Source organism: Battus philenor, unplaced genomic scaffold (assembly GCF_028537555.1).
Source record: "Battus philenor isolate CCGP_79_NKW_IND1 unplaced genomic scaffold, ilBatPhil1.0.hap1 SCAF_17, whole genome shotgun sequence".
In the NCBI taxonomy this organism is placed as follows: Eukaryota; Metazoa; Arthropoda; class Insecta; order Lepidoptera; family Papilionidae; genus Battus; species Battus philenor.
This window is the reverse complement of record NW_027181679.1, coordinates 7,570,625-7,714,803: the sequence shown is the minus strand read 5'-3', so window position 1 is coordinate 7,714,803 and position 144,179 is coordinate 7,570,625. Positions and strand designations below refer to the sequence as shown.

Below are 144,179 nucleotides of genomic sequence, written 5' to 3'. Positions count from 1 at the left end.
ATCTGCTAAAAGATATTAGCCTGTGGAATTCCAGTAAAAAATATATTCACATCTCAGAGTGATCACTTTATACAGAGTGATTAAAAATAGATGCAAAAGCATTAAAGATTTTTGCTGGCAAATAAGGTAAACATTTATCCATTTAAAACTTTTACACATATAACACTGTATATATGTCGAATTGAATAAAGCTTGTAACAGATAATTAATGGTGCAACCAACGTAAATAACACGTTGGTTAATTCTGAAAACCTGAAACGATTATGTTAGTACAAACAGTAACTTTACTGTCTGTGGTATGCAAGGTTTGCTATAAGGCTGAAAACGATTTCCTCTACCGAAATACTCTATGTAATAACTTTTATAGCATTTCATAAAAAATGAACATTTTAAACGCCGGGATCTACGAGCATATGTACGAGCGCCTCTTTGATTTGTTATTTCTCGCTTATTTTGTTTTACAAACGATGGTAAACGGTTGCGACATAAAACATACTTTCTTCGCGACATAAAACGCCACCCGTATTTTTCTGAACGATCACAAAGGGTGTAAAAGTTGCTAAATTAGGCGCTCCAAAGTTACAGCCACTTTTATCTCTGTGTTTATAAAACACTGACATATTTGACGCAAAAGTTAAAATTGTGTTTTAAATGTTCTAGGGATGTACCGTGTTTTAAAATTGGAACATTTCGAAATTGCTGTTTTAATCATATGTTAATTTTTGGGTACATTTGTATAACTTCATAGAATTTTAATTAGCTACTAAGTTACAATTGTAACAAAACTCTGTTTAATTTTTTTGCTTTAAAATTACGTCGACATTTTAAAAAGAAAAAAGAACAGTTTTACTGTTGGCTTGGCTTTTAATTAATATAGGCAAAATGTCATAAGAATACCAACAATGGAAATCCTCACTAGACTTCGTACTACAGTACAGCTTAAATAGTACTACAACGCTGACTTTTAGTAAGGGACTCAGTGATTTGTATTTTTGTATTTTTATGTAGCGCGTAGCTGTAATGAATGTAGCATTTGGAAATAAAGCACATAAACCTAATACAAATAAGTAAATAAAAATGTAATATATAGATAACAAGATGCATAAATATCGACACCAATTTATGAAGCTTGAACAAATAACAACATTGAAGTATACTATTATAGTAGTTAGGTTAAGAGTTTCGAAAGCTAAAACAAATACAGTTTATAAATATATTTAAAGGTCAGTTCATTTTTACTTTGATATGGCGACTTCTGTTTCAGCAAAAAGTGAAAGCTGTGGTCCTGTATTTTGAAATCATCAACGGATTCTTCGCGAATTATATACTATTTTTGAAAAGATACTTACTCCATGCAAATTTATAATAAAAGTAGCTAGTTAAATTAACAGTTTATTTAATGATTATAACATTATTAATTAAAAATTTAACAAAGATATCTTTTGCTATAGGTCGTCAAGTTAGGTTTAGTAAACTCTGACTTTATCTACAACCAAATATTGTTCCGGTTTGAGAGCGTCGTAACTATTAATATAATTTGGCTAATGAGATGTATCTTGACGCAGCACGTTGATAAACATGGACGTGGAGCTATCTTGATTATTGCCTTACTAAAATAATAATAGCAATACTCTACACGTTTACAAATTTTAAAATAACTTTATGTATTAAGGAAGAAAAATATTATGATAACTTACAGAAATTAGATGTCCACAATAGGTTTTTATTCCTTGTAGTTGGTTATAGATGTAAAAACTTTAAAGAGGTAAAAGTACAGCTCATTTGTCAGAAAAAAACCTAAAAGCTTTTACAGCTTATTCTAATTACTGTATACATGTTATCTATTATATTTCAAAGTGAAACTAACACAATTTTCGTAAGCAAATCTTAAATAATTTGGTATGTACTAAGATGAAGACTAACTTTGATATTTACTAAGAACTAAATAAGTGAAAATGCAGTGTTTGTTTCTTTGATACTGTTCAAAATTAAAAACTAAGTGTTAAATACAAAAAAAAAGATTTAACTAGAAAAACATCAACATTACAGACGACATAATCAAGTTATAGTATTTGTTCGTTACTACTGAGTATGTTTATTGCTACCTAATTAATAAACTAACATATTTTTAAACCGATGCTGTTTTTACTATTCGATTTAAAAAAAGCTGTTCTCCGCCCTTTTCGCGAACTTAAAGAACTTTCGTAAAATCCTTCTTTAGCTGAACCATTACATATACGGCAAAAGGAATGCATCTACTTAATTTCAAGTTACTCAGCCTTATGGTTCGCGCGGTATCTTGATTAATACACAGGTGGAAACGTCTTAAATCAATATGTAGTTTTTTTGTAATATATAGAAATTTTTGTATTATAATTTGTCCATAACATCACACCTGCCTACTTATTATCTATATACAACTCTAATAAGGCATTAAGTCCGTCATTGTATTAAGTGTAAAAAGGGTAAAATGAATATATAAATAAATACTAACTTATGTGCATTAATTTATACAATCAGTATATTTATTTTTAAATAAATAACTAAAGGTCTAATAATTTTGCTAAAAACATATAATGTAAGTGTAGTCCCAATAAGTAGAAGAATTTTATGCTCTGAATTTTTATTGTAAGTGATATTGTTTGTCCACGGTTTTGGGTCGTACGCATCAAGATAACAGTGACACAATTGTTAGTACCGCTATTGTGTTCCTTTTACATAACCAACTTGATTTGACCGATGCAATCATTACATAATTGTAAACTACGTACTACTTCGTTTCAAATAATGTATTGTTACATTCGCTAAACTAAATACTCTGGCATGGCATTAAGACATTTCCAAAATATTACTACCTAAAACTGCTCGTATTGCTTATATGTAGTAAGATTCTGCAAATAAATAAAATTTATTTAAAAAAATGAAATATCTTCTTTTGTTCTTGTTTAAATCTTTTACTATGTTTTTTTTACAGGCTGATTAGTTATAAATGTAAAAGATATGAATGGGTGAATGTACAGATAGCCGTTTCAACCTATAGATGATTACTGTATGGCATAGGCCTTCCCCAAAGATATTTTTGCGGGATATATCATAACTGCCAAGCTTGGCAATTATAGTATATGATACGCAGACGACGCTACTACCCATGCTCTAGAAACTTGTTTGTGGGCAGTGGAAATCCTATTTATTAATACACAAAGTGTAATTTAAATACGATTGTATCCCGGGAATTGAACCCGCGACCTGCGATCGCAAGTCTCAGTCCTCTACTGCTGGACTAGTTCTTCTAGTGTGTAACTCATTTGTTGTTAATAAATACTATTATGATACACCCTTTAAAAAAATCAAGGGTTTTAAAAATACTAAGTAACGTAAAACACAAAAAGCTCCAGCGTTATTAAAAATTCAGATTACTACATAGTAAAATTAATTATTGTTTTAAATTTATGTTACATAAATTTATATACATATATATGTATACATATATACTGAATTATCATGCCATTTTGGAACCATAAGGCAAAGAAACTTGAAATTTTGTTAGAATATTCCGTTTTTTAAATAGAGGTAAAAAAGAACGGTTTTATGTAATTCCACCCGTAAGATTGGACAGCGTTTATCAAATAAAAATTATAGTTATTAAACTAAAGCTCATATAGGTATAAAACTTTGCCGGAAAAGATTCGAAATAAATATAAAATATCTAATATTTTTTTTTATTTCAAGGGGACAACTATCAAATATTGATGTAGATATCTATTAATAAAGTCAATTATTTATAATCGTCATTTAAATTAAGTTTACGTTATTTCGTAACGCGACACTCATTTATATAAAGTAACAAGAAAATCAGTGCGTTTGTAATTTTTTTAATTCTTGATTTTCACATTTTTTTAGTTTGTAATTTTTCTAATGGTAGATTATCATATTTTTAAAATAAGAACGATTTATTTGAAAACATCTTCATCAATATACTACTAAATTAAAGGCACCCTTGTATTTTTTGTAAACACAAAGGTACGAATTTTTTAGGGTCGTAACATGACATACATATTGCTTTGTTATAGGTGATTGTGTGGTATTGCAATGAAGGTGATAATAACGTTTTCGCTTTGTTATTTCTGAATAAATGCAGTTATAGGCAAAACAGATTTATTATTTCTTAATAATACAAATAGTTTTAGGCATTTTTTTTAGAATTAAAAATTGTCAAATATATTACATCTGCCGCCGTTAACGAGATTTAAGGAGCTTACGAATTATCTTCGAAGCTTTGCAAAGGGTTATGCATAAGACAATGGATATGACGTGATTTATTATATATTCTGTTAAATATTTGACTCTTCGTCAATGAAGTTTAATAACTTATTTTACAGGTGGTTAAATTTAATATTCTTTATTATACATGTTAGAGAATATACATAGTTTCATAGTAGGAAAGAAAAAAAATACAATGGGCGGTTTTATCACACGAGACAATATTTTCTAGACAATCATAGTAGTGTGGAAACAGGAGAGGTACAAATATGATATATATTTAGATTTCCAACAATGAAAGTTTAAGCATTATATTGTTTTAAAGATAAATAGCCTGAGCAGTGAACAGTGGTAGCCTGGAAGATTCGATTCCTGGGGTACAATCTTACTTATATAACACTGTGCACATGAGATTGCCACTGTGCACAAACAAGTTTCCAGAGGAAGGGCCGCTGCATCTTCTGCCTACCATAATACCTTATTGCGATCGCCAACCAACCTGCCAAGCATGGCGATTATGGTATATCCGCCCAAAGATAACTTTGGGGCAGGCCCATGCTCTACAATTGGCATCTGTGCGTTGAAACGACGATACGTACTTATCACGAAACTGAATACTTAAAAATTTTACACGACTTAACACTAAGTTTAGTTTTTTTTTTTGTATTTAGCGTGAAATAACAAAATTTTCATCACAAAACATACCAGGTTTTTATTCCACTATTTCAGAATACATTTACGGAAATCACTTAAATGAAATTGTAAACTGACTAGATTTTGTCAGAATTACAATATTTTAATTTTTTTTTAAAGTTATAAATAAAAAAAAACATTTTGTTTTCAAAATAAAAACGGGTAATTAAAGTGACTAGTTCGTTTATGAAAAGAAAAGCTATTTTAAAACTATTTTTAATTTAAACCTATATGTAGATTGGAACCACTCATGTATTTTACGATTTATTGAATGTCGTATTTAATAAGAGGAAAGCACACCTTGTAACCATCCCTAACAACCCTCTGTCTTAATGTCGACTCGTATGACACTCACACTAGACGAGTAATGAATTTTATCACGCCAAGACCACATGACGCCACTATAGATATCTCTACGTATATTCTCTGAGAATATGCGAAATTATAAGAATATTTAAGTTAAGAATATTTGTTGCAGCAATTTTCAGAATTTTTAGTTCTCTGAAAATATTCTGAGAACTGAGTGCTTAGAAATTTATGTGGTTGGTGGTTAGATCTTTACTTAATATGCATTTTAAAAGAGCGGCACTTGACACTGTTTCAGTGAAATTTTACATATTAATAATTATCATAACTGCAACAAAATTTGAACTCTTTAACGAAGATTTCAGTTTCTTTATAAGCAAAACAATGAAATATAATCTTCGTCACATTAATTTCACTTACTTGGGTAATATGATCACATTTACGATCTAATCAAATAATATAACATAACTCGGTTAATAATGATATTTAAAAAAAAAAACTAAAACTGTTTATTTTTACTGGGAAAACAGCAATTATTACTTATTATTATTCGTAAATTTCGTTACACGTTATAGTTATAAATAAATTTAAAACGCGATTTGAAATAATATTTTAACATCGGATACCATTCGTAGTGAAGTAATACGTGACTTTATTATTTTATATCGACACAAACCAATTGTTGAAATTTAAATGTCATCTTTTTTTCACACTTATCACTGTAACTTTATTTAGGGTTAATTTATTTAATCGTTTATTTTACGCGTGCGGCACGTGAAAAGGCTTCAATACATAACAACGTCTACGCGCCGTAGACGGCGGCGGAACACTGATTCGGCATTGGACGTTGTTTTGCAAAGGTGAGGATTTCGGCAGTCCCCGGCCAGCTTCGGCTATGCTCGGAAAATTCATCTTAATTTTTCACTAATTTGTTTAATATTTATTTATTATTTCTGGCTTTTGTACAATTATATTTTAAATACACGTGTAAAAAATGGAAAAGGTTATAATAGACTGCGATATATATATAACCATAATAATAAGACGCATATGAGTATACATATGTATGTTGTGAGGATGGCCTCGTTAATAGTCTACAACATACTTTTTTTAGATAATATCCTTCTGTGCAATCCGAATGATTGCTTCTAATTTGATATTTCTGTATTTGTACAGATTTTTTTAAACTGTAACTGAACTGGATGATGTAATTACTTACGGCACTGTAACGCGATCCCTCACTTCGGATTTTGGTGCCATGGAAAGGGCAGTCTTCCGGGTTTCTTCCCATGATCGAATCAAAAATGGGAAACTCCGTAGATGGACGAAAGTAATTGACATAGCTCAGCTTAATCCCAAGTTGAGGTGGTAGTTGGCTGATCATATACTACGCAGAACAGATGGCCGCTATTGTCTTAGGGTTCTTACTGTAGACTATATCCAGCATTGGACCTCTTTTGTCTGAAATGTAGATGATGCTGAAGCTCGAGGACTCCCTAGGTAGTTTCGGCTCGAGCAGTCACATATTTTTTTTTAAGGATTTCCAGGGGTTGCCGACTTTATAAGTCTTTGGGGGATATACCATGGCACCATGCACAAGGGCCCCTGAGAAGTGATAGAACTTGAAAGGGAAGTTGCGGCAGAAACTCCAGCAACTCCTTTATCTATGGTCGAAGAAAACTTAAGGGTATTTCGTGTGAGTTTACAACGTTCCTTACTTTGGGACAGCGCGGTCTTGTCTAATTACTATGTATTTTATTTCAGATAATTGTCGTTCCATTTCCCGAAAGGCTTAGAACGTGTCTTAGGACTGAGCGCTGCTTGAATGTCCCCGCCGTGGTTTGCTTTGTAGATGGTGGTAATTATTACATAATTAACGAATTTAGGCATTTACGCAGGATTCTAGTGGAAAGTTGAAACAGTCAACAGTCGTCGCAGCAAAACGCTTTTTGTAGTAGTAAAATCCTTGTCAATCAATAATATTAAGATCTAAATCTAATGACGTCAAATTAAAATTTGGATAGCTACCAGAGCTGGTAGACGTAGCGCGGGTAGGAACCCTACTAGGTGGATCGAAGACATGGGTCACGGAAAGTAAGATCTGAAAGAGAAGTCTATGCTTTTTAGAGCGCGTCCATTGACTGACATAATGATTATAAAAATTTAACTAGTAGGCACTTGAAAATTTTGTTATAAATTCGTTTTTTAAATTTTAATGGAAACCATATAATTTAAAACAGTAATTTTCTTTATAAGTAGTAATTGACGTGAATAAATTAAAAGATAGATATGGTAAAACACAGCATTTTACTATAGACAGACATTTATTATATATATATATATATATACATATATTCTGTGGAAGAGCAAACAGACTACAACACAGTTCGTTTAACACGTTCTAGTTGTCGAGACTCATTCCATATTCCTTAAGTAGAGCTTGTTGAGAAAACAATGATATCTTTACTTTAACTTTGCTCCTACGAAACAAATTGGATTATTTCTCTTATAGTGCTTAAGTGCAAGGTTTGTTCGCACCTTACGAAAGTGTACTAAAATAGTACACTTGTATTAAAAAAGTATCGTACTGTAGGAATACATTAAACTAAAAACACTGTCTAAGTATATAATACATTTTCAGCATTTTATGTGTTTATAAAATATTAATTAATACAAATCTATCGAGCGAAAATAGCCTACATGATTAAGCGAATTAATATGTTGAAGTGGTAATAGATAGGCAGGCTAAATATCGGTCAGAATAGATTGCCATTGGAGCTTTAAGATTCTGGAGACCACGGATCAGAAAGCCCATACTTAAAGTCATCGGTAGACGTTGGATACAGGCCGCTTTCAACCGCTCCTATTGAAAATTTACAGATGAGGCCGACAACTCAAATGATGATGAATAAATGTATTGATAATGATTGAGAAACTGACTCATACATACATGTCTTGTACGATACGATCGGTGGAATTTTTTTTTAATCTTCCATGTTCTTTATTCGTTCAGCGAGAACGATCTCGAAACAACTTCAGCCAGTGCCAGATGGCCACGTGATACAGCACGCAACACTTCTAATGCAGTCTTTCATGAACTTTTAATAAAGATATTTCTGGAGTTCTTTATAGTATAGCACGAATTTCGAATAGCTTATTACAATTTACCTTGCTCAATAAGTAATCAAAATATACTTTAAAAATTATTAGTTATCTCCTGCAGAGTACTAAAAAAAATGCTTTTTCACCGGTATTAAAAATTTTAAAATATTTTTAAAGACATCTGGTTAAGAGACATTATCCATGAAATTAAAATTTTTTTAAACGTTAATGTGTTATTTTCCTATTAGATAATTCACGGGTGATAAATATAAGCATGTTTTATTAATCTATTTTTTATTCATATTTCAAAAAATATGAAAAAATAATTAATAAATAAGAACAAATAGTTAAATAAACGTTGCGAATACAGATATTTTAATGAATTTTTATATTGTTTTAGCTACTCGTGGATAGCAAAAATTTGCTGATTTATTACAATATGATTAGGATTAAGCTTAGAAAGTTTCTTTTAGTTTACTTGTACAATGTGACTTGTAATTTTTATTGGTAATGAGTGATTGTAGTCTTTAATTTTTGTTACAGTTTGGTTTATCATGGTTAAGCCGTAGCGCGTTCACTACTGGACATGGGTCTTCCTCATAGACTTTCTTGTCGGAATATTTCGTCGTGGTTTCAGCCTATAGACGTCTGCATGGTGTAGGCTTCCCCCAAAGATATCAATGGTGGGATATACCATAATCACCACGTTTGGTAGATGGATTGGCGATTTCAGTATGGTATTGAGGTACGCTGAGGACGCTGCTACCCATTCTATGGAAACTTCTTCGTGAGTAGTGACAGTCCATAAAGCCATTAATCAAGACGTGAATTATATAAGATTGTATTCAGGTAATCGACATCCCGTCCTACGATCATAAGTCTCAGTCCTTTACCGCAGGGCTCCACTGCTCGGAATATTAATCTTTTTTGCTCAAGTTTTGTTCTTCAATCTAAGGATTTAGTTCTGAAGTTATTTTAGTTCTAAAACAATTTATCTCGGAACATATTCCACATTTTTATCTTTTATAAATAATTTTTGTAAGTAAAATCAATACATTTTAGAATTTATATTTATTCAAATAAATGGGCGTTTGCTTGAAAAGTACTCTGGTTTACGTTTCCGTGATATATTCCATCATTACTCGTCGCCTGTCACTATCATAATTTCCTTCGGGTCGTATTGTCCCGGCGTATATGGGTAAAACGAGATCGCAATAACCTCTGAGTGCGTACTCACTTGAGCCGTGTTGCATCTGTATCAGTGGATAACGGACACTGTTTGTAAAGTAACAAGATATTTTATTAATTCGAATGAAAAAGGATATCATATGCAGAAATTTGTTTTTTAGGAACTCGTAAAAAGTTCTTAAGATTGTTAAACACGTGAGATCATGGGTAAAAACAAGAATTATAAAAATTATTAGAATAATTTTTATTTGAAACCCTGAGTCTATAAGATATTTATGTAACATTTTCCACTTAATTCAATTTAAAATACTTTTATTCAAGTAGGCATGTATGTGCACTTTGGAAATGAAATTTAACAACTTTTTTGTTTTTATTATTATATGAACCATGTGAATGAGTCAACAAACCAAAATCCAAACATGCTTAATCGTATATAATAAGAGCTTAACCTAAGAAAAGCATGGTTTAAGATACGTTGTGGAACTTTATTAAATATGCGTACACTAGACCCATGACGGTTTTATTAACTTTTTCAAGAAAAAATTTAAGCATTATGAGTTTATTTTTATTTTTTGTATTTAAAATGTGTATCACCATTTTTTATATAAGCTTTTTAATTTATGCGCTTAAATCTTATGTTATTAAATATTTATGATGAGAAAAAAAATCTTATTATGTGTACATTATTATAGCCCGTTAATACGATTAATGATTTATATTTTGAAAAAAAAACTATCTATAATTATTTTTATTAATCTTGTCGGTGTATGTGATCGGGAAACTGCGAAATATTTTCTTAATATAGCCTTCGGGCGTCATTGGAAAGCTCACCGTCGCTCAGGGTGTAATGCAGAGGGATATTCCAAGAATTGATTCTTGGGTTTCTCTACATATCCTATCCTGTCTATTTCAATTAATCTTATGCACGGAGATTTGAGATGAACAAAACTATCTGACATAGCCCAGCGAATTCGTAAGTTAAAGTGGTAGTAGGCAGATCACAAAGCGCGAAGAATAGATGAACGGACTTGCAAACGTAGCGCAGAAGGTCAGTCCACAAGGAGGTTAAACGACTTTGTAAGGATTATCGAATGACAGATGTGTGCATACTGATTCCAATCAGTTCTTTTGATTGAAAATCTATGGCCGAGACCTATGACTTACTGTAGGCATCCTACGACTGAAGTTATGATAGTGATTAAACATTAAAGAGTAATGATTTCTATTTGAAGAATGCAGAAGCAATAGGATTTCTGTACGTAGGCAACGGGGGAACAATATTCTGTTTTAAAAAAGGCGTAACACACCAGGTCAACAAACACATCTTCAAAAATTTATGAGGCTCTGTAGCACAGCTAATGATACGTGACAGAATAGACCGAATGCACTTGTCCGCACCACTGTTATGGGACCTTTTTAAAATCAAAAATATCATAATGCTATTATGGGAGACCGTGTATCGCGATATTATGCATGCAATTAATATATGTTTTTTTAAATACTTTAGGTGTTTTTTATTACATACTTGCCTTATTATCGTCATAATTTCAGCCGTAAGATATCAAATACTGGACATAAGCCTTCCCCAGGGATTTCTGAAAGGTCTGGTAGAAGCATCCAGTCTTTTTCATCGACCGTAACAAGGTCCTCTGTTCACCTAGTACAGTGTTTCCCAACGTGGGGATTGTTACGGAGTAATTTGAAAATGGCATTTACACGAGTCTAATCCTTTCGCTTTAATTTAAAAAATTATGTATACATAGGGCGACGTAAGAATTTTAGAAAGGCTGAGGGAAATACTGACTTTGTAGGTGCATGTCTTGACGTTAGGCGATCCGCGTTCTCCACTCCAGAACTTTAAGACCCCAGTGGTCATCTGTTCAGCGTGTTGTATGGCCAGCGTACTGCCACCTCAACTTGACCATGTCGTTACTTTTGTTCATTTACGTATGTCATATTTACTTGCATGTTTTCTAATCAAAATCTTATCAACAATAAAATCATAAGTGAAATTTTTTGAATGTTACATAATATTTGAAAAATTTAAAAGTTATTAATTATTTCAATAACAATGTATTAATTTTATCTACTACATTTTGTGTGTGTGGGACTATATTTTGTGTAAAGATCTACAGCAAGATTGATTTTCTCTTTTTTCTTTTCTTTGGTGTATTTTTCACAAATACATCTCAATTCATCCGAATCGCACGACTAGGTAATAATATTGTGTTGGGGTTCGCATTTTAGGTCGAATCATCGATAATCATTATCAGAAGGCGGGTTTAAGAGCCATCTCAGCCCCAGCGGGACCTTTATGAAGGTCTCATTCCGACGCCTTCGATAACTATGCTAATGTTATTTGTTCTAACAACTATCGAGACCCACGCCACGGAGTGCTTAAAACAATAAAAATGAAGGCTTCAATTTGTAACACATAAAACAATTTTCGGTTAAAAATACAACCCTTCTTTAAAGGTCTATATAAAAATATGCAAAGTAAATTTAATAACTTAAAATTATTATAAGTATAAAAAAATTCTTGTTGGAAATCTACGGGCAGACACATATCTAGATATTCTAAGCCTAAAAACCATCCTAATATATGAATGAAATTAAGTGTGTAATACATAGTACACACACACACACAAATTTATTTATATGTATATACACTCACACAATGTGTATATACATGTATATATATATACACACACACACATAACGTGTGTGTATTTACGTCAATGAGAATTAAAAAATTAAACACTGACAATTATTGCATTATGGTGAGTGATATGTTAAATAGAAAATGTTTTAACATGATAAATAAATAAAAGAAATCGTATTATATAATCCTTGTTACAACGCTTCTTTTTAATAATAACGATCAAGACTCTATTCATTATTCAAGCATTAGATTATAGAGAGCAAGCTACAGGCTTTTTAGGTAAAAGTATCCAATTCTAACAGCTTTGCCTATCAGTGTTCTTTTATTAAACTATTTAATTTAATCGAAGGAAATTATAATTCATTATAACTATCATCAAAGAACGGGTCCTGTTAGAAGTCTCTAAGAGAAGCCTACACAGAAGCCTATGAAGCCTCTAAGATATGGATGTCTTACGGCGTTAATGGTGCGAAGTTTACTACTTGAGTTAAAGTCAGTCCGTTTAGAATTTTACACAAGCATACAATAATTTTATTCTATATATTTTTTCTCACTCGAGATCATTTTTTAAAACATCAAGAACGTACAAATATAAATTTAAAAACATAGCATAAATATGGAAATATTAATATAAAAAATACGTAAAAATGTACGTTTATTTTGTAGATACGAATTGACTTTAACAATGTCGTGCTACAGAAGTTTGTAATGTGATATCACTCTTCATTTTACATATGTTTACATCACATTTTGAAACATGAGGTGGTATCTTGTTGCTTTTTATTAGGTTCTCATTTAATCTTGTATAGTGAACTACTTTGTAGGGCAGAAAATGGGCTTTGTTAATTCCTCATAAAAACCTTATTCTTTAAGAGTTCATATCGTTAAAATTATAGAAAAAGTCGATGCTTTTCCGTAACTTCGACAACTTTATTAAAAATAGGACACAGTTTAAAATTTATTTTTAAATATAAAACGAAAAGAAACATTAGAACAAGTCAAAATCATTATGATCAAAACATTAATGAAAAATGTCTTCTAGTTTAAAATAGGGATTTGTTCAATAGTCCTCGCAGTGAAATCTCATAATTTAAACAGATTGCTTTAATAAGGAAATCAAAAGAATTTGTTAGAAATACTAAATGTTTCAATTTCGAAACATCTGGCGTTTCGGCAATTGTAACAAATTGATGTTAGGCCTGCTCAATCCTTTATTCCATTGCTATTCTTTAAACTGAACAAAAGTTATTAATAGGATTCTGTCTGTGCTAAGAGATTCCATTTTGATAAATCTTACGAGAAATATACACAGAATGAATATCAGAACATGATGAACGCTTGGTAGTCATTATATAATACAAATTGTGGTACCGGTGATAAAGTTCTTTTGCTTGAGGCAGTATCACACATTAGTGCACGAATATGTTACTAATCGTATTTGATGAGTCCTAGCTAGCAAAGTTACAGGCATAAGATGTCGTTTAATATATAGTCTTATAACGGGCGTAAAGATTGATAAAGATGCTGTATTGTTTTTATAAGATAAATTTGATTTTAGAACTATTATAAATTTATTTTAAAATATAACATGTATGCCGTTTACCTGCCCGCTATTGGAAATCTATGAAGGAGACCTATGTGATGCAGTGAACGTCTTATAGCTGAAATTATGATAATATAGTGGTTAATTTTATTACACCAAATTCTAGAGAACCGTTATTTAATTAATATTATTTTTTAAATACGAGTTATATTATCTGTTTGCTGTGTGTTCTTTATTAAGTTTGATGTTAAAACAGGTATGCTCATACGTTTGCTTGGTGTCAAGGTGTCTGTTTGTAAAACCTTTAACAATCCTCTTATAACGGAGGTACTAGCATTACTCCACCAGTTTTTAATTCAAATGTAAATATTATTCACATATATATATCTATATATGTATATTTATATATATATATATATATATATATATATATATATATATATATATATATATTTTTATATATATATATATATATATATTTATAGCCTTTAAGTAAAACTTTTGGCTTACGAATATCCTATGGATACTGATTCTAGATTTAAATTTATTAAGATATATTCTTTTAATAAAAAAGTTATGTAATTAAATGTCTCGTAATATCACTTTCAGAATATCCAAAGAAGAACCAAGATCACCGACGTGGCTCGAAGAATTATTTGTCTGAAGTGACAGAGGGTGAGGTAAATCGCACAGGCCATAACCGATGGCCGTTTTTGTGTGGAGACCATGGACCGATAGACGCGGCTTAGGAAGGCCCTTCATTAGGTAGACCTATGACATAATTAAGGTCGCAGGAAGTCGCTGGATGTGGACAACGAAAGACCGGTAAGCCTTACAGTGTTCCTCAAGAAGAAGAAATTGACTTTAATTTTTTTTACAATAAAAAAATTAAAACTATAAAAAAGTAATAATTAGTGTTTACAATATTCTAGTTGTCTGTAAAAAATAGCCTTGTGTGATAAGACCGTCCACTTTCTTTATTTACTTATTATAAATCTATGTATTTATTTTTGTTTATTATATTAAATTAATACAACATAAACTTTAAAACATAAACAGTAACGATTAATGTAATAAAAATAATATTACAGGTTTATATTACACTGACTAATTAAATGTAATAGAGCTCAGGGCTTGTAGGACTTCGTATGTCTCTTACAAAGTACTCTCGGCAACTAATCAGCTACGTCGAACTTTTATCTAACTTTGAGAGAACTCAATTCGCTGTTCCAGCTCAGGCTGTTAATGTTTGAGTCATAATAAACAAAATTAAAAACACACACAAGCTAATTTTATAACCATGACTTTTTTTTTAATTTGCTATCCACCTACGTAATGTATTAGTAGATGAGTCTGATTAAGCGTTTCTAATATTCATACAATGTTAAGCAATAATGTTACAGACAGTTCAATAAGTGACCACAAGTGGGACACGCAAGACTTCAGCAGTCTGGCTTCGTTAAATATCTCCAGGCTCTTTAAACCCGTTACTAGGTAAGTGTCAACTTAAATCTAAGCTAGCTTGAGACAATATACAAACATACTAAAGTTGGTCACGTAATTCTGACTGTAATGACTTTCAAACAGTTCAACCTTCGTAAATGAATTATTTATCAGTCAAACAAATCATGTCACTAACAAACTTTCATCCTTGCCAGGAGTGAAACTTGTTACGTCGGCGGTAAACATACTCAAGCATCGACTCAATACAGATGTGTGGCTTTGACATTTCCTAACTTATTGACCCCTCTAACTAGAGCCTACGTTAGAAAATGACATTTGCAAGAGCCCAAATTCTATTAGGAGGGATCTAACACAAGACGAAACGTTTTAGAATTTACCAACTAAGCTGACATCACAGCCTTCAACATAAATAAAACTTTAAATTCAATTTTGCAACAAGATTTAGATTAATTTACTTCAAATGGTTGATTTTAATAATAAAATAATTAAAACACACTTTATTAAAAATAAAAATGTTGGACTCGCTTCCAAATCTCTTTGATATTGTCATCCTTTTGTTTCGTATTTCTGTAAGTACGGCCCGCGAAATGGCAAATTGAAGTAGCTGTGTTCAAGTCCAATTGCGAAAAGCAGATGGTGGAAAGTTAAGCCTCCTTTCACAATTTTGTTCGGTTCTGGAATGGAGAAAACGGACTTGCAAGCGCAGCGTAGGGCGTCCACCCACAAGGTAAACAATTGGCCTTGTACGGGAAGACACTGGACGCAGGCCGGTTCCAACAGGTCCTATTGGGAATCTATGGTGAAAGGCTTTATCTATTAGTAGTCGACTTACGGCTAGAATGATGGAATGAATGATGATGCTGAAAACTACAGTTAAATATTATTCCACAACAAATACTGCTTAACTATAACTACGTAGTATAAAGTCGTAGTAAGTAGTCCTTCAGCGTATAAAATGCTTCAATTAGTTTTTTTTTTTTAATAGAAAACTTCTAATGAGTTGTGTGCGCTGTGCCGTTCTTGAAATAGAATAGTTGGAGATGGTGGCTGATTTTAGCTTTTGGATTGAAAAGACATATTATTGTTGTTGTTGAGTAAATAAATACATTTAATAATTTTAATGTCTTATTCTTTCACTATATGATTAGTATGATAGTTAAAAGGTAAGTTAAATTTTTTTGTCATTGACAGAATAAACCAATATATGCCGATATATTTTTGCCGCTCATTAAATCTAAAAAGTAACTAACAGACTTCTTTCCATCATTTTATTCATCACAAATAACGGCTCGTTTATATTTTTGTTAATCGACCAACTTTTTAATAACTCTGGATAATTTTATAGTTGGTTTTATCTCTTATTAGTAAATATGCTCAGTGCTTCTCCAATCTTCTTCTTCTTAGCCATTTTATCATAGTAGATCGTGGCTAATCACGCCAGTCTCCGCTACCATTTTGCTCCACACTTTTCTGAAAGTTATATGGTGTCATACTATGGCGTTGCACGCTTTTGTAACTGCGTCATTTCAACGAGTAAATGACGCCCTACCTTCCACATTGCCGACAACTATATGCCTCTCCACATTTTTCCGTGCAAAGTGGCCGAAGTACCTGATTATTCTACGCAAAGCAGACTGTGGATTATCCGGTACTTATTTCGAGCTGATTCAGGAAAGATGAATTAGTGTGTCAAGCTGTCCACGGAATCTTAACAATCGTCGACAACGCCATATGTCTAAAGTGTCTATCCTTTGCTTTTTATGAGTGCATATATGGTTAAGACGAGGACACATTGTTTTATATTTATAACTACTCCATAATTTCTTCAACCTATTTTATAGTAATTATAGAGGTTTGAATTCTCCATATTAGACAAGCATCACAATATCTAATAGATATTATAAGTGAAATGAGGTAAATATATTGATTGATTGATTCCAAGTTTTACATCTGGCGTATCCCCCAAAATATTAGCAGCAGTATAGCTACGATTCATTCAATTTCTGTACTCAGTGCTAACGACATTAATATCTCCACTGTCGTAAATGTTAAGGTCAGCGTGTCTTAATTATTATTTATTATTCAGTAAATTACGACCTCATTTGTTAACTCTTCGTCGGCACCAGCAAAAGGTACGGAACAATATTATTTGTATACAATTTTAAACAAAACACTGTTTGTTTCACAAAACAGTCTTTTGTCTTCGCCTTTTCTTTATTCCGCAATTGTACGGGGAGGACAATACAAAAAAAAGTTCGAATCTCACTAACAACCTAGACTCAAGTCAAAGTTTTAATTGCTTGGAAATAAGTCCACACCTAACCCTGGTCAAAGCTGTATTGGTTAAATTCGCTGTAAGAACCTGGAAAGGTTTTGAACTCATTTATTTGCACTTTTAGTTAACTTCGAAGGTAAGAAAGAAAATTATTTGTATGCTTTTTTAATTTTTTAAAATAAAAATATGGCAACTTATTTTGTCGAAAAAAATATTTATTTACTCTTTACATTTTGTGTAATGGCGGACTTAATTTCATATAGACATTTTTTTCCTGCGAATCCAAGACGATGTTGAGATAACTATTCTTGGTTTCTAATGTAGTAAATAGGGTTAAACATGAATTTAAAAAAAAATGTCTGGCACTAGGTAGAAATTAATAAAAACTTTAAAAAAATGTATATTTAACCTAAAACTAATAGGCGTCATTACAGTAACCTTACAAGTCAGTAACCTTTAGTACACAGACGAACTAATTTATAACTTAATCGTATGCATTAAACAAGAATTTATATAAACAAAGCGTTCCATTTCAGTGTAAGAGAAAATGGACTATGTGACTTCGAATAATTAGTTAACGACCAGAGTTTGTTTTACGTTGTTCCGCCGATGAAAATCGTGCCTTATCTTCAACACATAACTAGGTTGACTTTCGCTAAAATATTACAATTAACTAAGGTAAAAATACATTTTTGTAACTATTATGAAACTATTTTACGTTTAAAACAATAAATTTAAATGATAACGCTTGAATATAAACTTAAAACATTGATTTATTCAAGGGTTCTTGATAGAATATCACAGCCATATGTATAATGATATTGTTTAGGGTAAGGTCATTTGATTTTCAATCCAAATGGGTGAGAGCTTAAGCCGTTGCTTCCTATCGAGGTCTTTGCGCCTAGACATGGAGCGTCTGGGCCTTCTAGTCTCATAATAAAGTAGTTATAGTGGCCTGAGCCGGGACACCTAAGGGTGGCTTCCTCGAGCTTTGAACCTAAAACTGTTGTTTAGGCTATGCGACATCTAGATCCTGCCTTCTCAAACACACGGGATCTTTAAATGCTATTTCTACATAGACCCAAAAAAGAACTTAAAGTTTATACTACAAAAAAAGAGATTAAGGTTATCTTCTAAATTCCTTGTTAAATATCTAGCCACTATAACCTGCTTAAGAATATAGAATGACCATAAAAATAACTATTTGAAATATCTTAATTTTTGTCTTTTTGCATAAGATTGACTTAGGACTTAGCTGAGAAACGTTGAACTTTGTATAAGAAAATTAATCTTGTTATACCAACACGTATATTTAAATTGAAACGTTATACATTCAAAGTTATATGGTTTGGACGTCAGCCAACGAACGCGAGATTCCAGCTAACGAAAACCGAGACCGATGAAGCTGTAGAAGCTATTGAACAATAATCTCTAATCCCTCGTTTTGTCTTACTGCGGAATTTGGATTTACTTTTTTTTATCCAACACCCGATGTGTGTCCAATTCTTTTAGTAATTTTCTTTTATTTTTATCTTGAGTGTTTATTTTTTTAAATGACTAAATCTCTCATAGTATATACACACACATAAAAATGTTTACCCGTTGTCCTCAACCGACGGTACGTTTTGAGTGAAGAGAGTACAACCGACTTATTTGAGATGCGAATCGCCTTCAAGAATGCCCCAGGACTAATGGAACCCTTTATTATATTATATCAGCGAAAGCGTATATAGCCAAGTAATTTTGTCAATAGCATTCTGTATAAAACAGCCGTTAAATTTAATTTAATCAACAATGTTTTACTTCAGATAGAACAGAGAATCCTCTCTACTCCTAAAGGACGCTTTGAATGTACTTTAGTAGTGTAAAATAAGTTTCTATAAATTATATATGGAAGAACACACAAAATCAGACGAAACGTTAGTAAATTCCTCCATTTCGCTACCCTCTTGCACAAATAACATTAGCATAGTTATCGGGCGCGTTGGGATGAGACCTTCATAAAGGTCTACCCGTTGGGATTCAAATGGCTTTTAAGCTCGCTTTCCGATAATGATTGTCGATGATTCGGCCTCAAATGTGAACACACGCAATATTATTACTCGACCGAGACGTTTCGAAGACTTGCCGAAAACACACATAAATATCAATTGAAGATATTGTTAAAATATTAACCCATGTGCATTTATTAAAAAAATTACATCGTAATCGATTTTTTTTCGACTAATGGCACCGAAACATGATTTCTTTCTCTGATCTTCATTGGAAAGCTAGTTGCACAACGAAACACGTAGAGAGCTAGGCAAAGGATTTTTCTACGAGATAGAACCAAGAATGTGTAGAAAACAAATGAAAGTAACTAGCGAGACCCGGCGTATTGGCAACTTGAAATGACAGTAGGCAGACTACATAGCATGAAAAAAAGAGAGTCGCAAGGGCTTTAACCTTTAACTGTGGACGCGCGGTCTCACAGACCGCTTGCAGTTTGTAATTTTTGTGTTTACCCCTTTCCCCTTGCTCCCCGCGTTTAATGCTCTCAGTAGCTTTAGTTTTAGCGCCGAAACGTATATTGAGATGATGGGTTGTGTCGGCGGACACAAATTAGCTGAGTTATTTTACTTTATACTTTAACCGCGGTCTGTCGGACCGCACGTCCACGTTTCCTGCGTAAATAACATAAACTGTGATTTCGTTTAATTTGATTGTTTTATGTTATTTTCATTCAAAATGTCAATGAATATTGAACGAGAAGATGGCCTATGCTCATTTTATATCGCATTCTTGACTTGTGCGGTATAAATGCTTATATACTACACAATGAGCATCAGAGCAAAAAAATAAAAAGAGGAGTATTCCTTAAAAAAAAATAGCCTAATCTTTAGTGATGATCTTCCGCATATGCAAAGACGAGCAATAAAACCAAATATACCAAACGAATTGAAAATGACAATGAAGCGAGTTTTAGGGGCAGATATGCTCCTAGATGAACCCCCTAGCCAGGAGAGTGATTCATTAAAACGAAAAACATGTCGTCTTTGTCCAAAAAAACTAAAGAGAAAGTCCAATTACACTTGTATAAGTTGTAGGCAGGTCATATGTTTACAGTGTTCCAAACCCTTGTGCAAGGACTGCCAATAATTTTAAACAATTGGACCAATGTCAAAAATTTTTTATTTTAATTTGAGAAGACTTTTATTCGTTTTTATATTAGGTTAAACCTTAGATTTTTAGTTTTGATTGTTATTTTTTCTAAAAAGTTTAATTCATTCGAGTTTTTCGTCCTACAATTGATCTCTAGTAAATGTATGCCAAAAAGTGCCTTTAATTGTTGGTATGCTTTATTTTATTTACAAATAAAGAAAGATTGATTAAAAGCCTCGAAATTATTTAATTTTAATATACCTAAAAAACAATAAATACAATAGTGTACAAATAAAATTAATATTAACGTAATATTTGGACTTCAGAACATAGCGGTCCGAGAGACCGCGCGTCCATGGTAGTGTGACAAAAAAATGACGTCCATAGTTAAAGGTTAACGTCCTTGAATGGAGGCCACGAGCTGACAAATACAATGCACCACCTACAAGGAGAGGATCCGACTTCGTTAAACCCATTGCAAGACATTGGATCCAGGCTGTTTTTTAACTATTCCTATCGGAAGTCTCTGAAAGAGGCCTTTATCGGGCAGCGGGAGTCTTACGGCTGATGGAATAATGATGATGATGAAACGTTTGTTTACATTATTCATTGTTTTTTTACGTTTGTATATGAATAATACAAAACCTATTTTTGTAACAATTAAAACCGATATTAAAATGCTTATGGTGTTCGCAATAATTGATTTCATTTAATGATTTCTTACTGAACCTTTTTAAGATTAAATAGCTATCAAGAAATATGGCACCGTATTTTGGTACGCACGTGACACTTTGGCGCAGCTGTATCTCTTCGTAATCGAATCGAAACGTGCTTTGTCTTTAGATGGTCACAATTTTTTTTATATTTTTTTAGAGTAGTTCTATCGGTGTACAGAATTTTAAAATTTGTTACGAAAATGATTTTTTAATAAATGAAGCGTAGATTCATCGCTGTTAAATTTAAAATTATATAATGTTTTTATTTAAATTTAAAAGATTTTATTGTTAAATTTTGCTGTTAGTTATCTTTTACCGGACTTCCCTAAGAGCGTTGAGTATTTTTTTTTATATTAATGAGTTTATGTGTTTTTTTTAATAAATATAGTTAAAGAGGTTTCTGTTATGTTTAATAATTAGAGGCATAAGTCATTCTTCATCATTTCAGTCGTAGGACATTCACTGCTAGAAACTGGCCTCCCTATAGATTTTGAAAAAGACCGGTTGGATGCAGCGGTGGTCTGTCAACCTCGTGGGTGAACGTCCTACCCTGAGCTTGCCGGTTCGTGTATGCGCTACGTAGCCTGCCTATTGCTACTTCAACTTGATAACCCGCTGGGACTATGTCAGTTATTTTCATTCGTTAGCATATCCCCTCATTCCTGCATTCGAGCTCGTAGAAAACTCCGGGCATAGCCTTCTCCGTGGCTCGTTGAACGACAGGGAGTATGCCAAGATTTAATTTTGAAATCATACATATTTTAAATGTGGGTGCTATTAAAATCTCATAAGCTCGCGATATAAGTAAATGACAATAAGGCAACAGTGTAGATTCAGCACGATAAAAAAAAAACTTGTGTACTAAAATTGTGAAAAATTTGTGCCTATGTTAACTTTTCACTTAAAAGCTGCGCTAGTACGACCTATTCTAACATCGTGTTAACCGCAACGCAAGCAAGGATGGGTACGTATCATCTATGTTTATAGACTAGATTAATTAATTCGACTACCAACGACTAAAGCATACAAAGCACACAAGTATTCTCTGAATCATTCGCTTCAGTAAACTTTTATCTAATTATAGAGTGTAAAATCATTGTTGCGACAATGCCGTGATTTGATTTTTGGAACTTTATCAAATAGGCCAATTTACATGGGTAAATTTGTTATTATTTGATTTATTTATATTATATGATACAGAGAAGGCTATGCTTGGGATATCTGTAGCAAACCAAATCAGGAACAAATGGCCCCTGGAGTCTAAAGCTGTGATCGTGGAACACCAAGCGCAACGTAAGTCAATGCTCTGCATCCCACAACAAACTTAAACGACCTTGTTAAGGTCTTTGGAAGAAGCTAAACGAAGGCTGCTTTCTTTTGGAAATCTATGGGTAGGATTTATGTTCAGTAGTAGCCCCACGGCTGAAACAATGATGATGATGTGACACATAATCCTTTTAAAAAATTTTGGTTTTAAATGTGATATTCATATTTTTAAAATAAAATAAAATTTAATTCCATAGAATATTTTTCCATAGTATATTGTAATGTATAATAAAGATTAAATAATTAAAACTATGAAGAATTATTAATCTCATATGAAATTAACGTAACGTAACCTACAAAATTTAAATTTTTAAGTTCCTTGACTTTACTATAATATTGTTATCGATATGTTAGTAAAAAATGATTTTAACTATTTATATTACCTAATTTCAACAACACCCAAACTTTATGATATTTATAGCAATAACAGAATTAAGGATTGATTTCATTTTCGAGAAAAGAATTAAAAATAAATTTATGAACTGTACAGAAAGAGTTGACATAAAGCTGAACAGATAAAATAATTAGTAGCCTCCCGTGCTCATAGTAAGATTTAACTTGTGTGTGGCCTAGTATTTCAAATATTGCTATTAGCAAGGATAACTATTCACAATATGTAACAAAATTTGGAGGAATGATGTTAAATAATACGTAAGTAGCGTATGCGTATAAGAGGTATGTAATTACAGATGTAATGGATTTTGTGTTACATTTTTTAAACGGTTTAACAAAGAAAATTAATGCTCCCATTCATTATTAGTTACAGTTTTAATACGTATTTTAAAGATATTAAACAATTTAAATTACGTAACCACGATATATAAGTATAATTTAAGAGGAAACAGTTTGGCTGCTGACCAAAAAAGCGGTTGGATCGAGTAAACCACATTGCAAATGCTACCACGACATCTGATCACAGTTCAATTACAAACGATGACACTTGAATATTGCCAAATTTATTTGAGGAATTTGATATTGTCTATAAAATCATTTTAGGTTTGACCTAAATACTTCGTTTAATATATATATTAAGCATATCATGTCCTCCTCGCATCGTTATCATTATTACTGAGTGTTGTGATCGTCTGGAAATAGTGCCATACTTAGTGAAGTTAAATGTTAAGAGTCGAGCGGATTAAGTACGACCAGCTAATGGACTACGGCAAAAAACCTTTATTTATCTGTCACCATCAGCTGTTCAAGTTTATTTATATTAACTATTCGAAGTTGCAGTGGGGAGGTCACATAGCGCGCAGGACGGATGGACGGCCCTTAGCTTCTGAAGACGAGAACACAGTTCGGTAAGTGCAGCGTAGACAGTGGACCTTGTTAAAATGGTTGGAAGAGCTGGATCCCGGCCACATATGACAGTTATTATTGGAAATCATCGGAGGAGGACTGTGTTGTACTGCAGCTGAAATGATAATGATGATGATAATGTCTCTCTATCCTGGCTATCTGCTATATATTTAATATATTTTGTTGATTGTTTCTGAAATACAATATTATAATTTTGATGACTCATTAACCTTTACAAATATTCACACGCTTTTAGCACAGTGCAGATTTAGAATTAAAATTTTATTATGGAGGTTTATAGATTTAATATTTAAATAATATAAAATCGCATTTATTTGTCAAAATTCAAATAATATTTATTTCCTTGATTGTTACAATTTGACGTAGATGAAAATTTACGACTGAAAATTCGATATACACGAATGGGGTAATTGAAAGCTTAAAGGAATTTATTTCCAATTTCCAATGATATGAGATTTCCCGCCTATGAGATATGGCGCTAAAAGTACACATATGAAATTTTTCGCCTGTTGCTTTTAATTTGAGAATTAATTTTCCACCAATGATATTTTACTGTGTAACTCCGTTGCATAGAATCAGTAAATTTTTGTCGAAGTTTTTGTATATATATTACTATTTATACATTGACTTTTATGAAATTTTTCTTGCTAAGAGTTGTGAAGGCTTCCATGGCTTCCTAATGAAAAATACCGTAGCGAATGAAATATAAAATAGGAATTACGCCATTTACTGATATATTCATATTATTCAAAAAATATCATTTTAAACTCTATAAATAATAATAAAATGTTAGAAGAGCATTAGTTCATAGAAACCAGAAACAGATTTAGTTTCTCTTTAATGCGATCTTCTGATTTAAAGCTACGACCGCTCTTAACGCACACTGACTTTTCACGACGTTGATAAGCCATGTAATTTACTTTTGATTTATTAAAACAGTGCAGCTAAAAATTATAATATGTATCACTTTATATGTAGTCACATTACTTTTTTAAGTTATAAATCTAAATCTCAACGTTCATTATGATTATCATAATAACACATAATTAGTTGACAAAGGCGCTTTATTTATGCCGTGTTACCAACGAGAACCGTGCTTTATCTTTTATAACACGACGGAGTTGAAGTGCACCTAGGATATATTGAAATCAATCTTTAGAGTAGATAATATAAAAAAAATCATCAATATATATCACACTTGAGCAAGTACTAATGGCGTTATAACATTGATTGTTATAAGTTTCTTATAACATTATCAGGCCATGTTATCGTAGTCGTTTTAGCCTAATAACGTCCACTGCAAGGCATAGGCCTCCCCCAAAGATATCTGTGGGGGATTTACTATAATCGCCACACTAGACAGGTGGGTTGGCGATTGCAGTGTGGTATTATAATAAGCAGAACACGCTGCTGACCATCCTCTGGAAACTCGTTTGTGAGCAGTGATAGTCCTATGTAATTAATGCACAAAGTGTGAATTATATAACATTGTATTCTTACTTTTAAAAAGCTACTTTATAAAGGTACAAATAATTTTATTTACATTCGTAATTGATTATCATAATATGAAGTAGTGTAAAACCTTGGACTAAAATTAAAGCTAATTTTTTTTTTTGGCACGATGGAAACGGGAATAAGTTATTCAGATAGAGTCGCTTTTGTAGATTACATTACATACATTTACAACAAGTCTTGTTCTTCTGCCTGATACGTCGATTCAAATACAACGCATTACAACTTTCCTATTATTTCTATTATTGTGAATTTTGATGGTTATAAATAATCTTTTCATACTTACGCTCTGGATGTTTTTGCAATGAGTTCTATGAAATTATAGATTATGTACATTAGTTACTTTTTAAAAGTAATTTTAAAAAGTTTAGGTATTCTTTAAGGGGGAGCTATAAATTGAAAGTCCCATAGATGAAATGGTACAAGCAATGGTGATTTAATTATTATAGGTATATTACCATAGATAGTGTTATATAAAATAGATTTTATTCGTGCAATTTTGCCATCATTTGTACATTTTAAAACGGTCCCATCATCTTCTCACCTTTTTCGTGTCTCGTTTTATTTAGACATCTCAATCAATTCTCAATAAGACATTACAAAATAAACGAAAGTTTATGGTTTCTGTATATATACCTGATTAATAGACTAAGTTATGCAGGTATTCTAGAAAACGTAGTCAGTTAATCAAGTGCTACGCAGTTTAGGTAACAGAAAGCAAACACATCTGGACCATTAATGAGATTTCGAGCTTCTTTTGTCATGTAGTAACCGAAGGTATATTTTTACCGGTTAATTCTCTTTCTGTTCGCTTTAATACAATTTTCAAAAAAAGAATTCAAGTGCAGACGGACGTCATTAGCGTTATTAATGTGTACCTAGAGTCGCCGACGCGTGTACAGCGTTTAAGTGTACGTGATTCAATTTACAAATAGGCTTTATCGGAGGCAATTTCGCTACTGAGTACTTTTTAAAACATCTGTTTACTGTTTATTGTTACATTAAAAATATTTTATCGTTTTTGTACAAATTACACGTGAACAAGCAAAAAGTTTTCATTAAATTATTAACTTTTATAACATAGCTCACTACGACGAGTACATGAAGTGCATTTTATCTTTATTTCAGTCGTAGGCCATCCCCCAAATATTTCTAGTAGAACCTGTTGGAAGCGGCCTTCATACAGCGTCTTTCGATGACTTTAACAAAGTCGTTTATTCACCTTATGTATGACTGCGTGTGCTGATCCATGGTCTCCTTTCCTGAATAATAAGATTCCAGCCATCTGATCTGGGTGCTACATGACCTCGATATTTTATTTCGTATAGAAAACGTGAGCTATGCATCCTTTCTCTTTGACCCGTTAAGCAACTGAGGGTCTATATATGTTATAATATTAACACGTTACTGTATATTTCGTATATATATAACCTTTTTTTTTACACAGACATTTTCTTTTAATAAAAGAAATTATTTTAATTCCGTAAACATCGGTCATTTAAAATATAATCATTTGACTACGAGAATGTTACCATATTAGATTTTATTTATGTATCTTTTAATTTGAAATACAATTTTAATAACAATAAAATTTTATAATCAATAAGATCTACGTATATCTTATTATTATAATTACGTATTCAAGTCCTTGAAAACATGGAAATGTCTAATAAAATAAAAACAATTTTATAAATATTGGAAAAAATAAAAATTCACCCTTTTAATTATTCTTATTAATATTCACTGTAGATGATTTATAGTGCTCACTTGTATATGAGAAGAATAACAAAATAACCCAATTTTATAGAAGAGCAACAATTTACAACTAAATGAAATTTGACTAACAACGGTCAACTAATTGAAAAATATGAGAAAAAGATAAAATTTATTTATAATCAACATTGGAACTTTTAATAGATCTATTATTAATAGTCAAATTATTGTTTATTTATTTTTTAATCTATTTTGTTTTTGATTCTACTCCACTTCACGAGGTGTTATAGTTGTGGAGAAAAGATAGAAACACCAGAAACTGAAATAAATCTACTACTAATTAAAATCATGTGTCAAATTCTGTATATCAAATTGTTTACTTATCTGGTTATTAGTAGTAAAAGTCTCTCGACCTTTTTTTAACAAAAATCATGCAAAAATAATAATACATCATGAGATTAAAAATATTTTTATGGAGCTATCATAAGCGTAACCTGCATAGAATAGAGCAGCTTTCTCTGGGAATGACGAACAAACGTGATATATTGTCAAACACCTACTACTTGAGCCCTCGACACATTTACACAATGGTTCGTCTCTACAGTCCTTTACCTTTTACATACAACTGTTGTAACTATTACGTAGTATTTTTAATAAATAACATAATTTGCTATTTTTAGTTTCAGGTGAGCATAGCTTTCACCTGATGGCAATTCACGTTGTGCAATCCAGAGTATTAAAATTCTTAATCCTTTGCATTACCATCTTTTATGTCATTAGTATCATTAGTATGACTTTCGTAATCATTTTCTATTAATTTCTTTCAAATTAAATTATAGTTTATCCGACTGAAGATATTTTTTTATGATGTCAATATGAGTCTACCATCAGGTTGGATGATGAATACCTAAATTTAATACAATTTAAGTAATTTTTAGATATTTTACTAAATGCTTTATGGGTGTTCATATCGCGCCAGCCACAATTGTTTTTAATCGCTTGGTATTTTAGTCTGTAGAATCTGTTATGGATGTGTTATTTCATTGTTTTTAAACTCAAATTTTTAAGGTTTTTCTGTAATTTTTTTAAGAAATATAATTGATAGAAGCACTCGGCTTCTCCTTTTTAATAAAAAAATTACGCAGATGTTTAATAAAGACAAGTAATCCACTGAAAACTGCCACAGATGGCGTAACGTATGCGCGCACCACAACTTTTCATAAAGAGTCACGATTCTCCGTAGTAATACGTAGGGATACGACACAAAAAGGAGAGAACAAAGAAGTATAAGGGAATGTTTTGAACGAAGACTCTTTTTTACACTTATTCATTTCAAAAGTCAGTCGAACAAGGTAAATCGAAAATTCTATTAGTAGTACCTAAATCAGTGATTTATTTTAGAATTAACCACGTCGGTTTCTAATCAATTTTTTTCAAAGTTTAACAATTCAAAATTTATAACTCTTTTTTTTTTCGCGCAGAGTTCGCGCCTAAGGGGATTAACCTGAAACGGACGTGCGGCTGCTGGCGACGAGATATATTTTCAAGTTTACTGGGCCATAAATAATAGTGAAGTGACAGGCCGATGATAAACTTTGCAGAAAAAGTTCATCTCACGCCTCCTGCTCAATGCTCAACAATTGAAAAATTGATAAGGACTTTATTAAAAAAGTATTTTAAAAATGACAGTAAACTTTAGGAGTTAAATTTGCAATAAGTATTTACTAAAAAATTAAATACTTTTTTTATCATCATTTCAGCAGTATGCACATACGTATAATTCAGCAAAAAAGCTATAAACGGTGTCCTTGTCGCTTATAGCAATTTATAACAGACAACTATTAGACGGAAATTATAGAAATATTGAGAAGCTAAGTTTAGGTGTAAGACCTAAAAATGAAAAATCAATGAGTTTATATTTTTTATTACCTATCTCTTCACTCTATAGTTTATAATGAACATTTATGTGTAGTATACGCAAATATACATTAACACAAGTAATATATATCATGATCACCATATTGTAGAAGGTAAATTTTTCAATTGAGGCCTCCCTTAAAGATTTCCTACAGACCAGTAGGAAGCCTGCATCCTGCGTCTTAATAACGACTTTAATAATATCGTCTTTCCATCTTTTAGTTATAACGCTGCTTTTGTCGTTCCGTTATATCTACTTAAGGCTTGTCCACTACCATTATAACTTGCCAATTTTTATCGGATACTTTCGCTCGTCGTCATTCTTAATTCGATATTTTTGAGAAATTAATTGCCGTCTCCATTGCTAGCTGAACGGTTGTGAGCTTGGCAAGGAGGTCTCAAGTAAGAGATCACGGTATACTTAATTTCATTATTATAATAAGGAAATATACAAAAATAAAAATAAAATATAATCTTAAATTATTTGTTGTTATATGTTAGTACATTTCCTGTAAAAGCTATTTGTAATCATTGTGAGTGAAACACGTTTAAGAGGATAAAATTCTTCACTCGAAAATGTGACCTCAAGAGTACACTTTGAAATGAGGTATTTTGTTTCCCGTGAGAAAGTTAAATTGTATTTCTTACGAGTATTGTTACTTGAAGTTGGTTGTTTTGAAAACAAAACTTTAGGTAAGTCGTTTTGTACCGAATGAATTTTAAGTATACTTACAAATGTTATTTAAATCACTTGTTTGCCGGGGACTGCGGACATTTCATTTACTACTCAGTAATTTCTATAACGTCAACAAAATCACATTAGATTGAAAAAGAAATAAATGTTCTAGAAAATACGAGTGCTCATTTATCATCATCGTTATTTCGACTATAGGAAGTCCACTACTGGACATAAGCCTTCTTCATACATTTTCTATTAGAATGGTAGGACTCTGTCGCGATTTACTACTTTCCTATGTCTTTGATGAGATTTCATATCTGGTTCTGTTCAATCGTTGCAGACATGTTATATTAAGAATAAGAAAACATTACTTAATATTAATTACGATGAAAAAATCAATAATAGCCTACGAGAAATACAAGTATTTTTTAAACACTACGTTTTAACGTCTTTTAAAAATACAACTTTAGATAATGGTAATAGATAATAGATTAAATCGCGATGTTTTTAAATTATATTTGATTTAGTATTTTTATATCTACCAGAATAATAATTAAATACTTTCGTGTTATAGACAGATGCATGTAGATCATTTTCTCTGGACGAAATGTCCATAAAGTAAACTATTTAGCTCAGAAATAGCAAGGTCAAAAATCTTTAAACAATCTGATGGAATATGAACTTAGTCTGTATTGCATTTAATGTACCGGCATTACAAGTAGGAGTATAAAAATATTTAAAAGTTATATATTAAAAGTCGTAAACTTTGAAATCATTATTTGATTTTTACACCCTGTCTCGAACCTTTTAATAAAATAAAAATTTACTACGACTTCAAAATAAATTAAAGAATTATGCGTCGTCACGGATTTTTTAAGTTCGAGCAACACAATTTTCGTTAATGTAAGAGGTTGGATAAAAAAGGTGAAAAGCTATTAAATGATATCAACAAAAACCGTCTTGGAAATAAGTGTGTGTTGTATCAAAGTAATTTTGACAAGAATGGCTTAAAACGATTTACTACAGCATATCTTTAAAAGTTTTACGTGATTTAGCATAATTGTGTTGAGAATGTTCTTTTATAAGGGCTAAGAAATGGGCAAGGTGTTTGTTTATTGGTAAATAACATATCAAACAACGTTTTCTTACTAAACTTATATTGTTACTAATAATTTCATATTAGTTATTACTTTTTTACTATTTGTATATATAGCAGTACTACTGCTATGTATACAAATAGTAAAAAAGTCAGATAGTGTGGCCCAGTAGTAAAGGACTGAGAATTGTGATCGTAGGTTCGCGTGTATCGCGGGTTCGATATCTTTCGATACAATATTATATAATTCACACTTTTGGCGTTGAATATGTACAAATGACTCTACTAACAAGTTTCCAAAGGATGGGCAGCAGAATTTTCTGCGTTCCATAAGACCACACTGCGATCCAAAACCCACCTGTCAAACGTGGTCGTTATAGTTTATCCTGAAAGATGGGATCCTTGGGGGAGGCCTATGCCTTGCAATGGGCGTCAACGGGCTGAAAAGGCGATATTTTTCATATATTTTGAAGGTTATTTCCATGAAATTTTATAGCAAATTCCGTAAAGCTAAATAAACACTGTGCCTGGTAAATGTGACGTGGTTGTATGTGTCCTATAAATATCACCCATTCTAAAGTAATGACTTTCTGAAGTACTGTTAGCATTAATTTCAGTTTCAAAGTTAAAGTTGTTAGTGTGACAATAAAGTAGCCTTGTTAAGGGTAAATTGCTCGAGGTTATTTTGAATTTATTAATTCTATGTTTCGAACGTAGATATTCTTGCTATCAACTATTTCAATTAATTGTTTTTATAAAATTAAAGTATTTATACTTACGTAAATAGGTCAGGAAGGTCAGAAAAAAATTACGTGACTCATTTGAATTTAAGTAGCTTGTAAATCAATATTCATCGTTAAATAGTCGCTATTTTTATCTACGCACTTCAATACGGAAGAAAATGCCTAATAAAATTATATTCCCTTTTAATTATATTATTCTTATATATATGAAATATTTTTAGCAATTTTTACATGAACTATTGGTTAATAATATTGATTTCGTAACTGCTTCTTCTTCTTTTCAGTCGATACACACCCACAGTAAGGCTCGAGCCTCACCAAAACGTCACCTCGATGACTGGTTTTACTTTACCCGTACTCAGCTTAGCGACTTTTCACGTCGTTGATAACTCATGTAACTTACTTCTGATTTATTAAAACAGTGCAGCTAAAATTACAATATGTATTACTTTACATGTAATCGCTCTGCATTTTAAAGTTATCAATCTAAATTTCAACGTTAATTATGACTATCATAATAACAAATAATTAGTTGACAAAGGCGCTTTATTTATGCCGTGTTGCCAACGAGAACCGTGCTTTATCTTTTATAACACGACGGAGTTGAAATGCACCTAGGTATATTTAAACTAATCTTTAGAGTAGATAATATAAAAAAAATCTTACATAAAATATGTATAAAACACTAGAGCAAGTACTAATGGTGTTATTACATTGTTATAAGTTTCTTATCTCATTATCAGGCCACGTTATCATAATCGTTTTAACCTAATGATGCCCATTGCAAGGCTTGGGCCTCCCTCAAAAATATCTATGGGGGATATACTATAATCGCCACACTAGACAGGTGGGTTGGCGATTGCAGTGTGGTATTAATAATATTCATTTGGTACCTTTTTCTTTTCAGCCGACGGACGCTCACTACAAGGCGTCAAACAAAGATCGCCATGATGTTGAGTTTCCGTTGCCTTAACTGTGTCGTTGGTCTACCTAGTGGTGGGCCTAACCACACCGCATCGACCACGCTCGTGGTCGTCACTAGAGAATCTGACGGCCCCAACGATCATCGTTTGCATGAGCGATGTACTGTAATTCGGGTAAAAAGCCTCCATATTATTCCATTCATCATCGCCTTAAGCTTGTAGCTTTTCTTCTGGTATGTCTTTAATATCATCAGCTATACCATATATTTGTTCTGCCTACCTTCTCTTTCTTGGTGGTATCTTTTATTTTGTAGCTCGTATTGCATTTTTACATGAAATGTTTTTTTCAAAAGATAATATTTGCCGTCAAACACCGAATAACAAAAAATAGAGAAAGGTCGTTCGATATTCCCAGATATTCCTTAATGTAAGGTTTTTCAAACAAAAACGTTATTTTAACCATTTATGATTATTTTTTTTTGTTGTTTGTTTAGAGTTGCATCGGTACACAATTGAAAATTTAAAAATAAAAATATTAATTTGTCAAATATGTCAATTACAGGTATTAGGTCAATATACAAGATATTCGTCAACATAATAAATTGTCATCTGCGCTTTGTAACGGAGTTTGTAGACACGTGTCATGTTTTAATAGAAGCACTCAACATCATATTACAAAATTTTCATTGCCTATTTAAACTCGTTCACTATCGGCAAGTTACTCGTGATATCTGTTTCGTATATTTGTAGACTGTATTTATATTATATATATATATATATATATATATATTATATACATATATGTATAACATATATATATATATATATATATTTATAATATATATATATATATATATGTTCTGTAAATTATTTTCATTGACGTATTTATGTATGCGAAGTATTTTCTCTCTGTATTTATATACGGCTTAACTGTTATTTTCGCTTTTTATAAGACTTCCATCTAATGGTCGTCTAGTAGATGTCGCCTCAAGTGATAAGAACGACATTTGTACCACCGCTTTTACTATATTTAGTGTATGCATTTTTGTAAAGTTCGCAATAAAGGATTAATAAATGAAAATATGCTACGTATTATTGTAAATTGGGGCATTACTTAAATTCTTCGAGTGAACGATTCTCTTTTATATAAACAAAAGAACATTTATAATGACTTGGTGCATCCCGAAGTTAAATTTCTTTTGAACAAAAAAGTTTATACTTAACGGAGATTTAATCGTTTAAGTTTATCGAAGAAGCTGAAACAACTAGATCTCATTTGCCTAAAGTGCTAAAATGTTTTTCTTCGCTAAGCTAATCTTGATGCCAATTTAAGTGTAATGTTCCAGTACTGGGATGCTGTTGGCGATTGCGTATGCAGTGAATGCCAACCCACCGTGTATTGATTTTAATTTTCATGTATTAATATTTCACATTTGGTAAAGAGCGTTTTTTATGAAGCTTAAAATCTGAAGTTTTTTATTGATAATTATTTTCGAATCATTACAATTACGGAAGTTTCAAACGTAATTCGGAGAATCCATATGCATTTTAAATGTAAAAGGTTTTTAATGAGAAAGTAAAAATTATGAAATAAAATTATCTGTGAAATATTTGTTATGTGCGAATTACTTAATTTTTTTACCAATATCATTTTTGAAACCACATTAAATAAATTAAAACGCTTGTAAACTTTAAATCTATTTTATATTAAATAGTTTAATAATTGTTGTCTACAATCAATATGTGTTACCAGTGATGATTTATGTTACGAAAACGTGGAATCTCACTTCAGACCCCGTTGCAAGCTGAAGTCACTCATCAAGCCATGGAGAGTGATAGCCTTTTCTTTTTCTATAAGAACAGTCTAATCAAAAGTGAGGAGACCCGTAGAGAGAACAAAGTTAACCGATACAGCTCAGCGGATTGGTAAGCCATATAGCAAGCAGAGCAGATCGCAGCCTTAAGTTTTTAATGTAGATACGACGGACTGGCAAGGGCACTGCAAGATGACCAATAGATTATGTTGTTAAGGTTGTCGGGAGACGCTGGAAGTAGGCTGTTTCGATCCGGTCTTGTTTCAAATGTAAAATGATGATGATGAATTTCCGAAAATTTTGGTAACTTTTTACGTCAATTGTAGGAAATAAAAATGTATATATAATTAATTTGACAAATAGTCATATAAATGTGCAATGTTGAATACGTTGTAAGAATTTGGAAAAAATAGCACAAAGGATAAAACATGCCCAAAAGCGTAAAACTAAATAACAACTATTGAATATAGGATACTTGGCTTGTAACCAAAAACAAAGCGGAATCGACTAGGCCGCTACGTAGACCTCACCACAACATCTGATCCCAGTTTAATTAGATATTATGCCCTGTGCCCAGTGCCAAAATTTACGAAATAATATTATTTTATATTCTAAGCTTGCAAACGGGGATACATATTTTTTCTTTGTCGAGTCGAATAAATAGTAGGTTCAAATAAAAACAATACAAAATGAATTTTGTAATTATTTAACGGTATTTTGGATTAAATTCTAATAAGGATATATCATTTTCACACGAGTATCGTGGCTAATTAGTAAGTGAAATATATATATGGGGGGAGTCTACATCCAGTAGAAGATTTTCTGTAGCTAAAGTGTTGATAATTAACAGTCGTCAAAACAAAACACATGTTTTACTTTTTGTTTTTTATTATAAAAATATATATGTTAAAGAGACGAGGGCAAACGCGGTTGTGTAAAGGATCTTATATATGTCTATGGTCATTGGCAAAGCGTATCGGATGAACGTTACTCCAGTCTCGATATGTTTGTGTGAAAAAAAAAAACTGGTAAACGAAATATTCAACAGTCACAAATATTATTTGCTATTACTGAGTCGTTTTGAAATCCGACCAACATTTTGTTTGCTTCAAAGGCAACATACATTTAATGCTTATGTCCTTTTTCAGCTTAATACTTTACAAATCTCCATTTCAATTTAAATGTATTTCCAAGATAAAATTGGCGAAAATGTTTTATTTAAATTCAAAGACTTCAACTTAATATGATTTTTAATAAATTTAGATCCAGGTTTTTAATTTACTTTCTCTTATTAATTCTAATCAAGATGCTTGATGTTTTTACTTGGGACCAATGTTCGTCTTATATCGACGTAATAAGTTAGCTAAATATGGAGCAGTGCTATGTAGGTACAAATTTCCTGCGTCTTGAGCACCCATGAACTAATAAGGTACGCCGTAATACTTTATGAATGTTCTGCAGCTGTTTCGGCTAATAATCTTAAACCCAATGTCCTTATGGAATAGACTCGCCTGTGTGCAGTTGAACAATTTCACGTTTTATATGAAATGTTTTAGTTAATACTTTCATTTTACAAATTCGCAATGAAAAGAATTCATTCTTTAAGTAAAAAAGCCTTAACATTTTACCATAAAAGTTTTCATTGTGTATTATATATTATATGTTACATTCTCATCATATTATGATTGACACTAGTTTTTAATCAAATAATTCATGGAAACACCTACATTTTTAAATATTAAAGGATTTTATAGATCTTTTGACATATCTTAATATTGTAATAAGTTACTGACCGTACGAGATATATTTTGCGAGAATGTACGCTACAATACAAAAAACTTTATTTTAGAGACATTTATTTAATTTTTGCGTGAGACTAACTAATCTTATTGCATATAAATTGATAGTTAAGTAAATTTAGTGAACATCTAAGTTTACGGAAATTCTTAATTTAGCTTTTTAATTCTTAACTTGTATTTTGTTGTATTATAATATTATAATCAATATTTTAGTACCACCATTATTGTCATATCTGCCGTCGGTTATCAAGTTCCGGACATACGTCACTGTAATCATTTTCTCCACACGAAGTCTTATCTTATTCTAACCCAATGAATTGCTTCTAAAAACACCTATTTTAAATGTAGTACTCTATATCAAAATTATGCCTAAAAACCATTAACTACATTTACGTCATTTACATTTTTTTACGACCACTATTGACTACCCTGTTCCAATTGGGCTATCCTAATTCTAACGATCTTCTATGTCTTCTAATGTCCCTTGTCTATTTCATAATAAATTGTTGCTAAATATTAACAGTTTTCAGTTTCTTCAATATTAATAAAATATTTTTTTTTCAGCTGTTGTAAATAAATCAGTTTAATGTTTTTGTCAATTATTTCTAAAGATATATCGTCTATTAGGATAGCCTGTGAATTATTAGTGAACTAAGGCACCTATTTTAATGACTTTTTGATAACTTTTATCACGAATTTACGCTCCACTTCTTGCCTTCTCGAGCCATTACTTTGATGATAAATTGCTTATTTATTGTCCCTCGATATTTAAAGAAATTACTTTGATTCGTTGATTCCAAGAAAAACAAATTCAATATCTAGCGTGTTAATAACTACCATCTTTCACTGTGTATTCTACGTTTATTAACATTACTCAAAAAGTAATTTAAATCCAGGAAAGAAAATTTACGTACATTCATTTTGTGCTTATTAAAAAATTTTTTAAAAGCTTTAGCGACTTTCTATTGGCCTCGTTAGGATATTAATAATATGTTATTATAGAATATAGATGACTATTAACTTGAGCCGTCGTGTACAATATATACTGTTATATGCAGTGGATTTGTACAATATATAAATTCAAAGAGCTATGCATAGTAAATATAGCAAGAATCAAAACACAAATATGTAGATTGAACAGTTTTCCTTTACATTCCCATTGTATGTGGAATATTAGAAAAGTTTTTGCATGTTCTGAATACTACGTACGAAACGTGAGACGCAAATATTGCAATGGAGCCAAGGATAATCATCCGAATGCAAGCCGCTGCACAATGTGTATGCCTAGCTTTCAATAGAGCCGTTTAGGCTTTTATCGTTGCCAATGGACTGTAGAAAAATTGAAAATATATTTTAATTACTATCTAGAAATCTAGAAATACGTTATACACAATGTCTATATGAACGTTGTCTTTACATTAAGAATAAAATTCTGTTACTATAAATGTATTTACAAAACATCTTTTCGTCCAATATTAGTCAGTGCCTTAAGAGGAAGATATGCGATCAACATGTGTTACCAGTAATAACTTAAGGCAGGGCACTCTCTCACGTCGTTTCTGATTGGCACGCTCACAGAACGGACTTGAGGAGATCTATAGATGAACGAATTTAGCCAAGCGAAAGGGCAAGTTGTAATGGCAGTAAACATAGCGCATAGAAGTGATGGCCGCTTGTTTCTTAAGATTCTAGAGTGGGCTATGGATCGGCAAACGCAGATTAGAATATGCCACCCACAAGGTGTACAGGCGTATTTTGTTATGGTGGTAGGAAAACGATGTGGTGGGTGTGGCAATGATTATGACGACAATGAAAAACGATAAATCTGTTGTTTTTTTATACCATTAAAATGTTTCGTGAAAAGCTCTAACCATAATAATGCGGCGCAGCAAACAAGGGTTTATAACATAAAATCTTTTGCAGCTCCGCTTTTGTGCTTGTTACTTTTAACCATAATCTTTGAGGCTTAGTAATATCTTGATGCTCTATTCAAGCCAGTGCGATTATAAAATTAAAAATATCCACCGCTGTTGTACCAATACCCTTGATTAATGATGAAGAGTAATGATTTGATAAAGGTTTTTTTTTTAATAAATTGAGTTTCGAAAAGATTTTTGGTATTGGCAGCCTAACAATATAGACAAAGAATCCAAAGAAGTGACGTACCATAGAGTTCAATTTTTGGACTAATTTTGCATGATTTGGAATATTGCCACAGCTCATAATCGATAAAGGCTCATCGAGAGGAAGTAGGCATATCCTTGCTCAAAATTCGAAAGATATGTCGGTCGTATCATAAATATGCATGGTCAGCGTGGTTTATGTGGTTGTCCCAATTTTTTTCTCTAATGAAAGGCTTGTTACCCATTTGCGGAAAATCTACAAGACGCGTATGTTTTTATCAGTTGTTAGTCGCTAGTGATTTAACAGTAAAAAACATCTTACTGCCGAGTCTATCCACCTTAACAACCTTTTTTATAAGCCGACCTTTGAACCTATATCTTTAGCACCTTATAAACTCCTCATTCACTTACATTGGGATGAGTCCGTGTAATTGTTGTTACTTTTATTATAAGTAGCTTCAATGTTTTCAAATTTGATATATAAAATACCATCCTGTGTTCAACGATAAATTGCTTCATATAACTTTGCAGAGTAAAAAATAAATGTTAAATATTTTTAAATTCAAGTCAACTAGACTTGTCGTTATAAACTCTTGAGAAAAAAGACTATTCAGAAGCAAATTATGCACACTGTTATTATAGTTAAGTTGAAAATTTTGCTATAATTTATATTAAAAGTATAATAAAATTTTCCTTGAGTTTATGGCATAAAATTACCTGCGCTTCCTTCCACACTAGCTTCCAACGAAGTTAAAAATAGAGGTAAATTTGCCACGAGAGTCTTCCACTACGAATTTTTGTAGCTTCCTATTTCGTGACAAATAAGTGCTTTCCGGTTCCTGTTTAAAGTAATAAAATTTATGAGCATTTAGTAGAAATATTAAAGTGTGTGTGAATGATATCATTAGCTTTTTTGTGTTAGGATCGACGTTACCAATTCTAAAAACCATTAAATAAAACTTATAGCAGTACGGTATTTTATTTTATTCCTGAATCGTCGTCATCACCATCATAATTTTAGTCATTGGACAACCATTGCCGAACATAGACCTCTCCCCGACCCGTTGGTTTAAAAAAGGATCTCGGCTTCTGTTCACCGTGTGAGTGGATTTTCTACGCTGCGCTTACTGTCCCATTTTCTCCATTGCAGATGCTAAACGTCGCAGCGGCCATTTGTTTTCCCTGTTACGTCATTTTCTGTATTTTCTTACTAACATCCTTATTTTAATATTACTTTTCGAAATTCCACTCCCAATGGGGTTAAGTAGTGTTAAGAAATGCAAGTTTTCAAAGAACCTCTGATATGTATAACTCTTTATAGCTCGGATAATGGATTATATGGAATAACACTCACAAAAGGATTGAAGATCTTTTCCACGCGCTATAAGAAACAGCTAAGAGAAATGATCATTAACACGTTCAAGACAAATACAATATTTCTACTATTCAATTTTATACACTTTATGGCGTTTTGTTTTCATTATATAAATTTACTTTAAAATTTAATAAAGGTTTGAAAAATAAACATAGAAGGTCCCCTGAGGCACCTAAATAACTTATGAAATCATTATCTGGTGTTAACAGTTTGCGGCGGTCCTTGTCCGTGCTGGTAGAACGTGAACTAGAAAATGGTTATTTTAAGTGTGATATTGCTTCCGCGTTTAAAAAAAATAGTGTATGCGGGAGTTTTCAATAGTTACCATTGTATGTAAAATTTAGTGTAGAAAAGTCGAAATTTTTTTGTTTCAGTTTGAAAAACTGGTTGAAAACACCTGCGTTATTAAGTTCACCATTTTAAACTGTGTAAAAAGTGTATAAATAAATAAATTTATTAATAGAATTTTGTTTCCCACACATCTATTGTTTTTTTTATTAAGCAACTTTTTAGGTACCTGTTTTGAAGAAAGAAAGTTGAATGTCGACAAAAAAAAATAATTTGTTGGAGAAAATTTTATGAAACTATTCTTTTTAGAGATTTTTGAAATTGCCGTTTTTTATAAAATAAAAATATAATATATTCAACAAGAACACGTTAAACTTAAACATTTCAACAGATGCGAACGAGGGTCATCTGGCTGCGAGCCAGGGAATAAACGCTATCCGAGTGTCGCTTCTTTTCATACAGCCATTTAGATTTTGATCGTCGTGGTAATGAAAATGCTGAAATTGTAGTATTCGCGAACACCTATACCCTAGATTTTAGAAATTAATAATTTATTTGTTTTAATCTTTCTACACTTGGTCGAGGCTTGCAGTCTCTATACACGGTGTAAATATAAAAAGTGGGCAGGTGGTGTACATATTACTATTCAAGGTGTTTGGTTAAAGGTGTAAAAGCTTTAAATGGGGTGAATTTATAGCTAATTTTATGTTTATCAATGTATGGTTCGCTCTATCCCCAAAATTAATGGTTTTAGAAATAATGAATAACGTAATGATGATAAAGCAAGAAATATCTTTTCTAAATCCGTATTAATACAAATTAAAATAGTTATTGTTTACTACAAGTTCTTGTAGATTCTATACTATCTAATTACTAATAAACACAAATTTAAATAGGGAGATACTTTATACGAGTTTATATAAATTAAATATCGCACATAGGCATGTACAATATAATGTACAGTTAGAAAGAAATTAATGAAATTTAAAGCTATTCAAACTTAAAGAATAACCAAGTTTGTTGTAATTATACCTCTACCAAGTGTTCAAAAAGAGGTATCTAAAAAATTACAGTTCATAATACTCTGATTGGGGACTTAACTCGGCACAGTTTTATTAGAACGATAGTTGCATGTCGATTAATTTAATAATGCACATGATAATTTATTCAAAGACGCATTTTGATCAGAAAAAATTTAGATGTCACAATCATCATCGGTCAACTCTCCTCCCCCTTTTAATTTCCAATAGGACTAGTTGAAAGCGGCCTGTACTCAGCATCTTCCACTTTGTGTGTGGAAGTGGAAGTCCTAGTACTGATCCCCATTGCAGAACCTTAAGGCTCTAGCGGCTACCCGTTCTACGTGCTATGTCGCCTTCCCATAGCCACTTCAATTTTCGTATCCACTGTGATATGTCGATTATTTTGTGATAATAATGTCACAGTGATATTTAGAAAAAAATTATAGTTTTTACATTACGATACGTTGTAGATATATAAAGTAAAGTAACCAAATATTAAGCCTTATATTTTTTTTCTGAATTGACGACGACGTATGAGGAACTACAATTTATCCTTCACCTCAGTAAGGCGACGTACAGGAAATAATGAATCATGGAGAAGCACTGTCCTTACAGAGAACGGATACCGGACGAGCTGAAAATGCTCCATCACTCTGCCGGGTTATTTCCGTTGACGGATATGAATCCTGTATCGCCACGTCTTTGTCATCATGTTAATGATCTACAATAGCGACACTTCGCAATAAATGGTTAAGGTTAGAAAAATACTGCCTAAAAGTGTTTTTATAATTTTATTTTCGATATATTTACTTCTTTACAATTTTTTTCCAACTAAATTTAAAAAGGAAGACGTTGTTCACGTGAATGATGAATCTTGTCATTCATAAAATAGAAAGTGTATTATTTCTAATCTGAATAGAAATGTAGCTTTACGGGTAATCACCTTTCTTTATTATAAATCTACTCTACATATAACTTATTACATATATATATATATATATATATATATATATATATATATATATATATATCGATAAAGCAATGATTTTAGCCCACAAGAACTGATATTAGTTATAAATAAAGCAGATTATTTTTTATTATTCGTTAGAAAAAAGGATGTCTTCTTATTGAAATACTGTTAAATTGGTAGATGCCCTGAAAATTACAAAATCCTGGTTTGATAGAATTTGTCTCTATCACATCGAGCTTTATGCTAGTTTTTAACGAGAGGAATTCAAACGTGGCCTGATCTAAGAAGATCTCACAATCCTACTCTGCAAAGGAAGGGTAAGAAGAAAAAAGGTCGTAGCCTTAAATTAATGTAAAAAAAATAAATGAAAAAACCAAACACTTTCTTTTATTGTTATTGCAATAACATTGCATAGTGCATGTTTTTATGTCACGTTCAGTTTAATTCGAATATAATAATAATTTCAGGTACTTTTGGTTACATAATCAGGCTATTGCAGTATAAATTTTTGTATATCGTTTACAGAAAGGCAACTTAAGGTAACATTAAAAACCGAGAAGATTTTGATTTTTTAAATAATTAAACTGAAAATAACTAAAAATGTACGTATATTTTAATTTTGAAGATAAAACATTCTCTATAAAGCTATTCACAGTAATGCCTGAAACGTAGTTAGTGGACACTAGACGAGTTGAAACTGCTTCATCACTCAACCAGGTCATTTCCGTCTGCGGATATGAAGCATGTATTACCACTTTATCGTGGACATGCTAATGATCGTTCAAGAAGACGTTCCATGTTGTAACATGCTAAACGGATTTTAGTGCATCTGGAACAAAGAAGGTTGTATTAATATTTATGCTTTGCATATTTTTGGCGTTATAGTTGCTTTTAAATATTAGACTATTTAAATAAAATTTTAATATTAGGCTACATTTGTTTTGGAGACGAAATTTTAAATTTATGAGAAAAAATATACAAAAAATGTTTTATAAAGCATGAAAAAATTTTATTACTTTATTTTTAAAATTTGTTTAAAGAATATTTGACAACAAATTTCGAGAAATACTTTTTGATTTTTGTTCTCGTATTTGTAAGTATCGTAATTTGATTCTACATTTAAAATATAATCTTGTAGCATATATTCATGAATTAGTAAATTTATATTGCACGATGAAAGCGCGGAGTGCAGCAGAGACGAATATTTTTCATTACTATGCTAAGTTACTTGCGGCAATCAACGGGAACACCCGCGGTGACCGCAAAGAGGTTTGCAATTTTGTTAACAAATTGTTATTACCATTCAGTAAAAAGCATAAAAAATTACATTTACATCGCTCGTAAATATTCTGTTTTAGGAATAATTCTGAAGCAAACCTAAATTTGTCTAAGATAATTTTGAATTCAAAATATTTTTAGTATTTCACATAAACAGAAGTTAGTGCTTTCAATTACACGACTGTACGGATTATATATACTAAAATATAAACACATTTTTATTAAATGTTTATTACACATGTATTATGTGTTCAGACCGTCGAATTCGACGATTGGTTTACTTATTATAAACCATTGATTCGCAAAAAAAAAATATATAAATAAAATATTTGTCACATATTTTGTTACATTTTTCGATGTCTATTTTGAATGATTTAGCAACAATTTCAAAAGTATGAAAAATAGAATTTGAGTGGGTTTTCATTGAATACTTCGACCTGTGCATCCATGTCGACGCCATGATTAGAACTCTACCACCTTACCGTAGTTTTGTCTGCTTGCTTTTACGTACTCTTTTATTAAGTGAAGCTATCTATTCGTTATATTTTTTTTACAAAATCTTTTTGCCACATGTATTATACTTAGAACAGCTACTATTTACATGGTTAGTTCAAGACGGTTTTTTTTTCAGGTTTTTAAAGTATATTCTGTGATGCTTTATTATGAATAATAGATTAATTAATATGATATGCTGATAATTATGCTCTGTTTCTGTGCTAAAAAACCGATACTTCAATACACTCATTAGTTTTCATGTTACTTTTACCTGTATTCGTATTTTCTTGCTTGAAATATATAGAGCTTGTTCAATCAGAGAGGACGGACAATCCTTACAAACGAGCGGTATACACATACACGGGTTCCCACACAACAACATCATCCTTTACACAATGGAGTGAAATGATTCAATAGATCAATGTCGGAGGTGCGGAGAAGCAACCAGCGTAGTAATGTCACGTACAAAGAGGCGGGCATATCGTATAGCTGTGGTTACATTTCCTGTATAATTCTATCGCACTGTACAACTCAGTATTATAATATAAACTTTAATTTATTTAACAAAATAAAAATACATTAAATGAATATCTTTAAGCGTGACGTCATTGTTTATTGTTATAGCTGAATTGAATTCGAAGCTAACAAGGCTAATCCCAAAGCAACCACAAAAAGATGAACTGAGATTTGCAGAGAGCAATTAAAACTTTACCTTGCGACTAACTTCGTTAGTTGCCGGTCTTTTTCAACGAAATATTACGAGCACTGCTCAGAGATAAACAACTATGTTTTGATGAGTACAAACTTAATTGAATAATAGAAGTTTCTTCATTACATTATTTTTCGTTGATGTTATACAGAAATAATTAGCAAATAGTTTTTACTTTTTTATTAAAATTTGAATTTATGCTCGTCATTTCAGAAGGATGTCCACAGCTGAACCCAAACTTCCCATATAGATTTCCAAAAGGAAGAAATTGGAAGCGGCTGTATCCAGCTTCCTTTGACTACTTTAATAAGATCGTTTGTCCACCTAGTTGTTGGACGCTCTACACAGAGCTTGCCAGTTTGTAGTCTCCACTCCAGATCCTTATGGCTCCATTGGCTAATTGTATTCTCTCTTCCCTCTTAATTACAAACAAAATGTTTATAGAAACGTAAAGTAAGCAAAATTAAATATTTTTTCGAAAATGCACATTATTTACGTACTGAACAAACAATATGAAGAGCATATAGCCACTTTTTCCGTCATCATCATTTCAACTTCAGGAAACTAGTCGTGTTGGCATTGGCCTACACATATACTTCCAATACAACAAGTTGTAACGGCGACCATTGTTAGGATGATTTATATAAAGACAATATTTTTACAATGAGATATTTCAATAAAAATGCTTTTAAAAATGTAAATATATTCGAATATTTTTGATTTTACCTACCACTATTACAACACCGTGTATAACGGTAATGAAAAAAAAGGAATAATTTGTCACGAAGTTCAACAGACACTCCTCTTGGAACTATTATCGCTTAACAGTAGATTGATAAAAGCGTCTAACAAAATGAGCTACATTTATCTTAAACAAATGGATGGTTCTCGTCTTTATTTTGTGTTAATAGAAGTGACGATAGAGAATTAGCTGTAAAACTACACTTTTTTAATTCATAAGGTTCGGTTTACAAAATCAAGTAAGTTAATTTGTAATTTTTAAAATAGAATTAGTTTTTTTTATTTATGTAAGTTTCGGAAATTAATGGAGATGGTGTTGATGGTTTTCATATGTACCGGTTATAAACGATTAAAACTTTTTCTTACGTGTTATTGCAAAGAAAATGGCCTAATAGACATCGATATATGTTATATCGGTTAAATATTTTTTTTAGAAATTTTATTCGAATCAAAAAAATTAGTCATAATTTATTACATTTTTAATTGATTTCGTGTTCTTTCTTTCTATTTACAATATTTTTTTATTTATTTATATCAGAAAACTGATTTAGAATAAAAAATAAGTAGACGTTATTTTCACAAGTATCGTCAACTACTTAGTGTGAATACAACTTGTGAATTATTTTTTTATTTTCCACTACTAAAGAAAAATTTTAAAAAATTATTTGTAAATTACAATGAGCTTCATATCCGTTTGGTTTAATTTTTCTTCACTCTGAGGCAAACGAATCATAAAAATTTAGTAGAGTATGGTAACTGAAGCACTGTTCATACGGACATATTGCTCGTAATGTGTGTGGTACGTGGTAATAAAGTAGTATCAAAAATATTGCAATAAACAATGTATTATAATATGAAAAAACAATAAATGTAATGTTGCAAAATAAAATAGTAAGGAAATCTAGAATGTAGTGGTTGAGGATGGATGTATGGTTAATGGAATGAAGGAGAAAGACTGGGAAAATTGTAGAACGAAAGAAACAGTACGACAGATAATATGATACATGAAAGAGAAGAATGATAATAATAAAAAATTATATGAATAAATTATTAGAAATAAAAAGTCCCTGTCCCACACGAGATAGGGGAACGAGAGGTCCCCAATAGCGGGGACCATTTAAAAAAAATGTGTCCATGGTTATTTTGTAAATATTGGAAAACAAAGAACATTCATATTCAAGTAGTATTCCACTGTATTTTTGTCAGTAGCTGAATATTAGAAAAGTTTTTCAATCCCCCTGAATACAGTGTACACGGAACGCAAATATTGCAGCAAAGTATAATCTCCTGGCTTTTGGCCAGTTCACAATATGTCAGCTTACATTCGACTAGACTTATTTTATTGTGAAGCAAAATTTAATGGCAACGTAAACCATTACATCGAAAGTAAACAATTGTTACTACAAATATATAAACAACAATTTTACTTTAAATAAAATTCTTACCATTTATTCTGCAATGAAATGAATGGTATCAAGGCATGTTGTTCTTTCAAGTAAAATTTTAAATAAAAATAATGAGTTTTGATGTTTTAGTTCTTATTATTAAATATATAAATAAGGTCTACCATAATATTAAAAAATTCTAATCATAGCAGATTGGGTGGAAAACAAAAATAACCTTTAGGAAGTAGCTTCCTTCCCTAACGACCTCGATCATTGGGCAAATCTCATTAGCATACAAATCGAAGTCGTTAAGGATCGATTTAACCCTTTCCATAAGTCTGCTATCTCTTTGTATAACGAAGTAAACATAGAAGAAACTTCGGATAAGTTAAATATGATGTTATAACATACGAAGTAGTATGTTACATTCGGCAACATTTTAAATTTCGAAGATTTTCTCTCTTGTGTAATTTTTAGATATTAAGATCGTTTATTACTATTTAAAACAAAAATTGTTTACCATATTTTATTTTTTCAACTATTAAAAGGACAAAGCAAGTATGTTTATCTGTCTTTCTATCTTTTACTTTAAAAGATTATTTTGTCCTCGATAAATAAAGAGGCAGCATAAGAAGAACGAGCACTGGTAACCCTGCGGTAAGTGCTGAGACTTGCGGTCATAGGCTCGTATCGTTGTTTCAACTGCAGAACAACAGCAGAATACAATCGTATATAATTCACGCTTTGTGCATTAATTATTTGTAATTGCCACTGCCAACAAAAAAGTTTACAGAGGATGGGCTGCAGCGTTCTCTGCGTAACATAATACTACACCGTGGTCCTCCGTAGATATCTTTGGGGGAAGCATGTGCCTGCAGTGGGCATCTAATTGACATGGAGGAATAACATAAAGGAAGAGTAATGTTACATATAAAATTAAGGGGCTCAGGCGTTGTTTTTTTTCGAGACGATTTTTATTCTTTACTAATGCGTAAGCCTGGCCATGTATAACTTGGCTACAAACAATTATTATCTTCTGTGAAATAAGTATCTAATAAATTTAAAAATAAATTACACTGCGCATTGGCACACTGAACAAAGTAAGATTTGATTCATCAAAATATTATTTGCCCTTTTTTATTACTGTGATATTGTTATAGTTCCATGTAAAAGTAGATGCGTAACGAAAATATTAAAAAAAAATCTTTATTTAATATAGTCACAATACGACTATAATTAACAGGGATAATAATAACAGGGATATGTAAAAATAAGAGAATGATCATCAGTTTCATTTCTAATAATACGATAAATAAGGCTTTTTTTTCGAATAATTAAAATAAGTATTTTAATAAAAAGCCTGCTCGAATTTTTTAGTTGGTAATATTCTTGTTAGACAATGCGGCGCAAAATATCAATTTTATTTTCAGTAGGCGTTGTTGAAAGACGTCTGTCAAGTTGGTCATCACTGAGATAAATGAATCAATGATATGAGGTAAAATATATTTTTTTAAGTTCTAACTGGCCAGTTCTTAAAACTTACAATATGACAACGTATTATGTAAACGACATTAATTATACATTTTATATTGCAGTAAAAGAATTCGAGTATTATTATTTGTTTCCAGAAAGCGTTAGTTGTTAATGAAGTTAAGTAGTAGAAGTGAGGTAAAGTTTTAATTGCTCGGTGGTCGCGCGACACAGCTTTGTTGACTGTTATTCATTCGACTTCGGAGAGGTAAAAAAAGAATAATGCGACAAATCTCATTAGAGTTTAAGTGTTTCTTTGCTTCATATTCTTTTAAATCAACTTAATAGAACTTTTATTTGCCTTTATTATTTTTAAATCAACGAATTTAATATAAATTACCAAATATTTTTTTTCTTTAATTAGTTATTTATAACCTATTTTAGACTGAATGATATTGTTAACATCATTTTCTCAATCATCATGCTGAATCAGAATGACCTCAATGATCATGCTGAAAAGTAGGACCGTACGTTGAATGCTATTATATGAAGAATAGGTGTTCAAGTAGTTTTGTAATGGTCGTGCAGACAGGAAGATTCACACGTTCCTTTGTCAGTCTGACTTTGGAACGCGTACCGCGAACCTTACGTGTATAAACTGCTTCGTCTTTTCTAATCTCGTATGTTCTATTTTTAGAAAATGCATCAAAATACAAATAGAATTCCTTGCGTCTTGCGAGGTAAAAATTAACAGTCTTTTTTGTAATAATCGCATTAATGCATAAGTAATCATCTAAACAATAGTAGCGCCTTTATGATGAGGATTATAACGACAAACGGTACGAAAATACAAGTTGGTCTTTGAATTGACCACCGGATAATATTATAGTCAGACAATAAATTATGATGAATTAACGAGTAAGGTCTAGAATAATTATAATCGATGGATTACTAAATTAAAGACCGTAAACGGAATTGGCGCAGGACTGGCTTTATCTTAATACAATTTAGATAAGCTAATTATAAAATCTTAAATTAAACTAAAGTAACACTTTATTGTATAGTAATTTACATGAGGATTAGAAAAACGGGTACAGAATATCGTTTTTCAAGTCAATGGTCTATCACAAATGGTAAAAAACAGATCTACCCGTAGATTTAATTCCACACTAAAGATCAACAAAACAATTTTTTTTTCATCATGTACCTTCACAGTATCATAGCAAAAGCGGATTTGGTAATTATTATATTATGATTATTAGTTGCCAATGTAGAACGATTTGAAACCTTGACTAATATTGGAGACAATCTAGTACGGAAAATGCTATAGAAACTTAAGTCCCAATTCTCATTAAGCTATTTTGTAATTCTAAATAAAATTAATTTCTCCGTTGTAACATCCTTGAATTCTAACAAAAGAACGACTCCGTACTTCCCGCAAGGCTCGTTAAAAATACATCCGTTCCGCTACGTAGATGCTGGGGAAGGTATACTCTGCCATCATCAATTACCAATGTTATTAAATTCTAGTGCAGCTGTCTATTCAATTGCAGTATTCTTTTTGATCGTTCGGAGTCCATTCATTTTTATTATTTCCCTCCATTATTCTCAGGAAGATATTTTTACTTGAAGTATAGTTTTAATAATAAATTTTTTATCTATCTTTACGAAATTTATTTAGCAGTTTTAGTCTAGTGGTAGAAGACTGAGACTTGCGATCGTAGATCGCGGTTTCGATTCCAGGAATACTAGTATCTTATATAATTCACAAGTTTTGCATTAATTAATGGTAACTGTAAGCAAGATGATCCTTCGTAATTACAAAGGATTATCTTGCTCACGGTAAATTTTCCAAGGAATTGGTAGCAGCGTCCTCTGAGTACCATTATATCACACTGCAATCGCCAACCTCCTTGCCAAGCGCAGTGGGCGTCTTTGGACTGAAACGACGACCAAAATTAATACTGGTCAAATTTGGAGTAATCATGTTACTTGAACACTGGAAATAATGTGAATAAATGTATTTTAAACGTATACTATTTCTCAATAATATACCAAAAACCAGTGATACTTACTGCGAGTCTACTAAGTAGGACTACTGGGTAACCAAGTCGGTACATAAATAATTTTTTTAATTATTATATTCATTATTCTATGTCAAGTAACAGAAGTTCACTACAAGGCATGAGGCCTCCCCCAAAGATTGCCACAACGACCGTTCATGGTAATAATAATAATGGATATATATTTCAGTATAATAAACTTTATGGTATGTATAAATGTCGGATTTAATGGTATTCAACACTGTTTTGAGGTCAACCACTAGATCTTGAAAATTTGGTGCAGTTCGAAATAAGTATTACATATAGGTTACACATATTTTAAACCGAAATCTTACGAAAAGCATTACGTTAGTTTAAAATCGTGGCCGTTTAAGTTTTCTTTCATTTTTTCTAAATTTTCACTACTGTCTACCGCTGCACACTAGTCTATATTAATACTTCAACGTAGTTCATTCTACGAGAAAGGCTGTACCTAGTTTACAGAGAGCCTTTTTATAAGTTATATTAATGTAATTTCGTGATAAAAGAAATAAAAGTGAAGAAATTATGGAATGATATAGAACTACGAAATTGTTAACCAGTTTAATAAAAACTATATATTTATACATGCCGTATTTTATAAAGATATTTGCTATACTGTATCTGTTAAACACTACGTAGGTTTACTCTCAAATAAAGATAGCTACGCTCACATTTTCTTCAATGGTTTGTAGAAATTTATCACACTCACCATCCAAGATTAGCCAATAAGACAGTGACGAATGGACTGCCCGCCCGCTTCGCTTCCTGTTTATCATGTTTTTGGGTGCAATCGACTCTGTCTTTTATGTCAGCAATTAAATGTCGGCGGAAACTATTAAGGTACCTAGATTTACTTTCTGGGACGCTATCTAGACGAGATTTAGATATTAAAAGATTGATGGCCGCTGAAAATGATTATTTATTTTCTAATTAAAGTTCGAAAGTTTTTTGTCAATCATCATCGTCATTATTTTTGACGTACAGCGTCCACTGCTAGATATAGCTACTTGCTAGGCTTGTTGAAAGCGACCAGTATTGTGACGACTTTAACTAGATCATTAGTTCACCTCCAGGGTGGCCGTCCTTCAATATGCTTTCTGGTTCGAAGTCATCACTCCAGAATCTTAAGACCCCAGGCCCCGTATTGATTAGTTTACATAAGATTTGCTCGCTTTGTTTCTACATCAAAGAGCTTATATGTCTTTTAAGAGATTCATTTAGTTTTGAGAAAAACATTTTTTTCCGCGTATTAATGATGTTCTGTAAGATTATAGACAGCTGTGTATACCAAACCATAAGTAAACAATATTTAAAACTTTCTTTCCATCATAGTATTTTTATACCAGTAAGTAGCGCAACAAAATGACGTCGTGGTCGTGATAAATAAAATTGCCGGCTCATAGCAGTATTGTTTATTTTGCATCCTTTCTTACAAAAACCTAATTTAATTATCTTATTGCTATAACTTGTACATTCTTGTACATTTTTGTGTAGTATCATCTGCAAACAACTTTCACGCATTGTTCGGAAAATCAAATACGCGGTAACTCGTAATTAACCGTGTTTACTGAGCAATTACTCTGGATATTACATGAATATCAATGATTTATTAGCGGTCATCAGTAATTACCCAACAATGGCGACGTGATGTAACTGATTGATTATAATTTTACTAAATTATACATTAAAATACGTAACAAATACTGGTTTTTACCATGGAAAAATAGCATGATCATCAATTAAAATTTTCCCAACCTTACCTTTAACCTAAAGCTCGACTTTACGGAGTCATTCTTTCTTTCTATAAATAATGTGTAAGCTCTTACAATAGAATGTCAGATAATATAAAATATATTCAAAAACATATGTATGTTAAGGACTACTAGACTCTTAATGACTTGGTAGAAGATAGCACAAGTTATTAACGATGTTTTCGATTCCAGGCTATTTTAATGTTAATTAAACATGTAATTTTGAATTTTTGTCGCCTGCTCTTCTCAGGTTTGAAGTATTTATTAACAGAACAGATGATAATAGACTCATCTGGACGGCAATTAGAGATGTGGTTAGTTGAACTTTAGATAAAGCATTTTTAAATTTGTTTTTAAAATTTGAATTACTGCTATAATTGTGCAAATATAGCGTTTTTAACGCACAATTAAAAACTATTGTTGTAAATTATATTTTTTGTATACTAATCGAAACATGTTGAGCGTAGGTATCCCTAAAAAATTTACCAGTGCCGTGTGTTATTTTCATTTTAACTGATTAATAACTATGAAAATGTACGACTTGTGAATGAACAAACGAAAATGCATTTTTCGCTCTATAAACTAGGATATGGACGAATATAATCGTAAACCCGGGAGTATCATCATAACATAACTCGTAAATTAAATTATACAGTCCGTGAACCGTCTTGGAATTTCAAGGTTGTTATATTGCATACGTTTATTTTATTTTCTTTCAATCAAAGGTATGGTTGACATTTTACAATGTTTACTCTTAATTATTAAAGTTTTTGTAAGTAGATAATACTAATTAAGTTTATCTTTACAGTTTTAATGTCAAATTTAATTTATGCTTTTGTAAAAATAATTTGCAAAATGTGTAGCTAAGCAAAAACCTCGAGCACGGGTAGACCAATTAGGTTAATTTTTATTTAATATTCTCGTTAAGGCTTAAGGAAGGTGCTTATGGGGAGAAAAATTGCAAGGAAGGTATTGAAAGCAGGGGTTCTTTTAAAAAACAAAGCACAGAGCAAATTAAAATACATATCCCTATCTATCAAATATTTGACATCAATAATAACCAAAAAAGGCGTGCTGGAATGTAATCAAATAAAAAATATCGTGTAGCATAAAGAACAAAATTTTAATTACACTATTAAGTCTTGCGGTGTACAAAGTTACTATTACATTAAAATTACAATATCATGGTTTTCTATTATTGTTACTTCGCACTATGTTAAGTTTATGTTTTACAAACAATATTCTATTACGAATTTAAAAATTCTTCCATTATAATTTAACTGATGTTTGACATACGTCAATGAGTCAATTTTTTTTAGATTGAACGTATTCTTTCATTGGGTTCAATGTAAATGTATTTTTTGGTTCCATTCAATTTTACATAAAAACTAGGTGTAGATCTAGATCTCCTCATATCATGCATCCCATCCCAGCATCCCATCATAGCATGCTGGAGGAACATGCTATCCATAACACGTCATCAACAAATAATAGGGAAGGCGCTACGCATACCGGCTTAAGATTTTATTAAATATATTATTGATAATTAATGTAAACGTGGATTAACCACATGCTCATTGCAAGGTGTTCGACGTAGAAAGTTGTCCGTAGAGACACAAGATGATACGTTAAATTATTGCTTATAGACAGTATTTATATTAGAAAATTGAACATAAATGTGTCTTTTGTATCATCATCTTTATTTTAAACTATCTGACGACCATAGGGACATAGTCCTGCTCTCTTGATGTCCAAAAAGACCGTTTGGAAGCGTTTTGTGTCGTGTTTTAGATGACCTTAACATTGTGAACTATACATATTGATTGGGCCTATGATGCGCTTGTTGGTCTGTGGTCTCGGCCGTTGCAGTGTATTTGCGTGTAATATCGATATTATATGTTTTTACAAAGACTTGTAGAGAGATCCAGATCTTTTACGTATGTTATTAATATAATTTTTATTAAAAATAATTAAGAATTGTGATGTTTTGGTCAGAGAATCAGTAATGTTAGTGTTTCGTTTAGTTGAGCAGTTACTATAAAAAAATTATTTGTACTATGTATCTATTTTTATATATTTGAAACAGTTTATATCTCATTAGTTTCAATTGTTTCCTCTCTGGAAAGGGCCATGACTCACTTTCTACGCGTCAACGATTTGTTAATTAGCCATTTGATGAAGCGGGGTGTTTACATGGATCTTACAATGTTTTCCTTTTATCTGATCGTTATTTGGTTTACGTTTTCGAGGTTTTTAACTTTCTTTTCTACTGCATATTGGTTTTATTGCTGGCGTAATTAGGTTAAGGGTTAAAAATTGTGTGATATATTTCGGTCAGTTCGTGGAAAGGTCTGATTGACGTTGATAAGTTCGCGGATAAATTGCAACGTGTTGGAGGGCAACAAAACTAATATTACTTTCCAGGAAAAAATCTCACTATGCGGACAGGGAATAGCCGAATGTCATTAGCGTAAGTATTTATGTCACGCTTCGACAAGGCGTGGCATGCCGTAGAGTGGCGACGTGATAGGAATAAACGGATCGCACTCCGGTCATAAACGGACATAGATGATTTTACACCGCTCGTTGCTGTACTAATTAAGCGAATTAATTTTATCTGTTATACTCTATATTTAATACTCACTGTATTAATAATTAACGTAGTCTAAATATTGGGTTTGATCTGTCGATCGGTTTGAATTTTAAATAATTCGAAATCAATGACTCCTAATGTTTTGGGTTACTTTTATCGCCAATGTGATTTCACAGTTGAGTGATTCTCACAGTTTTTCGGGTGCACATGCCACGTTTATTTTTCACTTATTAATTAAGGAAATCGGTAAAGTCAGCTGTGTTTGCTATTACAAAAAATAAAAAATGCAAATAGTTTTAGCTAATCCTATTAATTGTTAAGAAAATATAATGACAGTGAAGAGCAAATATGAATATATCAATCTAGTCTATGTGCAGGTGTAATAAGGATGTACATATGGATTGTAATAAGCTGGTTATACATTTCTCAAGGCTTCATAAAATTAGAAACACTTGAGAGTGACTTACTGTGTTCGGTACAAAAAAGATTACAAAAAGTAGGTTTTTCTATTAAATAATTAAAAAAAAATCAGTATGAGAAAGTTAAATAAATAAATAAACTTTTATGGTTTAATTATTTTAATTTTAATTTGTTTTACTTATAAATTTTAGTATTAACTTTTAATTATTAAGCTAGCAGTTGCGGTTATACAAAAAATAATTTAAATTTTATCAGTATATAAAAAAATATATTTTAAAGACAATAAATAATTAATTATTAAGTTAAATTTTATTAAGTTGTTTAAAAAATCTAGGATTAGATAATCTAATACAAAAATTAAGTTTAAAATACTAAAATAGTATACAATTATTTATAAAACTTAAATAATTTGGCGGTATTTTAGTTCATTCAGAGGAATCTGTTTATTAATTGATAATCCATGAATAAATTGAATGAATTGTTATATTTTGTATACCTGATTAATATAAATTACGATAATACTATGCTTGCGTCCGAGAGAACCGTCCATTGATTTGGTCGGTTGCTATTGGAACGCCGAGTTAAAAGGTGTCATTATAGGCAAGCTGAATCTAGTTTTAGTTTCTGTCAAATGGGTCTATTCTGGTATCATTTTCATATCATACATAAATATAAGATACAGAGATAACTAAATTCGTTTAAGTGCAAGAATATAGGTTAATTAGACTTAAATAAATTCACTAGTTAATTCAAAATAACTCCGTTTAATCCAATGCTGTAGCATGTTTACTATCCCGCATAGTTTAACATTTTAGCATGGGGGCTAATTTCCATAGTTGCCACGTTGACTAGATGGATAGGTTACTGCAGTATAATACGGAAGACATGGAAGGTGACCGCACCTTATATTTAGGATTTCATACGATTTAATATCGACTCTTTGTACATTACATTAAAAAGCGATATAGCCTAATTCTCAATCTTAATTAGCACCTAATCATTATATGTGTGACATCTTTTGCATATGTCGTTTCTTTGTATTTGGTTGTAAAAATTCTATAATAAAATTACTAATTATTGCCACAGAACTATATATATATATTCCATTCTACATTACTACGACGCGACACACATCAATAGTAATATTTTAACATTTATATTATTGTACTATTTCTGCTAATATTTTTATTAATTATCCGTTAGTTTAGGTTTCTGTCTTATTTTGTATTTGTAATTTTGGGTGTGTCACTGTGGTGTGAAATAAATATTTTCCATGTCTTATCTTAATATTATTCCTTTATAAAAATACGAGAACCTTTGCCACTCCACTTCTTTTTGTAATATTTGCGTTAAAAAATGAGCGTCTTTTTGCCAGGTTTATTTTTAATTTGACTTAATGACGTTTAAAATTTTCAACGCTTGAACGCTTTATTTAACTTGCGTCGCTATGGCTTTTGGGGTGTGTATCAAAAATATTTTAATTGAATACCAATATATAAAGCCTCTTTCTTCTTTCTTGATGCCAAAAAGTGAAGAAATGATTATGGCGTTCATATAGTTGTACGAGTATATCCAATCTATAACAGTGTAATGCATGATTATGTTGATAAAACATTAATATTCCAAATATGTTAAAAAAATGTATTTCCGACGTGCCAAATCTAATGCCGAGAACTTTGAAATCAGTTTACGATTTCAAAACAGTTTTATTGCGAACACCGAAAAATAAAGGGCTATTATATCAGAAAAACTCCAATTCACAACACGGTAAGTACTTTTATTTCACTTTTAATATTCTCGCATTTAATGTACTAGAAGTTGTGCTGCTAGCCGGTTTAGGCTTTGTGCAGCTTCATGGAAATTAAACCCGTGGAAACAAAGGTCCACGGACTAAATATTTTACGCTGGGGATCGTATCCCAGTTACGACAAAGACGTCCACACGCGGAGAACTATACCCGTGTAGGTGTAAAGTGTAGTGAGCGGAGTGTAATGTATGTAGCACGGAGCGAGGACTACTCGGACTCGTGTCTCTCTGGACCGCCCTCGCTTGAACGCGGATTAGGCGGACACGGTCGCTGTGTCATGTGTAAGTGAGTAGTGCATGACATGTGCATCGAGACCTCTGGGGCTCGATGTGAGGCGTGTATCCTGGCGTTGAGACGGGGGAGCGGATATTATTTGAATTCCGCTTTAAAGTCGGAGGGAGGAGAAGAGGTTTCGAAGTGGGCTTTGAATCTTTTTCTGCGGACGCTGAGGCGGTTGGTCGAGCGGCGACTTTGGAAGGGCGAGGAGTGGCTGGCGCGCCTTGGGATAGCTCCTGAGGTTGGCGGGGTGGCCTTCGGTCTTACAAAGGACACACGCGGGTGGTGTCTCCGTGACCGCGGGATGGGGACAGTCTGCAGTCTCTTGATCCCTTAGGCACTTAACACACCGGGAGCGGGAGAAGCTACTGCAGGCTGCGTGGCCGTACAGCTGGCATCTGTGGCACTGGCCGACGATGCCTCTGCGGTGAGGGGCCCCGAAAGAGACTCCTAAAAGAGAGCAGGCCTCTTGGAGGGCAAAAATGTTCTTTCCTTCGGAGGAAAGCTCTATGGTTGCCCTAATGAGTGGCATAGGGAGCTTGGTGCGCATGGAAGTTATGCGCTTCGCGTCGATGATGGGGTGTCTGTTTCGAGTGGGAGGCCGCGGATAACGACCCGAAGTCGCTTATCCTCGGGGAGGGCGTATCTGTGGAAAGAGATACCTTCCTCACACAGGTGGCAGGTGAAGCGACGGTAGTCGTCGACGGTGATTGTGTTATTCATAATACCTTGATAGGTATATTTAGCTTTGTTCATCTCGTTGGCAAGAAGCCACGTGTGGACAGCTTTCCACGCTTTTTTGTAGTGGCGAAAGACGGGCGGGGGAGGTTTGGTCCCGTTTTTGGGACGGCCTTGGGAGGCCACTTGTTGGGGTTGGGCGGTCGGTTGCTTGGGAGCAACCGTTGGGGTGGGCTTGCGAACAGCTTTTTTGGCCGGGTTAGCCAATGGGGAGGCAGTTTTTGAGGTACTACCGTGGTGAAAGGGGTAGGGTGCAGCACAAAGCGGCATCTTCCTCTTGCCGGTGACTAAGGTAAAGTCGTCGGTCCGGGGGACAGGCTTCGATCCGTCGATCTCCATCTCCGAGTCCGTGCCCAAATACTCGGACCCGGAAGTGTAGTCCGACCGGTGGGGTCAAACTACTCAGCACCTCCCTGTGGAACAGCAAGGTGGAGGGAAGGACACTGCGGGCACAGAGCGACGGAGTAATACTCTATAGGCCAACTAGCATAGTTTCCACTAGACAACGTATCACTTCGATTGTCCTCGAACGGGTGACCGAGCTCCCGACTCAATAATCAAAACGCTGTTTCAACTCCACCACTCTCAATCCTTTTACCGGAAGCTGTCACAAAAGAGTGACGGGGTCGAGTAGTGTTGTTTAAGAAAAATAAAACTACCTTTTATAAAATTATTACAATTAATTATTTTTAAATACTAATCTGTAAATTACTATAAAGCATTATATTCCGTCAAAAAACGTTTCACTCTCAACGAACTCTTTAAAATGGTGTATATTATATCGTAATTTTTTTTGATTCAGAAACGCTGAAAAAGAACAGGAGAAACAAATATTTCGGCTGGCCAAGGATTAAGCTTTGGCTTTTTGCCAATTTTTACTACACAATCTGCATATAACAACCATTTCACAATGTTATGGAAACGAAAGGAAAATCTCTTTTAACATATAAATCATATTCCTGTACAAAGAAAGGCGAATATTGCTGTTATACATACAATTAACTTCACAATTTTAGTTTAGTTATTGTCTATTATTGATTGATTAATTTATTCATATATTATATTTATATTTACCAATAATATATTATTTTTATGGCCCCTATTTTTGGGGACTTCTCGTTCTCTCCTACTATGGTAAAGTATTATTATTTAAACTGTTAAAGGACTGTTTAAAGAATCAATAATTTTTCACTGAATTATTATTGTCATGCTCCCTTTCGTCTTTGTTAATATCTTCCATTCGGTTCTTTTTTTTCCATTCACAATGTCTTGTATTCCTTTTTTTACTCTTTCCTTTTGTATATCGTCTCACTTCCATCGTCTTCTCTGCGTGCAGTGCTACTCTCGTTTATTTTATTTTTGATTTTTATAATTATATTCCGTAGTTATTACTTTAATATTAATATTATTTTATTTCCTTATTATTTACATCATAGCTTATTTTTAGTCGATCTTTAAAATTATCGCAGTTTATTATCACTTTTTTTTATTATTTAGATTATACTCTTTATTCGTTGGATTAAACCCTTTATTCGATTATACCTTTCGTATGTCCGATGACAGAAGTCTAGGAAGATCTGTAACTTTTCTTATTGCTCACCAGTGAGGCGATGGTTTTCTCCTCGATATTGTTTAGCAATTGAAACTGGTGACCCCCTCATTCAGCGTGAAATACTGGACAACCGATGATTTGGTGTACCACGATCTGGTTCACTCCTGGATCGCAGATGCACGTGGGAATCTTCTTTATCTTAAACGTATGAAGGCACTCAGAGAATCCGCTGTGTCCCGTCAACATCTGGACCAGGAGCGTGTCCAGCTCAACCTGACGAAGTTCGTAGTAAGCTGAGGTGGCGTTCGGGAAAAACTGCCGCGTTACCGAAACTGTAGTTTCTTCCACATATCTCATTAGCCAAGCATCCAGCCTAAGCTGTCACTTGAGAAATAGAGTAGGGTATTCCTCATACTTTAAACACACAAGTGAGTTGAAAATATCACGGTATAGCTTCCTTACTACATATCCATAGTTCTTTCTTATAACTAAGATTGAAGTTTAAAAAGTGTTAAGGAAAAGAAACATACACACAGACCACAGTCGTGCGACAGACGATTACTTACGTAATGAATTTTTTTTTGAGGTTATACCTTATTTAGATATGACACTGTTTGACATCTCTGTTTAAGCAAAAATTTTATATCTTTTTTGGTTCTCGAAATACAACGAATCATATCTCCAAAAGTTACAATGCTCAAGTTGATAAAACGATGTCCAAGCGACAATATTGGATTTAGATCTTTTAAAGTTAAAAGCTGGTCTTTCCCGTGTTGATGTTTGTTTGAAAGTAATACAGCGTTATGGCGTGTAAGGAGAATTAAATTACATGTACACAAATATTGAAATCAAAGGAAACAAGTGTAAAATCTGGACCTCAGGAGATTTAGCGTTCCATCATTTCACTGGTTTAGCCAGGGTCATGTTTGTGTTGTCAGGAAAAAATTATGGTTACACGAAATTTTACCGTTAATCCATACCTTAAACCTGTTTCCAAACATGATGTGCTCTTTATATTCCTATATCGTATTTAACCAACCAAACATTCTCCGTCTTATTTGCTCAGCTACAAATTGACTTTGAGTGTATTTACCGTGACATGAAATAAAACATCGCCCGTGTTCAAGACGAGTTCGCCCTCTGTGTGTCGGAAGATATATGAATTTTATATATAGCTCAAGAATCCTCCATGTACTCGTGATATCGAATACGGTGGCTTTTTCTAAGAAAAAATTAATACTCGCTTGGTATTTTTCACACTTCATCCTCACACGTACCAAAGCCGATTTTTATTACTGTTGAAAGTAAATGTTTAGCAACGACAGTACTTTGTGAAAAATAAGCTTCTGCTATTGAAAAGGAATCAAAGTGCCTTTGCAGCAATTGGACTTTTGTAAATAGAAATCTTCTCAAACTTTTTTTAATTGCACGTTCTCAAACAGAAATATTTGTTTTAGCATTTGCTCAAAATATTTTATTTATCGAAATTATACAAATGTTTTATACATATTGTTGAATATTTACGAAAGAAGGACAAATATATTTATCATTAAAGTGGTACTGAGTAACGAAAAAATTTGTATTTAAATGAAATTTATGTTAAAATCCCAAATTTTGTTTTAAAATTTAATTCACTCATTCATACTTAGAGTAAGGAAAAAATTTTGACAGATGTTCAGAAATGGTTTTATATTTTTATTTGCGTTGTTATTTAATTCATTACTACTAGCCACAAGTACCGAACAAAAATACTTAAAATGTTGCAATATAAAATTCAGAAATGTGTCTTTTTGGTTACAGTATCTCTCTCTACATTGCTACTGACCTGTTTATAAATATAAATGTAGTGCTTTAGGCATGAATAATGTTCAAAATTATCCTGTAATAAATTAACGAAGTTAAACAAAAGTGTATGTTATGTAAAGTGGATATGAACACGTATCATTGGTATTAGGCGAGAACTTGTAATTTGGGTATTAACTTAAGTTAAATAAGTACAAACTTTTAATCCTTCAGCTAATATTCTGCCCTCTCGTTCTTTAAAACATATTAAAGAACGATAAATATCGGTATCAATAAAAGAAATCCCTAAAGAAAACTGTTGTCGGAAGATACTGCATGCGGGCTGCCTCCAACCGGTTTTTATTAGAAATCAATGGAGAATGCGTATGTCCATCTGTGAAAGTTCTGTGGCTGAAATGTTGATGTTTACTGGAAAAATTTCGATAAATTTTTATTTAAAAAGTTGTATCAAAATCTAATCATTTTCGAAAGCAAATGAATTTTCCTTACATTTTAACAGAAGCCGAGTAAATTGTTAGGAAAAATAAATTCACGAAGTCTTTTCTAGTCCTCTGTGGCCTCATTCATTGGGGAAATCTCATTAACATAGAAATGGATGTCATTAAGGTTCGATATACCCCTTTTTGGATTATAGACAAGGTAAAGGTTATAAGATAGGTATCTTATATAAAGATTGACTTATTAAGTGCAAAACTTTCTTATTTAGTACAGACAAATGTGGCTCCGCCTTATACGTTGTGAACCTCGATAAAGGTGAAGGTCGTCAGTAAAGACAATTGATCGTCTAAAGTGGTACTGGGCGGGGCATATCGCTCATGTACCTGACGGCCTATGGGACGAAAAAAATCTCGAGTGGCGACCACGAGCTACGACGCGGCGTGGGTGTCCTCACCAAGTAAACCAACAACATAATTAAGGTAGCGGTATATCGCTGAAAGCAGGTAGTACAAGATCGGTCATTATGGTGATTTTTGGGGAGAGCCTATGTACATCTTACAGTAGGCGTCCATCGGCTTACATGAATGAGTGAAAGATTGAAAATTTCATTATGTTTTTTAATATTTATTAAGTCTCTATTCAGATACTATAAACAATAGATAGGCTATAAAGCAAACAGCATTCAGCATCAGTAGTATTTTTCAAAATAAATTTTGTATAAACCCATTAGAACGATTTTAATTTTTGACATCGCGGCATTGAAGATTAAATGGGTGCTCTTACCAAACCACTGGCGTAATTTTTTCAGCCAGGGTGATCGTCTTCTACCAACACTTCACACAATCTTTACCCTGTACTGTAAGTTGCAGTAGCTCGTATTAGGAGTTACACGTCATGTGGCCAAAATATTGTAGCTTCCTTTTTTATTGTATTTAGCATATCTGATTTTTTCTTCATGCTTTATAACACTGTTTCATTATCAACCTTATCTCTCCACGATACCCTCAACAATCTTGTATATGCCCACATTTCGACGGCTTCAACTTTCTTGCTCATAGATGGATAAAGATCCGCACTTCATTGCCATACAGGAGAACAGAAAAAAACTTAACAGCATGCTTGTCGCATTCGTAGCTCGATATTCACCTTTTTATTACACAGAAGTGACCTAAGCCTAAAGAAAGTGTTTCTAACTTGTTCTATGCGGCAAAAATAGCTCGTAACTATCAACAAAAAACTTTCCTTTAGGTAATATAGATCTTGAAATAAATATGACAGCTATTCGACTTTACAGGCTTAAAACAATACTTTGCAAGCTTAATACACGTGCATAGAGATTTTGAAAGACTTTTAATTAAGTTCGTTAAATATTTGAATTTAATATTCAATACGTTGTATCGTGAACTAAATGTAAAAATTCCTAATAGATTTAACCGTGTAAATAAATTATTTTTCACACAAATAACTTTCCTTTTAACGAGAATTTTGAAAGTAAAGGAAAAAGAAAGAGGCTAAATAATTACTAAATAATTTTGATAGTCATAAACTTCTATATCTTACTCTTGTGTCTTGTTTATCATACTTTGTTTTTTAATCGTAGTTATTGTTTATTTTTTTAATTCCATGTTTAAAATATTACTTAAATATTTTAAATTAGATATTGGAATTTAGCACATAATAATATAATATAGATATCAAAATTTACATTTTGCATTTCTTTTAACATTAAGCAACTAAAGGTAAGTAAAATATCGTGTAATATTAAAGCAGTTTAATTTACTTTAATTTGTTTTAATACAAAATTACATACGTTATCTACATTGGTAACATTTAGTTCTTTTTATTTAATCATACGTAAGTAATGTTGGATTGGCTAATAGGGATTTCCAGTAAATAACGAGTAGCGTAAAAAGAATGAAGATTGTAATAATTCTTATTTAATAACATGATAAATGTACAATTTATATGGTTAAAAAATAAGTATGTTATTAGTAAGTACATATTTATTTCTTGGAGATCGATATATAAATATGTCGATCTCCAAGAAATAAAATAATACATCTCATTAAAAAATGTACGGAACTGTAATCGCCGATATCGAAAGCCGAATAATAACAGGCTGGTTGAAATGGAAAGCGGTGACTGGAGTCCTATGTGCTGCGAGACTACAAATTGAGGTCAAATGGAATGTTTATAAAAGTGTGCTGTACGATCGGCATTGTACGGTGAAGCGTTATGAAAATCGGATTAACTAAGATTTCTCGTAATAATGCGTCAGGGAACCATCCACAAGTATATGTTTACACGTAAAACATATTAAATCAGGGACATGGTCGAAATTGTTTATATAATTCAAAAAACTAGACATAAGGAGAGATGACATCATATGATCGAGAATGTTCTAGGAGTTGTTGAACCGACAACGGAAATGAGTTGTAGGAACATTAGATAATATATAAGAAGGAGAGACTTCAATCTGAAATGATAGAACACGCTCAGAAAGGAGATAAGGCATGCTAATCCTATAGGAAATAGCACGTAACGATGTAATAAAAAAAACATAAGAAAATTAAAAAATATATATTTATCTCGTAAAAATACTTACTTTTATCTTTTAAGTTTTTTTTAAGATACGGCGTAGAATAACGCCGTATCTTTACATTTACATTGATGAAGTTTTTTTGACTGGTTCCGAATCAGTCACTAGAACTGGGCCATAACCATTTAAAGATTAGTACGTATTATAACCATATCGCGTTACCTAATACCTAATACCTTATCATACAATGAATAAATTAAAAATACAAAATGTAATCCATATCACAAAGAAATTAAACTCTTTGTGAACATTCTTTAAGGTTTTATTTAAAAAGCATTAAATATACTTTATATACGAAAACAGTCGTGTACGAAACGTAATGCATTTATAATGTAATCGTGAGTGCGAAATTTGTTAATTTTTTTATAAAAATAACCACTGCACGGCATATGGCTTCCTCCCCAAAGGTCGCCACTACAACCGGTCTTGCGCAGCCGATATCCAGCGGCCTCCCGCGAGCTTAAGTATGTCGATCTATCTTGTGGGGCTCGTTTACCAGCTTGTGGTCACCACTCAGAAACCATTCAACCTCAACGGTCGTCGTAACATGAGCGTACTCCGCCCACAGCCACTTCAGATGAGTAATTCTTCGAGCTACGTCCGTGACTTTGATCCTTCTACGGATCACCACATTATTGATTCAATCTCGCAGCGAAACTTCGGCTATATCCCGCACCATTGCTCTGTGTGACTTTCTTATTAGGCCCATCGTAAGCAACTACGTCACAGATCATCACTTACAACAGACATTTGTCAAAGACCTTTGTATTTAGACACTGCAGTATTTTGGTAAGATTTGTTTTCTCCGTAGAATTCAGTATAATATACGCATATTCTAACATCTTTAATAAATTAGTGGCTTTTTTTTAAATGAACTTGAATAAAGATTAAGCGAATAATTAAAAAGAAATTTTCAAATTCTGTATGTAAGTTTCGAAAACATCACAATTTATGTGTTATAATTTACCTATAACATTAAATATCTTGTTCCGTAACCTATGAATAATTTTATTCCAGAAAATTCTTGGTGATAAAACAAAGTAAATATTTAACTAACAATGCAAATAAAGCCGTCTTACCTTTCTACAAATCGACAAAACCTGTCCAATTCTAAGAACTTGCTAAGAGAAAATGGATATAGGTGACCACAGCGGAAATCCGAACGGGAATGTACCGCCCGTAATGTCAGCCGGGTTAACTAATTGGGAAGGGCGGGTCGGATGTGCGAACAAGGCAAATGAAGATTTATCATCACACTCGTACCTTTGGCGCAGGGCGGCAGTTACAGTTTTACTCGCCTAACAAATGTTTTTTTGATTTCACATTTGTTTAAATTTAACGAAACCCCGAAGTTTTTTAATCTTCTTTTAAATATTTTATTTTTATCGTTATTATAGCTTTACATACGAGTATAATACATAAGAGATATAAGTTTTGTGGTGCTTATTAAGAAGTGGTATTGGGCAGGTAACATAGCGTGCAGAATAGATAGCTGCTGAGACTTGAAGGTTCTGGAATGGCAGCCATGGACCGATAAGAGAAACGTAGGAAGGTCATCCACAAGATGGATAGACCTCTAATAGATTTTCAAAAGAGGCTGGATGCAAACCATTTCTAATCGGTTCTATTGAAAATCGATGAGGAGGCATATGTCCATGACTCAAAGATGTTGTTATAAATTAAAACTGTTCATGTAAAAAAAAGTTATTATAAGATAATTGGCATTAATTAACTATCAAGAAAAGTACTTTATACGTGTTTTTATTCAAATTGTCCATAAAGAAATTCATATTGGAAATATATAGCGTTTCTATGTGTTTATATTGTGTCAGAACAAACGTATTATGTAATGTCTTTCAAATATTTGGAGGTTCATTTGCACGGCAAAGGCGTAGAGTTGCTAAAACAGTGTTGATCTGATAAAACTGGTTGACAGACGTGATAAAAGTTTGTGTTTAAACAAATAAGTGCAACTGGATTATTTTTAAAATATTCTCGGAACATTTAATATATCTAGGGTACTGCTATAAAACTAAAAAATATTCTATAAACATATTTGTAAGAAACGATCTCAATATACATTTACTGCTATTATGTATTACCAACATCGAAGTAACCATATTAGGTTCATTCAAGATGCAGTTTCTGTTAAGAGGGGGCATCTTGACCCATTTCCAATAACCAGGCGGTCACTTAAACACTTCACCAATCTGTTACTAAGGCTTTTGAATATTCTCTTGTTTTATTTATTTTATTTATTTATTCAATAACTAGTAGATATTGTTTTTACGTAATAGTTTTCAGAAAAAAAAACGTTTCTACGAAAGTCGTAACTATAAGAGTCTTCTACAAAAGAAAAAAACAACGAAAAGTAATTGTTCCACGCCTTATTGTGTAATAATTCCCTTAGCTTATTCAAACGACTATGAGGATCATTTAAAGAGCTTGAAATTGTAATCTTAATGATAAGCTTAACTCAATGAAGGATTTTGTAAAGGATCAAAATAAATTATTTAATCATTTAAGAGCGGCGCATCAAAGGAGAATTATGTGGAAGTTAGCCAACTGTGACGACCGTTAAAATTAGGTGTCGCCGTAAAGAATAAGTGTGTCTCCTGGATCGAACGTTGAGTAAGAAAATGACTGCGGAAGAGTATTTCACGGGCCACAAATTTCACCGTGAAAACAATCGTAAAACGTTTTTATTACTCTAACATTCGCCATTGATTCACGGTCTGAAACAATAAAAATACTGACTCAATCAACCTACCGAATTTTACGAGCTTTATAGGTGAGTGGATTTATTGCTCGCACCGGAATAAAATAATGTTTCATTTACACCTCAATGTAAAAGTAGAATTCGCGATGATAACGTTTAATGGTCACATCTGGATACATCTCTACCTATCTACTCCAGCATTTTATTAAGTATTTAACTTAACGTAATATAGATAGTTTTGCTTACTTTTTAGATGAAGGTTTATTATTTGGATTAATTAGTAATAGATGTGAAAGCTTTAAAGGAATTAATAAATTAAAGCTTTTACACCTATAAACAATCTTCCTGCATATAGATATTACATGAGTAACGTAACTGTTATAAAACTAATAAATTTTAGTTAAATAAAGTGGTGTTTATTAAAAGGTATTCGTAGTATTCGCAACATTAACAAAAAAACCTTAAATTTATATGTTGTGCGGGAACTGACATCGCAGAATTGTCCTTTTCCGCGACTGTCGATTTTTCTTCGCTTTTTCCGGGCCAAACGGTAAAGAGAAACTTAATTGGAGGCTTTCCTGTCGACTCTCAGGCTCAATGAAAAATTACGAGCTAAACGAGCTCACGCTTGGGAATTTCATACTCGCTCTCGTAAGGTCGTACAAAGAAGTATTTAGACTTTTTGTTTAAGATTTAAAATTTTATGTTCGAATTTTTTTAAATAACGGCTTAGTTTTATCTGAAGTCTATTATACAGATTATCAAAAAAGATGGAAAATAAAACAAATAGCTTACGCTTTTCAGTCAATGAGTCATGTTTTAGCGATTATGTATATAACGCATGAAAAGAAATCTTCATACATGTTTTCCATTATTTATCCTTAAATTTTTACTGATAGGTACAACTTCATTCAAAAACTAAACTTTGAACAGATATACGATGTATTAGAAATGGTTGAGGAATAGCATGAATAAAATTGTAAAAGTATTCATTCATCACGTCACTCGATGGACGCCTACTGCAAGGCATAAGCTCCCCCAAATAACGTCACAATGACTGGCGACTTCCCGCGACCTTGATTATGTCGCCAGTTTATCAAGTGTCACCGTGTCTGCCGGCTCATGGTGGCAGTGGCATGGCATGGCTCCAGTGGCATACTGGAGAACTTTTCGGATGCAAAGATCGTCAGTTACACGAGTGATATGCTTCGCCCGCTGCCACTTCAGACGAGCAATTTTGCGTTGGCTACTTTGGTTCTTCTGCGGATCTCATCATCTCTGATTTGATCTCGCATTGAAAATTCAAGCACTTTAGGTGACTTCTTATACGGTCCATCCTAAGCCACCATGTCTCGGATCTATATGGTATCAGAAAAAGAATAATATAAATAAATATAAACCAAACTTAAGTTTTGTTTTTGTATTTTCAAATTTGTTAATTTTTAATTTACGCGGACAATAAGGTTGTATAAGCAAGGATGTAATCATTACAAAAATATGGCGTAAAAATTACTACGTTTCAGTAGTTGGTAGACCGAGATACGTAATTAAATATGAGGATTAACGTGGCTAGTCTCGTCTTCCCCATCCTTATATAATATTTACGATAAAATGACACGTAACTGTTCACCGGACCATTGCTAGGTAACACCACCTGCTCGTTTTAAAAGGTTTTATAGTTTTATGGCCTCTTTGCTACAATGAAGGATTTGTAGCAAAGAGGCTATATGCTTTACCGATTAATACAAGCATTTTTACATCTATTTGCAAGAAATTTCAAAGATAAGATAAATAGAAGATGAATCACACTGTTGTATTAAACACTATTTAGAAGACAAATAATTCTGTAAATCTTTGGTAGTTTTCTTTGGTGGTTTTCTTTGGTAGAATCAACATTGCGTTCCCAGTAGTAGATATGAACAAAATGGGGACCAGTTATACTACTAACGAATATAAATATAATAAAATGTACTCTATATCAGTGTTTTCACGTTCCGAAGTAACTTAGCAAAGTCCATTCGAAATAATGATTATTTGTTTCATTGTAAAATAATAGAAACAGTCAATTACACTTGAGTTCATTTCTTTTTGACTTTTCACTATTTTAAAATATCTTTTAATACTGTTCGTCAATATAACATTAATACATTTTAGATATTGCTAAATAGTATAACCAACTTTCGCATTTAAAGATCATGTACTGTACCATTGAACCAGATTATATTATCCGAACAAGTCAAAAAGCTGGTCAAAACGAATCTCGTCAGGCTGTGAATACACAAGCAAGCCAAATCGCCTCTTTGATTTATTGATTACAGTCTTTCAATATGCTGGAAAGCTGAAACCATTTATTTTCGTTGTAGACTTTTCAAACGTTTGTTCTAGTCCGAATATATGCTAATTCGGAAAATAAAGGCTTAAGTAAAGGCTGCAAAACATATAAATATGATAAGGGCTAAACACACTATTACTTTTAATTTTTACTTTAGTGTGATGCTAGACTGCCCAAAGAAAAGGTAGCCCAGTGGTTGAGGATTCAGACTTTTGATTGTGGATCGCCGGTTCGATACAACGTTTCACATTTTACAATTTCACATTTTGCATTAATTATAAAGGATTGCTAATGTTCACAGAGAAGTTTTCAGAGTTTATCTCTCCCCTAGATAGCTTTGGGGGAAGGCTATACCTTGTAGTGGACAACTATGGGTTGAAACATCGACGACAAGACTTCCCAATAGTAATTTTGTGCGACATAAAAGTATTGTTTTCGTACTTTTCTTTAGCTACATTAACGTAATTACCCAAGTTGCTGGCAAAAGGCCAATCATTATGGATCATAAAACTTCAAAATATGCGTGCATTACTCGAAAGTCAGAATTAATGTGTTTTAGTAGTAATGGTTGGATTATAAAACCGTGTTTTTTAGACGCAAATTAATATATTACGTAATAAATGAAACGATACTTATCAATTATAATTTTCTTTTATTTAAATTACCATTTATTTACAATTATTTTATCACAATGTTCACAGTCAATACACAACTTTTAATAAATACAAAAATTATAAACGTTCCTTTAATTAATTTACATATTTCTCTACACACAACTTTCTGGTCCTGGTATATCTTCTGCTATTAAATGTCCTCTTTTACTTAAGGTCATAGTGTCTATTGTAACTGGTCTATTAGGTACTGATGTTCTCGGTGAAGATATCTGTGAAGTGAAGACATATAAAATATATAAAGAATAATCAAAAGACTAGGAAAAATCAAGAGTATTTAATATAGGTCATACTAATATAAATTGGATTTTATTGCTTTATAATGCTATTACCATGCGCTGTTAAGCCATGAAATTTGATACTTGACCTAAGTCTTTTAATAATTAAGTTTTTTGGTTATCAAAAAAAGTTAAATATTTTTCAGATTTGTTTATTTTGTTACGTTTAATTCATTAATTAAATGAATAAGGTTCATCTCATTTGTCGTACTAAAATAAAATATTAATGGCCAAATATATCCTATGCGGTTACATTAACTCACCGGATGAAGAGGTTCTTGCCTATTTTTTAGTGATTCGTGTTCATTCAAAGCCCACTCTCCGCTTGTATTAAGTACGCCGTTTTTAACAGCTATTTCATTTTCACATTTTTCGGTCGACGAACTACTCGAATCTATAAAAGTGAAATTTATTTTGAGAGAGAATTAAACTAAATTAAACTAAATTATCGACTTTTATTAACAATGTATAATTGGTTAGATCTTTGAAAGTGGTTTAATATATGTAACAATACGAGTATATTAACGATGCAATAATCATGTTTCAGGTAATACCAAAATATTTTAATGTATGTGTACACCAAAGATTGTGAAAATTAAGTATTCATACATCAATAAAGTAAATATATACTCTAGTTCACACTCCACTTTCGAAGCTTTACACAATTCTCTTTATAATGACTCTACAGGGAGTCCGAACGAAATTTGGTTAGCTTTATTGCTTATACCCCATGGATTCATGTTGTGTGGAAAGTTAGTAGGAAATAAATTTAAAATAGACATTATTTGCTTTCAAATGTTTCTCATTTATATATTTCGCATTATTAAGTTGTCGGAAAGTTTAAAGTGTTGATTAAAGGTTTTAGTTAAACTTGATAATAGGCAAGTTTAGAAGAACTGTGTACAGCCTGAGTTTTTGAGATAGAAAGTCAAAATAATATATATATATGTGATTAGCAGCACCGTTCATCTAAATAACACTATATAGTAAAACATAAAAATGACTTAGACATCTTTCTGAAACTCGCCTTGAACGGCCTATTGCACGGTAGACCTACCTATCAACGCAATGAAAATAATTCGACTATTTACACACAGCTAAAATCAAAACATCTTCTAGTTTTCACACGATGATTTCTTTAAAAATAAGAACTGGATATGCGTTTAGATTGGAAAATTTAGAGAAATTGTCTTTTACCAGCTATTTTATATTACATTATTACGACATTACGATCTTTCGCCACAGACAAATCAAAAATTAAAATTGTATTCTTTCTTTGATTAATATGTCTCATACTTATATTATTTTTCAACTTGCCGTCATACTCCTATGCCATTAACATTGTGTAGCTTCTGATGTTTTTTTTTATATATTTGCTAATTATAAACAGTGATTGGAAATACTAAATAACGTAACAATAGGGAATAGATAAACAAAAAGAGTTTCCAAAATTCGAATTAATACATGTCAAAATAAATTATTGTTTACAATATGGCGCTTTATAATAAAATGGTTAAAGAAATATAAGTTTTTAATGTTAAAAAAACCTCAAACAAAAACATAGGTATATATTATACTTAGATACATAATTTTTTTAATCAATTAACACTGTGTTACTCAGTTTCAATTTTAATCTTAATGCGTGATATGTTCATTTCCCGAAAGTCGTACGTCTTGTTTAATTTTTTATGTATACGTTATTTATTGTTTGTTGTTTGTAAAAACGACAAGTGTTGTGAACCTAATAAAAACAAAATCTGACTCTAAAGAATTTGACTGCTAGCTTTTATTTGCTTGTCTAATTGACATATTTTAGAGCGATTGCTTTATATTTGTTAGCAAATGAACTCTACCTTTAAAGGATTTACTACCCATTTCCAATCAACAAACATAATTGTTTTATTTATAATTGTTTTGCTTAGTAGATCGGTAACTCTCATAACTTAAGTCTTTCTAACAGCTTTCAATACATTAAACCTTTTTAATTTTAGAAATGTGTATATATAGGATAGATGTATACATAGTAGGTTTGTTCTTACCAAGAGGCGGGTTGAGAATATCAGGTTGACTTTGTTTAGGAGGTTTTAATGTAAACGCTACAACGTATTGACCGTCTCCGGAGTTTAATTGTATATGAGACGTGCGTTGTTTGCTTGTTGAACGACGTCTGTAAAGGAAATAACAGTTTAATTCATAACATAAAACAACATGTCCTCACATATGTATGTTACTGGTATATATTTCGTATATACATTTTAGTTACATTCCATTCCCGAGAATTTAACGGAAAATTATATTTACACAGAGATGTAATTACAACAATAATTAAATGTTTAAATAGTCACACTATTACCGTTTTCTTCTCAAGAATAAGCCAGTCGTTACTGCTGTTGTAGTGCAAACAACTCCCGTTAAAATAATTGTCCAGAAAGCGGCCCTGGAGACTCCTGCCATTAAGCCGTAGTTACCATCTGTGTAATGTAAACAAGTATTAAACTATTTCTTAACATTAATGTTTCTACTATCATAAATGTAAACGGTCTTTAAATTGTACGTTTAATATTCGAAAAATTATATTAAGTTAGATAATTTATTTACCTGTCCGTCGTTCTGGATCCTGATAGGCTAAAGCGCTAAGCGTGACCTTTTCAGAGACACCTTTATCGTTTCTAGAATAAACCGTAAGTCTCAAGGCCGCATTGTTTACCCATAGAAATCCTACTGGAATAAGGAACATCGCAACCCCATCTAATTTGAAAAAAAATCGAATCACAATGTTGAAAGAAACTAAAATTAAATTCGCTTCATAAATTTCGAGTAACTCACTTGTTTCGTTAGCGGTGATGTTGAATCGAGTTAAACCGGTAGTAGGTTCTAAAGCTTCCAATACCAGTAACTGAGGCAGACCGCCGTCGTAACCGGCGACGCAGCGGATTACAATGTAATCCTCAATTTCATCCTTAAACGTGTCTTCGATCCAATTGGAATCGTTACTGGCCAATACTGTGCAGTTTCGCGGTGCGGCTGGTCTGGCTGAACGTTTAGAAATAGTCGTTTTATTTAAATTCTCACAATGATTCGAATTAATACACATGCTATAGATTTTAGTTCCTGGCATTTGATAAGGCACTGCGAATTTTTTTTTTTTCGGAAATATAGTTATTATGTTAATAATTTATTTTATATGGAGAGAAAATGGTTATGAGAGTGAATTTATAGCTCATTAGCTGTCAATTAATGTATTGCACACCTCATGCAAAAATCAATGGTTTGTAATAAATATATATATGTATTATATATATATATATATACTTATATATATATATATATATATATATATATATATATATATATAAATATTTATAACTATATATACTTGTATGTATGTATGTTTATGAAGTAGTTGCCGTTGTTATATTTATAAAAGGTGTTTGTATATATTTGATTCTGTTTTTTCACAATTTAATTTTACTTTCTTAGTTTATTTGTTCGTGTTTTATGATATTAACTATTTTCACCTACCTTTATTGATTACTCTCTGCACCGTTCAAACGGTTAACTAACTGGCAGAGAATGCCTTTGGTATTAAGTTCGCCGTTAAAAAAATGTATTAAAAGTTTTTAAATATGTGAAGAAATAACCAAATGGTATAAAGTAAGTAAAAGCGTTTTCTAAATTCAGATCACTACACATTGTTATAAAATATTGTTTATAATTCGTGTCTGCAGAATTTTGCAGAAGTCTATTATATTCCAGTGGCAATGTATAATAAATTAATTGTATATATCTAATGTAACATATTTTAGGGTGATCACTTTGTACAGGTTGTAAGCGTAAAAGTTTTACATATTTTTGTTGGCAAATATGCTATACATTCACTACCCTAAAGCCTTTACACGTATTACCAATCAATCCTCTAAATACTTATTTATAGTGTCTAGATGCTATGTGTATAATTCTTAGACTCTATGTTTATGTTGTCTGTTATCATTATCTAATCATTTTTGTGATACCTATTTAAGTATACCTAGTGCTATTATCTTCTTAAAATGCTTTTAGAAATATAACTATTTAACCATTAACCATCAATTGTCTAACCTAATCAATCTTATACTTACTTCCAACTAACACAAAGTGAATCACAGCGAAACATTTATAAAATTAATTACATTTTGCAATGTATAATTAAAGTGCGTGTTAGATACACGACGGTTTCGAAGGTGCGGTTGAGTGGCGGTGACCTTCATTAAGTAGCAAATGTTTTAGTCGAAAACTATATTGTATAAACGTGCTACTAACCGGCAGGGACAATTTGAAAAACACATGGCTGCAGCTGGCGGCCAACCGCGTTCGTGCCACGACAAGTTAGTGCCCCGTAATCTCTCTCACTTGCGGGCGTGTATCGAAGTTCACTAGTACTTCCATTGATGACTCCTATAAAAAATATACCAGTCTGAGTTATATGTTACATTCAAATGTTCAATAACCCTCTTAGAATTCTACTAATCGCTAGCAGCCGGACAAACATTGGGTCTACATATATATAACGCAAATATCAACCTGGAACATGTTTTTTGTAAACTTTTTTTTTATTTCGTGTGTATGAATCTGCTAGATATATTTCTACCAACAAACCATCGCACCGCGCGGTACCAATAACCCCGGTCTGGCCCTTTAGGAATTTTTTCATTCTTTTCACGGACCCTCGCATAGTGTTGTCCTGGATAACCTGTTCTAGGTTTAAGTTATATATTTTATCCATGAAACTCTCGACGTGCTATCACGTGTCTGCGTCAGAACAGCTGGAGCTTGTGGGAGACAAGCTCTAAATACGCCATATTAACAACAAACTTGAGTATTAATTATTAAATAATTACTTAAAACAAATACAAATTTTAAACAAATACTTAACCTATTTATTAATTGCTTATGTTTGCCTTTATATTGGATTTTTTAATTCAGGTTTTTTTGGTTCAATTTCAACTCTATTCGCACAAACAGGAATCTTGTCCTATCTTCTATCCGCAATAGTAAGTCTTCTTTTAATGTAAAATAATTGAAAAAATATTATTGTCAATGAATATAATCATTTTCTCACCAAATCGAGCCGGTGAAACGTTGAAACTTTCCCCGCTATTATTGAATTGCCAAAGAAAAGTGACGTCAGCAGGATCAGCGTGCACTGAACATCTAACATGTAGTGCCTCGTCCAGAGCAGCTCCTACGACTTGCGGAGACGTGTCGCTGCATACGGGTGCATCTGAAAAGTGCTTCTTTAGTAGTATCAACATATCATAAAACAACCTGAGGGAATACCTCTCAAGTAGCAAATGGAAGTGAGGTTTTGCATATTATATAATACGCGTATATACAGGATGATTATTTTAGGTATAAAACCTTTAAAGGAGTGAATGTGTAACAGATTTTTCAGTAAAAAGTTTTAAATCTTTTACGTCGATTTCCAATCACCATGTAAAGAGTGATCTATAAAATACGTCATATTACTTTATTTTTTCTACTGTAATGCGATAGGCCGATAACTTCTGGCATAGCAAAGTCTAGAGAATCAGATATTAAACAATAATTAATTTTATTATGTAGTTATTCGAATTTTGTTAACGTTATTTATTATTTCTTAAATTATTAACTTTTTGATAGGATATACCATACATTGAATCGCAGCGAAACTGGATATGCATTGAGCTTATACACCTATAATCAAATATTCTATATAAGGTATCCGTAAACATCCTGCAACTATTTTCAAATTTAAATAACGAATATTGAGGTATTTTTTTAACTTTAAGTATCTATGAAGTTCAATAGACATGATAGACGTTCAGATAAGTTAAAATTGAATTAAAATTTCGCTGTGGTGGTACTTGCGCTTAGAATATTTCCGTCTCTATCTGCCCCAGGTCTATTTAGAAGCCGGCTAAGGGTATTATATTCACAAACGATGATCAGCAACGTCTACAGAACATAATTGAAATTAAAAAAAATGCGCTCGGCAACCTGTATACGAAGCGTTGCGAAAATTGGCGAATATCTTCTATGTCAGTAAGTAACATATTTAGTCTCCGGAAACTACGCTATTCTACCATTCCTTTCTGATATCTAGGAGAGTAGTTCAAGAGGTAATGATGGAGATAAATCATAATTAAAGACGAACAAAAACTCCAATTTTATTTAAAAGCGAAACAAAAAATTTTAAGAAAATGAGAATAGACAAGCGATCATTACACTTTTTTTAGTATTTAAACTGAAAATAGGGAGGTAAAGGAGGAAAGGAATGAAACTTGCGGTCATAGGTAGCAGGTTCGATTCCAAGGATACAACTTTTTATAATTCACACTTTGTGCATAAATTATACAGGGCTATCAATGCGCACAAATTAGTTCGCAGAGGACGCCGAGGCCCACAGCGTTTTCTGCGTACCATAGTATCACACTACGATCACCAACCCACCCATCAAGCGTGGTGGTTATGGTATATCCTCCCATAGATATCTTTGGCGGAGGCCTATTCCATGCAGTGGGCATCTATGGACTGCAAGGAGGATGTGTGTAGCGTTTATATATTATATATTATTAGTGCAAAATGCAATTCTATACAAACTTTGTTAAACACGGTAAAATTTTTAACCCAGTATGCTCTTTGACGTAGAAAATCGTTGTCAGAAACTAAATTACATTTTTGCTTGACACGCAATTCTCTAAAAATATAACATCGTTTTTTTTCATAAAAATTTCTGTGACATATGAAACGTGTATTGCTGCGACAAAAATATTTTCAAACATTGAAATGCAATTTGATATCGACTACGACGAATTTTATTTTCTCCATTCCCCTTCGCTATTAAGTTTTGAGCAATGGGCATAAAATACTTTCATGTGTGCAAATTCACAAAACCACATGTATAAAATTACTATATTACACGATTGAAGAAAATATCAGCGAAATGGATATCAGCTTTTTATTATTATCTATTTTTTCACAAATATTCTTAACATATTTATTATTTGTTTATTATTTATTATATTTTTATAATATAGATGTGATGATGTTTCTGTAGGTGCCTACATAACTTAGTTTTAAACAAAGCTTACGGTACATCTTTCCGATTTTGTAATACAAAAATGTTTTAATTTTACCTTTTTAAAACCTTAAAGCAGTTCTTAAACATTTTTTCTACATTATGCATACCATAGTTTTAAACTAATTATTTTAAGTATATCTAAAACAGAAGCAATGTCTGGATGTACAGTTTTTAGAATAAGATACTGAAGCGAAATTTTATTTGCGTAACAGAAGAGCTACACAATTTAAGCGAATGAATCCCGTGGATTTAAATAGAATTTATTCCGGTTCCACTAACTAAAACAAAGCTCTATGAATTAATGTGTACCCACAATACAACAGATTGCAAAGGTTCGTGGTGAGTCGCAGTAATATAAGGCAATAATTTCGATGATTTACTACTGCTACTGCCTTCCTCAGCGGCAATTATTCGGCGGCCAGTCGGCCGCGGAAGGAAGTGGGTATGTCGATCCCAACCGCAATCATTTGAATACCTACTCGCAGATACAAGGATATTTATTGTGCCGTAACTCATACCTTGCCAACCGTGTAGTGACATTTTATTATTCAAATACATGTCATCGTATCTGACGTGTATAATACCGGAATGAATAAATTAAGTGTAAAATCAATGCCAAGTTATATTTCACGACAAAAGCGTCTAGGCAAAATTTACCGTAGAAACTGTAGTACAAAACAAATGAGGTTACATATGTTGATAAAAGCATCGAGCAGATAAAAAAATCGTAATTTTATTATTTCGAATGTGAAAATTTCAAATATTTTTAAAACATATTTGACTTTTATTACATTAAAGTAAAAAATGATAGATTTTTTATAATGATCTTATGCATACCAAATAAATAAATATTAAAAATATTTTTTTAATAAGCCACTTGAATTACTTTCTATGAATCGGAAAGGACCCTTAAAACATCTTGTTATTATAATTAAAATTTTGTATCCAAATATTTACTGAATTTAATATTACATGAATTATTTTTGAACCTAAAATTATACCCGAAAGCTGTACATAAGATTACAATTACGTTTATTCAAGATTACGCGCCTAGATCTGGTGTCGTTTATTCCATTGTATAGTCATAGCTGTAATATCGTTTATGGTATTGACTTAGTTGCTTTAGGTGGTAAGTACCAAGTTCTACGTTGAACTGACAGCAGGATTGTGGGTTGATAATTATTTTTATTTCACACTTTGGCTTTAACATATATCATAATTATTGTATTCATAAATATTTTTTCTAACATTTTTTCTTTGTTTTCTTGCGATTCTTTTTTGTTAATAATTACCACTCTATTACAATATTACATGCATGTCATCCTATTATCAATAATGGGTGACTTTTAACTTACTGTTATGCCTTTTCAGTTAAGTTACCACTTATTGCATATAGTTACAATTACATCTTTATTCTATTTATTACGGTATCTAAATCTAGTTAAACTGTCAATATTAATATTAATTACAATCTTCTGCATAAAAAATATTATTATGCAACAGATTGTATTCAATTTATACTTGAATGTAATACTTTTTCATTCATAGGAGAAATTACAAAACAGTCCGTTTTTCGTCAATATAAAAGTTCGTCGTATACAATTAATAAATATCTCCGATGGTAAAAAAATTTCAGTATATGCAATTTTTAAAACTATCCCGTATGTTATGCTAGTAAAATATACATGACATGCAAATATACAGAGAAATACTTACACTGTACTCTTAGTATAACAACTTCGCTCGATGTTTCGCCTCTGATATTTGCAGCCTTGCAAACGTATCTTCCTGCTTCTTTCCTTGTTACTTTCTGTAGCACGAGCGACCGAGTGCTTAAAATGACTCCAGAAGTCATATTTTGGGTTACTACTACGTCCTAGAAATAAACTTTGTATTTTTAACTCATAACTGTTTGGGTTGAAATACCCATTATTTTAATTTGGTTCATAAGGATGAACTTTGACTTAGTAGCTAGTTGCGTTAGTAGGCACATTAATTCTGAAATCTTTGGATGAATTTGTTATAGAATATGAAAAGGTTTTTTAACTGCAAATGATTTCAATGTTGCTGTTGCAAATATTAGATTTTTATTGGTAATATATCACGCATACTTTTTTGTTTTATAGTCCGAAAACAACCATTGATCAATCATATACAGAACAGACGGTGACATTCACGTCTGGGACAGAAATTTCATTTCAGCCTTTACATTGAACCGAAAAAATACGCACGTATCAAAATATAACTTTCTAAATATTCTTCTAGTAAAAATTTATTTATTTGTGTTATTTCATTTATTTTGAGGCCCTTCAAGTTTTGTAATTCATACATAACAGAATATTAACAATGTATACGCTACTCCAATTATGAAGTACACATTATTATCAATCAAAATTAAATTACGATAGTAGATATAAAAGTTATAAAACGAAATAAAGGATTTTGGAAGAGGGAAAAGGTTATGAAAGGATGTTGGAGGAGGAGTATAAACTTAGTGGGTCTGAAAGGCTCTCGAGCTGCAATCGCAAGGTAGTAGACACGGTCGCAAATAGTGGCTGGGTACCGGTTATTGTAGCAGTGGGAATTCTACGACTTATTTATGGTGCATGTTTATGTTTATATATGTAGTTTAAAGTATACATCATACAAAACATAGTATATATTGAAAATGTTTTCAATAAATAATATTCTGATTTATTTTATCAGTTGAATTGACAGGCACGTGTAAGCTAAACTATGTTTCGCTTATAATGTTTGTGCTTGTAATTAATTTTATATCATGCTACCAATATTGCCGTATTCGGTGCCTTTATTACCTATTACAAAACTACCTCCACCACAAATAACATTGTGTAGTCACCTAGTCTCCTCGTTTCCAAGGTTCCCTTTGACTGCCGAGCAACTGGTTACGGCAAACACTCATGCGTTTAAAATTGCTTTTACAAATTTCATTAGTGCTGATATCGGGTAAATAGCTTGTACCTGTATCGGGTAAATACGAGTAAATGCAAACAATGCAACTTAAAGCGGGCACTCAGCGATTGTATTAAAATAGTAGGTTATGTGTCACGTTAATAATTATATACACTAACATGTAAAATTTCATTAATATTTTAAGGCTTCGGAACATTATTTCAATGAGGTTAGGTTCTGGAGTGGACACTACAGATCAGCAATTGCAGCGTTGAACCTCCACTGAGAAAATTCTCGCAAGACGCTAGATGAAAAGCGCTTTCACTCTGTCCTGTTGGAAATCTATACGGGGCAGAGGCTTTTGCGATTTTTTTTAAACCAAAAAAGTAACGTAGTAAGTGATAAAAATCAACAAGAGTATGTTAATTAAAATTCTTTAATTATTTTAATTACATGTTAGTAGCGCATTTACGCTAGTTGCTTCTAAGCCTATGTTTTTATTATATTTTTGTAGTCACCTATACAGATTTCCTGTGCCTCTTAGAGTGAGAACCATAACAAAACGCTTGGCCCATTTGATTATTAAAAGTCACAAATTTTTCTGATATTCGTCTGTAACCTACTGCCGAAAATATTACAGACAAAAAGAAATAATAATAAAAATACTCACATTGTGATACCACGATATCCGATGTTCCCGAGGGTTTGATTTCACGTTACATTCAAAATAAACGTCGTCTCCTTCTTTAATATCATTAGGGTTGAGCGTGCTACCTAGCGTTAATACTACCAGCGGACTGTCTGATAAAGAAGACAAATTTTGTTATTTAACAAATTATAAACCACTATTAAGTTGTGTTAAAAATTTAATTCGATATTGGATTCGACTCAGAATTTATAGTTTATCAAGTACTTGAACAAATTTATGTATATATATTAGTTCATCAATTATTACATTAGGGGGGAGCGGAAAGTAATGTCGTTTCTGTCGACATATTTTAAAGAAAAATCATACTAGATGGCAAAAGGTTATTTATAACGAAGGTTAATACATTGTTGATTATAAATAAAAACTTAAAATATAGTCGAGTGAATTAAACTTAAAAAGCGTCATTACTTTCCGGCCTCCCTAATATATACACATATATAAGTATATATAATAAATGAATTCCTAATTCTCTTGCCCATGCTATAACTCGACAACGACGAAGGTTCTTATGGAAAAAATTTCAATTTCCACTGAGGTTAGCATTTCATTAGTTTATACATAAAACGTAATGGCCGTCGATAAAACGTATGTTTTTCACACGGCACCAGAAATATAACTAATAATGTTATAAATCAAAAAGCGTTATTACAAACGCTATTTCTTTGTCAAAACTTTTATTTTGTATTAGGCTTGAATTAATTATTCATAAGTCAACATATTCCTATATAAAATCACGTTTAAAATAAATCTAACAATATAGGGTTTTATAATATAAAACACTCACATACGACGTTGAGTTGGAACTGATCGTCAATTTCTTTCCCCGGCAGAGCTGGGTTGACGGCACCGCATTTGATTGTTACTGCATTGTCCAATGGTGCGGGCTTGAATATTAAAGTACTTATAGATAAAGTCTCGTTGAAATGTTCGCTGATCTGTCAAAGGGAACATAAATTACTATTAAGATTTATACAGAATGATTGGTTAAAGGTGTAAAACTTTAAAAAAGTGAATGTTTAGCTCATTTGCTGTCAATTAAAGTGCACTACAATGTTATATATATAATCCTAAATAATTAATGCACAAAGGGTAAATTATATAAATATATGACTGTATACCGGGAATCGAACCTACTACTTTCGATCGCAATTCTCAGTTCTACAGCTAAACTACTGCTCATTATCAAAAGATTTCTATTTATATCGAATGGAAAAAAATGAAGATTTTGGGTGTGGTGGAACTTACTCTATCTATCCCAAAACTCCGGTTATCCTTGTACCAGGTTATTTGTGCAGGCGGTCTGCTTCCTTTGGCCACGCAACGTAATGTAGTCACAGAGCCTGCAAGCAATTGCTGAGGCCTGTCCATGAGTGATACAGATAGTGGTAATACTGAAAACGTCGACTACATATATTTTTCATACTTATTGCACAAATTTTATTTAAATATTTAATGTGATCTTTTTTACAATTTTATAATGGTAGCATAATCGCCATCATCATTTCAACTGGAGGATGTCCACTACTGGACAAAAACCGTCGCTATAGATTTACAATATGACTAGAATTGGAAGGGGCAAAAATCCAAGGTCTTCCAGCGACCTTGATAACGTCGTCTGCCTCGTATGCATTCGCCCTAAGCTGCGCTTATCGGTCTGCGTAATAAAGAATATTATGTGATAAGACTTAAAAATTGTTGGTTAAAAAATAGCAAAAACTAAATTCAAACAGTACAGTAAGAAAAAATAATGTGATAATTTTGATTACAATATCAACCAAAATGTTTCTTACTCAACTAACATTGAACAGGCTCAATTTAATCCACTGTTATATTAAAGAATTAAGTTAATTAATAGTAAATTCTATGTACTAAAGTTGAAATTTGAGTTGTTTTGTGGTTAATAATAATTTTTCTTATATTGTTTCAAGTGACGAAAATACTAATTAAAAACAAAAACTGGCAATGGTCGAGTAAACTGTTTATTTCCGAGTTCCTAAAGTCCATCTGAATTTACGTAATTAGCGAAATTATACCGACCGCAATATTTGAAATTAAAGTAAAACACGGACTACTTTACTGTAAGTGCGTACCTTGTCGAATAAATAGGATTAGGACTTTCTGCGATCTTTTTAAGTAGGCAAACTCTTAGCAAATAAAATTACCGCCTTGAAGGTATATCCACGACCTAAATTCTTAGCGAAGGCTAAGTGTTAAGAATTTTAAGTAAAAGTTTATATTGAGTTATTTTTTTAAAAACTTTACAATATTTTTTATATATATAAAAAGGTTACTTGTATATTGGCGTCTCACTATCAAAAAGAATATACGTTAAAAAAATTATATATTTTATTCATAGGACCGCTGTTACTTCGGATGGTGTTATAAGTGTAGTACAAAATATACCCGACATTACATAGATGGTAAAGTAAATCTAAAAAGGAGAATGTGCCGAAAAATGCCACATATAAATCTAAAAACATTTATATAAAAATTACAACAATAAACTTAAGTAAAATGAGAGTTAAGGTTTAAATACCTACAGCTCATTTCTAGTCGAACAGCTTTCTCCAAAGGTGGTACAAGTTGTGTGTTCGTTGCTCTGCATTTGAAGGTAGTATTCAAGTCTTCCCTTTGAATTTTTGGAATTTCTAATCTATTCACCATAACGTGCGTGTCTGTTTTCACACCAATGTATCGAGATTCTGTGGTGCCGTTGACCAACCAGGACACGATAGGTTCAGGGCGACCTAAAAACATCTTTTAACTTTCAACTTACATAACTCAAAACTAAAAAAAAAAAACTCTCTTCAGAAAAACTTCACACATTTTTGTGGCTAACTGCATATTAACGAGGGAAATAAAGGTTCAGGCTGATTCATTGCGAAAATATTATTTGAAATAAATATTACATAAATGCCTTATTTGTGACTTTAAATTGAATCGAATATTTTGATAAATGCGATGGTATTCGTAAAGAAAATAATACAACTCATTAAACTTTATTCTATTTTCCGCTTATTCGATTCACAGCAGTGTCAAGCCGACCACACGTTGAGTTTTTCACTAAAAACGTGGTTGAATTTTTAAATATCAAGTAACTCTTTGTACTTCTCAATAAAGGCAAGAAAGAAAACTTCTTACATCACACTAGCATCGACCAAACCCTTTTTCTAAAAAATATAAGCATACTAAATTTCTTACTGAGATTGCACTAATAACCACAACTATTTGCTAAACAGTATTCCGTCTCCCCCTCCTTCTGAAGCTCTTGTAATGGATTACCTATTAAATTACACTATGAATACAGCCACAGGCCAACTGCCATGCGGTGTAAACCTTGAAGGCTAGGAGAAGCTTCTTTTGCTTAATTGGAGCTGTTAACATAAGCTAGCGCTACAAACCAAATCAGCAACGTAGATTCTACTTAATTTCACTATGAATATTTAGGCCACGGTTGCGAAGCTCTTAACGCGAGAAAACTGGGTCGAGAGAGTTCTTTACAGGCCTAATAACTATCTACCATGACAGATCTTGAACCTGATAATTAGTTTAAACAAGTTAGTGACCCGACGGCACGTTGCATCATCACAATTGTGAGCGCACGGGTAAAGATAATCCGTTCGGTATACCTACTGGCATATTGCCAGCCGGTTATACTGCGGACTTTTCAATAAACTCATTGGAACGGAATATCTCTTCCAGTGTAACTACAAAAGAAATGAGCCGATAAAAAACTGAAATTCAAAGTTTTTCAAACAAAAAAAAAGATGATTTTGAAATCTATATAATTACGCGTATGAATAATATATAAAAAATTAAATGGATATGAAATGAAATTTTAAGGCTAGTTTTTTATGTATTTACGAGTGTATCAATCTATTCGCGTAACTACTTCACCTTAATTTTGAATCCAAAAGAAAATAGGTCGGAAATACTGAAACTGTACGTGATTTTTGTTATGCTCGAGAAATGACAAACATACTATCCTATTTAATTTGTACTTACCACCTCGTACTTCGCAAACCAAAACTAAAGCTGATCCTTCTTCTAGCGGCCCCACGACACCTGACACATCTGCACCAGATTTATCGTATAATAGCATTTGATGTGGTGGCACTGCAAAATTAAACCTACCTTAATATTTTTCGCATTTCATAGAGAAACGAATTTGTTTACTAAAAATATTGTATATCTATTTATTTAGATGCTTCGCGTTTGCTGTTGTACATAACATCGCTCTTGTTCCAAGGAAAAATGTAACTTTGCTAGAGTGAACAAAAAATTACAAGTTTCATTTCAATCCATGTTTGAACAAAAACTCCGCTGTGAGAACCACAATGCAGTTTTACTGTGTACGCCACAGGCATTGAATATTTTTTGTTAGGTATACCAATATTATTTCAGCATCCGAAAAAGAAATTCTAATAAGTAAGAAAGTGTTTAAAATATGTCTCATAATTTAGTTAGATAGTTTACTTAGAGATTACAATATTTTGGTATTAAATTACAGTCATACAAAAATTTGCTTCATTACCGAAAATCAGCGCCGTAACACGTGTTTCGCTGTAATGCAGTACCAAGGGTTCTTATTGGGAAAATCCAGGTAGATAGATTTTTTTTGGCAATATGGCACTTAATTTTTTTGTGATAAGGTGCATAAAATGCATAAAAGTGAATCTTTTCCTAATAAATTGCAATATAATAAATCATGTTACGTTAAGTGTTCTTGCTTTATAGTTGATAACACAAGTGCGAATCTCGTAAATATGCTCGTTTCATATTATTATAGAGGCTTTTGAAATTGAAAGCTCTCTTTGTGGTGAGAAAGCCTTTGATTACAAAAGATTTCTTGCAAATTACCTCTCGGCTCGAGAAGCCTAATGGATTTCAATTGAGTTGCATATATGCGATGTAGGCTTACTTTTAAATGCTTTGTTCTGTGTAAAGGAAATTTTCGCTTCCATCTCATTTGCTTACGTCTTTCGTCGCCCACAGTGGTGTAATTTCTTTGCAAAGAGAACCACCGTTTGCAAATTATCACATAGGATTGTGATCAAATCTAACACAAAAGTAATTTTCTTTTGTATTACATCTGTCTAGTTTTTAAATTATTGCTCTAAAAACTCTCTTAAAACTCTACATACCGAGTTATGACATTGATGATCTTATCAAACGGTTTCTACATCTTTATTTTCTTGAGCCAATTCTAACTTTTATGTTCGCTAAATTAAAGATAAAACACTAAGAGAATAAAAAAATCTATTAAAACTTTTGAGCTCTCAGATTTTATCTGCGACGTGATAGGCAAGGCCAGTTTTTATCAAAACTGACTGAGCAATCTCGGAATCCCTAGTCGACAGTCCATAATTAAAATGTCTGCGAGATGTCATTACGCGCGGCAGCGACGGTACCTTGATTCATAATAAGTAAATTGATTCGCAGTTGCCGCTAAGAAATTTTTACTTATTTACTTATTTAAGTTATTCATTAACTGCTATGTTCATTTTGTATTAATCGAAAACCAATTTCAATAGCGGGTTTACCTTATGATTTACTTTAAATTGGTTTCGAAACATTACTTTTGACATGGCTTTTATTTCCCATTATAAAATTTGGAACTACACACTATCACAAGCTTCTTTTTAATACTAAAAAGGATGCCGAGTCATGTGACTAGCTCATAAAGCCACAGAATGCAATTTCATACATAAAACCTCATTGAGACGCACATCGTTGATATTAAAAAATAGTACTAAAACAAAGGTTATCGAACTCCAATAACACTCCCTAAGACGGCCGCCAAGACGATTTTAGTGATAAGGGATATTAAAAAGGTCGGTCTTGTTCACAGAGAGCATATCTTGTGCATATCTAAAAGTCTTAGCTTTCAAAAAATGTCATTATATTAGAAGCAAAACACTTCAACTGACACTCTGTAATGAGATATAGTCCCAAAACATGTCACCAGCGGCTTCACCTAGTACTATTTGCTCACCTATAACAATGAGTCTTATTTGAAAATTTCTCGTCGGTGAATTCTTGAAATCAACTCTACATCTGTAAACTCCCTCGTCGTCTAGCTGTACAGAGCTAAGAGTTAAAGAAGCAGGCCTGGCGATGGTTGCGAAGTATGCCCTCGGACCAAATGCTCCAGGATCTGACCACTGCAACGCTTTACTAAATGAGCGCCCACGTACGTCAAAGCTGAAACAAATCACAGACGTTAATATAAAGGTTGAGATGACATATTTTCTTATATATATCGGTAGATGGCTTCAGATGCCGGTAGCCTCGTACTCCCGCTTGACGCGAGTAGTCATACCAAAGGTTGCCATTCGGTTGAGTCAACAAATAACAGAGGGAAAGAACAAACACTCTAGATAAAAGCATTCATACTTTATAAATAATTATTTTAGCTTTATTATCATTTAAGCCATAGGAATTTCACTATTGGATGCCTCCCCATAGATTTTTAATCAGACCAATTGGAAACTGCATACGTCTCCGAAAACCTTAACAAGGTCGTCTGTCGTTGTTGTGTATTTCAGTACGAGCCCAGTCAAAAATGGTTATTATCCGATTTTATAATCTTATATTAACTTTTGAGAAGCATCAGATTGGACCAGTTAAGACTTTTTACATTATCATACCATGAAACTTCCTCTAATCGAGAATGAGACCTTTTCAGTGGAAAATCTTAAGTATCGGTTCGTGACGACGCTTGCGGCGAGTTTTAAATTTTAGTAGATGTAAATAGACTTTGAATTTGTTAAAAAAACCGTATACCATATGCACAGTACTAGTATATAACATTAAAACATTTATGGGCAAATAAATCAATAAAGTAAAAACGTAATTTTTTCTTCTCTTGTCCTTTGTTTTTGTTTGGTAATTAACGGTATGAGTGTTGTACCTAAGTTTATGCATGGGACAGAAAATGATACAATATTCGAATGGCAAATGCAATCAGGCGGCTTTGTGTTACGTCAAACGTATTCATAAACATGAAGTGATACCTAATTAAAATGGTTATTTTTTTATTTGATTAATTAAATAATTTTTTTAAATATCATAATTGCTTATATAATAATAAATAATAATTTTATCTTGTATTGTAAATATTTTTATTTGATACAAGTAATAAAGTTATAACCTGTAGGCATAAGTGTAAACGTCTATTAATGAAATAAAGGTTAAACAAATTGAATGATTTTTACGCTTAAAAACAATAAGACAACACAACTTAGGCGAACAAGTAAAATAACCTAGTCAACTAAACAACTATAATAAATTTAGAGGATTTGTATGCTGTGAAAGTTGGAGCGAGAGGTATGACAGCAAAATCTCTTCATATCCTGCTGAAGGCTTGAAAAAGAGAACATTAGCTTTTTAAAACTGACGCCTAAAGTAGTATTCGTAGCATCATTTAATATATGATTTGGTTGGCAGAGAAATGTAGTCGATGAAGAAGAACGCGGACACATTGCAAAGAGGCTTTTATAAAACACGTTGTTATCAAACACGTTGATAAAAAGCCAGTAATTTTGCTAAGAAATGCCGTCCCGTTAAACATCGACACAGTTTTAGCTAAAGCCTCCAATTAGAACGTTTATTCAAAAATTTAAAATAATGAAACTCAAGGACATTGGCGTTGACAGATAATTATCGTCCTGTCATAATTTAAGTATAAGACTAGAGCAACAAGAGCGTGAAGTACTTTGTAACAACTCAAGATAACAGATAAAATATTAAATTATTAAAATTATTTTTAAAGCTAATTCCTTGATCCAATCAGTTTCAATTTAATACCTATAAGTATTATTAGATGTTTATTGACAAATGCCAAATACTTTTACTTTCGGTATCGTATTTAATTAAGCTTTTGGCGAATTGCATATAATTATTTATATATATAGCCATACGTATCGATAGTTATAGTGGCAGGGTAAAGAGCATATGGACTCAGAGGCATTAAGTTTCTGGAGCGAATACCATAGATCGGCAATCACAGCCTGGGACGAACACACACATGGCGGAGCACACCGCATGCGTTACCAACGGGTCTTATTGAAAATGTTTGGTACAAGCATAAATAGCGGACGTATTACGACAGAAATTATAATAATGACCTTTCACATCGATTTGAAAAACAATCGACAAAAATGCCAACGATTTCCTCATAAAATGAAAATAATATTTTTTCTAAAATTGAAATCACGGGAGAAAGAAAGTTAAAATCACAACGGAATTCTATCAAAGGCAATGAAATTAGGACGCTATTATGATTTTTTTAATATAAAACGCGTAAATTGTCACATAGGCCATTCATAAATTTATTTTCTGGACAAAAAATACTTTCGAAATCTGAAGTTTTTCAATTTCCGGACAGACTACGTTTTCTCAATTTTCCAACCTTCTTTTTAATTTATAAACCAAGAAGCTTTCACAGAGATGATTTTATTGTACACCCCGCTGTTTCCAGGTAAATTTAACAATTTAAGTATACTTTTTACGACAAAATTATACCTCAAGACATTTGCTTTGTCTAGCTGTTGCTCTGAGTCATTCATTGCTATAATTCTCGAAATCATTGTTTAAGTAGTAAAATGAAAAAGCGTTATAGAGAACTAAGTAGAATGTAAAATTTAGCATTGTTTAATAATATACTTGATATTTACTAGTGTTGAGTTTTATTATTTACTTTCTTATACAAGATTTCTAAGTTTTAATACAGGACGTTGTTTCATATAAACCGATAACTTTATAAATAGCATTTCCGGAGCGTCGCAAACCGTCAAGTGTGATGCCGTGAACGACCTGCGTGAAACGTCTTAAGTGTATTTTCTTGTAGGTGTACTTTATAAAGCTAATTGGATCGACTCGACTCGGCTTCCGTTCATCCGTTTAAGGCAGCGCGAACGGTTCATTAGGCCTGTCTTAACAGTATTAATTAAATAAACATTCGTGTACTAGAAAAACTTCTGAAATATGAAAAGCTCGAAGAATTTACTACGCTTCGAGTGTTAGCTTAACGTCACCGAAAAATATAATATAGTAGCTCAAACGTGCGTTGAAAAAACGATCTCATGTAAGTAAAATCATATTCCGTTTTAAAACTGTAAATGAAATAATATGAATAAATGGATGAGTCTATTTTTTCCAAATATAAATAAAATACTTTTCAAGAATTAATGATAGTAATATTTAATATTCCATTGTTTTAATTGTTAGTATTTTTATGAGGCTTGCACCTCTTTGGGTGTAGGCCTCCTCCAGCGTATTCCATTTTATTTATTACGTTTATTATACTGAACGTCACCTGTATATTGGTTTCCCGCCGCTTTTCCGAAACCAAAGGACCATGTATACACGGTCTTCGTTTGTGTCTGGCGTGACGTCACACGGGAGCGATGCCGTACGACCAAGCACTGCATCTACATCTACTGTAGAAACTGTGAACAATAAAAGATAATTCACGTGAGTTGGTTTTTCATAAATTAAGGAGTAGAGAGAGGAGTAGGCTAGGTATATTTGAGAATCGATTTGTTTAGTAAACGTTCAGGGTGTTTCTTTGTTTGGTTTTCTAAATTAGGCAATGACAAAAAGTACAAACTATACACAAAGAAAGTGTTCATTAAAGGTGTACGACTTTCTAGAACTACGTTACACTGTGATTATTTGTAAATCCAACATTAATTTATAATCCTATATGAAAAATAGTGATAGATACATGATAAATACAAAAAATGAACATAATTTCGCCACGCTTTAATTTCGATATAATAAATTCACAAATCCTCCATCTTGGTGTATATACGGGTATATAAAATTCCACAAGATATTTTAGACCTTTCATATCTTAGTTTAAAATCTAAAATTAAAGGTGCATTGCTGAGATCTTATTTTAGTGTTCAAGAGTTTTTAGTTCATCGAAATGTGTGTAACTTGGATTGCTGACTCATTTACTTGATTGATGGTATAATGTACATATGAAAAATTTCATTTAAAAAAGCAACTTTTGAGATTCTGACCGGCTCTACCCAACAGAGCAGTATTCCGAGCCGGTGGTGGCTTACTGCTTATAATGCTTAATTTATCAACGATACAAAATATGTAAATGGCTCCGTAAATAAAGATATTTTGAATTGAATATAGATTAAATAAATTATTCATAGATAATTCTAGAATAGTATCTTATAGAATTTATTGTTAAAAGTCACTCCGCTATTCAGAGGGTAATTAGAACAACGAACAGAAAAGCTAATTTTCATCGGCAAATCATATCGACTATCATTAAGTATTTTTAAAGTAGATAACTCGCATCTACTACAAGGCATTTGCTTTCGAAATAGTTTATTTTAAAATGGACGTCTAGATTCATTGTAACAGGTTTTTCACGTATGAAAAATGATGAAGAAACTGTTTCTGGATTTTCACCAATCTTTGAATATATACGGCACAAGATCGCCTCTAGATAGCATAGTAGTATTCCAGAACAGATCACACGAAACAGCAAAGGACGGCAGGGGTCACGGGATCCCTAAAGAATACGTTTTCGTTCGAATTTCGTTCGTTGTAATACAAAACCAATTAATATTTTAAATAAATCTATATTATAGCGTGATGAATATAAGATTAAGATATGATACAAAAATAGTTTCATAGCAATAAGCGTAATAAATTATCCTAATCAAGCAGATATTGGACAATTTTTTTTTATAAATAATAAACTTCTATTTTGTATTTAATAGAATACCGAAAAGTAAGAATAAAAAATGCATAAATCTATCGTAAGACATTTATTCATATTGAAAGTAAGTCTATGAAAGCATCCGTGAATTTAGGTCTCCGAAATAAATAAGGTTGGATTATATATTTTCTTAACCCTTTCGTTACGAAACTAAATAAAGTAAAGAAATAATCAGAGTTATTTCAGATATATTCCTTGCCATACAGTAATCTGCTTATAGTTATTTTACGTAAAGAAATTATTCTATTACTATATTCCAGAATATCAGATGTGGCATTGAAACATTGTCTTTGATTAAAGGCCTCACTGGCATGCTACCAGTCGCCCAACAAGCTATAAAGAACTGAAAAGATACGGTGTTGTTTCAACCCATAGATGCTCACTGCTAGGCGTAGTTCTCCCATAAAAATGTATATGGGGGGATAAACCATAATAAATGCGCTTAGCAGGCAGATTGGAAATCGCAGTGCGTTATTATATTACGCAGATGTCGCTGCTATCTTTCTGAAATTTGTTTGTACTAATGGCAATTCTATAAAATTAATGCACAACGTGTGAATCATATAAGATTGTATCACGGTAATCAAACCCACGACTTACAATCACAAATTTAAGTCCTCTACCGCTAGGAGTGGTAGCCTCATGGGAGACCTGTAGACGAACGAAAGTAATACGAAGCCTAGCGGATTGGCAAGATGAAGTAATAATGGTTAGGCCAAATAGAGAGTAGAACTAATGGCTGCTGACGTCTCTATTCTGAAGTTGGTCTAAGGACTGCCATGCGCAGCGTGGGAAGTCCACTCCAAAGGTGGACATACGAACTTTTAACGTCCGAAAAAGATTTTGAATTATGATTTATTAAGTATTTTTTGTGGTGGTGATGGATGACTAATATTAATTGGAGATTTTGAATTCAGAGGTTGGAATAAATAGTCAAAATGTTATATTATTAAAAAAATATACAAATAAAATATTTAACATCATTATTTGTCCAAACAGAAATACAAGAAATTATATTAGTTTACCTTTTTATTTCTTTTTTAAATTCATAAATACATGAATAGTATATATTAAATGGTTCTAATATATGTAGATATTAATTATAAAGTACTTATCAAGCAATGAAAAATGTAAAAAGTTCACATTTATATATGAAGATCTTAAATTATTATGACTTCTATCTGTACAATTACCGATTTAAAATTAAATACCATTTTTGTGTATTTAACTCAATATGTAGCAGAACGAACACGAAAAGACACGGCGTAATCCAGTAACAATAAAGAATTTGAATAAAATTTTCCTCGAAGTATTTAAATACGTCTGAGCTGCGACATTCAATATGTCTTATACGTAAATCGTGTTACTTCTGTATTCGTTATTGCGTAAAACGTGAAAATCGCTGAGACGAGGCGTGCATTATGATAATTTGTGTCGTATCCGACGGAAGAGGCAGTGCTCCGTGAAATATCCGACGACACGTGAGACAGAGCTCGCCCAAATACTATTCATTACATTAAATGTATGACATTGTCTTTCTTATAACAAGTATTAAAGTGAAATGTTATGTTAATACCAAATTTGTCAGCAAAACCATGCTTCAGCATGATATACAAGTTCATAGAGCTCATGATTAAAGACGTGTTTGTTTATGATGGTGCTTACAAAAAGACTGAAGGTAACCAAAAGCAGTGGGGAAAGCTATGCTTGAAGTTTCGCTGCAAGATCAAGACAGAAATGAGATCCAGAGTAGAACCCAGGTTAGGAATTGCTGTAAAGAGGTAGTGGGCGGGGCATATTGCAGGTGAAACCGAAGGCCATTGGCCGAAAAGTTATCGTGTAGCGACATCGAGCCTGTAGACGCGGCGTGGCAGACCACTCACTAAGAGGACCGACGAAATTGGGCTTGGGAAAGTATTGGATGCGAGCAACGCAATATCAGCCATCGTGGCGATCTAGGAAAGTCTTATGCCTTGCAGTGGGCATCTATCGGCTGAAAATAACATGATAATATAAAATTTTAGTCCTTACATCCGCAGTTTTGTAAATGTTGACCTAAATCTACAAGATAAAAACAGTACTACAATATTACATACTCCTTATTTCATGTCATACTATAACGAAAAAGAGCAGAGTTTTCTATTGTTGGTGCGTTATACATTTTATCATCGATGTATTTAGACTAATATATCTTTAATCGTGTAAGAATTGTCTATTGCTATTAATGATCTATTTTATTGAAGAAATGTTAAAAAATGTACCCATAACCAGGGTTTAAAAAATTCTCAACCCTATAATTTATTATTATTAGAAATTTTAAAGAAAAATTAAGTTTGATATCACATGAAATACCGATATAGCCTGCTATATTAAATGGTGGTTATGTATAGTACTATTGGTATCTAATACGACTAAATAATATAACGATATACTTCCTCTAATTGTTACTTTTTTAAATTTATTAATAGAACTTATTATTGGAATCCTTAATATTTTTACAGAATCAACAACTCATAGCTGGAAAAAAGGTTAAGCGTCTAATCCTACTCGATTAGGCAGCGTTCGGGTAACTACGAAACATCTCGTTCAATATTTTTCTTGAGACGAAGATCTACGAACAATGTGTGTTACTAGTGACTTACTGCACTGAAATATGGTTTCCTACTTCGAGCCTCATTGGCCAGCTCATAGTAGCTTAATGAGTCATGGAGAGGTCTATGCTAGGGATTTATCTAAGAGACGAAATCGGAAATGAGAAATGAGGAAATCCGTAGACGAACGATAGCAACCGACATAGCCTAGCATATTGGCCAGTTGAAATGGCAATTGCCAAGCTACGTAGTACTCTGAACAGATGGTCGCTGAAAAATACGAGATGCAGATCGCTTCTAGTCGTGCCTTTTTGAAATATATGAGGGAGGCTTAAAACCTGCAGAAGACCTCATGTGTCTATAATGATAATGAACGATTTGAGAAATACGACAACGGTATTCATATGAAGAATATCAAAATATTTTTTTAAATTATAAAACAAGGAAACGAATCAAATTACAGAGTCCAAATAATCTAAATAAGAGAATATATGAGAAACATTCGTGTATACTTTTATTTGGACAATATTTTTAGTAGTTCGGTGCGGTAGGTGCTTATTAGGCGGCATGAATTGTATACAACAACTTGCATGTATATTAGTACGTTACCATATCGAATGTGCCGGGTAAGAAACGACTTCGATCACGCGATACTTTTGATTCACGTCCTGAAAACCTTGTAAGAATGTCTGCCCACCGATAATTACAAAACTACTATTTACTATCACGCATTAACCTATAATGTTGATTTAATTAATTTACTCAATAATAAAGACAATGGCGTATCCTTAAACCATATTAAATTAAAAGGGATATTATACATAGAAAAATTTTTAAGATATATTTGCACTGCTGATATTCTTAGAGTACTATTTTAATCTTTATTAAAAATAACGTGCTCAAAGAGATTATAGCTAAAGACGTTCGTTTACCGTTCTACTGGTATATTAATTTATATTTATAAATACTACGCTTTTTTAGTAATTCTGAGGTAGTAATTGCAGTACTACTACTTGAAATGAAAAAAAATGTAAGGATTCTCCACCCACGAAAAGAATATGCGACAATAATGCACCACGGAAGCTCAGTTAGTAAAATATTATAGTTTTTGAAGATACCGACTTCCGTATATTAAATAAATTCTTTATGATTATTTGCAGTTATTTTAAACCAATTTTTTATATCCCGACTAGCAACTAGTCCTTGCTCGGTATATTATCTGGCTAACATTACTACTACTTCAGAAAGCATTAGAGCTGGGAGAAGTGGCGGAAGATACTTATTAAAGAAACTAAACTAGCAAGGGTCTATTTATTATGATCGGGTGAGATGGCGATCTCACATATTTCTTAGTTTAATACTTTTTCATTGGATATTCATGGCGTTGTTAACTTGAATTCTAAAAATAAGATATTGTAATTGATGTTTTACGAAAGAATTGTAAAATTCAAATGGGCTTCTAATTCGAATCCATCTCACGTGAAGATTCAAAATCGGCCAACGAGTTGGGAGCGTGCGTCGCGCTCCCATCGCGGTATGACGACACGTGACCGGACTTTATTCAGCTTACGTTTCTTTTGTTTCATCTGTTACTACTGATCGATATGCACACTTCAGTTCCACTTAATTTTGTGATGAATAAACGTCACAGTGAGATGAAGTATGTAGAGTGAAAATAAGGAAGTCTACCACTGTCTGGCCTGATGGGCATTATACTTATTAATATAAAATATTAACGTAAAAATAACTATGCTACATGTAATTTATGTGCAATTTTTACACAGTTTAATCAGTTACCCGGCCAGTGTCGAGCACCCGCGCATCGAAGTGTTAAAAGCGTTTCGATTCATCCCAAGTCGAAGTCCTCTTATGATGGCTAAATCACCAAGTTATTAAATGCTTTCGCCCTAAAAAAGCTGGTGACCTTTCCATTAAGTAAATTTTAAATGTAAATAATTTTTAAATGCACTGCGGTGTTTTCGAAGTTTCGTTCACTAGTTTCTTAACTAAGCCGAGCAAACATTTAAAGTACCAAGTAGAGAGCACAAAATTTATATTGCTAGGACTTTTGTATGACCTTAGTATCAGGTAGAAGAACATCGATATAAAAAAGACTTAATTGCAAAACTATTTATAACATCTCAATTTCATGACATCGACTTCAAAGCATCTCATATTTTTATTACAAAGCGTTTTGTGTCGCCTTAGTTTAATGAACAAGGACTTTGATGCTACACATAACTTTTTATTGCAAAACCTTATGAACTAACCTAAATTTTAATCATAAAGCCTTTTGTAGTACACATGCGTATATCGTGAACGGAGAAAATATTTTATCACTATGTACTTACTTTGGAATAGCTTCAATAACAAAAGTTCAAACATTGCTGTAAATCATTCTACATTTGAAAATCTTGGGCACTGCATTTTAATAAGCAGAGCATACGGCATACCATGAGGTAAATCTTCAACCACTCTCATCAGTATTAGGCGTTATTATAAGAAGGCGTAAGGTATAAATTATAACGATTTTATTAAAACCACTGCAATAACGTCAGTTCCGTACGTAAAACATGTTTTAATTATTCATACTACTAAATAAAACAGGGCGATAATATTTCAAGCGTTAAATTAATGAACGATAGAAGTTTTATGAAAATTGTAAAATTTTTCTTGGATTTTGCGTGACTTTCATATATTATTCATAGAATAAATATGAGAGATTCCTTTTACAATAAATATATGTAAAGATGTATGTGCTATAATTCATTCCGGACGAAATTAAAAACAACGGATTGTTACGTGTCATAATTTCATTAATAACTTCCGTCTTCGTCAATGTAAATAAATAAATGAATCGAGCTATTTATTTTGATCTAGTTCATTTTAACTTTGGTTTTTGCTTACTTGTTTGAATTCCTTTTTAAAATTTACACATGAAAACTATCTGCTATATAGGTGTAAGTGTAAATGTTACAGAGTAGTTACTTTTTTTAATTTAATGATGTTTGTGACGAATACAGTGTAATAGATATTAATTAATTCATAAATTTTAAAGAAATAAAAAAAAAACTTTAGACAGCGAGTCTATTGTTCGTCAATATGTAAATAAATGTTGCCAACATTAGATTTGTACGTTTTTAACACGATCGGTTTAAGTTAGATATTGTAATAATATTGATTATATTTTTTTAAAACAAAAGGACTAGTTCTTTTAAAATTCGGCCACTGCACTGTGAAGTTTGGTTCATCTTTTCATGTAGGTGATGAAAAGATTAGAAAAGTAACGATTTATAGTATAATAATAGAAAACAATTTTATAAAAGGCGAATGTTTTAAAAATATGGGACACAGATTTTTTATTTTTTTTTATCAAACTAACCACTACCTGCCCTTGTCATATGATTAGAAATGTTTATTCATGAGATACTGTGCAGAATTTTCGCTATATTTTATTTGGAAGAGATTTGGAAAGACACTGGAAGAGTTAGAATTGAGTTTTCCAAGTGTATAAAGATTAAAAATGAAGATACACTCAAGAACTTAAGTATCCACAACATTAAACTTAATGTTCAAAATTATAATTCATGCCTCTACATCACATGCTAAATTATAGTTTTTTTTTCTTCAAGTTAAAACACCGTAAAAGGTAGCTTGAAAGATAATTGTAAAACTATTAAATATAATAACTATATTTTAAATATAAATGAAGCGTTCAGAGATACGTTAAAAATATAACTTAGGATTTTTGAAGACATTTATTTCTTAAACCATTTTCGGAGTTCGCAGTCGCGTCCTCGTGCTGTCAAAGTTAACGTTAAGAGTGACTTGTCAGTCACTAGCGGATCATCGTGTTTATGGTAGCGGGGCGGCCATCTTTGATCACGGCAGTTTTTGATCGAAGAGCCGCCATCGCACAGCGTCAGCGACGAATTGCTCCATATCGTACCAATCATTATGATTTCCTACTTTATTATTATCTGATTGTGTAAAGAAAGTGATTATAAGAAAACGCAGAAATATTCTTAAACCATAGGAAGGATTACTTTAATTTTCAAATTTTCATAACCGCCTACGACTAAGTCCATCTGACATGGATTCTAAAGATACATAAGGCTCTCCTGCACTTTTACATTTCATTTATAGTTTTGAAATATTTATACTTATTTACCATCACCTGTATAAAGTGATCACACCAAAATATTTTTTCTATTGGAATGCGAAAATTCTGGCAGTACAAAATCTACAGGGAGAGATAGTATTTGAATTTAATTACTTTTTTATTATTAGATTATTTATGATTTCTGAAAACATTGATTTATTTACCCCTTTACAGCATTTACGCCTACAACCAATCACTCAGTACAAGTCTGTATCTACAAAATTAACGAAAGTAAGTATTTTTAGAAAGACATTATAAATACAGAAGCAATGGAAATAATTAAACTAATTAAAACCTGAAGATAAATATAAAAGTACAGTTTTATTGCAATTTACCTTCCATTCGGAATATTCATATGCACGTTATGGCCAAAAAAATTGAATTACATAATGCCTTCTCTATGAATCAGTTCTATCGAAACTATTTATTGCATTTATCCTATATAAATATCCAATGTAATGTAATAAATCCAATGTAATAAATATGTAATATATATATATATATATATATATATATATATATATATATATATATATATTTATTTATTTATATATTTATATATATATTTATTTACACATTCACATTCACCCCTCTTTAAAGTTTTACAGTAACTAATCAACCTGTATATAAGATTCTATTAAAAAAAAGTTTTAATTTTGCACGCCCGCTACGTCTACATCCAAATTTAAATTATGTTTAAAATACGCTTAATAAAAAAGCACTTTAATTTAATTTCCAATTACGACGTGCACTAACGACTAGGCGGGGTCGTTACTTAATTGAAAGTAATAAAAAGACTCCATCCCTGCAAAATAAGGAATTCACCCACAGGCGCCGAAATAACTTTACCGTGGCACTAAATAATTGGACTCGTTTATATATTTTTATAAAAGTGGCCAAATTTCTTATAGGACTTATCACAATATTAAGCATTCCATTCTCTCTGGAGATGAGCGTTCTACCGCCTAACCAAACAGCTTGATTTGTTTTTTGAACAAATTACCTGATAATTCTAGGCTGGTTTATTATATTCGAATAAATTGTTCGAGCACCGGGCTACATCCAAGCATTAAATATTTAGTTTAATACCTGGACAACTCTTTCAAACATTTTTATGGGGAGATATACAATAATTGCTACGTTTGGCGGGTTGATGATTATGATGATGTATTATGGTACCCAGAGGACACTGCTGCCCATCCTCTGGAATCTTGTCTGTGAGCAGTAGCAACCCTATATAATTAATGCACAAAGTGTGAATTATGTAAGATTGTATCCTGAGAATCGAACCCGCGACCTATGATCGCAAGTCTCAGTCCTCTACCCCTCGGCTGTAACTCCTCAATTATATATTCATAGGTAAATATAATATATGTGTAATATATAGAAAAAAAATTGTCTGTAGTACTAAAGTAGACTTAGATTTGCTTTATTTGATTTATTGATATGAAACACTTCCATCTGTAGGTAATTAAACAAAACATTAGAGATATTAACTGAAATCAATCTAAAATATTCGTTTATAATATCATATTAAGTTGCAAATATTTTTTTGCCAATTAACAGACTTAACCTAAAAATTAAGTACATAACACGTCCTTCCCGAAGTAATGGTGACTTAAAAAGTTTTTATTTAATGCTACTAAGACACTTTTAAGTTATTGCTCGCTCGCACAATATACCTATTTTGCCTTTAGTTAGTTAACGTACTAGGTACACATTTAAAGTTGATTACATCGACCATGGTCCTCTAAAGTTGTATATTAAAATTGTTTTTGGATCGGAGAACGTGAGAATTAATTTGGAGATAGAATTGATAGACAAAGTGTAATTGTAATTTTTGAAAAGCGAACACTCTTTAAATTCACGTAGCGCCGCCATTCGAGTCAGTTTTCATTGATTATTCGCACTGTCCTGATCATTGCGTACCGTTTTATAACCTCATTTCCTTTGTCAATCCATTCGTTAATTACTATTACGATTAATAAAATTGCCGCCATATTTCTGAGATTAACAAGCGGCAGTAAGTAAAATTTTTGCATCATTCCGGTAATTTTTTTAAGGATATATGTAGTTTTTGGGTGTTAGCAAAGACGTCTAATAAATCTAATTACGAATTGATTATTCAAGTTAAAGCTATGTAATTATTGAAAATGCATTATTTTGTTTTGCATTGAATAAGATTCTCTCGATTAGACAATAGATTTACTTCCGTAATTCACAACCGCGTAACTTTATTTCACAGCGGCAACTCCTAACTGTCGTTTAGCGAAGTTATAGAACTCGCTTAATACGTAGGTTGTCTGAGTTAGTTATATTCGCTCGACATTGGTAGTACCGCGGAGTCACGCACGGCCTGCAATCGCCCGGAAATCTGAATATGCCCTATTACCTTCCTCACCTCGCCAAACTTTACCGCTACAATAGTTATGATTGTTAATTACATTTTTATGGACATCAATAAAACGTCGAATTACACCTCATATCATTGATTTTTCTTCTAATAATTAATAATAAAGTATCACAGAACGTTTTAACTATATTATTTAAAAGCAAGTGTAAAGATTGTTGGGAGCTCAGTAATACTCTTTGTTGGTAGCAATATATTGTTTTTATATCCTTTCGAATCTAAGTTACTTTTATTATTTCACCGTAATAAAATAACCAGTCATGCAATGTATTACACCATTAAATATCTGAGTATATTTTGAAGGATAAAAAAAATAATAAAATTTTTGTTTACCTAAACAATCGCACGGAGAACGACATTATCAGTCGAATTGGAAAAGTCAAACCATTTTCTTCTGTTTTTGTTTTTTGTACAAAGGAAACGGATGTTCGTAGATATTTTGTTCACAGTTTTCTTGTTTTTGTTTATTCAAAATTTATAAGCTGTGATTTACAATAATTTTAATATATAATAATATTATAAACTTATCAGTAAAAGTACAAATTAGTCAACATTGTTTTAGTTTCAACTAGAAGCAAGAGGCTAGCGACCATATATGTGCGTGCAAAGAAAGACGTTAAAGTCATTTGTGAATGTTCTATTTATAATCAAATAGAAAATACGTTTTAAGAGAAATGTTGACCATGACCAAAAAGTAAAATCTTCTTTAAAGATTTGACATTTTACTTAACAAATACTAAACGTAGTCATCACATTTTGTCCTCTTTTACTTTTGTTTCCTAAATAGAACATTTTTTGCTAAGCACAGGCCATGTCACGTTTACACACTCGAATATACACGTAATTTAAGTGCGCCTTTATAAACATTCAATTTTTTTTCCGACTTACTTTTTATATAAGAGGAAAAAAATCTCTTTTCCCTCGAGAACTCAATTCCTGACTTAAGTTTTAAACGCAATAGCATGTCAAGCAGTTTTTGCTTTAAGCGAAAAATAAAAGTTGAAAACGAGGTGAACTAGACTTCAAATCTTGTAGTTAACTCTTGTAGCTTGAACGCAATATGTATTTTAATTAAGCTTTTGATATTTCAAGTGATATTTGACTTGTTTCGAAAATTTTCGTATAAAATCTAAATGCGTTTAGCAAACTGCACAGAAAATTGAATATGTTTGTTTTTGATATAAAATAGGAAGTAGAAGGATTTACAATGGAATTTATTTTATCACAAAAAACTTATGTTACTTATTAAGGGTTACCGATAAAATAACAATATTACATAAACATATACAAAACAACTAAAAGTACAGGACAAATTCCAATTTTAAATGACAGTAAAAAAAACATAGTCTAAGTTAACAAAAAAATAAAGAATTTTTGAAAACTAAACATTAGATTGACAATAAATCTGTTACCACTATTTAATTAAATATTTATTCACAAGTTTATAATTTCATCCGTATTTCAGCTGTAGAAAATCCACTACCTGGCATGTGCCTCTACCGTAAATTTTCTTAATGACCGGTTGGAAGCGGTCTGCATCCAGCATTTTCCGACGACCTCAACACAAATGAAATTTGGCCATCTTGTGGGTGAACACCTTATGCTTTACTCGCCGATCCGTGGTCTTCATTTTTTACAACTCCTGCAACTTTTAAAATGATTGAACGTTTTAAATTTTAAACAAATTTAAACTTTCTTTAAACCAAGGATTTCTTTAATGATTTGCGTCACAGGTCCGACCAGCGTCTGTACATGATATTAAAAAGTTTTTGTGAGAAAATTTCTAAAATTCTAAAGTGTCTCGTACTTTCCGTCGCCAGTTCCCCCCTCCACCGTTGTATCTAATACTACAGAGTTTGTGAAGCGCGTTTAACTTTGTACTGCCTTAAATATACATTTCGCAACTTCGCTTTTCTTCATGAATGAAGTTACGGCGTTATATCGTCCCTCAACAAGTCGATGCTAGCGCGAAATTTAACTTTCCCGTCCGTAAACTGTGTATTGAATGTATATTGAAAAATATTCGAGATTCATTTTTAATTTACAATATATTACAAAGCTTAAGGATTTACTAGACACAGTATTACTTACATAAATTATATTAATATATGTGAGTACTAGTTGTTTCTTCTATCTCCGGGATTCCAAAAACCGTCGACAACGGCCCTTTCGGTTCAAAAGCGGTTTCCTTAGATGTGGACTTAATTGAAAATTAATGTAAAGAAAAAAATCGATCCCTACTAAGACAAGTTCTAATTTAAAACACTTAATATACTTTTAAGTTACAACTTGTATCAAGTAACAACTTGTATCATATGAATGAGGAGATGTATATACGAACGTAACCGCCCAGCGGATTGGAAAGTTGATATGGCAGTGCGCAGGCCACATAGCGTGCAATACAGATGATTTTGTGTTACGATTCTTGACATTCACATGGTGAACAGATAAATATAGATTCGAGAATTACATCGCAAGCAATTGGGAAGCCAGGACAGGCATAGGCGGCGAATCACATCGAATTTACCGAAAAAAAAATCTGGCATAACGGAATGTTAGCGATACTATAGTAATTTTAAACATTAGTTAAATCGTGTAGAGGCAGGAATGTGTAATGCGTAAAGCATTAAAGCCGTGGGCGAGTCAATTCCGTGCGGTCGGACATTGCGTCCGTCGCTATTAGGTGTTAACTTGGGCACGGAGGGAAATGCGGTTTCGACTCTACGTGGAATAACTGCCGCCGATCTCGTACGTTTCACACATGGAATTGTCTTTGAGGAATCTATTACATCATATTTGTTTTTAGCTAAAGGAGTCATTTATTTTACTATTTAGTATGATAGCTTCAAAAACAAAACTAATCGTTGGGCAAAAATTTAATAATAATTAATAATAGTCAAAGTTATAAAATCATTATTTATCATACATAAAAGTGTATATTCAACTGAATTTTTAATTACACTTAAATGTTAATAAACTTTAACATGTATACTTTTATTAATATATGTATTTACTTCTTATACTAATTTATTCATATAGATATCTACTTAGGATCTATAATGATCACTTTTTTAGGTCATGAGAAGAATACCAGAATAACCTAAATTGCCTGAATTAGTTTCTGTCAATCCGAACTGACCTTCTCTACAATAGCATCCTTTTATCTACGAGGTCTCTATACGCGCCCTCGTCATAGAAGAATTACTACAAATTCAATCGCGTTTTTAGTGCTTACCATAACAACATCTTTAATAAATTAAAGAATTACATCCCTAAGCCTTTTATCACTTACAAAATGCTTGATACTATAAAAAGATTTTTCCACAAGTATTTATTTATTAAACTTGAAAATTTATTTTGAAAAATATGAATAGTTCAGAGTATGTCTCTGAGTTATAGCGAGGAGTGCATTGTAATACTGTATACAATTGTACACTTTATTTTATTTTATTTATGCAAATACAAATTAACTAATAATACAGAATAAATTTCAATTTCAGTGATAGACAAACACAACATGCATTAGGTTACAAGAAAAAAGAATTTTAGAAAAAAATTAGATCAATTTAATTTTTTTAATTGAAGTATATCATTATTCTTTATATTTTTAACTCTTCTTATGCACAAAGATATAGAAATAAGATTATCTGGTATTTATCGAATATGTAGTGCTATATTCTTTTTAACGAAACTTTTCTCTTGATGTGACACCACCTCTCATCGTTATAATCTATAATCTAATGGTGTACGATTTCAAAATACACCGTGTTGTGTATTTCAAGAAGCCCTTAACATACAATTCATGAATAATACATAATTTCTGTGGTTTAAATAATAATAGTCTTAACTATGCCGAAGTCTCAGATAAATTCATAGCGATTTGCAGAATATTCGAGTTACATTCCCCCGGCGTAATGCGAACTTACGAACAAAGCATCTCTTGTACCGTTTAATTCTAAACAAGGCTTCGCGCCACCGCCAATTCATGCCGCTACCACTACATTGGATTGCACCGTCGCCGCACAACCTCATCGGAACTAATTGTTACTGGAAAACTGGAGGTCCAACTTTAAGGAATGTATTTCGTGTTCAATGATAATAGGATTTCGAAATTTTGACATTTGGGTTCTTAATATAATTTCCATTTTTTTTTTGAAAATGAACTGATTTCTTTATTTAATAACTAATCCCTGTAGCCACATTTAGTTTTATTGTTTTTAATACAAAGCCCACCTGTTGAAAAAATCTAATCAGCGGTTAACATCGTACGGCTAAAATGGTGATATCAGTCAACGATAAATACAAAGTAAAATTTAATTTAAAAACTTTTCTGTTGGTCAAGTGTACAAAGTAGACACGATTTTATAATAAAAATTTAACAACACAAGTGAACTTAAATTTAATGAACATTTATTAAACATATTAACATTTAATAAATAAAAATTAATAAAATATTAGTTTTTCAATTATAATAAATACTACTACGTCTAACAAAATATTAGTCACTTTTAGCAGATTGGTACAAGTAACTAAAGCTTTTACATCATATAAGTTTTGAATTAAAACTCGTGTTATTTACAAGCTTCGATTTTTAATCCTCGTGGAACGACAAAATATTTTTTTCTTTAAATCGACATTTGGGTAACCAATTTTAACCCAAAGAGGTCATATAAAAGAAACAAGAGGTTCTGTTGGCCACATATTAACATAAACACAATTATTATTGCCGTAGACAGCTGCTGAACATAGGTCTCCTCTAAAGATTTCCAAAAGGACCGATTGGATGCGTTCTAAACAAAGAATCTTTCGACCGCCTTAACAAGATTGGTGGAAGCTTGTTAATTTTCGACGCCAGTATATAGGCAACCTGCACAGAAAGCCTTCCTTTTCTTACGAAGAGGAACTTTCAAAGGGAGAGGAGAGTAGTATTGACTTGCCTACCTTCGTTTAGCGGCCGAATTTAACAAAACTTTTACTAACGTATTTTTAATAGGCCAAGAAGTAAGATACACCTTACTGTGTAAAAAAGAGCGGAAATTTATTTTCCCTTAGAAGAATTTGCGTTGATGTTCGTAGTAAGCGAGCCGGACAATATATATGAATATATTATCATGGGCCTGTAATATACCGACTACAAGAGTATTATCTGTTATGTTTATTAAACAACTTGTTATTTAAAAGCATTATATCCATAAAATAGAAAGAACACCCCTTATACTTCAGCTCAAACGTAACTGAAGACTGGCCTAAAGGACGTCACTACCTATAAAATTACATGGTTATGAGATATAAAACACAATTTCATGATCTTTATGTTTAACAATAAAACTACGTATGTATTGCATTTAAAATAAGGTTAGTTGACAAATGAAATACTTTATGTGCCATGTTGAAGCGTTCATTTACATAGCATACATTGTAGCTTAAAACCTTCATAACAAATGCCGGAAGAACAAAACACTTAGCTCAAAGGCTTTGCTTCGGAATCCCAACAAGTGTCACCCACATCCTATAAACTGGAATACAAAGCGTCAGAAAGTTTTCATACTTTAAACATGTAATTACTTTTCATAATCTTTTGTATCCATTTTTATCAACTTATAACTGTAGTCAACATAACTTTTTTAATTTTTATTCTGATCAATAATTTGACCTCATTATTTTAAATTCAAAGAATTAGGAAAAATATTTATATTTTCTTTCAAAAAAAAATATATTATTTATTGTTATTACTATTCACCCTTTATTGTACTCCAAATTAAAAAAAATACATATTTTCTGGTTGGAATAACAAATTGATTTGAATTATTTTTCTAATCTGACATAATTGTAATCTACAAAGTTCCTTTGCTACCAAAAAATATTACGATTTATTATATTAAAATTGTCGCTTTAGCACATAGACGCCCTGTGCGTGGCTTAAGCTTCCGACACAGATATCTATAGGGGATTTAACTTAATCGCAAAGCTTGGTAGGCGGGTTGGCGATCACAGTATAGTATTCGTTACCCTGAGGACGCTGCTACCTATACCCTAAAAATTCATTTGTGAGCAGTGGCAATCCTATACAACTATAACACAAAGTGTGAATTTATATAAGATTATATGCTGGGAGTTGAACCCGCGACCTACGATCTCAGATGTCAATTCTTTTCAAGTACCACTGCTCGATTATCGAACTATTTAAATATTCGGCGTAATATCTTGTATTGAGCAAAGATAGATTTAAAAAATAGGTGAGACTTACCTGAACAACATTTAAATTGATTAATCGTCATTATAGTGTTTTATTATTCATTATTACATTAGGGAGTAGGAATTCCTATTGTTTCATTTGTACGTATATGTTTTCCACCGAGAGTAACATTCTCTATATTTAGCTCTCCTGCTACATGTTAACCTGCTTAGAAGCATAGGTGATAAGTAAGATTTTATGGAGAAAGTCGTAAACGGCTATTTCACTTTGATATTCGTAGAAAATGATTCCCCAGGCGACATTGAAATGTAGCTATGCTGCCAAGAGATACAAGATAAAATTCTTTGATGCGACCCTTTTTTTTTAAATTTATAAAATAAAGTAGTAATAAATAAATAACCGCAACATTATAGGCGGACAGCATCTTTTATGGTCTTATGTTTTATTTTATCGTTTTCGTGTACAAAGTTCAAAAATCCGCGTAATAACACACATTATTTTAAACTATCTATCCCCCACCTCTTTGACATGGAACTTATGTGGGTGTGATTTCATAGAGTATAATATTGGTAATTTTTAATATGCCACAAAGCCTAGTCGTATTCACGAGAATACTTTCTGTACTCGTCGGTACAGATCCAACATAGGAAAGTAAATCACACCTACAATTCTATTTGTTAGATTCGTTTCTAATGACTTATTTTCGAGACATACGCTTGTTTCATGAAACAAGTTCTGCAATCGTGTCCGTCAAAAAAAATATTATTTATTTTTTGAGACAATGTAGTGTTGGTAATTTCTTTGAAGTTTTCACTTAAAAATACCTAAAGACTCAGATAAATAAATATTATTTATCTGCTAGTAAATATTTACCAGGAAAAGGACTTATCAAAATATGTTTAAGATATTTATCATTATAAAATACAACTGTCGACCGTTACGTACCTAAATAAGCAAACATAAAAACGTATTAACGCACAAAGGATATATAAGATTATCTTCAAAAAAATATTTTCTTATCATATTCCGAAGGTCAAACTAACGTTCCTTAAAAAATGATGAAAGGGGACAAACTAGAAAAAGCGATGTTATTAAACGTATTATACGCAGAAGGAGGTAAAAACGTTTATTAGGGTTTGTGATAAATGAACTCGAGCCCCGCTGTTTCATGATGATTATAGACATTTCAACACCACTATAGACCTGGAAATTATCAACTTTTTTCACAGCGGGATACTATTAAAGTACAGTGAAGATATCAGAGAAAATAAAATGTACAATACAAAGATTTTTAAAAAAATGTTTTAACTTTACCATGTACAGAAATGACAATTTTGTTAATAGAATTCAATGGCTTCTATAAAGTTCCGCCGTTCTATATTAGTCAATTATTAATATAAATACAGATTCCGATATTCATAGCCGTTGCTTTTGGAAATGAACACCGCCTCAACAAGTCTTGTGGTTTCCTTAAATATGGAGCTGAATCAATATTTTTTCTTTACTGTGGGACCATATGATTCTAATCCAAAATCGTCTATGTCAAGAAGATTAGAAATAGTATTATTATTATTAGGAATCACGTTTTTTAAATTTTTTAAAGATCTGTTAACAAAATTAACCTTAAAAACCTTTGTTAATATTTTCACGTAGTTTTTTGTCAAGATTTTTTGCTTATTATCATAATGATTTTAGCCGTAGGTTGTCAACCCTAGTAGGTCTAGACCTCCACCATAGATTTCCAATAGATTCGATGGAAAGCGGCATGCATCCAGCGTCTTTCGCTGATCTTAACACGGTCGATTGTCACGTGCTACGCCTGGCTTTTCAATCCGTGGTCTTTACTCCAGAACCTCAAGGACCCAGTGGCTATATTTTCTGTGCGCTATGTGGCATGCGGTGCGGTAGGCTTTTATTTATATATAAAGATCATAAAAATACTAAATGTTAAACATACTGCATACATTATTCCACTCTACGCAATATAATGTGTCGAAAGAGAATTATGTTATTACATTAAATATAAACACCAATAATACAGATTTATTTTGTATATTGTCCTTTCAAAATACCTTTCTAATATCGTACGATAGTGAATGGTTCATTTACTAAAACGATTTTTATCGACAAATAACAATCTCTCTTATACAAAGACGATTAAGCATGTTTCATACATATTTAAGGACGCAGAGGTTTTATTTGGCTAACTGGCTTCGTATTTACGTCATTGCTCGTGAATAAACATGAAAATATTTAGTAACACGCCGTGATTAAGCCTAATGGCTACGATGAATCGCTTGTTCGAATATTTACTACAGTTGTATTTTGCTATGTGATGTCTTTACATGTATTTACGAGATATTTTTGCTAGTGTAAATATTCGTACTACTCTCTTACATTATTAGTAAACTGAAATACGTAAAACAAAAAGCCTTCAAACGTAGGCAACATGTACTATCAAGTATTAGTCAAATATTTATCAAAGTGCACTTCATCGTGACTTAGCTTAGGCGATGAAAGCAATTTTCGACTTTAAACACCATTAAAGGCGTGTCCTCAAACGTTAGCCACCTGTGTCGTCGGACTTAGGCGGGTCGAGTGCCCTTATGAAGGGCGAGATGCGCTGACAGGTCGTATCTGCAACATATTGCTTAGCAAACACCTGTGATAATTCCGAACGTAAATAAATTTTACGTTAACGATAGAATACGTTATTATATACCAAATTTTGAACAAATAAAATAATGAGAGATAATAGCAGAGGAGTTTTAGTTACGACTTGACCTGAACTAACAACTCGCCGCCATATTTGGAAATACCGTTTCACTTCCAGTCACTGCCAGGGCGTTGCAACTGAAGACTGCACGTCCAAGCTTCGTAATATCGCCTTGAATGCAGTAAGTAAGTTGTTGTAGTGTTTATAATGACAAGCATTCTTACTATAATTATTTTTTATTATAGCAAGGCAAATTCTAAATATTAGAGACATTAGGCCGTTGATACTACCATAGTGTGTGAAAGCTTTCCTTTAGTTTTGATAAAAATGTTTAAAGAATACTGTGAGTTTTTAGCCTTTAGCCTTGTCATAGCTATTATGTTGCTCCTAGGTATACCTTTTAGAGTTTCCTCCTGAGAAAATTAGTTTAACTTGGATTCGATGCCACACAGTTTGTTTAGGTTAAATAGACTTTTGGGCAGTGAAAATTTTCAACAGTAAATTGCCATAAACAGGACAGAAATAGGCACAAGGGCCACGCATTAAAGGAAATTCCCGTAACCCTTGCCTGAAACGAAGCTTCTATCCTAACTGTGAAGACATTATAAGACTATTATGAAAACAAATAACCAGCGCAAAATACTAAACGGTTAACAAATTAGTTGAAAACCTCTGCTTTTACTCTGACAATTCTCTGTATTGTTATAACACTTAAACAAACCATTAAAATCCAACTTATTGAAATACTGTCGCTGAAATAAATATCTTTAAGAAATGACGCCTCTAAGGGAAAGTCAGAGTGAATAGTTTTATTGATGTCTCGGTATAGACGACGAGGGAAATTTACTTTTCATTACGATAGAAGTTTGTTCACAAACAGTTCACCACTTGTGACAAGTTTTTACGCAACATAAATAAGGTTCTACGTATACATTTAATCAGAGCATGTTTTCATTTAATATACGGAGAGCACACAATAATTTTGTTTTTTTTATATATTCAGTAGGTATTTTGCTTGAAACCAATTTGAAATATAATTGATTATAAAGATATAAATTCTATTAAATCTGCTATTAATATAGTACTATTCTTTATTGGAACTTAGTCTAATATATAATATATATATGGTTTACTTGTTGTGTAGTCTGTCCAAGTAATTTGTAAGTTGACTATATACATCAATTAATTTAGATTATTTTTCAATTTAATTATTTAGAGCTACAACTTTTGTATGCCAGAAGACCCATTTTAAAGAATCTAGAATAAAATTGAGTTACCCTGTACTGGCTTCCTACTTAAAGCTCTGAAAGCTCGATAGACGTCCTGATCAAAGACGAACTCGACAAACTTTTTTTTGACAATGTCTTTAATACAGTTGTAGAGCAATTCATTCCCTATAATGACGAAAAAAACGCCTTAGTATACTGTAATAGGTTTTTAGACGCTATTGTACAAATGTCACATATCCGATTGGCGGTTTTTCTTAGAGTCTCGCAGAAAGAAATAGTCACACCGCATTCGGCCTATCGTTAGTCCGAAACGATCCGCGTACAACGAGCTTCACGCGTCGATAATACCTTGTATCGCAATCTGTAGATCTAATATAGTTAATGATTATTGTAATATAACAAAATATATACTTAGTGACGTAAAATATTGTCTAGGTGGTTTTATTCGTTATAATCAGCCGAGGAGATGATGATGGGGAGAGCCGAACGAAAATAACCGACATAGTCCAACGTATTGGCAAGTTGAAATGGTAGAGACGATGCTACGTAGCGCGCTGAATAAATCAGACAGAGATCATTGGGGCCTTAAAAGAAGACGAAGAACCGACAAGAGAAGCGTAGGGCATCCGTTTACAGGGTGGAACAATGACTATTGTTGAAGTCAGAGGACCTTAGATACAGGCCGCTTTCAACCGGATGATTCTATGGAAATACACGGTGGAAGCTTGATGTCGGACGTCTAACTGTGGACCTCATACGATTGATATAATAGTGATGATGATAAATCAACCGAGTGAGTACCAAATTATCTATTTGGACGTTTATTAAGCTGAGTTTACGAACACTTATTATAATTGCCTGAGATATATATTAGACTGTTTTTTAGGACTCTGAAGTTTCAGTGTGGTGAATCTTCGCGGTGGAGTCTGTGATGACTTTACTCTTGATTGTTTCCGTACATTCGCTTCATGTTAAGTCAACAGCAGTTGCCAAAATTGTAACCGGTTTAATAAAACAATGTATAAATTTCATTAACCCCGGGAGAGAGATAAGGCAAGTTTATGGCATAACCGAAAGGTTTAGCGTAATCCGCATGTGTCCTACTCGCACTGAATTATTATTGTGTATGAAAGTTTAATAAAGTGTTTGCTCAGAACTACGTACGTTAAGTTTCCGTATATCAGGTTTCTTTAATCCTACTTACACGCTCCACTAACTTGTGTAACATAAATTTTATCATGCATTAACATAAGTTTATAGTCGCTTGTGTAGAAGAATATACATCTCCTTTATGCGCGTTATGAAGAGATAATAATTTTTTTATTATTAATGCCACTGTTCATTTTATATTTTTTTACTTTCTTTTTATTTTTTTAAATTATTTTGATATGAAATTTATTTATAAATGAATATATCTATAAATAATATGATTAGTTAAGGGTGTGAAAGCATATTTTTTTGATGACATAGAACTTTGAGGTAAATTTTACTGACATTCACTTTAAAGCCTTTACACGTATAACAAATCATCCCGTATATAAGAAATTTCTACTGATGTATAGGTACATCAAGATATATCTTAAACTGTAAATGATTATTTTTAGAATGTGCAGTATGTATCTCAATGCTGTCGCCATATCTCAACATCTTTGGTACATCGCTAAGAGAAGCATTGATACATTTACTAAATAACGTTGTACAATAATATATGTTTGTATATATATATATATATATATACATGTACATATACATATTTATATATATGTATATATATATATATGAAGTTTGTAGTAATCATCAAAAACAGGCCTTTTCTTTGACATATACAGGTTGATATGTGTAAAGACCTTGTAGGAGTGAACATACATGGTATATCCTTTCCAAAAATCAAAGCTTTCATAAATAATAAATACCATAATGATAATAAATAAATATACCAATTTTATAATTTTGGTTTACTACATCCAAATCTAATTATTGTTTACTATCTGTACGTGCAGAATTTGTACCGTACGAAGTTATTGGTAGGCGCATTTCAATAAAAAAAAATGAATCAACATAATAGAGCAGCATATTTTAGAGCGATCACTCAATACAGATCAATAAGTTCTGGAAAATCTTTGAAGATTTTTGCTAATAAATGAGCTACACTATCGCACCTTACAACTTTTACAGCTATAACATATATTGCAGAACATAGACTAAATCAAAACTATTCAAACTCAGGCTAAATTGAGAGAGATTTTACTTTCATCATACATATCTTTATCAAAATATTACAACAAATTAGTCTGTACTAATTTATTAAAGACTAAAATTTTTTTATCACATACGTTAAAGGTTGCAGTAGTTGCTATAAAAAAAGGTTTCAAGAAATTTCCTGGTCTTTATCAATCTCTTTTTGTTAAAAGCCACATAAAATTTATTTGGGTTCCATTACTGGTGGCACAGTAAATTCAAAATAGTGTTAGTTCCAACAATAAAAGAAAGTTATAAATTCTTGTCAATTCGGGGAGTACATATGCTATAGTTATAATAAAAAAATCCCCTTAGACAATTTTCCATTATCTAGGTGTCCATTGTTGAGGCCAGTGGTCAGCGTTTTATGGCTGGGAGCAGTGTCGTCGTAACTTCTTATTAAACCGTCGGGGACGCACCGTCTTGCTTCTAATTGATTTAGGAACCTTCATGACAGGTTTTTCTCAGTTCCTTTTGTTCTTTCTCATTTCTTATTGTGTCACATTATTTACTGTTATTACTACAGACATAAATGATAAATAGTTTATATATTTATTAACAGGTGAACTAACTCTTAATCTATTTTATTACAAAAGATAAAAGAAATTATATATTTTGTAATTATGTATATGTTTAGATATTATTTTATTATTATTAGATATTATTTTGTTACAAAAAACAATAAAAAAATGGCATAAATTTGTCAAGCATTATTGGTATTCAAATTTAATTAGCACAATGAGACCATTTGTACATTTTTACTGCTAGCAAGCAATCATTAATCTTTAAATGTAAGGTACTTTGTCTCCTTTACCATTGAGAGGAAAGCAAGCTTTATACCCAAGCACCTCATTGGTCATCCGTGGTCCGATCCTAGAGAAATTTTCCCGTAAGAACAAGTAGATTTTAAGTTGTAATTCCAGTCGATGTCACCTTTGAAACACGGGTTTCTTTAAAAGATAATAAATAATAATAAGGTTGACAATGTATGTACGATTCAACACTGCTTAAAATCTGCAGAAACTGCTTATCTTGTTCTCCCCGTGTTCCAAATGTTGGCCTGAATTTTTTTGGCATTTTATTGGCAGATAAAGTTAGTAGCGTGTCGGTTTTTTTCTTCACTTTATGTGTTTAAAATAGTAACTAGAATGCATTTCCCCTAAACATTCCTTAAACTATAGCGATGCTTAACATATGCATTATACATATTTGTAATTTTGAATTATTTATATTAAAATGTATATATGTACATAAAAACATGTATAATTGTATTTGTCTTTTTAAATACAACTTATACTTTTAAATTCTAAACTGTCTCGTAGAAAGGTCCACTAACTTAACGTGTCTTTCTTCTCTTTCCATATTATGATTGTCTGTAAGAATATATCTCAAGTAATAACACCACCCATTGCACTTTTATTTTATTATGACTCTAAATTTTTGTTACTGTTGTTACTTACTACCTAAAGTATTACTCGTACATAAATAGTTTGATGAAAAAATTCGCTCGCTCTTACTTATCGAATTAAATATATATATGGTACATTTTAAGCATTCATTATGATTTCAGCCCAAAACTGAAAGATGTCCACAACTTGACATGGCCTCTTCCTTACACTACTTAAGAGATATTATTGCATAGATACATTTAATTCGATAAACAAGCATATTTATTCCACGTATTCAAAGTATATTAAATTCATGTATTGTTTGGGGATATGCAAAATGATCTCAAGAAACGAAAAGAGATAATATTAAAAAAAAATATCACAGTTAACAGGAGGCATTTAAACTCAAAGGAAGCAGATAACGACGGAAGAAAAATGAATGATTACAGCAAAAAGGGCCATCAAAACGAATGATAAACGAGCTTAATCCGAGTACCATCCCTGTTTTATTACCATCGGACGATTGTAAAAACGTATTAGTGGGCGGCACCGTTCCGCCGGACCGCCGGGAGACGATCTATGACACTTTAGTTGCTCTTTTTATACCCACAGTGAACGTTAGTGCTAATTTATTACGACGTTATTGGTGTTGTTCAACTAAATCGATAGCTAATTGGGCTAAATTCAAATACATGTGTGTAATATTTTACAATGAAATCAAGTTTATTCATTTTATTTCGATGCACTTCAATTACGTAAACAAAACCATACAAAAAAATATAGCAAATCTTAAGAAAAGGGCATACTTTAATGATGTGTTCACATCTTCATTTATTTAAGACTTAAGATTTATTTAAGACATCGGCATGATTGAGGCACAGTTAAGAAAAATAAACAGGTCAAGCAGTCAGCGCCGTTAAAAATCATATCGTTACCATAAAATTTTAATTATTATTAGTATTTATGTTTATCATGTTGTTGTAGTAAAGCCAATTTCAACTTTCTATCATAGTGACTTCAATGTCGAGATAAAATATGAAATAGTCTTATATTTATATTTTGTTGGACTATTGTCGCAAATAAGGAAGCCTAAAAAGGATTCTTTCCAATAGAATCTTCATAATTGCATTTTATGGGTAGATCTGTTCTGATGTTGTTGTTGCATGGCCCTCTCACAGCTTTTCGCTATCTTCCACTCACCGAGGTACTTCGCGAGGATGTATTCAATTCATCCAATATTACAACTACATGTTACCGATAATCAACTAATGATACACCAGATATTAGTAAAACCTAAAAACTTCAAAATCGTCATTTTTATTTTAGCCGAAGGTGGTCCACCTTTGGTATAGTCCCGATAGGGTTTCAATGGGACCAGTAGGAAGACTATATTCAGCATCTTTCGGCTCTCTTAATAACTTAATTTGTTCTTATAAAACCTGCAATATCTAAAACGCTAATATAAGATTAATATACTATATATATATTTTAATTATATTATTTTACATAGTATATAATATTATAATCTACCTATCCAAACTTCCAAATAAGATAAACGAACTAAGCAAAACATGTACCGACTGGTAGACGATACGTTTAACTAATGATGAAATTTCCAGGAATTTGGTGTAGGATATAGTGCCCTACGTAATAAACTTACAATGTACAATTGCATCGTAAACTAACTGAAAGTTTCACGTATTTTTGTATCGAGATACTGCGACGTAGAAGTCGCACTGAGTAAACTATTTCTTCGTTACAGGTGGAATAACGTTAATTAACAACGAGAGTAATTACTTCCTACATATCTCCTGGGCTTTCCTTTATTCCCACCAAATGTAATTATTATGTAACTTAATATACGTTCGCCGAAAAGTATATTATTAATCCAGTAGCTTTCATATTAGAGGCAACAGATAAGAAAATTCATTATATGTTGAAAATACGCCCAAATGAGCACACTCATTAAGGCAACCTTTCATGGTTAACCTTTAAACTTTGTAATAAAGTTAACTACGATGTAATTACGTTTACACTGAAGGTTCTTCTCTTCTTACAAGAGATTTCTACTTAGTTAATACAAACGTATATTTTTATAGACAAACAGTACTCGGCGTTATTGTGGGCCGGCTTAACATCAAATGATTTTCTAATTCAAAAGTGCTTAAACTCGATTTTACAGACACTTTTACGTTTTACGTGAAAAAAATAGGTTAGCAGAATAAATAACCGTTAACATAATTTAAAGAATAACAAATATACAATGAATTTGGCTTAAGAATATTTATTATATATAAAAGGAACAAAACAAGACTTACAGAATTACATCTATAGTTAAGGAACACATATAATGATAAAATTCATGTTATCACCATCGCCGCAGTAACTATTATTACATATAATTGAAAATTGAAGTACACGATGCGCATAAATATTTTTATAATAAATTAAACCTGAACCTTAAATCTTTTATACACATTGTGTACAAACCTTGTTACAATAAACGGAACCAACAATCTTTTATGTATATTGTACCGTTGGTTATCCCTCTGCTGGACAAAAACCTCATCCGCAGATTTCTGGTAAGACCATTTGGAAGCAGCCGGTATCCGATATTTTCCGAAGTCCATATTAAGGTCGTCTGTCTACCTTATGGTTGAACGTTTTACATTGCGCATGTTGCAGTCTCCTTTCTAAAACCTATAAGTCTCAGCAACCATTTCTCATAAGACCTTCTCAAATCATACAAGTTGAAGTATTTGTAAATACACCTAAAATATACTATAGCTAAAATCACCTAGAGAACAGTTTAATTTTTGTACATAATAAGAACGAAATAATAAATTATTCATCATTTAGAATCCTTGTACCTCAATAACTAAGCAAGCAATGTAAGCACATTTCATAACAAATTAAATCTCCGAAAACAAGTCTGTTATCAAGTGTAGCGTAATTTTGTGTAAATTATTTTGCGTTTTTACTTTAATCACAAATTACACGGGCAACAATTCGCAAAAAGAGGTCGTAAAGAATCCGTTTGCCGTAGGTATCTTAAGAAAGAGCTCATTAAGCCTACTAGGGTTTCTTGGGAGACCCTTATTAAACGGGAAAACGAGAGGGTGCATGAGTACTCTAACGACCTATTCTCTGTCTACACTGGCGGGGATGGAGGACTAGGCGTCCCTCGCGTTTTGTCTGACGCGGCCGTGCAAAAAATGTTAAAACTGAAACTCATAAATCACGGCTTGTTTAAACGATAATTTAATATATGCCAAACATTCTGTTATTTTAAAGCCTTCATTAATTTTAATGTTTAAATTAATATCTTATGCAATTATATACGATATTTAAATTTGTAAGTATTCGTTAATACATCAGTAAAATGCAAACAGCCAAGAAGATTGGTATTTATGACAAAGGTAATAGTAGTACCTTTAAAAACTTTGAAGGGGTGAATGTATTGCATATTTGCCATAAATTATTATATGTTACACTCTATCCAAAAATCAATAATTTCAGAAATAATACACAATGTCATTATAATAATGTAATAAAAATCGGATTACTACATGTTACTATTTCTTTGTCTGTCCCTGCAGAAATTTATACTGCCAGAAGCTATTGGCCTGTCGCATTCCAACAAAGTTTCAGAGTAATCACTTTTTCCAGGGTAATTAGAAATAGATGTTAAAGCTAAAAGAAAAGCTTTTTGCTCACAAAGCAGCTAAACACTCAAACCTTTATAAAGCTATACAATAAAAACAACTAAAAATTGATATACAAGCATTAACCGCTTGTTTATATTATTTACAACATAAAACATCAAATGGTTTTAGATAAACATATTTAATACTACATACATAAGTTTTCACCAATTCTTCATTTGTCAATATCGACAAAAACATTATATAATAATAAAATAAGAGTTGAATGGAAATTCTTAAAAACAAGTGTTTCAAATATACTGCAATATAAACTTTTGAAAATGGCATATATTGCATGAATAAATTGCAAATTTCATTAATAGGGCATAACCAAGATTACGCAAACAAAATACACGGGGAACGTAGAAGCTCGTTCGAAAACAAACGAGATCCATTTTTAAAATCACCTCCATTTAACGCTTTACAAATGTCGTTCGTGAAAAAGCCCATCGGGGAGTCTTTTATATATAAATGGTTGCTAGGCTACCGTTTATCAGCACCCAACGAACATGTGCCTACATACTTATCCTTCTGAATGAGGTACTTATATAAAAATGTATTGGTTTTTAAATGACATCTTTCTTAATTGCGTTATGTTGTTGTTTTAATATTGGTTAAAGTTTTACATTGACTTTGTATTATACCGCTACAGGACATATAATTATTTTAAAGAGAAGTAGACTACACGATGATATACTGGTTATCATCACTGTTTTTTTTTTCCAAATCCTTTTAAAAATCTCTTCCACTGAATTGAAGGAACCTGAACTGAAGAAGCCTGGCTGTACCAGTTGTGAAATAGCACTTGCGATCTAAAGGTTCTGGACCACGGATTGGAAAACGCCTTATGAAAATATAGAGGAAAACTATGTCAAATAGTGAATGTCTAAAATAATTATTAAGACGAGTAAACTGGATGAAGCTTGGAGATAAATTTCAAGGTAATCTATAAATAATTTTATAAAACAAAAAATTTTTGTTGAAGATGAATCTGTCTTTACAATACAATGTAGAACAATGACGAAGTTTAATGAATTTTCCAAACGCAGGCAGAACGATAAAATTACCCGGGTTAAAATATTGTTCTCGGAAGCCATAAAGAAAATTTTATGTAATGAAGATAAGTACTTGAGATTTTAATGAGATTGTTTTGAAGATTAAAATTAGCAGTATTAAGTCGTAGTCGTTAAGAAAGGTTTTAAAAGGAATCTTTCGTAGATTTGTTTTAAATCGAGCAATTTGAAATCACTTGTTGGTTATGACTTACAAATTTTAGTCGCGCGAATATCGGTATATAATTTTTTTTTTTAGTTTTGGTTTTATCATCCAATTTTGATGTCCACTTAATACTAACATTCGCGGCTAAATAACCTAAATTTTAAATTTGAAAGGTATTATTTTAACTTTTATTGTCTGTTTGGTTTTCAAATATTTCATTGTATATTAATCCCTCTGTGACCGATATCTTTAACTAACCCTTTTCGCTACTGTTTACAAAATTTATTACATACCGCAACTTCCCTTATTTGTTTAATTAATCACTTCCCTTCTAAAATAATAAAATCTAATTAATTCAGTCAACGAACAGTTTTAGGCGAGTTTAATTATTTAGTGGCGCTTATAACTTCTGAAATATTGAAATAAAATAAACTTAAAATCTCAATACATTTCCCGATAAGTTTTTTTAGATTTAACAAAAAAACTATTTTGTGCATATCTATATATACGTAACGTAACGAAAGTAGAAAGTGGATATTACTTTAACTTTACTATGTCAATGGAATAATTTCCTTCTATACGCAATACGGCCATGTTAAGTCCGCCTTTTTATTAATTTTTATGGTGTTCCAGAAAAAACATTTTGAGAAGCGTTACCTAAAGAGACTTGTTACATTTTCTTTATTTGTAATGGTGAAACCCGATTTTGCGAATGATCCGAAATATCATTAAGTGTGTTAATTCCACACAAAGTTAGAATGTACGTTAAATTTATAAAAAAATACCAAATGTACCGAGCTTAAAATAAAACAAGTTGAAAATAGACTGGCTTCCAACTGAAGCTCATATACGATCCCTTATAGTGAAGCTTTCATTCACCCGTACTCGCAAAAGTTGCGAACAGTTGAAAATAATTCACAAACAACCATGTCACGGAGTAACGGGGCAATATTTCGGAAATGTGGACAAAATTTCCCCGAGCCACGGTAGGGCGGGGCGTACCCAAATGTTTTATGATCCGCGCAACACGCAGTTACGTGTCTGAGCGCTTGTGGCATGTGGACAAAACTGCGCGAGATGATTTAAGGTTTTCATCTCACTACAATTTATTTTACATTGCATTCGGTTCCAGTCCACTAACGAAAAGCAAAACAACAAAATATTCATTTAGTCTTATTGATCACACAACAGCTTTGATAGATAATTTATAAATATTTATTCGTGAACTTCTCTTCCTTATAGCGATATTATTATTAAAAAATCTCATCATGATCATTTCAATTGTAAAAGATCCACTACTGTACATAGGCCTCCTCCGTAGATTTCAAATGAGACCGCTTGGTAACGGCCAACATTCAACATCAAGCATGAAACTGTCGTTTCTCTACCTTGTTGGCTAAAGACGTAAAAATATTATATTGATAATAAATACTTAAAATTTACTAATTGCTATAAAAAGAAACGTAAAGAACTATAAAAATCAAAGAGAAAAACATAAAAAAAACATTAATATGTATTTACGTTTGTTGTTGTTATAAATTAAAGAGAATTGTATGTTTTGATTTGGATCAATTGTTTTCATGTAATATATTAAATAACGTTTTTTTTCATGTAATCTTATAAATAAGTTACACATCTCAATTATCTTTACGATAGAAAATATTAAAATTTTATTAGAGACTACACTTAATACTTATAAATTCGATTCCAAACTCTAAGGAAACATAAATTAAAGCAAACATTCTCTTGAATCAAATTAAACGTATAATGTTAGTGTGATATAAGCATTTACAATATCTATGTAGCCGGCAAATGATGCCTTCACGTGCCTGAAAGCAGTTAGAGTATGATGCTACATGCATGAATTGACCACACCGAGCGGATCGCGCGCTATGGATACACCATATCTAAATACTGCATTACAGGTATTCGAATAACTATTTTGCCTAATATATAGCAAAGTAACATAGATAGTATAATTCACAGAAAAAATTGTAAAAATATTATCGCATATTATTAAACAATAACTTCTTAAACTTTTGAAAATTTTGTAATTATAAATAAATCGAATGGTATTTAAAAAAATGTATAAACAGTTTAAGTTACTCTTCGAGATGGAATTAGGCTCGACGAGATCCACAGATGAACGAAAACCACTGACACGTTGGATTGGGAAGTGGAAGTAGCAGCGGCCAGGCCACGTAGTGCCCAGAAAAACTGGCCGCTGGGGCCTTATGATTCTGGAGTTAAGCTCAGCGTTAGGATGTCCGCCAATAAGGTGGACCGAAAACCTTAAATACAGGCCGCTTCCAATTGATTTTAATGTAAATAAATCTACGAACGCGGTCTATTTCTTAGAAGTAGCTCCAGATTGCACATCCGTGATGGTCTACGTGTACGTGAGTAACAAACAACTAAGAATATTTTCATAGTGAATTCGTATGAAAAGGAGGAAGGAGCTGATCCGGAACAGCCTTTTAGAGCAACATTGGTAGGATCGTTTAAAATTTGATTGAGTATTCAGAAGAGTCCAGCTCTTAAGCCAGTTATGCGGATCGTCAACCGCAAGCACCGTACCCTACCCGTTCCACTACAACGCGATGGACTTGACACCCTCACGGTAAACCAATGGAGGTTTGAGACTTTACGAATTCAAATTATTTTATTTCTCTTCATATTACGTTTCCTTATGTAACACGAATCCTACCGCAGTCATTACTGTAAACAAATTATGTGGCCCACTCCTAATTTCCAAATATTTACAATGGCGTAATTGTTCTCGCATTCCTTATAAACGAAACGAGTGGTTAAGTTATTTATTATATTAAATCGCAAACATAATCCACATTCCTTAAATCATCGCCTACGTTATCAGGGCAATAAATAACGGAGCGGCGTATTATCTGCAAACATAATCGGTGATGTTCCGCTGCGTTAATTCCGTCTGTGGTGAAATACTTGCAAAGTATTTGGTTTGTAAGTTACGTAAATAACATAAAGTTAAAAGGAAAATAATATAAATGTTATGGAACAAATATTAAAGAATTTTAACAAATGAAATATTAACACTGACCACAATGCCCTTTTTGTCTTTTAATTATAAGTTTATATATAAGTCAGTACCTACTTTTTTACATTTCAAAATCGGTATCGTCTTTATATTATAGATTTTCATTTATGTATTGACTCATCACGATATCTTTGGAATAATGACTCCAAAGATATCGATACCGGCTTTAATGGCATTGAAAATTGGTAAAAATATTTCCTTATAAAGCGAAGGTCACTTAAGAACGAATTTAACGAAATTATACCTGTAGGTGGGGTTGAGGGAGAGTTAATTACACTTCAGCATATTTTATAGCTCTTATAGTATAAAACATGACTAAACTACTTTTTTGACATATATGAACTTTTCTCTTCATTTTATGGCAGCGAAAGTGGAGGACAATTAGAAGAGTAATAAGTAATTCCCCACGTTTGTCAAATTAAAATTTAATGAAATAAAATTAAGGTATACAGCAAACGTTATCATTAAAATGTAAAATCTTTGTGAATATACACATATAAAAGGAACATAATAAGAGTTAAATAAAAATTAAATTGTTTTTAATTGTGAGAGATACGTAAAATTTGAGGTAGATTATAACCCTTTCCGTGACTTGTTATTGTCACAAATATCAGTAAAAAAGTAACCACAATAAAAAGTACAAACGAAAAATAACAATGGAACACAGTTCAGAGGGTATTCACAAAATTCGCTTGACAGGCGTCGGCGTCGGCAGTTTCTGTTTCCAAGAAGATAACTGGGATAACGCGGGAAGCGTTCTGTTCTCATTTGTAGCCCCGCTTTAATGTTACTTTTTTGCACCATTTATGTTTTTTGTTACGTTTCACAACGGTTAAATTTTTAAACCCCTTGTGTAATACTGTTTCTACCTCTAGAATTGTGATTTGTAGATTAACCTGTTATATATAATTTACATACAATTTATCGGAAGAATAATTTCGTTATTTATTCATAAATAATACCTAATTTTATAAGTTTCTGCTTATAAAAATACTTTACGGTTTTTAAAACACTAAAAATGTCCACAGTTTACTATTATTAAAGTTTAATATTATATTATAGGTAAAAATTGAAAGTCGTGACTGGTTCTTTGACAGAATTTTTTTAAAATATGTCGTAAATTTTTAAACACAAATTACCAGATGTCTACACTTGTTTACCGCTAACTACTATTTTTTTATTTATATATTCGACAAAATAAGAGTATTAATATAATCATCGTTTCAACCGCAAGATGTCCACTGCTGGACATGGACCTCTCCCAACGATTTCTAATAAGACCAGTACCGGTTTAGTTAACGAGTGTGAAAATGAATAATATCGGTAGAAATAAAACCGAAAACCTTAACAGTCTATATTTACGCTAAAGTAAAAGCTACATTTAAACTCTGTAACAAATACGTAAAATAAAGTGAAAAGGCGGCTTTTTATTCCACATTCGCGTATGCACTATAAAAAGTCGTTCGGAATTTTTATCGACGCTGAGTGATGCACGTTTAGACTCGCGTACAGGTCCAATAAAAGCGAATGAGCGAATCATAAAAAGGGTTGAATTTATTGATTCGCATTGACGATGACTATGAAACTTTTTAAATATCCCTCCGCGTCGCGCCGGGCTTCTTGCGCTCCCCTACAGGAGGGTAAACAATTTTCATTTCAACATATCAATATCATTCACCGCATACTATTTTCAAGCGTTATTTCTACCACCGCAAACACATTCCAATGTATTTATATTAAGCTGAAATATGACATCAATTTCACGTGTAATTTTACAGTCAATATAATAATTAATACCGTATTTACCGCTTAGCGGTTATTTCTAACGTGAATATGGTACCAATTACTAATGACAGATATTTATTATACTAATCGTTCACAATTAACATTCAGGAATACTTCGTACCTGAATTTAAATACAATATTACTATACACGAAAGACCACTCCCCGATTTGGCGATCTTTGGAGGATACCTATGTTTTGCAGTGGCCGTGTAACTGTCATGATGATAATGATGATGATTTTATAACCAGAAGTGAAGAGATCCGTAGACGAACGAAAGTAACATAGCCCATCAAATTGGTATATTGAAGAGATAAAGGATGCAGAATATAGGACCGTTGGGTTATTGTGGTTCGAGAGCACAGACCAGCAATCGCAGCGGACGATGTCGACACGGGTCAGACAATCTTGTTAAGATTGTCCAAAGACTGTCGAAAAAAGTCGTGGACGCAGTCCGTATTCAGCCGGTATTATTGGAAAGCTATAGCTGAAGGCTGAAATGATAATAATGACATCACGTCAATGAGGTTCTTGTTACACTTCTAGTAAAATGTTTTTATTTAGTGTATAGTTAAACGTGTAACGTATTTTATGATTTCCTGCCACTGATGCTGCAATTCTACTTTATTTTAATTTGATTTGTATTGGCCAGCGACATTGTAAGATTTGTTGTCGATTCAAAATTAATAGAAAATAACTAAATATGATAGACATCACAAACGAAAATATTTTATTAACACTATTTAATTTAAACAATTTAAATACATATAAATAATATTAACAATTTAAAAACGAAGATGTAAAACATTAATAATTCCGATTAAATATATTCATGTGCCAAATATAATGCCGCTAAACAGTTACATGCCAGTATACATTTATATAATATATATCTATTACATTTAGGCGTTACTTTGCGGAAGTCCATCCTAAGTACAAAAAGGACTAATATATAGCTACTTCTGCTATGTAGCAGTAGTCGTGCAATAAAGTGCACCGCTAATCCAATTGATTAATGATTTATGAGTGTTTTAACGGTGGTAGCGGTGTAATTTGCATTGTTTGTATGCGCATTTATCAACTTGCTGACGAGCGGTGCACTTCATTGCACGACTACTGCTACATAGCAGAAGTAGCTATATTAGTCCTTTTCTTACTTATATAATATATCATTAGCACACTACGAATATATGAATATTCGTTCAAAAATGCGCAATTACTGCGAAATGTATATTATAATTAATTTGCGCTTATAAATCCTGTATTCAATTCGCTAAGCGTTATTTGTTCTCGGCGAATGGTCTGACGCGTAACCCGATGGTACTGACGCCATTAAAACGGAATAATGAAACACCTGCGGTTTTCGTCGCGTCTGCACGTAGATGTTACTTCAATGGAAAGAAAATCAAGATCTTGGAATGTAACAATGGCTCCATGTGTACGCAAACGATATGTGTTTCATAGTGTTGTAAACATCATGAATATTTATTAACGTAATTTAGACGTAAAATACTTCACAAAAAACTTTACCATAATATAACGTACTATTTTATTTTGTGTTATAAAGCTATTCGTCTTTTTGTTTGTTTTAATTAGGCACTCCGACGGGACATTATAATAAACAAACATTGTACAAATTTAAATATGTGCTTATTATAGGCGTGGCCATAATTATGCTTGCCTAACTAAACGTTAATAAACAATTTTCAAAAAATCTTAAGGGAATTTAAATTACTCGTTATTAAATAATAATAAAACAAGGTAAATATAATCGATATAAAAATATAATACAAAAGGCAATACAGCATTTTATACTACATTACAGTGATATTACAGATAATTCATCTTTTTGTAAACAAAACAGATGAAAGCTAAAATAATAAATAGTTTCGTAATCTTTATCAAACGAAAAAAAATGTTTTGGTATTTAATATTTAAAAATTTACAAAATGTTCTACCGTATTATGATCAAACGACAGTTTCGGAGATTACATCCGAAACCGGGTTTAACGTGACATTTGAAATACGGATGTGCTCCGTTGTTAATAGCCCTATTGGTCACCCATGCAAATGCGGTGCAGACTGAACACTGCCTAATCTGCCGAGTGGTATAAAATAATTATATGAGTTCAGTAATTTGCATATTTACTTACCTTCAAGAATATACGTTTCATTCAATTTATTGTTTATTTAACAATATTATCCGATTCATCACCAACACCACCATAATAACAACCTTAGTAACTATATTTCTGAACATAGGCTTACCTTATAGATTTTAAAAAAAAAACGATTTGATGTGACCTATATCTAACGTTATTTGACTTTACGAATCAAACCATATTTAAAAAAGATATTTGAGAAAGAAAATTATTTTTTTAAATTAAAAATGACTCTTCCATTGAACATTGTCTTCGCATCATAAGTACGTTTTCCTCTAGTTTCGCCTTTACGCTTTGTTCCCGGTGTCCGTTCTAACAAAGCTGGCGTTGCACAAATAATTATGTGCATACAATTATTTCCTTTTCTAAGCGTTTGTTCATAACCTAACCGCAGCGACGCGCTACACCGAGACCGTGCCAAGCCGTCGCCTCCCCATTACTTATGTTCTCTTTTAAACGCACCTAGAAGAATGGTACTGCTAAATGTACAATTAAATTAACAATTGTATGGATGTTTATATAACACAGTTGAAATTGTAATATCAACATTAATTTAACCCGAGATAACGCAAAACAATCCCGGCCCCGTTCGATTCCAAGTCGAGCGTACAATTTTGCCCACCTAAATAAAATAAAGCCCATGCGTTGATTTAATTCTCCCTGAGTTTCAAATTGATAACGTATTGATTTTAGCTGTTATATTATTTAATCAGAATAAACAGCATTTAATGTTTGTTATGGTCCTTTTAGCAATAAGGTCACATCACACAAGATAACCCATTAGAGTTTATTGTAGGTTCCTCGCTGATCAGGGCGCTTTCAGAACTCTCGTAGCTTTCAGTTTGAGTATACTATATTAAACGCGTGGTCAAGTTTTTCTAGTTTTTATTTAATTGAGCTCATCTGCCATTGTTTTACATGACGTACAGAAGTTTTAAATAGTGTAAATGATCATTTGTAAATAATAGCACGAATTAATAAACAAATGGCTAAAAAACTAAATTTTAAAATAATTCACCATAATCACAGCCGTAAGACCTGTCAATTGTTGGACACGGGCGTCCCACATATAAGTCCAAAAGTACCGGTCGGAAGGAGCCAAAATTTAGTGTCTTCCGACAAAATTTAAATTATTTAATCAAGAGTAATTGTATGTATAATTGACGACATATAAGTGTGAACCCAAATTAATGTAGGTTATATGAAGTGGAAGGGCTGTCGCGTTGCGGCGTAGATGTGGAGCGGCATTCTTAAGTCGGGCGAAGTACCCGGGAGCCGTCGGGTGCGCATTGTGTTTCCGTATTAACGACGAACGCACAAAGGGCGCCGCTCATATATCAAACTAACGTCACTCCAATGTCTTCCTTCCTCACAGTTACAGTTCCCGGACCGCAAGAAATAGTCTTTTTTATTGAACATTACGTATAGTGAAATTATGGTGCGTGAAATTCACGATGCGCGTTAGGATATGTCGGAAGCGGTTTGATGTTTGTATTATATTTATTATCTGTTCAAATATACCTTAGTAACGGAGCCCTAGTAATTAACTACCAAATGTTATTACTTATTTTAATTTCGCTTCAAGCTACTTTTTAAAATTATTGTTAAACAATTTATAGATCTACTGGCCTTTTACCAGTGTACTTAAACACTGAATATAATAAATAAATTATACTTTGACAGAAATAGGTATTATTCATCAACAGGGGGGTTCTTGGTTATAGGTGTAAAAACTATAAAGCGGTCAAATTATGGATCATTAATCTGCAAAAGGCTTTAAAGCTTTTACACCTTTCTGATCACCTGTATAAAGTGATCAATTTGAAATATGTTACTATTATTTACGGTATATATTAACGGTAAAAAGTTTGCACGGACAGATAGTTAACAATAACTAATATATAGTAATTTGAATTTTAAGAATGCTTTTTATGCATTTTATTATTTATTATTTTAAAATTATTGTTTTTTTTTTTTGGATAGGATATACCTTTATATTAGTTGACAGTAAATGATCTACACATTCATCGCTAAAGCTTTTATACTTATAATTAACCACACTATATTGATGTGTGAATATTTTCGTTACAAGTTCATGTATTTTTTGTAATAATAAAGCCTAAAGGTGTTGTAGTACATACTTTTATATGCAAACGGTAAAATTTATTTAACAGGGAAATGTAATAAAAATGCTGACAACCAATATATTAAAAAATTATTAAAAATTAACATGTTCCATAGTTTCAAAAATGTAACATTGTTTTTTTTTTTAATTGGTCAAAAAATTTGTGTGAATTTCTATGAAAATATCTTTCCATTAAAAAAGTTATGTAAAACTTTTTAAATCACGACAAAAACTAGTTATTACGCATATTTGGGACCCAAAGCGTACGCATACTAGTAGTTTGCTAAAATTTGCCACAAAGAAAATAGGAAATCTATCTATTATTTTGCTATTATATGACTCCATTAATTACGCTTGTTCTTCTTTCGAAGAACGTCATAATCCAATAATCGCTACCCAAAATGCCAACAATTCATTTATTATGAAAATATTTTAGTGACAGATCCTATAAAACTTAATGTTATTGTTCTGATAAGTCGTGAAAATATTTATTTTCTCCGGGGCAAGAAAGTTCACTCTCTCTTTGCTAATGACTTCTTTTAGAAGTCAGAATTTTCCGGGGAGCTGTTTGAAAGCTTTGCTATCTGTTTAAACAGTAGTCAAGTCTTTTATTGTTCCAGAAACTTCCATTGCTAATCGTCTCCGTGCGAACAATACTTAAAAAGCTTTTGACTGTAAAATAAACATTGTTTTGTAAACTTACATTTTTCAGTTAACTAATTAAGAGTTAATTGATAAATATTTAAAAAACTTAAGTAATTGTAATACGTAAAATTAATTTAAATTTTTTAATTACTATTCTTTTAACAAAATATTATAAAGTTTTTTTTTATGAATAGGTAAATTATTAGTATATAATCTTATAAAAATATTGCCTGTTTTATTAATTCGACCTTAATTTCATATGTTTTTTTTTATCGTAACAATTAATAACGTAATAATACATGTATAGTCTTAATTTATCTATTATATTTTTAAAAATACAATCGGCTTTATTCTAGTATGTCGTTGCTAGCTGTACTAATTATAAACCGTGTTACAGCTATCATCATCCTTCTCCTTAAATAATACATCCAAAGTAAGAACCGTGGGGACCAAAAAATTAAATAAAAGTTAATATTTGTAACTACTTTTTACTATAATGTATTTTTGTGTGTGGTATGTTTGTTTGTGTTTTATTATAGTATTCAATAAGTTTTCGTTGATCTAAACGCGTGGAACGAATAATCACGGTTGATAGTATAATGTATACATATAAATTTAAAATTTCATATAAAAAGAGCGAATTTTTTGTTTCTGGCGGGTCATCTCGGTATATCAGCGTTCCTAGCCGGTGGTAACATAATACTTATGATTTTAAGACAGTTGACGATTCAATAGTTCCTGTAAAAAGTTAACATTTGAGTAAAGACATTTCAAATTTTCAATTTTTATTTGAATTATGAGTTTATAAGGAGTTGAACGTTATGTGCTCATTGTTTCATAATTTTTTATTGAGAATCCAAAAAAATTTTCCCTGCACTTACTTAGTACAAATTTGTAAATATTTTTCTTCATTATTTTCGTTTTAATAAAAATTACAAAATAAGTTCTTTGAAAAAAATATAATTGTTTATATTACTTAGTTATCGCACGATGTCGTCATTCATACGTACAGTGAGGCTGCTGGTGTTATCGGCAAACACAAAGGGGCACAAAAGGCAGTTTATCAAAGCACGTTTGACTGAATATCTTCCTTTCTCGTAAGTTCATTGCGGTGCTTCCATTGAAACTTGGCCTACCAGTCTATAACGTTACGCGAAACTATTTCGCCTATGGATAAGAAAACAATTATCGAGAAATAAAACATACTTAATAACTAAAGATATTTTTACTTCATAATTTAGACGACCAGGGGACTGACCATTACAATATCTCTCTCTATTTAATGGAATCAGGACCAATATTTAGCCACTTCCGCACATGCAGTGGTAGTCATGCAATAAAAACAACACTAGCACTAATCGGTGTAACATAACTCCTGAAGATGCCCAGTGGAGGGGTAAAACACGAGTTGAGTAATTTGGCGATGGCGGTTGTGTGATTCGCATTGTTTGCCGCATACACATTTATCAGTGGGCTGGCGGGCGGTGCATTTTATTGCATGACTACCACTGCATGTGCGGAAGTGGCTAAATATTGGTCCTTTTCTTACTTATATCTCTCTCTATTAAGCCTAAATCCATAGGCATACAATTATTTAACTCTTTCCTTCTCACCAGAAAGCGTACACAATCACTAACAGGGTATTTGTGTGACACATACTCTTATAAAAATCCAGACAGCTACGCTTATCAGTACGCACCAAACTAAGGTAATGAATTACGGATTATGATGATGATTTTAATTATTAAATAGTACAATATATTAAATTATTCATTTAGCATTAAGATCAATGTATCCAGTTAAAGGCATGTAATAGGCGAATCAATGAGCAACATCAAAACTATTTGTTTCAATTTAATACGTATAACGTGCCTAATAATATATCGATTAATTAAAGAAAACAATGCACAAGGTGTATTTGCAACAACGATTATCGGGAAACACTTTGGACCTACACGATCAACGTTCCTATAGAAAGATCATGTTTTCGATGGTATTAATTTTAACGTTTGAATAAAGACTCTATTTAATTTGGGAGACTCTAGGAACTTTTTTTGTATTTGGATGCGAGCCGCGGAAGGCCACCAAAGATATCTCGCGTCGGCTCTAAGTCTTCGTTAGTAACTGTCTTCGACGTATTCTCGGTATATACTGGCCTGAGAAAGTGAAATGCCGATCAGCCAGCAAATCAAACTCGGCAAGTGGAACTGGATAGGCCACACGCTACGAAGTGACCCTACGATTACATACCGAGGCAAGCCCTAGAATGGAATCCTCGAGGAAAGCGAAATCGTGACCGCAAACCTGGCAGCGAACAATCACTGCAGAAGTTAAGGCAGTTGGATACACGAGGAGGGAAGTAAAGCGCGAGGCTCAAGAGCTCGGTATGGCGACGTACTGTGGACGCCCTCTGCCAACCTTGGGGACATAGTAATATTCTTTAATTTTAATTACCATTTCGATTTTCAATTTAAAAAATCTAAACTTTAGGGGTATCTAAATTGTAATTTATCTCTAATCCTAAAAGATTTATTTAACATAATTGGTCTTTAATAGCACAACCTCTACTCAGCATTTGTGTAATTTAGCATGATAGTAGTAAATTAATTGTACAGTTATAACTAACATAGCCTGTAAATCATTTGTCACTTGATAATCTTCAATATACGTCGATGTGTTCAGCGGTGTTTATACATTTGTGTTTAATTTGTATATAATTTTCTAGAGAAGCAAAGTACAGCAAGCCATAACACCAATTAAAATAAATTTAAATGTATCCAAAAGTTACTTGATTGTTTTTGTTGATAGTTTTTCTTTTTTTACAAACCAATTTGAATAAAACAATTCTTAAAAGAACTACTGATTCACAAGGTGTCTAGTTCCATGGTATCGAGTTCCAGTTTTTTTTTTAGATTTTTATATATATAAATATATTTTATTTAAAAGATACGAACCATTAAACGTCTCTCCTGTGATGTGACTGTATTTTTGATCTATTTTACAAAACCTCCTAAAAGATTGTAGATGGTTCATATCTGTGATCAGATTAATGCTTTTTAGCTATTTGATGTACGGCTAAGCTCAAGTTACTACTGCTCAATTTATGGTAGCCTAGTAAAGATTTTATCTTACAACCTCTGGTCGCGTGTTTGCCTCGTGGGAGGCACACTCTTCGTATATATTATAAGAACATCTCTGTTTGCAAAAGGTAAAGGAAAACAGAGTTATGAAAATAGAATGGTCTAGAATGAAAATGTGTGACATACACCAACGGAGTAGTATAGCGGAGTATGAACAAATAGCCTTTCGTCCTATAATAAACTTTACAAAGATTATAATCTACACGAGTTCGGCGTAAAAGTTAAATGAGTTTTCAGAATGATTGGCGATATTGAAATTTCATTTCACATTTTTGATAAAATTTAAATACATTCAAAGTCTTGAATTAGACCAGAGTCTAGTGGATAGGTCGGAACCTACCCTCCTACCCCGGCTAACTAAAACAAGCGGCGATGCGACGGTATTATCAATCAAAGATGGTAAATTGAATGCCTATCATCCCATAATCAGGAAATTAATAACCCAGATTGCCGCCAATATAAAGGATTTATAATCTTAAATTAATTACGTTGCTTCTACGAACAGCTACGCAATACCTTAAGAGAAAAATAGCTTTGAAGAGAATTTTTTTCTTTTAAAGTAATTTCTTAACGTTTCGCTTTTTCATCTGAAATATTTTAGTAACTATATAAAAGTTGAAACCTTTTTTAAAAAGTTAAAGATATACGCGAAGAGAACATTCTTAGGACGTTCTTTTTGCATATATGAATTTATGTACCTTACTTATAATCAAACAGTCTTTATTACATAAGCTGCGTATATATGTTGTATTAAAAATTCCACTCATGTCCAATATTTTTCCGGTGTAATACACAAATTATATATTAAAACACCATTTCATTTACTGATAAATAGATATGAAAAATTGAGTAACTGATATTTTAATGCAATAAAAACAAAAACTATAAAGCAATGGAGTCCATCAAATATAGAACAATTGAAGTAAATTGACGTATTAATTTCATTAAATGTTGATTTTAAATTTACTGTTCGTCGTAATTGAGATGCAGGCCGGGTAGTCTACGACACGATGGAATTGCTTAGTGAATACTTCAAAGGACATTAATTAGCGTTTCTTGAACTTAATGAGCTGAAACGGCAATTCAGAAAACGCGTTTCTGTTTACTTAACCTTGATAATCAATTAAGCTCCTTCAGTGAATGGTTTTGACTTTTATAGATGTTAACGCCAATTTTTTGTTTATGTTTATTGTCTGCGTGCTCTTTTTTAATTTTTTTAACGGTATAATTAGGAGGCCCCGTTTTTAAATGTTATTTATATATTTATATTTATATTTAGTTTGATAATAATCAATAAATAACATTTTAATATAGACGATTCAATCGGCACGTTAAATATAATGCTCTTTGTTTGATACGCTCACGGGATCTATTGATATTCAAAACCAACACTCAACTCCGCAGCACGTGCTTCGCATACGAACTAGTATGCAACTTGAAAGACTGAAATAAATTCTGTGTTTTCTTTGTTTCGTGTTTTATTGTTTTCCCCTCAACTCGCTGTTTGTTTTACATTTTGATGTTGAAAGTCGTACAGCCATGAATGCATTGAAATCAAGCACTGCACTGACATACCACCTCTTGTACCTATATGTTAATCATTGGCTTGAACGGTTTCCGATCACAAAGCAATACATTTCAAGATGAAACGGCAGGGTGTAGGGTAGAGACAAGTGTAAACATCATTAGCTCGCTTTGTTTGTGACTAGCACGGTTTAACCATACGGTTTTGAAACGCAGATTCTGACCTAATTCAAATTTAAACAGAATCAAAGTGGACCTTGATACTCATGGAATATTCAAATTAAATCTTGACACCACACTTTAAAATTTTCTATAAATTTTAGTTATAAAGCTTCTCCATTAACATTTACGACTTTGATAATTCAGTGAATAAATTGAAATAGTTAACACACAATAGGTTTTACTTCTAAAATTACATTTAATTTAATGTTTATTAATATAATCACGTATTTACATTTAAATCTTGTTGCAAACTATATCAAATCATGTAATCGCCGAGTTATTTATGTTGATATTTATCAACTAGGAAATCTTTAGCAAATAAAATACACTTAAATGGAAATTTTTAATTGTAAAAATATCGCTAATCTACGAACATTACCATATAAATAGTTACGTACTATGTTTAGCTATTCAAGTTAGATAGCTTTAATATACAATAATTCAATTATTAATCTGAAAATAATAAATGGTTGACAAATAATATCAGTTGGAATAAATATTCCTTATTACGTCTGTAACATTAAGAAACTACAATTTAACTATCATAATGTAAGACATGGCATATCATATGAAGAGTCGGCAAAATACAAGTTGTTAAGGTTGAAGTCGAGACGTTTGCTGATTTAAACCATGATGCGCAAAACACAAGGTCGATTGTTCAGAATCATTTAGTATATCATATAGTATATTATTATGAATAAAAGTGAAACATATTAACTAACATTTAGCGTGGTATAAAATATGTGTAAAAACTTTAAAGTGGTGAATGTATAGCCCTTTTTCTTCTCTTTATTCTAAGCCGATAATCACTCTATTCATGGCATCAACCTTCCCCAAACATCGCCACGATAACCGGTCCTGTGCTGCCGATCTTAACTATGTCATCGGTCCACCTAGAAGAGGTCAGGGATCCTAATTCTCGGGGTAAATTCAGTCTTGCCAAGCTGATATAAGTTGGCGTCATGTCCAATACAAACAAGACTGACTAAACCTAGAAGAGGTCCAACCAGCGCCTTGTCTACAGGCTCTTGCGCGCCTACCGAGAACCTTTCGGCCCTTATGGATATCGGTAGCACGAGCGATATGCCCCGCCCACTACCACTATTTTCATATGTAGGTTTTTTTGGTTTAGTTTAGTATTTTCAATTCTCACAATATTCATTATTAAGTTATATTATAATTTAACTTTACGACTCGGTTTTGTAAATTAGAAAGGATCATACTGTGTTGTCAGAAGTTTAAATTTACTTTATTTCCGCTGAATTTATGTTCCCGTGACAAGCGTACGGGACGAAATATTAATCATTTATTTATAATTTTTATCATTTTATTTTCTTTTTTATATATTTAACGTTTAATGCGCGTATCATTAGGATAATAAGATAAATAAGAGGAAAAATACAATGTTTTTTATACGACTTCATCATCAAGTCAGCCGATTGAGGCTCATTGCAAGACAAAGGATCTCCTCCAAAGATTGCTATGATTACCCTCCCGCTGCCTGCATTTAGCAACTTTGCACGACTTTAATAATATCGTTGGACTACCTCATAGAGAGCTTCTCCGCCCTGCTTTAACAGACTTTGTCGCCACTTGAGAATCCTAAGGCCCCGAATACGAACTTGCACGAGCAATGTCTAATACAGTTTAGTGTATTTTTCAAATAATCGTTAAAACATATTTTAAAACTTATATCATAGTTATATTTTCACAAAAAAATGCAGAAAATATTTTTAACTTAATTATATACTATTGATGGAACGACTCGAAGGCGCTTAACATACAATAATTAATTTCTGTAAACACTTAGGCCTTTATTGAATCCACATCGTTGTGTGATAAGTTACGAACACTCAGTTATCCCTGAGTACTCAAGTGTAATCCCATGTTAGTAGTTACAGGCTCTCCTGTTTATTTCCGTTGTATATATAACGAAGTAGTTATTGCGGATGAAATTCAGCTTGTATAAAAGGCCGATCTTTAAGGTTTTTTCTACGTCGTATCAAAAGCAATGCTTTATATAGCTGTAAACGATAAGGTCAGAGCACCTTAAAATGGTTCCTAGTTTGATTATTCTACAACGATAATATCTATCAATGCTTTATCTATATACAGTAAGCGTCTATCGATTGATATGGATGGATGAAAACTCTGCCAAAGCGGTAAGAACTTTAAAGATTAACGTCACCAAATATGAATGAATCTCAAATTGTTTGAATCGGAAATTCACGTAACACAAATTTGTTATAGATTACATTTAATTGTTTTTTTCTAAAAACAATACAGATTTGCGGTTAAAAACAAATAGTCCATTTACCGTGATTGTCTATCTATTCGAGAGAAAACTCTACAAAAATGTACATATGTACATACATTTGCAATGCACTGCATGTTTTGTTAATTCTTGTATTTTAATGCATCTCCATCGTATTTTCAATTTGTTCTATTAAAAGTGGTGTCATTATTCATATACCTCTATAGTCAGTTATTCAATCGATATCTAAAAATTTTAATTCCTTCGGCGGCAACTGTATACGCATTTATACGAATTACACAATAAATCATTTATTAAGAAAAACTCGTTCAAAGTTCTAAAATCAGTTTAAATGATTATTAACTGTTTAAAATCTATGTACTATATCGAGGATATTTATAAAAGTGATCACAAAAAATGTCTGGCATTGTTGTGGGCTCTTAGATTAGGGCCCGATGGAACCTTAAAGTTAAAGTCAACGTTTTTTTAAGTTTAAGGATGCTGTTAGATAAACTTGTCCTTCTATAAAGCACATCAGATTGTCACCATAGATTTGAAACACTGTAAAATATATAGGGTGATTGATTATCGATGTAGCATTCTTCAGTTTTAAGGCTTTTACATTTATTTCTAATCATCCTATATAAAGTGATCACTCTGAGATACGACATATTAATTTATTTTTTTCTTTTGGAATGCAATAAACGATTAACTTCTCAGAGTGCAAAGTCTGCAAAGTCAGTACACAAAAATTAATTTTAATCTGTAGTAATTTAAATTTTTGAAATATTTTTTTCTACTATATTATCATTATGTAATTTATTATTTATGAAATCTTTTATTTTTAAAAAGGTACAATAATTGACAGCATATGGACTATACACGTGAAAATGGTTGGTGGCAGTGGCCAGGGCATATCGCTCATGCAACCTGTGGCCGTTGGGGCCGAAAGATTCTCAAGTAGCGACCACGATATACTAGGCAAGGCGCTGGTAGGATCCCCACCAGGTAGACCGACGATGTAATTGAGGTCGCGGCAGTGCAAGACCGATCACCATAGCGATTTTAAGGAAAGGCCTATGCCTTGCGTTAGGCATTTATCCGCACAAAAGAAGAAGGAGGACTATACATTAACCCTTTTAAAGTTTTTACATACATTTTCAAATACCTTGTATGTTAGTCACTACAAATTTCAGTATTATTCGATTAAATGTAATATAGAACAGTTATATAAGGAATAACTGCACATGAATCCATAATTTAGAACAGAAAATTAATAAGTCAAAAATCGAAAAAAATAAAAACAGTATTTCAAAGTCACCTACAGGTTGTCGACACTTGACTGACGCCGCACAAATAACCGGGAATAGTGCTGGACATTTTGTATGGAAAAAAAGAGGAATTTATTCCAATTGCCTCACGACCTTTCGGAATTCCAATAATATTTCAAAACAGGCTTTCGTAAGTGACGTGTAACAAAATGCGGTGATCTTTACTTGGTCGTAAATTTTTAAGATATCTTTGAAAATAAAAGTTTTACAAGATTTTATAATAATGAATTTTATTTTATTTATAACGCATTCACATTTTAGACAAAAAATGTATTTACGAGTATGCAACTCGAAATAACCATTTCGTTTTTTAACGAAATGATTTTCTTGTACTATGAAATGAAATAAAAATGGGTTTATTTTTACAACATAATAATTTTCACTAGTCAGAGGAAATATAACTAATTAAGACTTATATTTCCTTGTATATAATTCGTAAAAATCAGAGACAATTTTTACTGTTTATTCTAGTGATTTAATTTATTTCGGCAATATTGTTAGTTATCAGTTTGTGTATTATGTAATATTAATTAAAAGTTTTGATTAAAACGTTTTGTTAGCACTGTATTAAAACGGTTTTGTATTAAGTCACACTAGCAGAACATGAACTACGTAATTATAGCGGACCACACATGTAATTAATTTACACCGGTTAACTCGCGCATATTCGCCAAACAAATATGTGGCGTCAACGGTTCGCTCCAGTCCAACTTTATTTAACTGCCGTTGAAGGTTGCCGTATATTCGTCCAAAATAATTATTTTAGCTTAAGTGACTTCAATGGCCAGATTCCCTTTTAATTTTTTTCCCTTTAAATTTAAGTTACATGTTCGGCCTTGTAATTAAATAAATTTCAAACTTTTGTGATAAAATTAAACTTGCTCGAATATTTGGCGCATATTCAAGCGGTACCGAATGGCAGCGATTAAAAGTGCGTTCCAACTTTTATACCGTCTGAAAGACAATTAACGCACAAAGCAGCATTTAATTTCTTACATATGGTGTGCCAGATTTTTAGATCAGAATTATATTATTTACTTATATACTTATAGCTTCATTGGTAAATTTACAGTCGTCAAACAAGCCATGGAAAGGGCTATGCTCGGCTTTTCTCTACGAGATCGAATTAGGAACGAAGAGATCCGCAGACGAACAAAACTAACCGACTTAGGCCAACGGATCGACAAGTTGTAACACTAGACAGGCCACGTTAACACGTAGAACAGTTGGCAACTGGGGTATTAAGATTCTGGAATGGAGACCACATACTGACAAGCTTGGCGTAGAATGTCCACCCACATCTTGGACGGATGACCTTGTTAAAGTCATCTAAATACACTGGATGCAGACCGTTTATTTTAAAATGCCTTGTTGTTTTTTTTGAAGAAATACTGCATATTTACCCAATATCATAAAGTTAAAATTTTAGATAACTATATTATACGTTTTTTCAATAAAACATGGTTATTTCATCACGATAAATTCTTGAACGAGCTACTGCTCCCATGAAAAGATCTAACGACCGCGGGGCAATAATGCATTCCGAAAATCTATTACATAAATCTGAACTCTGTTTATAATGATTAGGATTTTTATTTAGATTATAAATGTAAACATTATTGTAAATTCCTGCAATATTTATTTAATCTGAGATACGTGAAATACTATAATTAATGCGTAATAATCCTCATGTCTGTAATTGGCGTACGTTCATAAAACTTAGCAAAGTATTTAAACAATAAAATTTTCAACAAGCAAAAGACGAACATAAGGATTTCCAGCTGTCACAGCCAGATTTCCATAACCATTGCAGCGATTCCCAGTATGTTAGACGGCTTGCGTTGGCGTCGCGCCAAACAATTACTTTGTCTCGTCAAGAACGTTTCTCTTACTGATGGGACTTGAATGTTTCGCGTATAACACTTAAAATATTTTAATTTTTATCGTTCGCATCAAGCTATTCGATAAAGAAAAAACGCCAACTGCAAGACATCGGCCTCCCCCAAACTTCGCCATGATGACCAGTATGCACTGCCGACATCCAGCGATTTCTCCCGACCTTATCTTTGTATTCAGTTCACTTAATTGAAGGCTCGCTTACACCGCGTCTCAGCGTTCAAGAACCTTCTGGGTCCAATGGCCTTCGGTTGCATGAGCGATGTACTCTGTCCTCTTATCCTTAAGATGAGTAATTTTTCGATCTACGTGGGTGGCGTTGGTTCTTCTACGAATCTCCACATTTCAGATTCCTTCTCGCACTGAAAGTGTACGTAACCATCTCCGTTGTTCTCTGCGTGATCGTGAGCCTGCTTATAAAGTCTATCGTTAAAACCACATCTCAGATTCATGTAACCAGCAAAACACACTGGTCAAACACTTTCGTCTTCAGAAATTGCGGTTTTATTATATTTTGTCTTAAATCAATTCAAAGTCACCTTCTTAAACTAAAATCTGAGTCAGTAAAGGGTACTGTAACCAGGTCACTAATTAACAACACAGTGTAGATATTAAATTTCGTTACCTACACCTTAATAACTTACCCTGCAATTATCAATATTAGCTAACGATTTTAGTTATTATATTAAATTTCTTATCGAAACATTATTCTCTACTTCAATTATTAATATGATATACTATTAAAGACTCATTTGATGACATATAAACATAAAATTTTTATCTAAAATATACTAAACTACGAATCAAACTAACAACGAGTAATAAAGTAAGATATACGTTCATACGACATAAGCCAATGTAAAAACAAACATTTTATAATTAAATACGAAATTTAAAAAAAAATCTTTGGGCATGCGCAAATGATTTTTTTCTAAATAGTATCCATATTCCCACTAGGACCTCATAGAGTGCAAGGCCCCTAATGAACATGGCCTCACTGTGCTGGGCCTTAAGATAAGCCGCTTATCTCACATTACTTTCTTTCACCGTTTCTAACCTATTGTTTTGTTGAATAATTGACATATGAAGTGCTTTCTGGAAAAGAGCTTACGTCATTCGTTCCCTAGATCTTACCTGTTTCCTCTAAAGAATTTTTAACTTTTCTCGTCTCTTCTACCTATAGCTAACTGTAATAAAATTTAACGCAAAACGTTTGATGTAATAGCGCTAGAACCAAAAGCACAGATAAAAAATAAGTAATTAAAGCTGTTATTAAAGTATATATACACCTTGTATTAAAAGCAAAAAATAAGTTTTAATGTAATGTATCTATTATGCTTAATACCATGTTTAAAATGTCAAAAAGATTGGTATAAATTTATATAAAAAAAATATTGAAATTTTGTCCTTACCCAAGTCTTCTGCATCTTCACTCCATTCTCCAGTCCCTACCACTAACATCGCAGATGAAGTTATGAAAATAACATGCCATAGCGTTGTTTTAACTATGTTCGCACCTATATTCCACATTTTATGATAAATACTAGAAAACTTTTTGCTATGCCCTCGTTAACTTATTTTTACATGCATAGCAGTCACTGGTTTTATACTTATGATCAAAATCGAACTCTAATGAATCTTTTCTTTACTGAAATTTCGTAATCTTACACAGTAATGTTTAAAAAGTGCTATTTTAAATTATATCAACAGAACTCAATTTTTACGTATGCAATTAAGTATAAAAATGAAAAACTCAAGTAATTTAATATCGGAAGCTATTTCTAAAAGTTCTATTTTCAGTAAAGGTCAACGTAATAGATTTATGACTTTCCGATTTCTTATTGGCTGACATTTTTCATATTGAATTTTATTATATCACGCATGCTGAGTGTTTGGTTCGCGGTTAAATATACTGATGAATTATTCAGGATTCTCAGCAATGCCGGCCGACAGCGCCCACCTGAAACAAAATACACAAAGCCTCATTTACGTCTATAGAATACTTTGACAAGTCGTGCAAATTGGCGAGAATATAAAATCAAGACGGCCAAAAAATTGTACTACAGTGTTTCTGAATATTAATATACGCTTTTTGTTTTATAATAATACTCTTTTTAATGTTCACGCTCTTGAAACGTGAGCCTGTCCTAGGAAAGGAATGAGCATTAATCCACCATACAAGTCCAAGATGGATTGCTAAGCCATTTATTTTTGAAATTTAATCCCAGGACACTTACTTTGTACTTATACGCGTGCCTTCGAACGCGTGACCTACGTATGCAATCGTATCGAATTTACAATCTTTATACGTCGCTCTTTCTAATTTAGTATTTTTTCAGACATTATTTGTTCTATAAATAATAGTCGGAAGAACCTATTCGCAGTTACGATTTCATTGCAATTAATTAAATATCCTCTAAATGGTCGATATCTATTTATCTCCTCAAAGCTTTGATGTAATAAAAAGCTTACTATAACTTAAAACTTTTTTCTAGAAAAATTTCATAATTAAATCCGTCATGTAGTCATGAGTTAATGTCTTAGTTATTATATAATAGATCACTAATAGGAAGATATTTCATCGCATTCCAAATAGGAATTTCCTTAGTTTTTATTAAGCAACATCATATACGAGAATAAATAAATCATCTTTTGCGTTTGATATACAAAAAGAAAAAGAACAATTTATAAAACAATTTATGCGATTTTTTTTAAATACAAAAATGATCACCTAATCACTTATGTTATGAAGTGATGGCATGACTCAGTAGATTTTCGTAACCAATAGTTTTTTTTTTACAAAGAAACCATTAAATTAAAGAAAAACTCTCGAAAAAATTAATCTTTATTTTAAATTAATTGTATTAATTTTCTCAATAGTTTACGTGTACTTGTTCTCCAACATATATCTATTCATATGTGTATTAAAATCTAACATATGACGGCTTAAAAATAGGTTAAAAACGTGACGTATTTGTAATTTAAAAGTATTTGTTGTTCCTTTAAACTTTTCATCTCAGATGGAAGTAAGGACAAGCAGAAAAACAAGCAGATGTTTAAAAATACCAGCATGTTCTCAACATAACAATAAAAATTTTGTAGCACAATATTTATTTCGCTAGATGTAACTATCTAATTTATTTTATTTGCAATACATTAAAGTAACATACGTATGTGTTATATTGTTAAACTTAATGGAAATAATAATGGTTAAAAGTACATAAAAGCCTTAAGATTTATAACTAAATAAGCTTTTCACAATAATTTAAGACTACAGCAATAAGTGGCTTAAACATAAAAACAAGTTCTTAGTAAGTAATGATAGACGTTTCTGCTGATATATCCTATACGTTTAAATAATCAGCTGCTTCTGAATTCTTGATTGTTATAATGCCTAACCTATACCATTTTAACGCATTTGCTTCTGGTGCGCTTTTTTAAATAAACAAATTAATTGATACTTTCATTCTGCTATTCAAAGATATGTTAAACTCTCAAAATGTATTGTACTCGTAGATTAAAGATTCGTCAAATATTATAGTTTTATGACTCTCATAATACAATATTAGTATCGAAGCATATCTATTATTCGATATTAAGTTTATTTATAAAATAAATCCTGATGATTTATTTACGTCTTATTTTAATTCAAAGAAATATTCGCTCCATATTACAATTTAAGTATTTACCAATTCAATTTCACACTTCAATCTTTCGTCACAGGCACACCAATCCCTTCCGTCGGGCTGGAAAATTGTTGGTGCAAACAAACACGCAACTTAAATACAGGCTAAGAACTACGAGAGTGAAGCATGCGTTATTGTCGCAAATTTTGTACATAGACACGTGTATTACAACGCGCGGCGCGCGACTAACTGGCTTGCTCACGTCGATGCGTGTTGCCGGCTGCCTGATAGGCGGCTCGGAACAAGTCGGCCGCCCGCGCCCGCCCTAGCCAGGTGAGCTTCCCTAGTTCCGACCATGCTCCGCAGGTACATATTAATTACTGGTTACCAAATTAGCCCACTGACCGTGCAAAACTTCCTTATCAAAAAGCTCTCGACGATAAAACGTACTTATACGCTCTGTTTAAACGAACGTTTCCATTTTAATTATTTTATATTCTGACTTTAAAAATAATACTTTTTAACATTAAAAAATACTTCTTAATTTTTCTACGGGCGTTATAAATATTATAGTAAATAATGCATTATAAATAAAAGTGCTAAAAATAGATTTTTAAATCGTAATAATTACATTCTGATCTCTTTTTTTGTCTCGAAGGGAAATCCTTCAGCTGCGGAACTTTTACCGGCTATCACAGTTTTCTCTCCTTGTGTCAAAACTATGAGAACGCTTTCGAATACTACCGTAGTTTCAACGTTCAAGTGGCCTAGTACCTTAACTTCTTATACGAAAGCTGCAATCCCTGACCAGTTATCATAAAGACTCGAAAAGAATTAGCTCGCCTGCCACGTTGAGCTAGGACATTCGTAAGTCTTCAAGAACTCTAAAAAATATTAATCCATTCAAGTTACAGGCTAATTATTACGTTAAATTAATTTCGACTTCGAAAGGCTTCTTTTTAAAAAGAG

At 32.1% G+C, this 144,179-nt stretch overlaps 1 protein-coding gene across 1 annotated transcript; it reads right to left on the bottom strand.

The window, feature by feature from the left end:
- Positions 1-69,841: 69,841 nt before the first annotated feature.
- Positions 69,842-141,114, bottom strand: LOC137920047 (neural cell adhesion molecule 1-like). Its single transcript, XM_068763278.1, has 17 exons — positions 140,997-141,114; positions 90,150-90,282; positions 86,826-87,034; positions 84,836-84,946; positions 83,371-83,577; positions 82,076-82,221; positions 81,615-81,765; positions 80,792-80,922; positions 78,925-79,084; positions 75,208-75,369; positions 74,409-74,543; positions 72,936-73,142; positions 72,708-72,857; positions 72,463-72,580; positions 72,149-72,276; positions 70,373-70,503; positions 69,842-70,043 (listed from the first exon to the last, which is right to left on the bottom strand). Exons 1-17 carry the CDS (start codon positions 141,112-141,114, stop codon positions 69,927-69,929), a joined length of 2,514 nt encoding a protein of 837 aa, XP_068619379.1. The 3' UTR covers positions 69,842-69,926.
- Between the last annotated feature and the right edge of the window lie 3,065 nt (positions 141,115-144,179).

Bases quoted from the DNA above. Each gene is read 5' to 3' on its own strand.
- LOC137920047 (XM_068763278.1), bottom strand. From the start codon at position 141,114: ATGTGGAATATAGGTGCGAACATAGTTAAAACAACGCTATGGCATGTT. The intron at 84,947-86,825 runs GTGAGCAAATAG...TTAATTTTGCAG, and splicing joins AATAAGACTCATTGTTATAG to TGCCACCACATCAAATGCTA. The intron at 80,923-81,614 runs GTGAGTGTTTTA...CTTCTTTATCAG, and splicing joins GTTCCAACTCAACGTCGTAT to ACAGTCCGCTGGTAGTATTA.